The sequence below is a fragment of the Hibiscus syriacus genome, unplaced genomic scaffold (genome assembly GCF_006381635.1).
Source record: "Hibiscus syriacus cultivar Baekdansim isolate YM2019G1 unplaced genomic scaffold, ASM638163v2 tig00111754_pilon, whole genome shotgun sequence".
NCBI classification, from domain to species: domain Eukaryota; kingdom Viridiplantae; phylum Streptophyta; class Magnoliopsida; order Malvales; family Malvaceae; genus Hibiscus; species Hibiscus syriacus.
This window is the reverse complement of record NW_024063169.1, coordinates 847,368-991,546: the sequence shown is the minus strand read 5'-3', so window position 1 is coordinate 991,546 and position 144,179 is coordinate 847,368. Positions and strand designations below refer to the sequence as shown.

The 144,179-nt window shown below is 34.4% G+C and overlaps 10 protein-coding genes, 2 non-coding genes and 3 pseudogenes across 13 annotated transcripts in view; 7 read left to right on the top strand and 8 right to left on the bottom strand.

The window, feature by feature from the left end:
• Positions 1 to 39,882: 39,882 nt before the first annotated feature.
• Positions 39,883 to 43,412, bottom strand: LOC120169183 (putative disease resistance protein At1g50180). Its single transcript, XM_039177395.1, has 5 exons — positions 42,889 to 43,412; positions 42,301 to 42,438; positions 40,955 to 41,049; positions 40,838 to 40,896; positions 39,883 to 40,389 (listed from the first exon to the last, which is right to left on the bottom strand). The coding sequence occupies exons 1-5, from the start codon at positions 43,410 to 43,412 to the stop codon at positions 39,883 to 39,885; spliced, it is 1,323 nt and encodes a 440-aa protein (XP_039033326.1).
• A 3,531-nt stretch (positions 43,413 to 46,943) lies between these two features.
• LOC120169182 (probable disease resistance protein At1g58602) lies at positions 46,944 to 75,325 on the bottom strand. Its single transcript, XM_039177394.1, has 3 exons — positions 75,215 to 75,325; positions 50,758 to 51,730; positions 46,944 to 48,790 (listed from the first exon to the last, which is right to left on the bottom strand). Exons 1-3 carry the CDS (start codon positions 75,323 to 75,325, stop codon positions 46,944 to 46,946), a joined length of 2,931 nt encoding a protein of 976 aa, XP_039033325.1.
• Positions 74,910 to 95,693, top strand: LOC120169210 (ubiquitin-conjugating enzyme E2 36-like). Of its 2 annotated transcripts, XM_039177416.1 has the most exons (10): positions 74,910 to 74,929; positions 78,407 to 78,414; positions 93,024 to 93,102; positions 93,395 to 93,422; positions 93,558 to 93,644; positions 94,015 to 94,073; positions 94,662 to 94,703; positions 94,788 to 94,861; positions 95,217 to 95,314; positions 95,429 to 95,693. In XM_039177416.1, exons 3-10 carry the CDS (start codon positions 93,067 to 93,069, stop codon positions 95,464 to 95,466), a joined length of 462 nt encoding a protein of 153 aa, XP_039033347.1. In that variant the 5' UTR covers positions 74,910 to 74,929; positions 78,407 to 78,414; positions 93,024 to 93,066; the 3' UTR covers positions 95,467 to 95,693. The 2 variants fall into 2 exon arrangements, with proteins under 2 accessions (XP_039033347.1, XP_039033346.1); XM_039177415.1 differs by lacking the exons at positions 74,910 to 74,929; positions 78,407 to 78,414 and having other exon boundaries at positions 92,946 to 93,102.
• Positions 76,177 to 76,520, bottom strand: LOC120169211 (annotated as a pseudogene).
• LOC120169209 lies at positions 79,287 to 83,015 on the top strand (annotated as a pseudogene).
• On the top strand, positions 84,922 to 88,152 carry LOC120169181 (leucine-rich repeat receptor-like serine/threonine-protein kinase BAM1). Its single transcript, XM_039177393.1, has 3 exons — positions 84,922 to 86,023; positions 86,113 to 86,184; positions 86,957 to 88,152. Exons 1-3 carry the CDS (start codon positions 84,922 to 84,924, stop codon positions 88,150 to 88,152), a joined length of 2,370 nt encoding a protein of 789 aa, XP_039033324.1.
• Positions 95,694 to 97,151: 1,458 nt separating the features above from the next.
• LOC120169180 (cytochrome b-c1 complex subunit 6-like) lies at positions 97,152 to 98,348 on the top strand. The gene is made up of 2 exons (XM_039177392.1): positions 97,152 to 97,578; positions 98,302 to 98,348. Exons 1-2 carry the CDS (start codon positions 97,152 to 97,154, stop codon positions 98,346 to 98,348), a joined length of 474 nt encoding a protein of 157 aa, XP_039033323.1.
• Positions 98,349 to 98,905: 557 nt separating this feature from the next.
• On the bottom strand, positions 98,906 to 98,989 carry TRNAL-CAA. The gene has a single exon. It is a non-coding gene; the product is annotated as a tRNA-Leu (tRNA).
• A 923-nt stretch (positions 98,990 to 99,912) lies between these two features.
• On the bottom strand, positions 99,913 to 99,996 carry TRNAL-CAA. Its single transcript has one exon. It is a non-coding gene; the product is annotated as a tRNA-Leu (tRNA).
• Positions 99,997 to 100,619: 623 nt separating this feature from the next.
• On the bottom strand, positions 100,620 to 108,487 carry LOC120169208 (increased DNA methylation 1-like). Its single transcript, XM_039177414.1, is given in 11 exon segments — positions 100,620 to 100,816; positions 100,818 to 101,075; positions 101,077 to 101,326; positions 101,403 to 101,604; positions 101,712 to 101,811; positions 101,995 to 102,081; positions 102,387 to 102,628; positions 103,030 to 103,112; positions 103,646 to 103,769; positions 104,384 to 107,162; positions 108,216 to 108,487. Coding segments are annotated over 10 exon segments (4,197 nt in total). The 5' UTR covers positions 107,132 to 107,162; positions 108,216 to 108,487; the 3' UTR covers positions 100,620 to 100,713.
• A 3,344-nt stretch (positions 108,488 to 111,831) lies between these two features.
• Positions 111,832 to 113,466, bottom strand: LOC120169179 (F-box/FBD/LRR-repeat protein At5g56420-like). Its single transcript, XM_039177391.1, has 4 exons — positions 112,598 to 113,466; positions 112,499 to 112,551; positions 112,243 to 112,380; positions 111,832 to 112,113 (listed from the first exon to the last, which is right to left on the bottom strand). Exons 1-4 carry the CDS (start codon positions 113,415 to 113,417, stop codon positions 111,832 to 111,834), a joined length of 1,293 nt encoding a protein of 430 aa, XP_039033322.1. The 5' UTR covers positions 113,418 to 113,466.
• Positions 113,467 to 114,425: 959 nt separating this feature from the next.
• On the bottom strand, positions 114,426 to 118,521 carry LOC120169212 (sodium/calcium exchanger NCL-like). The gene is made up of 7 exons (XM_039177417.1): positions 118,109 to 118,521; positions 116,852 to 117,037; positions 116,187 to 116,368; positions 115,727 to 115,872; positions 115,358 to 115,634; positions 114,963 to 115,271; positions 114,426 to 114,883 (listed from the first exon to the last, which is right to left on the bottom strand). Exons 1-7 carry the CDS (start codon positions 118,494 to 118,496, stop codon positions 114,635 to 114,637), a joined length of 1,737 nt encoding a protein of 578 aa, XP_039033348.1. The 5' UTR covers positions 118,497 to 118,521; the 3' UTR covers positions 114,426 to 114,634.
• A 10,926-nt stretch (positions 118,522 to 129,447) lies between these two features.
• LOC120169178 lies at positions 129,448 to 134,175 on the top strand (annotated as a pseudogene).
• Positions 134,176 to 134,185: 10 nt separating this feature from the next.
• On the top strand, positions 134,186 to 134,902 carry LOC120169177 (the record flags this gene model as incomplete). The annotated part of the gene is made up of 1 exon (XM_039177389.1): positions 134,186 to 134,902. A coding segment is annotated over one exon (717 nt), but the record flags the coding sequence as incomplete, so codon positions are not given.
• Positions 134,903 to 139,582: 4,680 nt separating this feature from the next.
• Positions 139,583 to 144,179, top strand: part of LOC120169176 (probable disease resistance protein At1g61300) — a 6,917-nt gene continuing 2,320 nt past the window's right edge. Inside the window, exon 1 of the mRNA XM_039177388.1 lies at positions 139,583 to 139,798. The gene's annotated coding sequence lies outside the window, so the exon portion shown is untranslated. The remainder of the gene's footprint in view (positions 139,799 to 144,179) is intronic.

Here is a 144,179-nt window from a genome sequence, read left to right as displayed (position 1 = left end):
AGAATGACTGGGTAGTCAGCATGTGAGGGTAGAATTCTTTAACAAATTATTATCCGTGATTAATTGACTAATGTTTACTAACTGGTTTTCTTTTGTCTATGTTTTATTCCTTTTGTTTTGCATTGCACTATCCATTTCATGGTGTTGATTTGGGATCGATGTCCATTAGAAGGCCAGAATATGGAACGAAAGGTTCAAAAAGAGGTTGATGACAATACAGATGTTTTGAGATGGTCGATGCAATCCCAGTTGTCCAACGGAGACAGTTTAAAGCTTGATTATGTGTCGGAGATGTTTAGTTACACTCACATCAATTTGCGTCAGAATGATTTGAACGAGCTTAAAGAGATTTGGGAAGGATGTGAAACAGCCGACCAAGAGATGTTTTATCAGTTGTATGGTGATATACATTACCTTCTCGATGTTTTGATCGATCGAAATCTGTTTAGGGCCCTGGCGCAGTTCTGGAATCCCGGTTACAGTTGTTTCACGTTTGGAAGAGTGGATTTGACGCCAACAATAGAAGAATATCGAGCTTTGATCCGGTGTCCGAGAGCTCAAGTTGACAGAGTCTATACCAAGCCCCCAGTCACTCCTTCGTTCAAAAAGAAATTGCTATTGATCACTGGAATGAGCGAGGATTGGGTTGTAAAAAATTAAGAAGAAAGGAGACAGTGAATGTTTTCCTTGGTCCGCTTTGAAGGAAGTAATCAATCGGCATCCCGATCAGAGAAAGAAGCTTGATTTACTTGCTTTAGGGATTTATGGGCTCGTTATCTTCCCAAAGGTGTTAGGATACGTAGATGTATCTGTTGTTGACCTGTTCGAAAGATTAGACAAGCATGTGGATCCTATTCCCGCTGTTCTAGCAGAGACGTTTCGTTCTTTGAGTTCTTGCAGGCGAGAGGGAGAAGGACGCTTTATAGGATGTGCACCCCTATTGCTAGTTTGGATCCTCAGTCATTTCAAACACGTCGAAAGGGCACCGGTCGAGTGTTTTTGGACGGGTTTTCACCTTTGAAAGATTTCCTTTCAAAAGATTGGCCTAGAGGTTTTACCGAAGAAAAGTGGATGGTCATCTTCAGGGATATCCGAGACGGTGATGTTTTATGGCGAGCTTCTTGGAATGTCACTTCAGATATACTTTACAAGTGTGGAGAGCGAGATTGGGTACCTTTACCGGTATATGGGGCTCTGTTGGGTATGCACCTCTGCTGGTTTCCAGACAATATGGGTCAAGGCAGTTCATTCCGGCTACGCGGGACTTGTCAGGATCAGATTTTGCATTCAAGGGAGATCAATACAAGAGCAAAGTCAGAGGGGTTGCCGAAGCTTGGAAGCAGACTCATCGTATGAATCTTTTCACCTATGGTCTCGAACTATCACAAGAGTACGAGCAGTGGAGAAGTAATCGAGTAAACGATAATATTCCGATGGCAAATCCTGAAAACATTCAACCCGTGAAAGAGCATTTGAGGATAGTGCCATCTCCATTAGAGCTAGCTAAGAGCGATTTTGAGGCGGAAAGGAGACAATGGAGAACTACTCTGCAAAAGCTAGAAGATGAGGTGTTTCAGAAGGGGTTGGAGATCGATATTCAAAAAAGTAAAGCGGACCGAGCTGAAAAAGTAGAGAAGCAACTTCGGTTGGATTTTGATGATCTTCAATCAAATTACCAGCGAATGGTGAAAGATCAGACATCTTCTAGTTCAAGCAAGTTATCGGTTGAGTGGAGACATGAAGTGGCAAGCTTGAAGAGGGCAGCCGGGGAGAGTCAGGAAGAGCTCAAGCAAAGCAGACACCAGGTAAGGATTTTGTCGAAAGAAAAAAGTTGTTTAGAGCAGCAATTACAAGAAGGACAAACCTATAGCGAGAAGCTGAAGGGGAAGATCTCGAGTATGGAGGCTGCGGTACGACGATACAAGAGTCGGGAAGGTAGCTCGAGTCGTGGAGAAGTCGAAAGTCTGAAAAGAAGAGTGAGAGAGCTCGAAGCCATGGTTCAGGAGTTCCAGAGGCAATCAAGTGAATTATCGATAGTTCCTTATGAAGGGGATGTCCAGTGGCGTGTTCGATGGGAGCGAGCTCAGGCGAAAGCCAAACGAGGAGAAGACCTCATCGCTTGTTACCTGGGGCATGCTCGGGGGATCGCACAGTATTTGGTCGATCTATCTCAAGAAGCTACTGCTATAGGCAGAGAGTTGGATCCTGAGGCGGAAGAAAACGAGAAGATCTTGGAATTGCTAACCCATGTGCAACAGATAGGGGAAACAGTGCAGATTTATCTGTGATATGTTTTAACCTTGTACTTGAACGTCGTCTCTAATATAAGAGTTGTTCTAAGGAATCGCTCCAGGATCAACACCCTGCATTTTGCATATGCATCATTTTATTGTTTTTTGCAATGCATCTTTATTTTTCTTACATCGCACTTTATTCATTCATAATCATATACTTCATATTCATTAAATAAGATGTAAACATTAACAAAAGGAACTGTGTAACAGAGAAATACTGGGAAATTCTAAGCATCACTATAACACAAGGAAGGCCATGGATGATAAATCGCTCAAATTGAAAAAACTCAACTGCAGTTACAAGATGATCTAAGGAAAATGCAAGAAGATATGCTTAAGGCTCAAGAGGATATGTTGTCTAAGTTGACAAGTATGCTGGGAGGGAGAAATTCAGAACATGGAAAGGCCCCTGAGCAAATAATTGAAGAACCACTTTATCCTCCAGGGTTTACCCCAGCGCAGTCTCCAAATATCCAAGGAACGTCAGTCCCTACTAAAGTACACATAAATCCTATTGGCATTGCTGTTAATCCGCAACCTGGATCTTGCTCGCATCCCGAAGAAAGTCCATATCACCAGGTCCCGGACCTTGATGAGGAAGCAGAGAAGAAGGAAAACAAGTTGTTGCAGGAGCAGTATAAGCAGCTAGCAAATGAAGTACAAGCTATGAAAGAAGACACCAGCTTGTATGGTCTCGATGCTAAGGAACTAAGTTTAGTTCCTGATCTGTTCCTACCTCCCAAGTTCAAAACTCCGACTTCGAGAAATACGACGGTACCCAATGCCCTTCTGCCCATATCACAATGTTTTGCAGGAAAATGACTGGTTATGTAGGGCACGACCAGCTATTGATTCACTGTTTCCAGGAAAGCTTAGTAGGTTCAGCACTGCGGTGGTATAATCAACTAAGAAGGGTTGATGTTAAGTCCTGGAAAGATTTGGCCAAATTATTTCTTGACCAGTATAAACATGTAAAGGATGTCAGGCCTAACAGAATGGTGTTGCAAGCAATGGAAAAGAAGCATAATGAAAGTTTTAGACAATATGCTCAAAGATGGAGGGAAGTAGCAGTACAAGTCCACCCACCGTTGGTAGAGGAGGAAACGAACCTACTTTTTGTTAATACCTTGAAGGCTCCCTTCTTCTCACACTTTATTGGTAATCCTTCTCGAAGTTTTGTTGATATAGTTACGGCAGGAGAAATGATTGAAATGGCAATTAAAGTGGGAAGCTCGAGGGAGGAGAGTTTAACAAGAAACCACCGATGAGGAAGAAGGAAAACGAAGTCAGCAATGCAAGGCAGTATGATTCCCATAACATCACAGTGTCTCGACCTCAAGGTACGGTGACACCACCACAAATGGACAATAGACAAGGGGTAAGGGATCCAAGGAGAGAGAGGCCTCAATTTGATCCGATTCCTATGACTTATAAGGAGTTATTCCACGAATTATACGATCGACATGTAGTCTCACCTTATCATGTGGACCCCATACAACCCCCTTATCCCAAATGGTATGATGCTAATGCTAAATGTGAATACCATGCGGGGGTTTCAGGACATTCTATTGAAAATTGTCCTGCGTTCAAAAAAGTCGTCCAAGCTCTGAGAAGAAGAAATGTCATCAATTTTGGTGACAGCGAACAACCAAACATAGCCCAGAATCCCTTGCCAAACCATGCAGGAGCCGGGATTAACGCAGTTACTGAAGGGAAAGGAAGAATGACTATAAAGAATGTTAGTGAGGTGATGTCACCCATGTTTTGGATATGGTGCCAAATGGTCAAAGTAGGACTATTAAAGGCCAATCTGCCATGTGAACAGTTCAACAATGAAGAGATGTGCCATTACCATAACTGCACAGGACACAATATACAACAGTGTCCTGATTTCTTAGAGCTGGTGCAAGAAATGATGGATAGTAAAGAAATCGAGTTCTTCAAAGAAGTGGCTGAGAAAGAAGAGGCAGAAGTTTACGCCTCTGAGGGATCATCCAAAAGGGTCTATGGTTCTAGTTATCCCCTCGTCATTACTCCCAAGAATCGAGTGGCTGAGAATGTAGCTCCAAAAGTGATTATTACACCTCCCTCTCCGTTCCCGTACAAAGATAATAAACAGGTGCCCTGGAGATATACTTGTCAAATAGGAGAGGTAGCAAAGCAACAAGAAGAAGTAGACGAAGTGGGACATATGACCAGGAGTGGTAGATGTTATCACAAAGAGTCTGAGAAGAAGGTTGCTGTCGAGAAAGGAAAAGGTATTGAAGTGCAGATAAAAGAAGATGAGCTCGTCGTCAATGAGCCAGTAACGGAGAATGAAGCAGTGGAATTTTTAAAATTTTTGAAACATAGTGAATATAGTATTGTTGAGCAACTGCACAAGCTGCCTGCCCGTATTTCTGTCCTATCACTTCTTCTGAGTTTAGAGGCTCATCGTAACGCCTTGTTAAAAGTTTTGAACCAAACCTTTGTCCCGAAGGAGATACCCACAGAAAAACTGGACCGACTAGTTGCCAACATACAGGCCGATAATTTTTTATATTTTTCTGAGGACGAGATCCCTTCAGGGATGATTGGCAATCATAAGGCTTTGCACATTACAGTTAAGTGCAAAGGGCATGTTTTATCCAGAGTACTGATAGATAATGGTTCAGCACTAAATGTGATGCCCTTGGTGACCTTGAAAAAACTGCCAGTTGATAGTACCCTGATGAGAACTGTCAAAGTGTGGTTCGAGCTTTTGATGGAACAAAAGAGAAGTTCTAGGCAAGATTGATATTCCTCTGACTATTGGTCCTACGATATATGAAGTGGAGTTTCTAGTGATGGACATCATGCCTACATACAACTGCTTGTTGGGAAGGCCCTGGATTCATCAGGCCGGTGCGGTTCCATCAACTTTGCACCAGAGGATAAAATTTACAATTGATGGGAGGCTTATATGCATTCATGCTGAAGAAGACATTATCGCTTCAGTTTCGACTACGGCTCCATACATTGAAGTGGAAGAAAAAGCTGTTGAATGTTCTTTCAGATCTTTAGAATATGTCAATGCCATGTTCGTGGCGGAAGGAAAGAAGATCCCGAAGCCTAGATTGTCAAACTGCACCAAAATGGGGCTTAAACTAACTCTTGGAAGGGGAGCGAGAGCTGGCAAAGGGCTTGGACGTCAATTGCAAGGACTGGTGAGTCCAATCTACCCTATAACTAAAAGAGATAGGTTCGGTTTAGGGTATCAGCCGACTTTAAAAGAAAAATTGAGAAGCATCAAGAAGAGTCAGGAATTGAGGAAGGCAAGATTGACTGGTGAGCACCCAATCTGGGAGCCCATGACATTCCCGCCATTGAGTAGCATTTTCGTATCAAGAGGATATATGTTTCAAGGGAATTTGGAAAGCAGTAAAGTGATAGTTGAGGATGCCTTGGAAGACTTGGGCATTAATGTCATAACCGATGAGGAATTCAAAGAAATGAGAGCTACGGGCATTTACCCTGCACCACCGGGATTTATGTTGAACAACTGGACTGCGGAGGAACTGCCTGTAGTTTACAAATCTTTTGCAGAGTAATACACTAGAACTCTTCACTATTGTTCATACCCTAGGACAATAGATGATTTGATGTAAAGGGTTAAGTTGTGTGTTTTTACTTGTTTTCAATAAAAGATGTGTTTTGATTCCCAAATGGCAAACATTTTTCATGCATATCATTCTTGGTTGTATACGTATATATTATTTCTTTCTATTTATTTATATGGGAAAAGATTCTCCCGTATGCATATATGTATATATCTTCTCTTCCGTTATCCTTTCAGGAGCTCAGATATCAATGATACAAATGCTAATGACTCTGACCCGGAGATTGATTTCGAGATGCCCATATGTCAAGGGGAAGTCGAAGGATGTGATGATGATGAGGGATGTGAATTACCTTCTGAATTGCTAAGGATAGTAGAACAGGAGGATAAACAGATTCTGCCTCACGAAGAGCATACTGAGATTTTGAATTTGGGAACGGATGAGGATAGAAAAGAAGTTAAGATTGGCACTACCTTGTCTATTGAAGGAAGACAGAGTTTGATAGAATTACTTCAAATTTTCAAGGATGTATTTGCTTGGTCGTACGAAGATATGCCAGGTTTGGATACAGAATTGGTGGTCCATAAACTGCCAATAAAGCCTGATTGTAAGCCTGTACAACAGAAGCTGAGAAGAATGAGACCTGAGATGCTGCTCAAAATTAAAGAAGAAGTGAAGAAACAATTTGATGCAGGGTTTCTTACAGTGGCCAAATATCCTGAGTGGGTAGCAAATATTGTTCCGGTACCAAAGAAGGATGGGAAAGTTCGAATGTGTGTCGACTATAGAGATCTTAATAGAGCTAGTCCGAAAGACAATTTTCCTTTGCCGCACATAGACACATTGGTGGACAATACTGCCGGAAACTCCTTATTCTCATTTATGGATGGTTTCTCTGGCTACAATCAAATTAAAATGCACCCTGAAGATATGGAAAAAACAACGTTTGTCACTATGTGGGGGACATTCTGTTATAAAGTTATGCCGTTTGGATTGAAGAATGCAGGGGCAACCTATCAGAGGGCTATGGTGACATTGTTTCATGACATGATGCATAAAGAAATTGAAGTATATGTCGATGATATGATTGTCAAAGCCAAGACAGAGGAGGCACATATCGAGAATTTGAGGAAGCTCTTCCAAAGGTTAAAGAAGTGCCAACTCAAACTTAACCCAAATAAGTGTACTTTTGGGGTGACATCGGGAAAGCTATTGGGATTCGTGGTGAGCCGAAAGGGAATTGAAATAGATCCCGATAAAGTAAAAGCCATTCAAGATTTGCCAGCCCCAAGAACACAGAAAGAGGTTCGAGGATTTTTAGGGAGATTAAATTACATCGCTCGGTTTATCTCACAGCTGACCGAAAAATGTGATCCTATATTCCGCCTTCTTCGTAAGAATGATTCAGGAGAATGGAGTGAGGATTGTCAAGAGGCTTTTGAGGCGGTAAAGAGATATCTTTCGAATACTCCGATCCTAGTGCCACCTATCTCAGGCAAGCCTTTAATTCTTTATTTGTCAGTTTATGACAATTCAATGGGTTGTGTGTTAGGGCAACATGATCAAACTGAGAAGAGGGAGAGGGCTATCTATTATCTCAATAAGAAGTTCACTGAGTGTGAGGCCATATACCCACCAATTGAAAAACTGTGTTGCGCTTTAGTGTGGGCTACCAGAAGACTTAGACAGTATATGTTGTATCATACTACTTGGCTCATATCCAAGCTGGACCCCTTGAAATATCTAATGGGTGTGCCTGCATTGTCTGGGAGATTAGCTCGTTGGCAAATCTTGTTGTCCGAATTTGACATCCAGTATGTAAGCCAGAAAGCAGTTAAAGGGAGCGCCATAGCAGAATTTATTGCAAGTAGGGCTTCAGAGGAATATGAACCATTGAACTTCGATTTTCCAGATGAGGATTTAATGGCTATCTCGGAGGAAGAAACAGTTGCGCTCACCAGTAAATACTGGAAGATGAACTTTGATGGTGCTTCAAACGCCTTGGGGCATGGGATTGGGGCAGTCTTGGTCTCACCAAATGAAGAACATTATCCTTTTACCAGTCGACTCAATTTTGATTGTACAAACAATATGGCTGAATATGAGGCTTGTGTTATGGGTCTTAGAGCAGCTATTGAACTCAAAGCAAAAATGTTGAAGGTATATGGGGATTCAGCTTTGGTAATTTACCAGCTCCGAGGAGAATGGGAAACGAAAGATTCGAAATTGGTGGAATATCGTAAATTAGTTCTGAGACTTATTGAAGAATTCGAAGAAGTGACTTTTAATTATCTCCCCAGAGAAGAAAATCAAATGGCGGACGCCTTGGCTACTTTGGCAGCGACCTTTAAGAGGAACGAGCATTCCAATATGATGCCTATTGAGATGAAGGCTTATGAGTATCCAGCCCACTGTTTTAACATTGAAGAAGAAGAGGATGGAAGACCTTGGTACTATGATATCTCCCAATATATACGATATCAAAGTTACCCTGAACAAGCAACTGAGAATGACAAAAGGACCATTAGAAGAATGGCAGCGGGGTATATGCTTAATGGTGAGACCCTATATAAGAAAAGCATGGACCAGGTCTTATTAAGGTGTGTGGATACTAAAGAAGCTAAAATGATCCTTGAAGAAGTACATGAAGGGATATGTGGCACCCATGCTAATGGGCATGTAATGGCCAAACAGATTATGAGATTTGGGTATTATTGGTCGACTATGGAGACTGATTGCATCAATTATGCCCGAAAGTGTCACAAATGCCAGATTTATGGGGATAGAATGCACACCCCTCCTCATCCGTTGCATGTGATGACAGCTCCGTGGCCATTTTCTATGTGGGGCATGGATGTTATTGGGCAAATTTTTCCGAAAGCATCAAATGGCCATCGCTTCATTCTGGTAGCAATAGATTACTTCACCAAATGGGTAGAAGCAGCTTCCTATGCCAGTGTTACCCAGTCAACGATATGTAAGTTCGTGAATAAGGAAATCATTTGTAGATATGGCTCACCGGAAAGGATTATCTCCGACAATGCATTGAACTTAAACAACAAGATGATGAAATCTGTATGTGAGCAATTCAAAATAAAGCATCATAATTCCACGGTTTATCGCCCAAAGATGAATGGGGCAGTGGAGGCGGCTAATAAGAACATTAAGAGGCTTATAGAAAAGATGACTGAAACTTATAAAGATTGGCATGAGAAGTTGCCATTTGCTCTGTTTGCCTATCGGACATCTGTACGAACATCAACTGGGGCAACTCCGTTTTCTCTAGTTTATGGGATGGAAGCTGTCCTCCCTATTGAAGTAGAGATTCCCTCGCTCCGGGTTTTATCAGAGTTGAAGCTAAGTGAGGCAGAATGGGTGCAGGCCAGATATGACCAATTGAATTTGATTGAAGAAAAGAGATTGAAAGCTATTTGTCACGGTCAAATGTACCAAAAGCGGATGATACGAGCACATGATAAGAAAGTCCGCCCTCGAGAAATACACGAAGGAGATATGGTGCTCAGGAGGATATTGCCCACTCAAAAGATTTTCGAGGGAAATGGATGCCCAAGTGGGAAGGACCCTATGTTGTCAAGAAAGCCTTTTCCGGAGGAGCTCTAGTCTTAACTGAGATGGATGGTCTGAATTAACTTATCCAGTGAACTCTGACGCGGTTAAGAAGTATTTTGCTTAAAAAAAATGAAAAAAGAAAAAAAAAAAAAAAAAAAGGGAGGGTTCAAGATGAAAACTCGAGAAAAGCATCTTGAAGCCAAAGGAGATCTCAAGTTAAAAACCAGTAAAGGGCGGCTTGAGTTTTAAATTCAGAGTTCGTGCATGGAGGAGGATCTGAATTATTTTAGAAGTAGAAAGAGCTTCTGACATGGGTAACGACAATGACAGTTGAAGATCAGGAGTGAGACAGAAGACTAATGAGTCTCAATGAAAATAATCAGGGAGAAATTGAATGCACATGAGATTCAATACTGGTTTATGGTGTCCAGTAATAGAAGATTTGGGGGCTCAGAAAGAGCTTGCACTCTTAGGTGTCATCACAATTTTGGAGATCCTTTTGACAGAAGCTACACTCGAGTCACTCTAACGGCGTGCCAGTTCAAAAGCATTTGTGTTATTGATATGTGAAGACGCCTATCCTTTTGTTCTTTTTCCAATTCAGAGTTTGCCATGTAGTTGCCTAAAAATTCTCTGCATTTACATAAATAAAGAGATATTTTTCCTTTTCAACTCCTATTTTACAAACATCTAATTTTGAAAAAGTTAAAACATATAGCTTAACTTGTGGTACATGAGATCATTTTGTATCATTATGCAAAAGGTTTTGGAAAATGCAGGTCTTCTGAAGTTGACATTGGTTTTAACATGTATGTTTGTATGATTATGAGAAGCAGAAACCTTGGGGTTCATAGAAAATTACTGCCATTAATGGAGGACCCAAAGATTGTCATTTATCAAGAAGAGTGGTCAGGGGTACTGGCAGGTTTCAAGAAAGAAAGAAGTCAAAGTCCTGTCAAGACGAAAGTTATGATATTGAGAGTGTCAACTGGGGTGAACTGGTCAAGTGCTCTATGCCCTAAACGAAATCGAGTTTCATTGAAATCAAAGGAGATGTGGTTCATTCGAAGAAGAAAATGCGTTGAATTTCATAATTGCATACATTTTAGGCATGAATAGGATCATAACATTACATGATGATTTAAAATGTCTACAGGTTTCCTAATGATAGTGGAAGATTGAAGACATTGAAGCATGACTAGTTTTGTGATCTCGAAAGAATGATGACAGCGATTAGCCAAAGTGGATTCACATATCTAAGGGCTCTCGGACAAGTTTTCACGATGAAGACGAATTTTAGAAATTTTCTTGAACTTTGAATTTGTGAGTATAATGTTCTGAAGCATACATTAATGACTGCTAATGTTTGATTTTCAGGATTGACCTCCAAAGCAAATCAAACTTAAGTCTTCACAAGGAAGTAGTGAAGCAAATGAAGATTGTTCGAGTCTTATACTCTCTGAACAAATAGAGAGCAGACACGATTGTTGAAGATTGTTCAAGTCTCATACTCTCTTAAGCAATAGGGAGCAGACATGAATATTGAAAATTGTTCGAGTCTAATACTCTCTGAAGAAATAGGGAGCAGACACGAATGTTGAAAATTATTCGAGTCTTATACTCTCTGAAGGAATAGGGGGCAGACACATTTGTTGAAGATCGAGTCCTATACTTTCTGAAGGAATAGGGAGAGGACACGTTTGTTGAAGGTTTTTTAAGTCATATACTCTCTGAAGAAATAGGGAGCAGACACGTTTGATTGAAGATTGAGTCCTATACTCTCTGAAGGAATGGGGAGCGGACACATTTGTTGAAGATTTAGTCCTATACTCTCTGAAGGAATAGAGAACAAACTTGTTTTATGAAGATTGTTTGAGTTTTATACTCCCTGAAGCAAAAGAGCAAACCCAATGGTCGAAGATTGTTCAAAGAAGAGGGAGCAAATCCCTCATCAAGTTTTAAAGCACGAAGATGGAACTGGTCAAAAACTCATTGTCTTTTTCGTCTTTGTCCTATTCTTGTTAACACAAGAATGCGCAAAGAGGGGCAGCTGTAGACACCCGTTTTTGACCGGGCTTAAAAATATTATAAATATTAATTATATTGTTATTATTATTATTATTATTAATATTTATTATTTTACATTTGCAGACCCAATTTACAAACTCAAATTACAAGACCCGAATCCAGAATCGACCCGCTAGCCACCAGAGATGCATGTGTGCTTCATTGCTGCTCTTATCCATGCGTATGAGCTACCGCCAATCATGCCATATTCATCTCATGTGGAACCTGTAATCATCCACTGAACGTTCAAGCAGCCACCAAGTCAATTCCAACTAATCCCAACTAAACCCATCAAAACTTCACCAAACACAAAGAAAATCAACAAAAGGACAAGGGGCTTTCGGTGGAATGAATGAATAAAATGAACAATCGGAGGAACAAAAAGGGGGGCAGCGACTGAAGGCCATCAAAAAAAAAAATACAGGGAGTTAGCAAAAACCACAATCAGAAATCAACTCGAGAAAAAAGAGGAACGATTGGGGAATTCATTGTAAAACAGGGGGGTCTTCTTCCTCTAAAACAAAGACAGTGTAATCCCATTACTGAAAATCGGAAAAATAAGAGAACTACATATCTTTGTTTCGAGGTATCCTTCGTCAATTTCTTGTGTTTTCCATTTTTTTTTTTGTGCTATTAGTATTTAAATTAAAATTTGAGAGAAATTGTTAATTACCTGGGTTGTGCGAACGTGTATGGGTCTTGTTGAGTCCCTTTAATCGTCTTTCTGGTTCCCTTATTGAAGAAGAGAAATTAAAGTTTAAACATATGAGAAGTAGAGAATGAAAAGATAGGGGAGGGGTAAACATGATAGAACGGCTGAGGGAGATGGTATAATGAGGGTTAGGTTTAGTCTAAAGTAAGTTTATATTAAGTTTTTAGGATTAATTGCTTTAAGGTCACTACACATTTGCCATATATTTTCATTCTAGTCCTAGAATCGAGTCTTTCTATTTTTTAATTTGGTATTTATATTTCATACGAGTTTGATTTTAGTCCTGAATGCTAGTGTATGTGTTTTCTTTAGTTTGCACATTTGGTTTTCAAGTTTTTGCAGATTATATTTTAGTCCTCAATTAATTTTTTTTAATTTAGTTTTCAATTGTTGCATGCATTTAATTTTTGTCACTAAATTAAAGTTTCCAATTTTATAATTTGATCTTCACATTTGTCATTGTTTCCTTTTTAGTCATTAGTTTATGTTTTTTTTGTGGTTGTTGGTTTACGTATTTAGCATGTAATTTTGGTTAATTGGTGTTTTGTCCTTTAAATCTAATTTATTGTATTTTAATTTGGTCTTTGTATTTCATGTTTATTTAATTTTAGTCATAAATGTTGATTATTTATTTTTATTTATACACTAGAGCTCCAAGTTATTGTATGTTATGTTTTGGTCCTGTAGATATTAGGTTTATTCTCGTTTTAATCCATAATGATAATAGTAATTTATTTCAGTTGTTGGTATTCAATATGGTAATGTTTTCATGAACACTTTAATTCTTATTATGTTTGTATTTACAGTAGTGAAGTTTGGTTTAATATAATTTAATCCCTATTTTAACAAGAATGGTTATTTTCTGAAGTTTGTATTTTTAACTTGTTATTTATTTATTATTATTTTTTTTTTTTTTTGCATTTTAGTCGTATTGGTTTACATATTAATATATATATGTTGGGTATAATATGTGGAAATAATATGCGTGTAATTGTTTGTATTAAATAATATTGCATGATATTTAATTATATTATTGGTTTAATTAATTTTTACACGACATCATTTTTATATAAGTTTGCTAAACTCATTATGTACCTGTAAACATATTTGTATGCAAAGTTTCGTATTTGATTAGGTGGGCTTCATGCAGGCCTATGCTATATTGTGTGTATATATATATATATATATATATGTATATATATATATATATGTATATATATATTAAAGTATAATTTGGTGTTAACCTGTTTGTGTGCATGTATACATTTATATATTAACAGTATTATGATCAGTGTTGTTTCTGTCTTATTTATCTAAATCATTTAGTAACATGGATTAGTATATATATATATTCAATTATTGGAATGCATGAGATACTTATAATTTGGCGTGGCATGTTTGCTCTCCACTCTTTAGTTAATTATTTATTTATTTATTAATATTATGTTGTCAAGAATTGTCTGCTAAACATTTATTTACCATGTTATCTGTTGACCTTGTTGCCATAGTTGCACCAATACCAACCGACAAACGTAGGGTACCACTGCAATTGTTTTATTTACGTATTTTGCATCTCATGAATTCATAAGTAATGTAATATTATATATATATATACATATATGGTATATTATAATTAATAAATATATGTATATAATTTTTGTATATCACATGACATAGTTTTTTTTATCATAATATTTATTTAATTAATTCTGGCATGATATCATTTTGGTATGATTTGCATGATACTCCCATGTACATAACTCGACACTATTACATAATTTGATTAAGGGTAATATTCTTTTAATTTAAAATTGTTTTAAGTGGGTTGTCTTAACTGATTAGATATCCGCTTTTGACGATTTTAAACTAGAAGTGTATCCCATTAGTGACACCTAAAAAATGATCCATCACTTTAAAATTTGGGAATAGAAGAAAAAGAAATGTTCGGCTATTTAAATTTATCGAGAAAAGGTCGTTATAACTATTTAAGATCTGGTCTCGATATTTGTAAATAATCGAATATTCTTTATCTTTCTAAAAGCTTGGTAATTTTAACTTAATCAATCTTGTTGCTTTTGAATATGGTGGAATTCATGTGTTGTTATTTGTTGGGGATCATAAATCAAATTAAAATCGAATTTGTAAATTTCATTGCAAAGACATTAATTAATCGACGAGGTACCGATTTAGGGCGTTGTGGGGGTGCTAATCCTTCCTCACGCGTAACCGACTCCCGAACCTATTCTCTTGTAACGCAAACCTAAATTTGTTATTTTAATTAAAATTAATTTTTATTTAAAATGACAACATTTTTGGGTGTCCAATCACACCCTAATCAAAGATTGGTGGCGACTCTTCGAACCTGTTTTTTATCGTGAATGAATTCTCAAATTTTTTGAAACGAGAGGTTTTCTAAAATCACATTGTTTTTAATTAAAAATTGTAATCTTAAGAGAATAATTAAAAATGATGCGGTTTTCCAAAATCTCGCACATGAAGAAAAAATCGTTTCGACAGATATCCGATCTATTGACCAATTAATTTAGATAAGGTATTGCCAGAGACAAGAGCAACTCTCCCAACCCAATTTGCTCTATTTTCAAATGTCAGGGTTCAAACCTGCTTAATGAATCTAGAGCCTCATCCAACTAGACCAATTGGTTGTTGGTAATAAAGATGAGATTTTAATTGAGGGGAATATAATGCCTCATCTGACTAGACCAATTGGTTGTTGGTAATAAAGATTAATAAAAATGATGATGAAGTGATGAAGCATATTTGGATTACCCTTTCTAAAGTGAATATTAAAATCATACTTAAAAATAAATGATAATATTGAAAAATATATGTTTAGTGTTGACACAAGTGGATGTAATTCAAGAATTTGAGTTTGTAAGGTAGTTCAAATCCTATCACAGTCACTCTTAGTGAACATTATGTAAATTCCTATGTAAATCTCAATTGTTCAAGAATTTAAGCTTGTAAGATCTCTTTTTATTCACACTTATTTAATAAAGAATTATTTTTTTATATTACGAAGAATGATCAATACATAATGAAATGGTAATATTATAAATATGAATCTTTACTGTTAATCATCAATAAATAATGAAATGCTAATATTATAATGTAGCAATAATCATCAATACGAGGAGACAAACAATAGAGGCACGTCCAATAAAACAAAAGGGTTTCTTTTAATATATATTTTTAAAATAAAATATAGAGAAAATAACTTCAGTGACAAAAAATCCCATATAATATACGATTTTAACCAACTTTTTCCGGATTTGCCAAAATGACCAACAAAATCGCAATGCGATCGCTAATTCGCAACGCGATCTCCATTATCGCAAATCAGTTTCCAGATTCGCAACGCGATTATTACTATCGCAATGCGATTTTCCAATTTCGAGTTGCGATTTTCCCAATTCGCATTGCGATTAAGTAAATCGCAATGCGAATTTGGAAAATCGCAATGCGATACTGACTATCGCAACGCGATAATACAAAATCGCAATGAGATACTGACTTTCGCAACGTGATACTTACTTTCGCAACTAGATACTGACTTTCGCAACGAGATAATACATAATCGCAATGCGATTTTCAAAGCGCCATTAGTATTGCAAAGCATATTTTATTTTCAAATTCCAAACACGAATATTAATATATTGGAACACTGAACCATCCACAGTATATCCCGTAATCGCAACTCATAACCTAAAACCTAAAATCACAACTCAGTCCCATCTCCATCTCTCACTCTCTCACCCATCTCCGACGAAATCCGTCCCCATCTCCGGCGAAATCCGTCTATCTCCATCTCTCAGAGCCACCCTCACAATCAGAAATGGAAAATCAACCAAATCAACCACCGAGGGTTAGTTTTTTAAATTATTTTCTTTTTGAAATTTTTTGCATTATTATTAGGTTTTTCATATTGAAATTGATGATAAGTTTACTGGTAATTTCAATAATAGATTAACCATTTCACTTAGATTGCTTATTAAATCAACCGAGAATCGCAACGACAAAATCGCAACGCGATTTTATTCTCTTGTTGCGATAATCAAATTCGCGTTGCGATTGTCATTTTCGTGTTGCGATTTTCATTTTCAGAAACTATTCTTCTTCTGCAAATTGAAACTTGAATGAATTGCATTACTTTAACCCAAAAACAAAGACAAATAAGAAATTCACAGTGTTGCAAATTTAAGTTTGAAGAATAAACTACTACTCTTTATGTTTATTATTGTTTTTAGTATATCTTCACAGTGTAGTTTTTGGTATATCTAACTTAGTATGTTTATTGTTTTTGTAGAACTTTTATTCGGCTCAATTGACCTTAAGAAATAAAGTCAGCCTGGCCAAAACAATTGCGTCGAAGCTTTCACCTGCACAAAGAAAAATGTTTGAGGATACTTGCTTCGGGCCATGGCTGAAAGTACAACATCCCGGTGGAGATGCGATGTTGACACACATGTTTCTTCAAACCATGACTAGGGATCTACCAGATACTATACAACGTCGTGATGAAGAGATATGGTTTGATTTTCCACTGGCGTATACGTGTTTTGGGCGGGAGGAGTTTTGCATAATCACCGGTCTATGCTTCGGACACGATGATGTAGGTCGGTACACTAGACACATTACCCGCCCATCATGGTTATCCCGGGTTTTTCCTGAGCTGGAGAGGCCGAATCTACACGTGGAAGACCTGACGAGCTTATTGAATAAGAAAGATGGTTTTACTCGGATGGATGACGTCGATGTTGTCCGAGTATGCCTTCTAATACTTTTGCATGCCGGCTTTTTAGGCAGAGAGGCCAGACAACCTATTCCGAATGATCTAATCAAATTGGTAGAAGACCTAAATGCGTGGAACCTGTTTCCGTGGGGCTCGTATTTATGGAAAGCTACATGGAATAAGTTATCGTCTGCCTTGGATGATCGAAAAAGTTTGCATGGCGATGGTTCCAAATACACTTTGACAGGCTTTATTTGGGCCTTTAAGGTAAGAATTTTTATATAATGTTTCCAAAATTATAAGTAATTATTTAACAATTACTAATGTTTGTTATTATATTGTTTGTAGATTTGGATATTTGAGGCCTTTCCCGCCATGAAGACATATGCAATAAAAACTTCAAATAATATTCCCAGGGCTATTTCCTGGAAGAGGAAACGGACCTTGCAATGGGAAGATTTACTACGGTATACGACAATAAATAATGTAAGTTAACATAAATACTACCATATATTTATAAACAAGTTATTACTAGTACACGTTTAACTTTATTTGAGCTTTTATATTGTTAGGAGGCCAACACTCCATTACAGAGGCTGACACCCTCAGAAGCTGAGCTTGCCACTGATTGGTGGCAAGCTAGTAAGCGTTTTTTTGATGGCACGGATGATGAGCAGCCTCCACTTCGGGAGCCATCACCTCACCCAGAGATATCACCTCACCCAGAGCCATCACCTAATTGACCCGACTATACACCTCCACAACGACAACCATCACCTATTCTGTCACATCATCGAGCCTCTTCTCCACCATCACCGCAAGATAGGCGACCGACAAAGATGTCACGACGTTTATCTCCCTGTTCTCCACCTCCACCTCCACAAGATGAGTTAGGGGAGTTACGTGATAAGGTCAATGCCTTGCGTGAGGAGGTCGGTACTTTACGCAAAGACGTTGGTGCATGGCGTGTTGAGGTGTCTACTTTACGCGGTGAGGTAGCCGCTCTACGTGAGATGGTAGCATCGTTGCATAATGAGGTTTATACTCTACGTAACGAGGTAAGTTTAAGATTTTTCATATTTAACTTGATGATAAATTTACTCGTAATTTCATTTAGATTAACCATTTCACTTAGATTGCTTAGTAAATTCATTCGGTTGCTGCCAATACTGCTAAATTGTTTTTGTTAGTATTTGTTTTTGGTTTTGTTTTTGTCTTTTGGTTGAAGTAATGCAATCCATTCAAGTTTCAATTTGTAGAAGAAGAATAGTTTACTTTCGCAACACGAAAATGACTATCGCAATGCGGAAATGGCTATCACAATGCGAAATGAAAATCGCAACGATAAGATCGCAATGCGAAATGAAAATCGCAACGACAAGATCGCAACGCGAAATGAAAATCGCAATGCGATTTATGTTTCGCGTTGCGATCTTGTCGTTGCGATTTTCATTTCGCATTGCGATCTTGTCGTTGCGATTTTCATTTCGCATTGCGATAGCCATTTCCGCGTTGCTATAGCCATTTCCGCGTTGCGATAGTCATTTTCGCGTTGCGAAAGTATGTTTCGTGTTGCGAAAGTAAACTATTCTTCTTCTTGAATGTTTATATATGTTGTCCTTTTAAATGTTTATATAAGTGCTTACTTCTGGAATGTTATCTGATGCATTTTGTGAACTATGATAGAATAATGACTTGGGTGAATACAATGCAAGTTTGAAACATATTTGTCTTTGTTTAATATCATGTCTGTTTATTTACTGATTTATGTATTAATTTTTTTTGCGGCCCGATAAGGTGGATGCTTTACGTCGGGTTTTCCTTGTACGACGGAGTTCACGCATCAGACGGCGTGCACGTGCTATTACGTCTCCGTTTACCCCAATGGTGCGAAGACTCCGCAAGAAGAAGCCCGACTCACCTGTCATCCCTCAAGAGTCCCCTCCAATCGTTCAAGAGGCCCCTATCATCCCTCAAGAGTCTCCCCCCACAGTTCAAGAGGCCACTGTCATTGTTGAAGAGGTCTCTCCCACCATTCCAGAGCCCGATTCACATGGGGTAATATATCGAATTATTGAGAAACCCCCACCGTTGCCGGACATGATGGATGAGAGTTGGCTCTCGTATGAGTTATCGGCTAGTACCCTTCCGGTCTCTGAAGTGGGGTGGAGACAACTACCGGAAACAATTCTGGATAATACCCTTTGGGCTAAGACCGCAGTTGATTTTTATCTACATGAGCGGAGCCAAGGGTGTTACACTGACATAAGCAAATTCAACGATGAGATGTATTTGTTGCTTAATCGGTCTTGGTGGGGTGTGTTATTAGGGGTTGAAGACAGTGGCTATTTCGATGGGGAGGTAAGTCTTATATTTGTCTTATATATGATTTTGATTAATTTTTTTTTAAAATTAATGTAATTCACTAATATATGTCTTTTTTTGTAAAACAGCATATCGATGCGTGAGTGTCACGTCTTCTAATAATAAGGAAGCTTAGGAAAAATAAAAATTTGCGATATACAATAATGCCGGCGGCTTTTCACGCAGTTCACTTGAAGAATCAACGAGATGAATCATTTTCGTTGGGCAATGGACAAGCTAAACTTTATCCTGCATGGTGGGAGGTCGATAAGGTTAGTGTTTATTTTTTAAATTTTTTAAAAGTGTTCATAAATAAGTGCGCAAATAAATAAATTATTACTTATGATTGCAGGTGTTTATCCCTGTTTTGGAACGTCGTCATTGGCTTCTCGTCCAACTTCAGCTCCCATCCCTGAAGATAATAATATATGACAGCATGATATATTACATATCACTGTCTGATTTGAGAGATATTATCAAGGGATGGAGCTCTCATTTGGCTAAATTCTTGGATGGGATTAATTATTGGACTCATTCTGGACACAAGAAGCCAAATAAGTTCAATGTCACAGTTGTCAGAGACGAGTCCGTGCCACAACAATCGCCGGGAGCCAGAGGGGATTGTGGTCCTCTCGTATGCATGTGCTTGGCGCGTTTGACGACGGGAAGCATAGAGTTTCTACCTCCCACCGATAGAGATAGAGCTGCAGTAGGCTTGTGGTTTCGGCATTATATGGCTAGAGCGATATATTCGAGATGCTGCCTACCTGCATCCGCGTTATGAAAGTATCCATTGTTAATTGGTATGTTAAATGCAAGTTTTGTTAACATATATACTCCTTTTGGTTTGAAAATGTTTGGTTAAGTACCTAGAATTCAATAATTTGCTGTTTGTAGGTTTTAGATGTGTAGGAAGTCTTGTTTGAGCAAATGTTTTGGTTTATGCAGGTTAATCCTTAAGTGAGCTGCGTGAAATGGATGTACGGGTGCAAAAGTTGATTCATTGATTCAATAATTGATGAGCAAATAAGAATTATTATTATTTTTTGATTGTTTAATTGATTTGTAAAAAAATGATTTGTAAATGTTCATTTGTTTAATTGATGTGTACATAATTCTTATTTGTGCTTGTTTAAATGATTGAAATGTAATAGTTGATTTGTTGATTTTCAATCTGCATTATGTTGAAGGCAAAACAGACTGTCGCAACACGAAACTAACTATCGCAACGAGAGAATCGCAATGCGAAATGAAAATCGCAACGCGAAATGAAAATCGCAACGAGAAAATCGCAATGCGATTTTCATTTCGCGTTGCGATAGTCATTTTCGCGTTGCGATTTCCCCGTTGCGATAGTCAAATGAATGTCTAATAAGTGATAACAACTGAACAGATCATAGCAATGTTCAAACTCAAGTTATTAATACATGCCTAACTGAAAATGTTAAAAGTGCACACATCAACGTTTGTATTTAAAAATCACCTAAGTTAACAGTCCTAAAAGGTGAAGCCGGTTGTGATTGGGATTTTGAAGATGATTGCGATTTTGATTGCCTTTTGCTTGACACCATATGAGCTTTGGATTTTGATGAGGATCCATATTTTGGTAGAGGAAAAGATGATTGTGATGGCATTGGTGATCCACATGTCAACCTTTGAAAATCGCATTGCGATTCTGTATTATCTCGTTGCGATAGTCAGAATCTCGTTGCGAAAGTCAGAATCGCGATTTTTGTGTATATATCTACGCAGCAGCAACAACTCATAACCTAAATCCCTAAATCGTAACTCATTCCATCTCCATCTATCACTCTCTCCGACGACATCCGTTCCTATATCCAACGACATCCTTCCCCATCCGGCAACAAGTCTTAGTTTCGCAGCTTGTTTGTTTAGTAAATTAATTTACAACCATGAAATCATCTAATGTTGATCATGTTTGGATAGATTTGTGTTTTGGAGGGTCATGGGAGAATGTTCATGGTGTTTTACAATATTTGCCTTTACCCATGAATCTTCAACTAAAACTGTCATTAAAAAAGTTAACTTATGAAACTCTAATGTTACGTGTTTCAAAGAAATTGAATTTAGAGCCCCTAAGTGGATTTAGGCTATCTTATAAGAGAAATGGTAAAGTTTATTTGTTAACCGACAATGAAGATGTTGAACGATTCATTGCTTACATTAGTGTTTCAAGTGATGATGTTACATTGTATGTTGTTGAACCTAGAAGTAGTATTGTTGGGTCAGTAGCGGGTAGTAATCAACTAAGTTTTTCTCAAAACCCACAACCTTTCTCTAATCCAAATCCCAATCAACTTTCAGCACCAAATTCTGGTTTTCGTGTTGACCAATTAGTAAAGGACACAATTGTAGTTTATTAATAATATATTTTATTTTTTTAGGAAATCATAATTAATTAATTAATATATCAATACAATATAATTTTATATTTAATTTAAAATTTATCAAATGTGAAAGATATTTAATTGAAAAGGCGCCATTTGGAAAATTAGGGGAAGACTAAACAATTAACTTGGTGAGCTGGATTAACAGCCTAGCAGGTAATAAAGATCAGGCTATAATTACGGGATTAAAATGATTCACAAAAATATGGTGCGTTGAATCAGGTACGAAATGTATTAGTAAAAAGGGTATAGAGTAAACAAAGGGTCACATGACTATAATACGTTATTTTATTAAGTTTTTTTTTATAATTAAAAGTTACAAAATAGTATCTTCATTATATGATGTTATTTTTGTTGAGTCTCTCGATTATTAAAAGTTATAAAATGACCATATGAGTATTTATATATTCGAAACTTATCTTTTATCGTTAAAAAATTAACGTTCATCTGAGCTAGACGTTGTTACACTGATTTAGATATAATAAAATAATATTTTAACGATGTTTACTGATATCGTTATTAATTTTAAACACTGATTCAATGACATAATATAAACTAATAACATTATTGTAACTTTATTAGTGATGGTGTACGAAGGAAGAAAATTTGGACTAGCTTTATTAAAGTGACGACTATAATAATATATAATGTTGAATAGAAAAATGTAACTTGCAAAAATATAAATAAAAAATTCACAAAGTTTTAAATTTGATTTGGTCTTCTAACTAATTCGAATGATATCACATTAATTATTAGTGACATCAGGAATTTTTCCACAGAACTTGAATCCCTCACATGATCATATTTCTGAATATAATTTAAATTTAATAATATATTTTAGAAAAATAAAGATAAAATGAAATTTCAAAAGAAATAATATTTGGAGGTTCTGTGCTATAACAATCCTCTCGTACACGAAAAATTCTATAACGCACGTCACTTATCGATTTATACCATTAATTTAAATTATCTTTAAATTTTAATACCAAACAAAGAAATGGACATCTCCCCAAGTTGGCTGGTGCAAACTGAATATGGATGGTGCACGAAACAACAATACGGGTTTCACATCATGTGAAGGAGTCATCTGTAATTGGGAACAGGATTCTCTAGATCTGTCTGAATATGCTCAGTCATAGAAGCAGAACATTGGGGAGTATATGAAGGGTTACGACAAGCATGGAGAATAGGTGAAAATAAGGTAATTATAGAAGTGGATAGCATGGAGGTGGCTAATAGACTCCAAAGGAAACAAAGAAAGGAAGTGAACATCACACTGCTACTATAAAATATTCGAGTTAATGGGAAGAGATTGGATGGCAGTAATTAATCATGCTAGTCGTGAAGAAAACAAAGTGGCTGATAGCTTTGCCAAAATCACCAACTCCGTGTCTGATAGTATCGCCAAAATCACCAACTCCGAAACCATAGAGTACAGAGTTTTCTTGGATCCTCCGGTAGAATCGTTAAATTTCTTGTTTTTAGATAGTAACGCATCCGGGCATTAAATTCTAGTTAGGTAATTTATTTCCACCTTTTTCACAAAAGAAAAAAGAAAAAGGTGAGGTTTGAAAAATTGTGGTTAAACTAAACAATAAACTCAAGTGAGATGGATTAACAGGTAATAAAGGCAATGCTATAATTAAGGGAACGATTAGTAATGGACGTGACTTGTAGTTTATTAATAGTATATTTTATGATTTTTTATGTAATCATCAATAAAGTGGGAAGACTATAAAAAGTAATCATCATGGGTCATATTTAATTGAAAAGGCGCCCCTTGGAAAATTTGGGGAAAACTAAACAATTAACTTGGTGAGCTGGATTCACGAAAATATTGTGCCGTGAATCAAGTACGAGGTTTATTAGGAAAAAGGTAAGTTAAACAAATTGTCACTTGACTAGAAAACGTTTTTTTTTTTTGGATAATTTTAATTTTATTACTCAAGATTGAAGTGTTCTGCTATTACAAAATCCTATTAATGGGATAAGGACAACCTACTTACAACAGAGATGGATAGTCAACACCCCAACGATTACAAAGGTAAATATTGATACTATATAATCTATTTATATTTATTCCTCTTAATTGAATGCCTATAATCTCTTTAATTGAATTCAGAATTTCTTCGACACTTCTTTTGCTTCCTCGGTACAACCTTCTATTTCTTTCCTCCCATATGGTATAGATTAAAGCACACCAAGCAAGTTTCAAGATAGTAGTGAGGAGTGACTTTCCTTTCCAAGAATCATTGGCCCAGTCTAACATGTTCGCCCATGGTAAAGTTGGAGTGCTTAGGCCAGAGAGATTCATGATGGCCTTCCATAGGGAAACTGCCAAAGAGCATTCACTGAACAAGTGGTTCCTAGTCTCCGTAACTTCGTTGCAGATTATACAAGTGTCATCAGTAACTATTCCCATTCTAAGAAGCCTCTCCTTAGTTGTGAGCCTATTCAGAAGTTTCATCAATGTAATCATGCTGTGTTTGGGAATGTGAAGAGGAAACCATATCAATTTGTGCCATGAGACTTTTTCTCCTTTCACTCATAGTTCTTTCCATATATATTTTGTTTTAGTTGTTCCTGTAGATAAAATTGAGATGGCAACTGCCCTTTGTTTCAGTATGCATCTGATACACTAGCTAGAATTTGTCACATCTTCCATCAACAGAAAATCTTTATCCTTAATAACATAGCTTTTAATCCAAGCTACCCACAATGATCCATCTTCCGCAAGGATATTCCGGATAAGTTGTATCATACATGATTTGTTCCCTGTTCTAACATCTTTTAGCCCTAGTCCTCCTTCAGATTTCGGTTGGCAAATTTTCTGCCAGCTAACTCTGGCTCCAGTGGTTGTCTTATCGGTACCTTTCCAGAAAAATCTAGAGCAAAGTTGTTCAATCCTTTTAATCATGGTCTGAGGCAGAATTAACTACATGCACCAGTAGTTTGCTATACTGAAGAGGACAACTCTGATGAGTTCTAATATGCCTGATAGCTCAAGTACTTTCCTGACCAGTGATGAAGTTTTGATTTGATCTTTTCGATGAGAACCACACAATACCTTTTTATGAGTTTCCTTGTGGTTAAAGGAACCCCTAAGTATCTCACTGATAAGTAACCATGTTTGAATCCCGTTGATTGTATTAATTGCTCTAGATTTCTAGAAGTGATTCCTGCTGTAAATAGCTCACATTTGGCAGCATTAAGTTTTAGACCTGACATTTCATATAAATGGTCCAATACACTAATGACTCCAGCAACATATTCAATATTTCCTTTATAAAAGATTAGAAGGTCATCTGCAAAAGAAAGGTGGGCAAGGCCGATCTTCTTACATTTAGGGTGAAATTTGAACAAGCCTTTCACTACAACCATGTTGAGGATTCTAGAGAGCACATTCATAGCAAGAACAAATAAGATAGGAGAAAGATGGTCACCTTGTCTTATTCCCCTTGCACCCTTGAAGAAACCAATCAAACTTCAATTGAATGAGATGGAGTATCGTGCTTCAGTGAAGTAGGTTTCAATCCAACCAATGAAAGTATTAGGAAGTTGTAAGGCCTTTAGGATAGCAGAAATGAAACCCCAGTGAAGAGAGTGAAAGGCCTTTTGTAAATCAATTTTCAAGGCACATCTAGGAGAGATAGATTTTCTTCCATAGCATCTCACCAGTTCTTGAGCAAGGAGGGTGTTGTCAGTAATGTTTCTTCCTTTTACGAAAGTTAACTGATTGAGAGATATTATCCCTGGAAGAAGAGTAGTCAACCTATTGACTAGGATCTTTCTGATTGCCTTGTATATGACTGAGCAATAGGAAATAGGCCAAAAATATCTAACATTGTTAGGATTAGGTACCTTTGGGATTAAAGCAATGGTAGTAGCATTGAAGGCTGGAAGGATGAAAGTCTCTTGAAAGAAGTATTTAATAGCATTGATTACGCCTACTCTAATGACAGACCAAGATTTTTTGAAAAAATATGGAGTGTATCCATCTGAACCAGGAGCTTTGTCATTTCCTTGGTAGAAAATGGCTTCCTGGATCTCTTCATAAGTTATTTCCTTTACAAGGTTAGAAGAGATTTCTGAAGGCAAGTTAAATTGCATCATGTCTTTTAAAAGATTTGGATCACAATATTTAACCCCGGGATCCACGGTACCTAAAATACTTGAGTAAAATTTAGTAACTTCAGAAGTCATTTCATCAAAAGATTCAAGCCTTGTACCTTGGTCATTAACAAGAATTCAGATGGTATCTCTTTTGTTTTTACTTGAAATAATAGAATGGAAAATTTTAGTGCATTTGTCTTATTCTTTTAACCATCGAACTTTGGCCTTTTGTTTTAAGAACATGCTTTCTACTTCTTCAAGAGATAAGAGTTCGTTCTGCAAAAGCAACTCTTTGTCTATAGTGTCTTCTCCTCTTAGAGTAGATAGCTGAAGTTTCTCAAGATCAAGTTTCTTTTGAAGCATCCTAGCAGAGATATCACTGTAACTTTTTTATTAATGAGCTTGAGGCATGCTTTAAGGCGTTTAAGCTTGAGAAAGAGAACCTTCATCGGATTTCCTCTAATGGTGGTTGCCATGACTGTCGAACTTCATTAAGGAAATTAGGATGAAGAGTCCAGAAGTTGAAAAGTTTGAATGGTTTTGGTCGATTAGCTTCAGCCTCTTTGTTGATCGAACCTAGTGCCATGCAATGATCAGATGTGCCAGGTGCAATGAATTCCATCAATGAGTTATGAAAGGTATTTACCCACGTGGGATTGATAAGTACCCTATCAAGCTTTTGTACTAGAAAAGAGAGTTGTTGTTTGTTGCTCCAGGTGAAAGAAGGACCAAAGAAAGGGTGGTCATGAAGATGGAGATATTGAGCGACTTCTTGAAAGTCCTTCATGTCTTGGGTTAAAGTTGGACCAGTGAGCTCGTAGTCTGAGCTTTCCTTTGGTTGCAAGATAACATTGTAGTCTCCTTGTAACCCCCTCAGACCGATGCGGGTAACCCGATCCGATCTGGAGTGTCACATTCGGGCCACCGGAGCGACCCACTGTAAAAATAGCGAAAAATTTAAAACTTTTCTTAAAACATGTAAACTCATAAAATCATTTATGAGTACAAAATAAAATTTATCAGTATTAAAAAAACAGATTTTTAGACTCATATGTAAAACAAAATACAATTATATGCCCCCTAATCACATGTACCGTACTCTGCCAGTAACACCGGAAGAACTCCTTTATTGAAGTTGATAACTGCACTGGTACAATTTTAGAAATGAATAAAGTTATAAAATTTTAAGAAGCGAAAATAGATTTTTCAATAGAGAATATATAAAAGAATTTAAAATATATAGTACTTTTAAATTTTTAGAAATAACATCTATTCCTTTAATCACTGATGTAATTTGATTCGTACGAAAAAGAGTTATTTTTAATATATTTTTTAAAAATAAAGAATATTGATTCAGGTGTGAAAACTAGGAAGACGAACAACCAATCTTATTTAATTGGGAAAAGGAAGACTTATTGAGATGGAATTTCATATAGTTAAATAGATGGCTTTTCTTTAAATAATTGAAATTAAACTTGAGTGATTTATTTGCAAAAATCTAGAAGTGATGGTAATTTCAAATATCACTTTAAAAAATGAAAAGATTTTTTAAGTAATTATTTTTATGAGATGAATAAACAAGTAATAAAGATGAGATTTTTTTGAATTAATTACTGGTATCCGATCTATTGATCATTTAATTTAGATAAGGTATTGCCAGAGACAAGGACAACTCTCCCAACCCAGTTTGCTCCATTTTCAAATGTCAGGATTCAAACCTCTGACATTGCTTAAGGAATCTAGAACCTCATCCAACTAGACCAATTGGTTGTTGGTAATAGAGATGAGATTTTAATTGAAGGGAATCTAGTGCCTCATCTGACTAGACCAACTGGTTGTTGGTAATAAAGATTAATAAAAATGATGATGAGGTGATGAAGCATATTTGGATTACCCTTTCTAAAGTGAATATTAAAATCATACTTAAAAATAAATGATAATATTGAAAAATATATGTTTAGTGTTGACACAAGTGGATGTGATTCAAGAATTTGAGTTTGTAAGGTAGTTAAAATCCTATCACATTCACTCTTGGTGAACAATATGTAAATCACTATGTAAATCCCAATTGAGATTCAAGAATTTAAGCTTGTAAGATCTCTTTTTATTCACACTTATTTAATAAAGAATTATTTTTTATATTACAAAGAATGATCAATACATAATGAAATGGTAATATTATAAATATGAATCTTTACTGTTAATCATCAATAAATAATGAAATGCTAATATTATAATGTAGCAATAATCATCAATACGAGGAGACAAACAATAGAGGCACGTCCAATAAAACAAAAAGGTTTCTTTTAATATATATTTTTAAAATAAAATATATTATTTTGGGTGTGAAAAGTAGGAAGATAAACAGCTAATCTTATTTAATTGGGAAAATGAACGACTTCAGATGATAATTTTAAATATCATTTTAGAAAATGAAACGAATTTTTTAAAGAGTCTTCGTCTTCGGTCTTATTTAACTGAAAAATTAGACAAAGACTAAATATTAATCATCAATACATAATGAAATAGAGGTAGGTACAGTCACAATCCGATTTTGAGATTATTTTGAATCTTACTAATTTTGAGGACTAAGTTGAATTTTCAAAGGGGTTTATGATCTTTTTCTTAAACTATGAGAAGTGTAATGACTGTTTAGGTGTTTAATTCATTTTGAAAATCTAAACCTAGGTATGAATACCATATTATAACATTTTGGTTTTTTCCCGTCTTTTGTCTTTTAGCCACAAGCCTCTCCGCCCTGACATGGCTGTCACCGTTGCTTCCATCGTGGTCCCCTCATTGTCCCGAGAAAGCCCCTCCCCTCACCGTGCCTTCGTCGATCACCGTTAGTGAAGCAACATAGAAGCCTTCGAATATCCTCACGTTGTCGCCGTCGATCACTATTGTCGTGGTGTGCACATCCCACGTCAACGTGCTCCCTACGTCGTCTCGAACCAGTCGATCCCTGCACCACAGCTTGAATATTGGTCATTTATAAGCTGTGGAGGAGAAAACGTTTGGCAGAAGTTAAACTCTTTTCCGCTACATTTATATCGCTCACCATCGTGAACCAACATCGGTAATGGACCCATCACACCTTAAATTTCGATTCTGGAAAGTTTGGTATGATTCCGGCCACTAGAGGCCATCCCATGAGCCGTCGCTGCGCGTGTGGAAGAGTTTTGGCAATAGAATCTGTTTAACCTGGTTAAACTGTTGAACTGAACTGCCCAAACCATTAAACGAATCTGACCCGTTTGATCCGACCCAACTGTTGACCCATCGATCGTTGAATTTGACCATTGACCGTTGATAATTGACCATTGACTTTGACTTTGACCATTGACTTTGGCTTTGACTGTTGATCCGTTGACTTTTTGTGAATATCTCTACCCTAACGTTTTTCGACGTACTGAATTCATTCACATTCCGTTTTTCCAAATTCTAACCTAAAAGCATATGTTCATCATTCTCTTTAATTATTTAGATTTTTCTATTATAATTTCTTATTGCAATGTTACCATCTGATTGAGGATTAAATTTATTGAATTAATTAAAAGTTAGGACCAAATTAATAGGATGTGTAAGTAATGAGGACTAAATATGTAATTATACAAAATTTATTAACTACCACGTCATCTCCTCCGTTTATATTAACGGCAGGTGACTTGATTGACAAGATTTAAATAGTTAAGTCACCCGATTGTCAAATTGAAAAATCGGTGATTAAAGTAAACGGGGTAAATAGTTAGGTGGTCAATGATATGATTTACTCTAAAAACTAATGTTTTATAAATTTTGTATTTTAATTAAATTATGTTTAGATTTTTAACTAACTTATAATTATACGTTTAGTATTTTATAATTTAACGTTTTATAAATTAATTTAATAAACTCATCGTTAACCATGCTCATCTACACTCGACCAGCGTCGTAAAATTTTTCTTTTAAAAAACGTGTACATCTCACAAACTTCTTTCAAAATTTGAGACAATTTTATTATATCACGATGATCATCGACGTGGTATCCTAATTTCCTGGAATGATGTTTCATTAATTATTTATAATATGACGTAATTCTTTATAAAATTTCTCATCAACAGTTTTAAAATAAAAGATAATATTATTTTATTGTTATGATTAACGAGATGATTTCCTAATTTACTGAAATATTATATCGTTAATTATTTGAGTCTTTAAGATATGAGGCATCCTTCACAAAAATTCTCATAATCACTTTTAGAAAATATAAGACAATATCATTTTATTATGTTAATTAATAAGGCGCAACGTCTTCTAATTTATTAGAATGATATCCCATTAATTATTTGTGATAGAAGTAAATCCTTTACAAATTTTGAATTCATTTACGTGATCATATTATTTTAAAATAAATTAAATTTCGTAATATTTTAAAAAAAAATAAAGGTAACACGGGATTTTAAAGGAACCAATATTTGTACATTCTGATTATGCTGTAACAATCTTCACATACAACCAACTCTTAAACATATATTTTATTTGAAAACAAAAAAAACAAAGGTTTATTTGAAAATAAATCAAAGAGTAAATAAGAAATAAGATTGGTGACGATTTCAAATCCCACTCTAAGAAAATAAAAACCATTTCTTTAGAAAACAGATATAATCATTTGTCTTTTTTAATTAAAGATGGATTAACTGATAATAATAAAGGTCATGCTATAGAAATATATGAATTGCGAGTCCAGCTCAGTTGGTAGAGTGCAAGGCTTTTAATCTTGTGGTCGTGGGATCGAGTCTCATGGTGAGCAATTTATAATTGCTAAAGGTCTTCCACGGATGTTGCTCTCAACCTAGCATTGAGAGCAGCTTACTACCTACCTCCTCATTACTCCATTACATATGAGAATAAGGCAAGCTAATAAAAAATGCTATAGAAATATATGATGCCATCAACCATGTCTATGTTATATTAGTAAAGGACACAATTGTAGTTTATTAATAATATATTTTATGATTTTTTAGGTAATCATAATTAATTAATATATCAATACAATATAATTTTATATTTAATTTAAAATTTATCAAATGTGAAAGATATTTAATTGAAAAGGCGCCATTTGTAAAATTAGGGGAAGACTAAACAATTAACTTGGTGAACTGGATTAACAGCCTAACAGGTAATAAAGATCAGGCTATAATTACGGGATTAAGGGAACGATTAGTAATGGACATGACTGTAGTTTATTAATAGTATATTTTATGATTTTTTTTTATGTAATCTTCAATAGAATGGGAAGACTATAAAAAGTAATCATCATGGGTCATATTTAATTGAAAAGGCGCCACTTGGAAAATGTAACCCCTCATATCGATGCGGATAACCCGATTCGATCTGGAGTGTCATATTAGGCCACCGGAACGACCCACTGTAAAATTAGTGGAAAATTTAAAACTTTTCTTAAAACATATAAAATCATAAAATGATTTATTATTATTCAGAAATTAAACAGGTTTTTCAAACTCAGATATAAAACAAAATACAATCTACATGCCCCCTAATCACATGTACCATACTCTGCAAGCAACGCCGGAAGAACTCCATTACTGATGTTGATAGCTATACTGGTACAATTCTTTTAACCTGTAATTGTAAGTAATAGAGTGAGTTTCGAAAAGCTCAGTAATACAGAACTACCAGATGATGTTATAGGACATGCAGATAAATGGAAAGCCATATAATTTTCTTATTGAATCAGACGTATACCCGTTGCGGAATAATCTAGGGTTCCATCAGTAGTTCATCAAGTTGAAGCCATGAATATCACAGTTCATAGGAAACATTCAAAGTATGAAATTTTCAGGAGATCGAATAGGACGTCTAGTGTGTTCCAATCAAAACCCGTGAAAAGATATAAATCTTTTAAAACCTTAGTTGAACCCCCAACTAAACTACATTATACAGTTCCCCAAAACTGCATCTATAGGGCTTTCCCTAAGCACACAGCAAAAAGGGGAGCCAACCTAAGGATATACCTTGGATCTACCCAAGGAGATCCTTAGATCCGTAGGGTTACCTTAAGCACACAGCTAAGGGACCCAACCTGAGGATATGCCTTGGGGCCTACCCAAGATATCCTTAGGTCCGTAGGGTTACCTTATGCACACAGCAAAGGGAACCAACCTAAGGATATGCCTTGGGGCCTACCCAAGATATCCTTAGGTCCGTAAGGTCTTACAGCCGTATCAGGGCTGTGCCTCCATACTCCAGATTCCTATCCATATAAAAATCCAGTAGAAATTAGTTTTATCTGTAAATCATAATACATGGATCGTGATCCAGTAATATATCATAACCGATATAATAAAATAAATCGTATAACCAATTTCCACCTGTACACCATAAGTAGTCAAATGATTAACCCAAGGGAGTGCCTTGGGCCTGAAAGCCTACCCAAAGATCCCCTTAGGTCCGTAAGAAATTTCCAGCTTGATCAGAGTTGTACCTCCAGTCTACCCATATAATATCCCAGTAAAATAGTTCGAGTATAACCAGTGAAACATAAAACCATAATTCATAAACCAGTAGTTTCCATGATTCCATAAATCAGAAACAATTTATATTTTCGATAAAGCCATAATCATAAATCACTTACTATGTTGCCATGGTTCATAACCCAGTAAATCAATACTTGTATTAAACTCATTTCAAAACATATAAAACCGTCATGTAGTTCATATGGAACACACTAGAGTATCCACATATATTTTTCAGAGGCATTTATAGTTATCAATAAGGACAACATGAAACTTGAGCAATTTGATCGGATTCCAGAAACAATGTCCTATTGAGAAGAATCGATTACTAACCGATCTAGCTAGACATTTAAGGTTGATACTTTAGAATCCCACTATATTTTCGTGTGCATCAGGAAAGTGTTCCAGAATTCCCGGAGTGATTTGAGCTATTAAAGGAGAAATGAAGCTTTAAGACATTTACAATCCATGTTGATCGATCGGTTTATTCGAACAATTCAAACTGAACAATCTCTCAGAACTAATGCATGTCGACCCGTTAATTTACTGCCTTTTCAGAGTATTTACTCTTTAATACCAACAATTCTTGTTCATAAATCATCTTCATAATCATCGCTGAATAGATCTTCTAATATTCTTTATTTCATTTCCATGTTTCAACGATATCAGGAAATACAGACGTACTTGATTCATGGTTCATAACCTATAAGGACAATTCATCATGTAAGTTCAACAGTGTTTCCAAACTCATCCAATCACCTATTTAATCCTCAGTCATTGAGGTTACTTAGTTCGTTTAGTAAGCAAGTCTATCTCAGTTACTTTAGGGTTTTCCAGAATAATTCAGACGTTTATGAATTTCAAATACATGTTGTACTTCATTTCAGTTCAATTTAGTCATATAATAAAGTCATTCGGGTATTCGTGGTTGATTTGTCTCACGAATACCCACTTATTAGTATTGTATGCGCTCTAGAGTTGAGTTGAGCCAAGTACTTCCAGAATTATCATCGATCCAAATTTGAGAAGACGAACAAACATTCAAGTGGTACCTATATCATTCAAGTAATGATATAACACTAGCATTGGTTGATCGCTTAAGTTGTGTTCCATAACCTTTACTGGTAGCACAACATCTATGTTTATTTGGATTTCTTAATTAATCCAAGACATTTACTTATTCTAGGTTATAAGGGTATTTTGGTCATTTTGGTGCTCAGTTTTATTCCATTCATTTCAAAGCTCAAGGGTATCCAATCATTCCTGAGCTTGGTGAAATTCTTGGCCATTTGCATTCTAGGGATATTCTGGTCATTTTACAGATACAATGTATTACAATCATTTCCTTCTGTCCGATCTTATTATCGAATTCAAACTTATCATTTATTTTAGTCATTTCGAACAATTCTGATAAAAGAACACCCTGATAAATTGTTCTTCAGGTATTTACTCGTAACTCGGATATTTTCGGGTCAAATGCCTTCTCAGATTTTTACCAACGGAATATCAAGAATTTTCTGCACTAAATCAGGATCTTATCAATCAAATTCGTACTTAATCAAGTTAAGTACAAATCGTCAAAGTACTTTCTCAATCAGGGTCAACTCGGATTATTTTACCTCTTAGGGGCATTTTCATAATTTCCTAATCTGATAATTTCGATATTAGCTCTTAACGAAAATAATTATAATTTAAAGATCATATGGTTAATTTCTTACCCGAACATTCTCTGATCTTGAAATTATTCCTTAACAAACTTCTTGTATCTTGCGCAAACCCTTTTTGGCGTTAAAAACCAATTATCCAAATTTTCTAAACAAAACTATTATTTCTTATGCTCATCTGTAATTATATCGGATCAATATGTCTTCTCAGAGTTATTAAACAACTTTCAGGGATAATTCTTGTCATTTTACAACATAAGGGTAATTTCGTAATTTTACCAAATCGAAATATTCTCATAATTTATCGTCTAAGTACCTTTAATGAGATAAATTATAATCTATATATCCATGGATGATTCCTTTATCACTTAATTCCAGAACTTGTAATTTAATTCCAACTGTCCTCCAATTTCTTACAATGGTCATCTGAGCCATATTCAGTTACCTACTTTCTACCGTATTCGTATCGAGTGTAGAACTTCATTAATTACACATATGTGACCAAACATTTCCATTCATGCATTTACCAATACCAACATGTTCTATAAAGCATAAAGAGGTAGTAATATATTACCTCGATTTCTGTGCCATACTGATCGACCATAAAAATTCCATTCGAACGCCGTCGATCTTGAAATCAACTTTCAATAATTCCTCAAACGCATATCAACATAAATTACATAAAAAAACGGAGCTTAATTTCGGAAAACAGATCGAATCGAGTGATAAATCAGTTAAAAACAGCTTACCGGGTTCGAGTTAGACGAAACAGACTTCGGATTCAGATTCAGGACGTCGAAAGCATAAAATATGACTTTTCAAAATTTTGGAATTTTCGGTCAAAATCAAAGTCAACGGGTTTGATTGGAAATTTCGAGGTCTTCGGATCTGAATTTTGAAAAACAGACTGCGGAATCGGATTCGGAACGTCGAAAAACATCAGGATAGGTATACTCGGTCGAAGTCAAAGGTCGTTTAATACCCGGTCAAAGCTGGTCAAAGTTCTGGTCAACAATGGTCAACGCCGGTCAACGGTCAACAGTCGGTCATTTTACACAAATATCACCCTAACAGAAATTAATTGCCAAATTAGCAACATTCTATAAATATTTACCAAACTAACACCTGAATTTTACACAAATAGCATCCAAACAGAAATTAATTACAAAATTATCACCCAGACAATGCCCACTCTTGGGGGATGGCACGTGCGGTGCGTGAATAGTGCTTTGGTGTCGGAAAATTCCCAGAAAAATTCATAAAAAATATTTTAAGGCATTTTGAGACACTCACCAAGCTCGGTTCACAATTTTGAACGGCAGAGAGCTCGATTTCGAAACATCGAAAACTTTGACGGTCTCACCCCTCCACGCGCCGGCGACGACGGAGAACATCAGTGGACTCGGAACGATGCAAGGAACACGATGGTGTGGGAGGTGTCGTAAAAGGACGGCCGGAACATCGTGAATCGAAGAAAAACCAACTAAAATTGAGTTATTACCGATGATATTTCCGACTGAAATTAACGACGAACGGCGACGATTCACGACAAAAAGTTTGAGGGGTTTTGTTCCTTGGTCGACAACGAACACGATGGTGGTTTCGGTTCGTCAATCGAAGGTCAGACAACAAGTAGATCGGAGTTGAAAGTGAGTTGACTGGAGGAGAGAAACTGATTTTTTCTGCAGAAAAACATACGGGAATGGGGGTTATAATTCATCCTAAAAGAAAAATGGTCAAATCATGAGTTTAGTCACTGAACTTCTTGTACTTCTTAAAACGGTATACCAAATTTGAAATTTTACAATTTAATCCATCGTTTCTTTCAAAATACCAATTAAATTCACCACTTTAAAATTCTTAAAATTTAGCCCCTAAATTGGGGTGTTACAGAAAATTAGGGGAAAACTAAACAATTAACTTGGTGAGCTGGATTCACAAAAATATGGTGCCGTGAATCATGTACGAGGTGTATTAGTAAAAAGGGCAAGTTAAACAAATTGTCATTTGACTAGAGAACATTTTTTTGGATAATTTTAATTTTATTACCCAATATTGCAGTGTTTTGCTATTACAAAATCCTATTAATGGGTTAAGGACAACCTACTTACAACAGAGATGGGTGGTCAACACCCCAACGATTACAAAGGTAAATATTGATACTATATAATCTATTTATATTTATTCCTCTTAATTAAATGCCTACAATCTCTTTAATTGAATTCAGAATTTCTTCGACACATCTTTTGCTTCTTCGGTACAACCTTTATTTCTTTCCTCCCATATGGTATAGATTCAAGCACACAAGCAAGTTTCAAGATAGTAGCGAGGAGTGACTTTCCTTTCTAAGAATCATTGGCCCAGTCTAACATGTTCGCCCATGGTAAAGTTGGAGTACTTAGGCTGGAGAGATTTAGGATGGCCTTCCATAGGGAAACTGCCAAAGAGCATTCACTGAACAGGTGGTCCCTAGTCTCAGTAACTTCGTTACAGATTATACAAGTGCCATCAGTAACTATTCCCATTCTAAGAAGCCTCTCCTTAGTTGGGAGCCTATTCATAAGTGACATCCATGCAATCATGTTGTGTTTGGGAATGTGAAGAGGAAACCATATCAATTTGTGCCATGAGACTTTTTCTCCTTTCACCCGTAGTTTTTCCAGATATCTTTTGTTTTAGTTGCTCCTGTAGATAAAATTGAGATGGAAACTGCCTTTTGTTTCAGTATGCGTCTGATACACCAGCTAGAATTTTTCACATCTTCCATCAACAGAAAATCTTTATCCTTAATAACATAACTTTTAATCCAAGCTACCCACAATGATCCATCTCCCGCAAGGATGTTTCGGATAAGTTGTATCATACATGATTTGTTCCATGTTCTAACATCTTTTAGCCCTAGTCCTCTTTCAGATTTTGGTTGGCAAATTTTCTGTCAGCTAACTCTGGCTCCAGTGGTTGTCTTATCAGTACCTTTCCAAAAAAATCTAGAGCAAAGTTGTTCAATCCTTTTAATCGTGGTCTGAGGCATAATTAACTGCCTGCACCAGTAGTTTGCTATACTGAAGAGGACAACTCTGATTAGTTCTAATCTGCCTAATAGCTCAAGTGTTTTCCTGACCAATGATGAAGTTTTGATTTGATCTTTTCGATGAGAACCACACAATCCCTTTTTGTGAGTTTCCTTATGGTTAAAGGAACCCCTAAGTATCTCACTGACAAGTAACCATGTTTGAATCCCATTGATTGTATTAATTGCTCTAGATTTCTGGAAGTGATTCATGTTGTAAATAGCTCACATTTGGCAACATTAAGTTTTAGACCTGACATTTCATAGAAATGGTCCAATACACTAATGACTCCAGCAACATATTCAATATTTCCTTTACAGAAGATTAGAAGGTCAACTGCAAAAGAAAGATGGGTAAGGTCGATCTTCTTACATTTATGGTGGAATCCGAACAAGCCTTTCACTATAGCCATGTTGAGGATTCTAGAGAGCACATTCATACCAAGAACAAATAAGATAGGAGAAAGAGGGTCACCTTGTCTTATTCCCCTTGCACCCTTGAAGAAACCAATTAAACTTTCATTGAATGAGATGGAGTATCGTGCTTCACTGAAGCAAGTTTCAATCCAACCAATGAAAGTATTAGGAAGTTGTAAGGCCTTTAGGATAGTAGAAATGAAACCCCAGTGAAGAGAGTGAAAGGCCTTTTGTAAATCAATTTTCAAGGCACATCTAGGAGAGATAGATTTTCTTCCATAGCATCTCACCAGTTCTTGAGAAAGGAGGGTGTTGTCAGTAATGTTTCTTCCTTTTACGAAAGCTAACTGATTGAGAGATATTATCCCTGGAAGAAGAGTAGTCAACCTATTGACTAGGATCTTTGTGATTGCCTTGTATATGACTGATCAACAGGAAATAGGTCGAAAATCTCTAACTTTGTTAGGATTAGGTACCTTTGGGATTAAAGCAATGGTAGTAGTATTGAAGGCTGGAAGGATGAAAGTCTCTTGAAAGAAGTATTTAATAGCATTGATTATGTCTACTCCAACGACAGACCAGGATTTTTCGAAAAAATATGGAGTGTATCCATCTGGACTAGGAGCTTTGTCATTTCTTTGGTTGAAAATGGCTTCTTGGATATCTTCATCAGTTATTTCCTTTACAAGGTTAAAAGAGACTTCTGAAGGCAAGTTAAATTGCATCAGGTCTTTTACAAGGTTAGAAGAGACTTCTGAAGGCAAGAACTAATATTTGGGCGTTCTAAGTGTGCTATAACAATCCTCTCGTGCAAATAATTCTTAAATATATTTTTTAATCTAGTTTTAAACTAATGTTTTTGAAATTATCTTTTTCAAATAATTCTTTTTAAAAAAAATTAAAAGGATAATTTTATAGATAATCATCAGAATGATCAACTCCATTTAAAAAAATATGAAGAATTTAAAGAAATGTATTTTTAAAACCTAAAAAGGGTTTTTACGAATTAGAACAAAATTTTCCTGATTTATTTGAAAATGAATCTAAGACTAGGATAAGTCTACAACACACGTCGCACACCACAATAAACCACTAAAACGACATACTGAAATACACCACAAGTAAATTTGTCCTTATTATATAAATATTAAAAAGTATAAGGATTTATTTAAAATTAATCATTTATTAAAATTTAATTATACTTTTAATAGAATTATAATTAAATTACAATTTTTTATTAAAAATAATAATTAATTTAAGTAATTTAACTTGTTTAGAATTAGAATTTTAAATTTATATAAGTTATAATTGACCATCAGTATTAGTCACAACCGACGATCACCTTAACTCATCGAAAAATCAACTGCTACAACATCCATCCCTTTCGTTTGTCGTCGCTCAGCTCGGCGTTGCCCAGATATTTTTAATAAAAAAAATGTGTAAACTACACGTTTAGTACTTAAACTATTACTTTTATGTATGAAACTGAGAATTAGATATACTTCATGTATAAATAGAGTAATTAACCCTAAAAAAGAGAACAAGAACTTGATGAAGATAAGTGTGGATTGCAAGATTTTCTTTCAATTATGGGTGGATTTATGTTAAAGTCTTCCACATTAAAATGTTCAATCTTGAAGGGCCCTTGGATCTTCAACTTTCGGATATTTTTCATGTTGATAAGATCTTCTGCATAGCAATTCTCAGTGTTGAAGTTCACAAATGTTAGGAGGTTTATCAAAGTACCCAACTTCAACTTTGTTTTGTCATCGCATTCATAAGGGAGATATAGATGTCTTAGCTGCTCCATCCTCCCTATAATATCAGGTACATGAACAGGTTCAGGAGTGTTTCCATGAATTCTTAAATCCAAGGTTTGCAAGCATCTTAAGTTGCCCAGTGGTGATAGAAATTTTGACTCTTTGAAATGAATGGTTTTTAGCTTCAAGAATCTTAAATGGATGAGATTGCCTATATCACCGATTAATCTGCATTTCTGAAGTGCACTTCCTCCTCCATAGTTTAGAACTCTAAGCAATTTGAGATTGGTGAACATATATGTCCAAAACCACCGAACTTTTAGAAAAGGAACATATACAATGTCCCTAATATACCGAATACGATTCAGGGGATTGAGCAGGTGACTCAAAATATATCGAACAACGAAAGTGACCGGAGATTTGGACATTCTATGCGCTGTGACTCAAAAAACTTGTGTGCAGAGATTCTACGAACATCTCGGATTGAAGACGACTAGTTTACATTTGACTCATCCACAATGGAGATGAAGTTCTGTTGTTTTGCCTTTGACAAGTAGAGATCTCTCGTTAGATCATGCAACTGAAAGGTCTTGATCTTTAAGGTTGCAACGTCCCTTTTTCGTGGTTGAACCATGCACCTTCTGCAAGCTCCATTAAATAATCTTCAGCCACATCTTCTGTTATTTCTCCTTGTTGCTTTGGTGGAACTATACCTTCGGCAACCAATAACCGAATCAATCTTTGTGCCTTTATTAATTTAGTGAGCATTTTAACTGAAGAGTCTGTCTGATGAAATGCAATCTTTCGAACTAATTTCCAACTTTCAACGTCGTCTAGGCACTGAAACACATGAAGGTAACTTTCACCTGAAGCCATGTCTTCATTTCGAGAGGTGAGCAATATCATGGTCTTGCTGTTCCTTTGAATAGGAAATGCAGGTTTTATAATGTCCCAAGTTTCTGTTTTCCAAATATCATCAAGTATCACCAGACATTTGTTTTCCTGCAGGAAATTGAACAATTTCTTTGATAATTCTTCGTCACTCCGTCTACCATCTTCTTTATCGAGGAAATCAAGTTGTGATTGTAACCCTTCAGACCCAGTCTATAAGTTAGACCCAAATCTAAGTGATCACATATCTCATTCAGAGTTTTTTTTTTAAAACAACTTTTAATACATTAGATATAATACATAACGAAATATAAATAATACAAATATATTCAAAACGATAGCAAATACATGTCACCAAACACAAACTGAAAAACATATAGAGATATACGTTCGTACAAAATAAGTAGTTGATCTCCCCTGATGCCAAATCTGCTAGCTTACGGTCTGCTGTTATCTGAAAAAGTTAAAAACTATAAAATGAGCTAAAAAGCCCAGTGTTCTCCAAACAGTGTATAAAAACATACGAATTAAATATTCCAATAAAATCGGTTATCAAACATATTTTAAAATATGAACTTTATTTTCACTCAATCACTCCGGTTTCTATTTTTTATATATTTTCCCGAAACATACACCCACCTGCACACCAGTAAGGACTTACCCTAAGCACGAAGCCGATGAGCCTGCAGTAATAACGTCTCCAGCCAGTCACTTCCATCACTGCAATGTGTAGGTTCCCCAGAACCATACACCCACCTGCACACCAGTAATGACTTACCCTGAGCACACAACAAAGGAGTCTGCAGTAATAACTTCCCCATCCAGTCACTCCAATCACTACAATGTGTATGTTCTCCAGAACCATACACCCACCTGCACACCAGTAAGGACTTACCCTGAGCACACAATAAAGGAGCATGAAATACTTCCCTCAATAATATCCCAGTGACAGAAATAAACATGTATGTATTTAGGTGAAATAGATATTAATCTATTAAAACATGAAAATGGTTCATGCTTAAAAATCATATGATGAAATTACAGAAACCATACATATGATAGTTTTAAAACAATAAGATAACACTGTCAGTAAACACACCTATAACAGTCTGAGAAATCAGATAGGGAAGCCTATTACTGGGTTTGTCGATCACGCTCTGCTGCAGCGCTAGATCCTACGAATCGGAAAAATCCATATTGGAATCCTAATATAAATAATCTTAATCTTTATTTAAATCATATACGGAAACCTACGAGTAATTCTTGTATTACGCGGTTCGGATTGATATGATGAACGGACAACACCGGACCTGACTGATCCTCTCTCAGGTGAAACACGAGTACCTTCATAAAATATCTTACTTAATCAATTCCTTAACCATATCTCAAATAAATAATCAAAATACTAAAATACTAAGCCTATTTGGGTTCACATGCTCAATTCGGAGATTTCGGGTCATAATTTGGCAAAACGAACTTCGGAATCAAATTCAGGACGTCGAAAAACATAAAGTACGACCTTCCGAAATTTTGAATTATTGGTCAAAATCAAAGTCAATGGGATTGACTGACAATTTGGAGACTTTCATATTTGAATTTGGCGAAACATACCCCAAAAACGGATTCGGGACGTCGAAAACTGTCAGGATAGTTATATTCGGAAAAGATTAACGGTCGTTTAATAACTGGTCAAAGCCGGTCAAAGTTTTGGTCAAAGCCGGTCAAAGTTTTGGTCAAAGGAGGTCAAAGTTTTGGTCAAAGGAGGTCAACAAACTGTCAATCATTCTTCAGAAATAGCACCCTTTTAAAATAATTACTAAAATAACACCCATTTCGAATTAATTACTAAAATAGCACCCATTTCGAATTAATTACTAAAATAGCACCTATTTCGAATTAATTACTAAAATAGCACCCGATCAACGGTCAACGGGTCATTTTGACCTTCCCCACGCGCAGTGGCGATGCGTGGGGGCGTGTGGGACGTCTTCCGGCAGCGTAAAATTTACGGAAAAATTTCTAAAAATTATTTTGAGCGATTTCGAGATACTTACAAAGATCGGTTCAAATTTTTGAACGGCGGAAAGCTCGATTTCAACAAATCGGAAACTTTGACCGTCTCACCTCCCCACGCGCTGCCGTTGACGGGGACCAAGGATGACACCGACGGACTCGAAACAGCATAAGGAACACGATGGTGCGGGAGGTGTCGTAAACGGATCAATGATCGACGGTGAATTTAAGATTTTCTCGGCGATTATGCTAAAAAAAGGTCAATACTTTGACTGGAAATTCCCGACGTTTGGCAACGTTTCGCTTCAATTAATTTAAGGGGTTTGTTCCTCGCTCGATGATGAACACGATGGTGGTTTCAAAACAACGATCGGAATTCGGACGGTATCGGGATTGTTGTTGGAAGATGGTGTTGGGGGAAGGAATTTGGGAGGATTCATGTATATAACACCAAACTTACCTACCATTTTGGGGTAAATTCAGGGCTTGGTCCCTAAATTTCCTTTAATTCTAAAACAAGTTACAAGTTTTTAAAAACTTTCAATTTAGTTCCTAAATTTCATCAATTTACTTAATTAACTCCTCCCAATTCAATTAATTATTATTATTATTATTATTATTTTCAAATTTCCGGGTTGTTAGAGTGATAAAAAATCCCAAACTCTTCTCTTTTGGGGTTGTTCAGAGACAAATACCCACTCCCTGCGGGTGAAATGACCCATGATCTTGCTTTGTTTATATATTTTAATGGCAAGAGTGGTCTTCCCCAGACCACCCATTCCGCATATGGAAACATCCCTGCATTCACTTTTCTCATCGACAACAACTGGGACCAGTTTCTCAATATCATCACCGCGTCCAGCAATTTCATCGTCCACATTGTGAGAAAACTTCCGCCGTTGCTCTTGGAATTCAGTTGAAGAACTTGGTCCTTCTCCTCCACCCCATGATTCCTTTCGGCAATATGCACTCAATCGTCGTACCAAGTCATTGCTTCTTTCTATTATCTTCTCTATACTTGACCTGGTTTCGTGGAGCATCCATCCATCTTCCAAGATGCAGGCATATCTTTTAATACCATTTGTAAAACCAGGTCTCCTTTTGGAACCAATCTTAAGAGCAAAAATCTCCAAAACATTGTCAGCATCATGAGCCATTTCTCTTATTTCAGCAGCTTGGAGATGAATCGTCCCATTCCCGGCATTGTCTAAGAAGTTTTGCATCCATTTAAGCTCAGTTTCCAAACGTTTAACTTGGTCCTCCACGCCCCATAGATAAACTGCTTCTTTAGTTAGCAGCTAGCCGATTGTTTTCAATGCAGATGACACGGCAGCCCAAGCCATAATGGTGAACTCTGCTCAGAAAAAATTCTTTAATTTCTAATATGGAGTTCAAGATGTGAAGACGCGAAATCTTTCTGGGTAAACAAGTGCAACAAGCAATTCTTTTAAAGCGACTGCAATTATCAATAATTCAATTTAAATTAAAAAATATATAGAGTAACAGAAAATAAAGGCAATGCTATAATTAAGGGAACAGAAAGATTTATAGAAATATTAGGGGAAGACTAAACAATTAACGGCCTAACAGGTATCAAAGATAGGCTATAATTACAGGAATAAAATGATTCACAAAAATATGGTGCGGTGAATCAAGTACGAGGTGTATTAGTAAAAAGGATAAACTACAGGAATGGTTACCTGATTATAAGATGTTGTTTTATTAATTCCTTTCACAATTAAAAGTTATAAAATGGTTTCCCAATTGTAGGATGTTGTTTTGTTAAGTCCCTCAATTATTAAAAGTTATAAAATGATCATTCGAGTATTCATATGTTCGAAACTTGTCCTTTTCCGTTAAAAAATTAACGATTGTATGAGCTAGACGTTAACATGTTGATTGAGATATAATAAAATCATATTTTAGTAATGTTTATTGATACCGATATTAATTTCAATCAATGACTTGAAGACATAATGTAAATAGAGAACATCATTGTAACTTTATTAGTGATGGTGTGCGGAGGAAGAATATTTGGACTAGCTTTATTAAATAAAGTGAGGATTATAATAGGCTTAAATGTAAAAAAGGTGTCTAACTTATGATCATTTTTCTAGTTTAGTGCCTAACGTTTATTTTATTTCAGTTTGGTGTCTAACATTTCATTCTGTTACTCAAAATAAGTCAAGTTGTGATGGACCGTTAGTTTTCTTCATTAAGTGACACGTGTCACAATCTGATAATTTTAAAAATTTTATACAAAATTTTAAAAAAATAAAATTATATATTTTTAAAAAGGAAAATACATAAATTTTGAAATAACCCATATCGACAGTCGCCCTTCGCTGTCGACCCTACCTCCCTCCAGCGACCAAAACCCCTATGAAATCAGGACTAATCAACGGCCTACTGACAACGAATATATATTTTATACCTCGTGAACCCTATGATGAAAATCGCAATTTCAACGGCCAATCAACGACAACTACGACGACTTATAACTAGGATGATGACAAAGACTATGTCGGCGGCAGTGGTCGTGACCGAAAAGGGCAGCGACGATGGGTTAGTGTTACGATTTGGGAATTTTTGGGATTTTGAGGCTTTTTGTAATTTAAAAGAAATAAGGGTTTTTTATAAATATAATAATATTTGTAATATTTATAAAAAATTCAAGATTATGAGATTGTGAAATGTGTCAGTTAACGGAGAAAACTAATGGTCCGTCATGACTTGACCCATTTTGAGTAATAGAACGAAACGTTAGGCACCAAACTGAAACGAAATAAACGTTAGACACTAAACTAGAAAAACGGGTATAGGTTGGGCATCTTTTCTATATTTAAGACATTATAATAATATATAATGTTAAATAGATAAATGTAACTTGCAAAAATAAAAATAGAAAGTATTTGCTTTTTAAAAGTAAAAATAAAATGGGTAAATAACAACATTCATCACTGAACTTTACTCTTTCTTCTATTTCACTCTTTTTGTTTTTAATTTTTTTAATTTACTCACTAAACTTTATAAATTGAATGTTTTTGGTTACTCAACGATGATATGGATTATTATTTTATTAACATTTTAATATAATATAGAATTATAGTAAAAAATAAATTTAATAATATTAATTTTTACACTAAAACCTTAAATTCCCAAATTAAAATCAACACTCTCACGGCATCACCTTCTTCTCTTCTCTCATGGCAACACTTTCTTCTTCTTTCTTCTCTCAACAGCTACGATAACACCTTTTTTCTCTCAACTTCTCTCAACGACAACACCTTCTTCTTCTTCCATCAAAGTTGTCATTCAACATTTATTTTCGGTCAACGAGCGATCCACTGTCTGTCGGTGGGAGGGTAAACCTATCAAGAGTGAGGGTGGGTGGGATTATAATTTGGGGTTTAGGGTTTAAGATATAATGTGAGAATTTAGGGTTTGGATTTAAAATTTAAAGGTATAATTTAGTATTATTGAATTTATTTTTATTTTAATCATATTTGGTATTAAAATATTCATAAAAATATGAAATGTCATATAAAAAATAATAAAATAGTCCATGCCATCGTTGAGTGACCTAAAAAATTCAATTTATAAAGTTCAGTAAGTAAATTAAAAAAACAATTAAAAGAACAATAAGTGAAATAGGATAAAGAGTGAAGTTCAATGATGAATGGTGTAATTTACCCAAATAAAAAATCACAACATTTTAAATTTAATTTGCTCTTCTAACTCATTAGAATGATATCACATTAATTATTTTTGATAACATGAAACTCGTCACAGAATTTGAATTCATTCGCATGATCATATTTCTGAATATAATTTAAATTTAGTATTATTTTTTTAAAAATAAAGATAAAACGAAATTTTAAAATAATTGATATTTGTGCTATAACAATCCTCTCGTGCAAATAATTTTTAAACATATTTATTTTATTTAGTTTTAAACGCATGTATTCGGAATTGTCTTTTTCAAATATTTTTTTTTAAAACTTTAAAAGGATAATTTTATAGATAATCATCAGAAATATCAACTTCATTTTAAAAAGATATGAAGAATTTAAAGAAATGTATTTTAGAACCTAAAAGAGTTTTTACAAATTAAAACAAATTTTCCATGATTATTAAAGTATATATTTCCTTTAATTAAAACAATATCAAAACACCATACAACACAATCTTACAATATATTAATCTCACGCCAATTATTAAACAAAAGACAGCACAATTTACCATATAATGCCTTCTTTCCCTGTAGAAGAAGAAAATATCAAAAGGAACAAAAGTCAATTTTTTTTAATATTCAATTGTAAACAAAACATTAAAGACTTAGAATAAAAAAAGTATACATATTTGTTTTGGAAAGGAAAAACTCAGATATTAAGAAGAAAAATTGAAGTTGCAACAGCTATGAATCATGTTTAATGGTTGGAAAACAGACGATTACCTTTTCCATGGATCAAATCCAAATACACAATCTCTTTCCTTCCTGTTTTTTTTTTTTAAATAAAGTGGGGAAAAAACCAAACTCAGATTCTTGATTTCAGACCTACAAAATTGAGTGATCTTAACGAGAATGAGAATTTGCCTAAGCTCATAGGCGTCATCTATAACTGCTTAATTGGAGTTAAAACAGAGGATAAGAACAAATGCTAAATCTTACCAGAAGAATTATGTGCTTCAAATTAGGATCTACATGTGCAAAGCTTATAGCTGTGAATAAATATAATAGGATTGAGCATTTCCTATAACAGAGATTTAGAAATTACCTCCGAGTTAGTGGTATATCGCCGTTTGTATGTCCTGGAATATGACCAAATATTTTGGACTTTGTCGGAATCTTGTCCTCCTTGCACCACTTTATCGTGGAATTCCTTTGGCATTGATCTAATCTCCAGTTCTTGGAGGGTTGTAATGAACCTCAATTCATCTGGAAGCATCTCTAACGTTTGACAGTATTCAATCTCCAATCGTTGAAGACAAGGCATGGCTCCTTTATCCACCTTCCACTGCTTCGTGTCCTTAAGACCACAAAGGCTCAAAGACTCCAGTTTAGGAAAACCTTGTGCAGAGCAAGACATTTGCTTTCCAATGAAAGAATCATAGCTGAACTCAAGAAACCTTAAGTTAGGAAGCTTCTCTAGTGTTGGCATTGGATCTTCCTGAAACTTGCAACGTTCCAAGTATATGTAGGCGAGATTTGAAGGCAAGTAGTGGTGCTCTGGGAACTTACTTATCTCCGCATCTATTATCAACTTACAAATGCTACCGCAGCTTGAGAGGAGGTGTGCCAAATGTCTTGGATCTATCCAACCGTTAATAGCGAAGGTGTGAAGATATTTACTTCGGATTATGGGTGGATTCTTGTCCAACTCCACCTCGTTAAAATCTTCAATATTGAAGGGCCCAAAAATCTCCAACTCTCTAAGCTTTGTCATGTTGCTAAGATCCTTCAGATAACATTTCTTGGTGTTGAAGTTTACTAATGTGAGAAGGTTCCTCAAAGTATCCAACCTCAACTTTGTTTTGTCATCACAAAACTTAGGGAGATATAGATGTCTTAGTTGTTCCATCCTCCATATCACGTCAGGTACGTGGATAAAAGCAATTGTTTTAATTCGTAAATCCAAGGTTTGCAAGCATCTTAAGTTTCCCAGAGATGATGGCAATTTTTTACTTGTGAATCTGAGACTGTTTAGACTCAAGAATCTTAAATGAATGAGATTCCCAATATCACCGATTAACTTGGAATACGCATCTGTTTGCTGTCCTTCATAGTTTAAAACTCTGAGCAATTTCAAATTGATGGATATATGTACCCAAAATCCTCGAGCTTTTAGAAAAAGAATATATGCAGCCCAAATATCCCAAAAACAACTAAGCCGACTGAATGGACCTTCTAAACAGGCCGAAGGTGTTGCTAACCAAAATAACTCTCCTAGATACCTTGTATTAAAGAAGGAAAGTGATCGAAGATTTGGACATCTAATGTACTTTGTCTCAAAGATCTCATGCATAGAAACTCTGCGAACCTTTCGAATTGTGGACAACGAGAATGCATTTGACTCATCTACAATGAAGACAAAGTTCTCTTCTTTTGCCTTTGACAAGCAAAGGTCTCTTATTAGGTCATGCATCTGAAATGTTTTCACCTTTGAGGTTACAACGTCTCTGTCTCGTACTTGAATCATGCACCTTTCTGCAAGCTCCGTTAAGTAATGCTCTGCCACATCTTCTGCGACTCCCCACTCCCCGTCTCCTTCCTCCGTTGATGAAACTATACCTTCAGCAACCCATAACTGAATTAGTCTATCCACACGTATCACATAATCCTCTGGGAAATGGCTTAAATAAAGAAAACAGGATCTTAAATGGGCAGGCAAATCATCGTAACTTAATGCCAACACTTCCATGGTTCCTTGGCCTTGGACTTTGCTTCTATTCAAGTATGATTTAACATTTTCACTCACTCTTTGCCATTCATCCAATGAGCTTTTTGTAGCCAAAATTCCTCCCAACACAACTATGGCTAATGGCAGCCCTCCACATTGTTCAACCATTACTTTTCCCAACTCCTTTTTCTTATCATCAACTGTATGATCGGCACATTGTTTACGCTTGTCTTGTCCCAAGTCCTTTTTCTTATCATCAACTGTATCATCAGCACATTGTTTACCCTTGTCTTGTTCCAACTCCATTATCTCACCATCAACCATTTTATCTGCACAATACGAAGGGCTAAGTGATTGCTACTCAAAATCAGGAATGAACATCTTTTTTATATAGATTTTCATAGGTAAAATTTCTATAAATACATTTGGAATGAACATTGTTTTGAACACCTAGAATAATAGTGGTCCACCTATAGTTTTATTTTCTTTAAATAATAGGAGGAATTAGAAAGTAGATGATCCAGAGATATTAGGAAGTTTCTACACTATGGCCAAGTACAATTATTTAATGATAAAGAAAATATATATTTTTTCTTAGAAAATAATACTTATCTTTGTCTTTATATTATATACGTTAAGCATGCATTCAGTCAAATTTGTTTTTTGGTTACAACAAAACCCAACGCATAGTTTATTACCTCAATCAAACAGTTAATTGTATATTTGTTATCATTGTTAAATATCTTCGAAGCTAGAAAATATGTCCAAATTATTGCAAATGTCAAAAAAAGAATTTTCAAGCATAGTTTATATGTCTGTCTTGCTTGAATATATTGTCACATAAACTACTTAAGATAGAATATATATACTTCAATTATTCCTGATATAATTATCTATATAATATGTTTTAATCTATTATTACAACTTATTTCTAATAGTATTACTTATATTATTTCACAATATAATATAAAACTATTAAATCTACCTATTACTCACAGGTAACGTTTAATTATACGTTGGCTGCTACTTGAAAATTTGCAAATGACTTGTTTATTTAGTTTATATTAAGGTTATATTTGAACGCCACATAATAATTATAAAAAGGTATAATTAATTACACTCTCTATAATTAATTATTATCCCAATCAAACAATTAATTATACGTATTTGTTATCAATGTTAAATATCTTTGAAGCTAGAAAATATGTTCGAGTTATTGCAAAATATGTCCAAATCAAGTTATAATATATACGTTTGTCTTGCTTGAACACAGTCGCATAAACTACTTAAGAAACTAAGCATGAAGCTAGAAAATATGTTCGAATTATTGCAAAATATGTCCAAATCAAGGATTAATGATGTAATTTTTTATTTACAAAAGCAAACATATTTAGTCGGTTGATCAAGTTGTTCATCTTTGTTCCCTCATATTATCTTAGTTTATGGATTCTAGGCCCACTAGGAGTATTTCCATTCCTTCTCCCTTTCCTTTAGGTAGGGTTAGGATTAGATATAAAATTTGTCTAAAAAATTTAACTGTATAATTATCTATGTAGAATATTTTAATTTATTATTACTACATAGTTCTAACAGTATTACTTATATTTTTTTTGTTACAATTACTTATATTATTTAAAAAAATATATAATATAAAAGATATTAAATTTATAAGGCCTTGTTTATTTAACCTACACTAATGGCATGTTTGGACGTCACAATATAATTATAAAAAAGTATAATTAATTGCACTTTCAATTAATTACAATTAATTTTAATTTTCAAGATATATTTAATTAATAAAATACAGTTACACACAATTAAGTGAGATTTATTAATTAAAAATGAATAAAATGTTTAGAAATTATCATTATTAAAACATATTTCCTTCAATTCTCACTCTCTAAGAATAAAATAAAATAATTTGAAAGATTCAATTACAGCCAATTTGGGACTCACTAATTACAATGATTAGCTAGCATGCCACTCTTGTATAATTATACTCAAATCCAAGTATAATATAGTTTTCCAAATAAATATTATTTAAAAAGAAATTGATTTGTTGTCAAAAATCTAATGAAACAGCCTAAAAAAAAGTTTAAGGTATATAGTAGAATGTTGCTATATGCATATATGATGGTTAATAACTTTGCAATGTACACATACGTACCTGTAGAATCTGATGGAGGAAACGCAATCTTTTCGAACAATTCCCAACTTTCTTCATCGTTCAAAATTGGCAACTCATACAAATAAACGCTTGCATCTGTTTGGGAAACTATCTCCTTGTTTCGAGAGGTGAGCAATATCTTACTATTGATATGGATGCCCCTTGCAACTGGAAACGCAGGTTTGAGGCGACCCCAAGCCTCGGTGCTCCAAACATCATCCAGTATTACCAAACATTTTTCTAGTTTCAACAAGTTAGACAACTTGTCTGCTAATTCTCCATTGTTTTTGTTCTTGTCATTTTCACCAAATTTTCCCAAACCAGATAGAATGTCTTCCCAAACTTTTCTAGTTTGGAATTGTTGAGAGACATATACAAAAGCTATGTGCTCGAAATGGCTTGTAACTCGGCTGTGATGATATAGTTTCTTGGCAAGAGTGGTCTTCCCCTGACCACCCATTCCCCATATGGAAACAATCCTGCATTGAGTTCCCTCGATAAGTTCTGAAACCAATTCCTTTATGCCATCATCGAGTCCAACAATGTTTTGATCAATAATATGAGGATAAGGCTGCCTTAACTCCCTCCTTACGATTGAAGAACTCGACCCATCTCCATCCCTTAATCCCTTCACGCCATACACTTGTAATAGTCGGACCAAGTCGAGGATTTTCTCAAAGATTTCCTCGATCTTTGAACGTGTTTCGTGGAGCGTCCATCCATCTTTCAAGAGGCAGGCGGATTTTTTGATGCAACCGGAAAGACCAGCCTTCTTTTTGGACCCAATCCTGAGAGCGAAATCCTCGATAACATCCTCGGCGTCATAGGCAAGCTCTCTGATTTCAGCAACCCAAAGACGAATCCTCTCGTCCTCATGTTGTTTAACATCGGCCGCCAGCAATGAGCTTTGCATCCACTTGAGCTCGGTTTGCAAACGGTCGACTTGCTTTTCCACGCCCCATAATAGTGAACTCTTTTTTTTTTTGGTTCTTTACTCAGAAATTTGTTTGAAATATTTGATTTCTTTACATTTGCAACGCTAATATCCCAGGCTATATAGTATTTCTTCAAAGTACTGCGCACGGAAAGTATGGATTCTAACACATTTGCTTTGTCTTTATCCATTCCTTGCAGCTTGTTCAAGCAAAGAACAAAAGGGGGGAGACGATGAAGTTTAAACCACGTATAAATATACACATGCATTGAAAATTAGTTTAATTTTAATATTTTATAATGATGGGCTAATACTTGAGGTAAACTACATATTTAGTCACTCCGTTATTTCTACAGTTTTATTTTGGTCACATAATCTTTTTTATTCAAAATCATACCTAAAGTTACGTTTTTGTTTCGTCTTGGTCACCCGCCATTAAAAATTAACATAGCTGCTAACATGACCATTTTTTATATAAAAAAATTCAATAATGACATAGTATTACCTTATGGTGACACACCAGCATCACCGTTATTTTTTTAATAGAATGTGACAAAAAACAAAACTAAAACGTAATTTAAGTATAATTTAAAAATAGTTAAATGATCAAAACAAAATCACAAAAATAATTAGGTGCTAAATATGTAATTTACCCTCATGATTAATGACAAAAGGGTTTTTCCCTATAATTTTATTAATTTAATCATTTTCATCTTTTTAAAATTTTATTACATTTGTTGTGGTTCTCAATTATTTTATAAAATTTGACTCAAACATGACCAAACAGTAATAAAGTATTTAGTTGACATCAATTATTTTATTTTTTATTTAATTAAAAATTATAAAAATATTATATCAATATTTCTGTAAAGATAATAGTTTTTTTTGAAGTGTTAGAAAATGACAACATAATTTTTTTTTGATAACATAGGACCTCCCAAGGTCAGGCTAAAGAACCCGACCCTACAAGGCAACCTCCAGAGGGGCTCAAAGAACAACCACTCTGTCGCCCCGCTTTTTTCTAGGATTCTCAGTCAGCACGGTTTGAACCTAGGACATGAGACCAGCTCATAATCCCAAGAGCCATTGCTTTGCCAACTGGGCCACACCTGCGGTGGTGAATGACAACATAATTGATGTCTTCTTATCAATACTATTATTGATCTATCATATTTTGGTTAATTTAACCCAAAAAAATTCAAGGATCAAAAGAAATATAATAAACGATTAAGAGCTAAAATGATTAAACTGATAAAATTAAAGAATAAAAGAAATTTTATCATATCTAAATTGCTGATACATCAAATATTAATCATAGATATGCCAAAAGCACCACACAGTTCAAAGTTTAAACTAAAATTCTTGCTTGTGCAACAGCATTAAGTGATTCCAATGACTTGAAAAATAGTTTAGATTCTTACCCCAATGATGAGGCAAGTGATTTTGAAAATGAAAAATACAAAGGCAAGAGAATATCAAAGAAAGTGAAGTAATCTAAGTCTTTTTCTTTAATCATTCCTTGCAGAAAGCTAAAGGAAATAACAAAATGGAAGGTTTTATCATAAAAGCAGAACGTATTAAGATTTTATCAAGCTTAAGCGTTTCTTTGTTGTGTTTGTATTGTTTTTATAAATAATTATCTGAAACATGAAATTAAAAAGGCTTAAAAATGTTGGTTTTTGGCAAATATCTCACATTGGTTTTGTATAAGGAGGAGGGGAAATTCTTTTGTTATAAATAGAGCCCTCCTCCTCCTTAGTTTAGCATCCCTCAAATATAAGATTTCTTCTATATTAAAGGCTATTTGTATTCTTTCTTTCTCTTTGTAATATTTCTTCTATTAGTGAAATATTATTTTAGTAGTGTTCGAGGAGGTAGGCATAATTTTGGCCTAACCTCATTAAATTTTGGTGTTCTCTTTATGTCTATTTAATAGCTATTGTCGGGTATAGTTGTTGTTAATTATTGTCCTATTAAAATTACTTGTCTTAGTAGTTCTATCTAAGGAAAGTGGGTTTTAAGAGGGACCATTGTGACCCCTCCTCTTTCCTGGGAATCTACCTTGGAGTGATTTTTAGTACAATCATTTTCACACTAGTCACCTAGATAATAGTTTAAAGGTGAATCTGTTATTGGTGGAAATTAATCCGAATTCCACAACAATTGGTATCAGCGCTCTTGGTTTATTTTATTATGCTCTGTGGTTGCGGCTTAGGCTGATCTTCCACATCAGAAAAAAATTTCCTTGGGATAATTGAAATTCCGCATTGGCAGCTATTAAATAGAATTTGTAGCAGAAATGACAGACGCTTCTTCATCTTCAATTTTGGCAAGAAATGTTGTGACAAATGTTAGATTTGCAGTGGAGATTTTTGATGGCACCGGTCATTTCGGCATGTGGCAAAGTGAGGTTCTAGATGCCCTATTTCAACAGGGTCTAGACATTGCTATTGAAAGAGAGAAACCAGATGATGTTGAGGAGAAAAAATGGAAGAGGATCAATATAATGGCATGTGGTACTATTCAATCGTGTCTTTCTAGAGAGCATAAGTATATATTTTCTAAGGAAACTTCTGCAAGTAAATTGTGGAAGGCACTCGAGGAGAAATTTTTGAAGAAAAGCGGTCAGAACAAACTCTACATGAAAAAGAGATTGTTTCGCTTCAACTATGTACCAGGTACCACTATGAATGATCACATTACTAGCTTTAATCAGCTGGTGACTGATATGATGAATATGGACGTAACTTTTGAAGACGAAGATCTGGCTCTAATTTTGATGGGATCACTTCCTGATGAGTTTGAGTATCTTGAAACTACTCTACTTCATGGTAAGGTTGATGTGTCTCTTAGTGAAGTAACTATTGCCTTGTATAGTTATGAATTGAGAAAGAAAGACAAACAAGAAAACACAAGTGTCGAAGCAGAAGCTCTTGTTGTTAGAGGCCGTTCGAAGAGTCAGAATAAAGGAAGGAGAGGGAGATCGAAGTCACAGTTCAGATTGAGCAAAGATGAATGTGCCTTTTGTCGAGAAAAAGGGCACTGGAAGAAAGAATGTCCCAGGCTAAAGAATAAAGCCAAACCCGAAAGGGGGAAGGATGTCTCAGAATCAAATGTGGTCGAGTATGATGATGCAGATTTAGATTTCGCATTCGCTGCTACGCCATCAACCAGCTGTTCCAGTTCATGGCTGTTAGATTTAGCTTGTAGCCACCATATGACCCCCAATAGAGAATGGTTATTTGATTTTAAAGAACTAAAAGGTGGAATTGTCTACACAGTAAATAATTCCCCTCTTGACACACTTGGTATTGGTTCAATTCGCTTGAGGAATCAGGATGGATCAATCAGAACCTTAACAGGTGTCTATTATGTACCAGATTTAATGAGAAATCTCATATATGTGGGAACCTTAGAGTCAAAAGGTTTAGAAGTGAGGACAAAAGATGGGATTATGAGGATTATCTCTGGTGCACTGGTGATAATGAAGGGAATCCGAAAAAGAAACAATGTGTATTACTTTCTGGGTAATACAATTGTTGGGACAACAGCAGTGGTAGCTTCTACTTATGAACAGGAGTCAGAAGCAACCAGATTATGGTATATGCGCTTGGGGTATGCTGGTGAAAAATCCTTGAAATTACTGATAGATCAAGGATTATTGAAGGGTGCTCGGGCTTGCAAATTAGCTTTTTGTGAGCATTGCATCAAAGGGAAGAAAACGAGGGTGAAATTTGGAACAACAATCCATGATACTAAAGGTATTTTGGATTATCTTCATTCAGATGTATGGGGGCCTTCCAAGACAACTTCATTGGGAGGAACACACTATTATGTCACCTTTGTTGATGATTTTTCCCGGAGAGTTTGGGTGTATACAATGAAGACAAAGGATGAGGTGCTAGGATTTTTCCTTAAATGGAAAAAGATGGTGGAGACTCAAACAGGTAGAAAAATCAAACGTCTCCGTACAGAAAATGGTGGAGAGTACAAAAATGATCTATTTCTAAAAGTCTATGAAGAAGAAGGTATTGTCAGGCACTTCACTGTCAGAAGTACACCACAACAGAATGGGGTGGCAGAGCGTATGAACCGAACATTAGTGGAGAAGGTTCGGTGTATGTTGTCTAATGCTGGGTTAGGCAAAGAATTTTGGGCTGAGGCCTTGGTCTATGCTTGTCACCTTTGTAACCGCTTACCATCGACTGCTATTGGTGGTAAACCACCATTAGAGAAATGGTTTGGAGTACCTGCTACAGATTATGATTCCTTACATGTGTTTGGTTCCACTGCATACTATCATGTTAAGGAGTCAAAACTGGATCCAAGAGAAAAGAATGCGATCTTTATGGGGATCACCTCTGGTGTGAAAGGCTATCGTCTTTGGTGTCCAGAAACAAAGAAAATAATCTTCAGCAGGGATGTTACCTTTGATGAATATACCATGTTGAGAAAGATGACTTCAAAAAAATTGGAGCAGACAGATGGAACTCCCAAACAGGTGGAGTTTAAAGGAAGCAGAAATGACCCAGCCAGTAAAGAAACTGATGTTGACTCTCCTATAGTAGAAGAAGAGTCAGATGAAGAAGAGGTTCAGACCCAAGAACCTCCACAACAACATGAATCAATTGCACTCAGAAAGGGAAAGAGGACCATTAGACAACCTGCTCGTTATGATGATATGGTCTCTTTTGCATCACCAATTGCAATCGATGACGTTCCTGTCACTTTTAATGAAGCAGTCCAAAGTTCATAACATAAAAACTGGAGGATCGCCATGAATGAAGAAATACAATCCCTTCAAAAGAATCAGACGTGGAAACTAGCTAGTCTTCCGAAGGGAAAGAAGGCAATTGGGTGCAAGTGGGTATATGCAAAGAAAGATGGATTTCCTAACAAGAATAACATATGCTACAAAACAAGATTGGTGGCTAAAGGCTACGCTCAAATGGAGGGAGTTGATTATAATGAAGTATTTTCTCCAGTTGTAAAACATTCCTCCATCAGAATTTTGTTGGCTTTGGTAGCACAGTTGGATTTGGAACTAGTTCAGATGGATGTAAAAACTGCATTTTTTACATGGAGACTTGGATGAGGAAATCTATATGACTCAGCCATATGGATTCAAAGTTGTTGAAAAATAAGAGATGGTGTGCAAATTAGAAAAATCGATATACAAATTGAAGTAATCTCCAAGGCAGTGGTACAAGCGATTTGACAAATTTATGATAGGGCAGAAGTACACAAGAAGCAAATATGATCATTGTGTGTATTTACGCAAGCTACAAGACGGATCCTATATATATCTTCTTCTTTATGTTGATGATATACTGATAGCTTCCAGGAGTCAGACAGAAATTGCGAAACTAAAGACTCAATTGAACAGGGAATTTGAGATGAAGGATCTTGGTGAAGCAAAGAAGATTCTAGGCATGGAGATATCAAGGGATAAGAAATTGAGGAGGCTTTGTTCATCTCAGAAAGAATATCTGAGGAAGGTACTAAAACGTTTTGGCATGAATGAGAAGTCAAAACCAGTTAGTACACCTCTTGCTCCTCATTTCAAGCTCGGTGCATCCATGTCACCTAAGGATGATGCAGAACGGGAATACATGTCAAAGGTTCCATATGCAAGTGCTGTTGGTAGCTTGATGTATGCAATGGTGTCTACGAGACCTGATATTTCACATGCAGTTGGGGTTGTGAGCAAGTATATGCATGATCCTGGAAAGGAGCATTGGCAAGCTGTGAAATGGATTCTGCGGTATATTCTGAACACCGTAGATGTTGGTTTGGTCTTTCAGCAGGACAAACAAGATGGTCAGTGTGTAGTTGGGTATTGTGATTCAGACTATGCAGGTGATTTGGACAAGCGTCGATCAACTACTGGTTATGTGTTTACTTTTGCAAAGACACCAGTCAGTTGGAAGTCCACCTTACAGTCAATAGTGGCTTTGTCTACTACAGAGGCAGAGTATATGGCAGTTACAGAGGCTGTGAATGAGGCAATTTGGCTTCAAGGGTTGCTTGGTGAATTGGGAATGGAACAAAAGCACATCAAAGTGCATTGTGACAGTCAGAGTGCTATTCATTTAGCAAAGAACTAGGTTTACCATGCAAGGACGAAGCACATCGATGTTCGATATCACTTTATACGAGAGATTCTAGAAGAAGGTGGAGTCATAATCCAGAAGATTCGGACCACTGAGAATCCTGCTGATATGTTGACAAAAGTGGTAATTGCGATCAAGTTTAAATATTTTTTAGACTTGGTCAATATTATTACAAATTGAAAGATGAATTTGTAGACACTACTGAAGATTGGATTTTTTGAAAGACGTGTGTGGAATTTGCCAAGGTGGAGATTTCTTGGTTTTTGGCAAATATCCCACATTGGTTTTTGTATAAGGAGGAGGGGAAATTCTTTTGTTATAAATAGAGCCCTCCTCCTCCTTAGTTTAGCATCCCTCAAATATAAGTCTTCTTCTATATTAAAGGCTATTTGTATTCTTTCTTTCTCTTTGTAATATTTCCTCTATTATTGAAATATTATTTTAGTAGTGTTCGAGGAGGTAGGCATAATTTTGGTCTAACCTCGTTAAATTTTGGTGTTCTCTTTATGTCTATTTAATAGCTATTGTCGGGTATAGTTGTTAATTATTGTCCTATTAAAATTACTTGTCTTGGTAGTTATGTATAAGGAAAGTGGATTTTAAGAGGGACCATTATGACCCCTCCTCTTTCCTGGGAATCTACCTTGGGGTGATTTTTAGTACAATCGTTTTCACACTAGTCACCTAGATAATAGTTTAAAGGTGAATATGTTATTGGTGGAAATTAACCCGAATTCCACAACAAAATATACAAAAGGCGCCTAATCTATACTAGTTTTTTCAATTCTGTGACAGTGCCTAATAATATGATAAGTTCTTTCTCGTTTTTTTTCCTTTCTAAATTGTAGAACACTCCATCCAATTAAAACACATGGTCTTCAAACCACTTTAATCCTTGCCAGTTCCCAAAGCTTTACAGAAATTCGGTTCGACCTGTGTTGCACAGCTGGTTTGGTTTTGGTAGGTGAGTCTCCCAACGGAGATTTTCTGCATACACAATGACTCGAACTCAAGACCTACTTAGGAGATATTAAGCTCCTTATCACTTAAACCAACTAAAATGTATGTTATATTGAACGACTAAAATTAAGTTGAAATGTTATATTGGCTGTCCAAAAAGAAAGCAAAGTCACGGCTCCCAGGCTTATGCTAATGGAGACATTTTGTCAGGAAATGATATGGCAGCACGAAGTGCTGCTTATTCAAGGATTTAGGTAGATGGAAATGCTGAAAAAGACTCCATGGTCTATCCTCCTTTCGAGTTTTCTACCGTTTCCCCTCCCTCAATTATTACCGAGGGTTCCCAAGGAGGTCCTTGGAGAATGAAAATTACTGAACTGGATGCAACTGAGGATGAGGAGGACTTTCCTCCGTGGGGTTTGGATTGCATATTAAATAATCGGTTACCACCATGAGAAAACACTAAGTAACTTCTTTAACCTCATTAAACTTTGCTTAATTATCTTTAGGAAATAACCTCCTGTTCTCCACCTCTTGTGATGAAGTTCTATTTTTTATTTTCGCATAAGGTATGTTTTGGTAGTATAGTACAGGTATTCTGAGGGGACTTCAAGCAGGCAGAATTTTCTATTTCTCTCAGCCAACAATGGCGGCACCGCCATTTCACGGTGGTTCATCTGTCGACTGGGGGGGCTGTTTAGTGTTTCCACTAATGTTAACGAAGGTTCTAGTGGTGGCGTTAACAAGATATCAATCGGTCCAACAGAGCTTGATTGCATGTGGACATACTAAACTTTGAGGAATTTCCCATTTATGGTGCTTGGAATTTTTTCGTCATTATCTCAAATCGTGTTGTCATTAGGCGCTGACATGGATAAGGACCCGCTGAGATTAATGTCAGCTTATGTTTCATTATCATGTTTGTAAGACAATTACCACTTTTATTATTAACTTAATTTTAGTTTTTACTTTGTTGCTTGCATGAAAGTGAATTATTTGGAGTTTAATTAGATTTTAAGTTCGAGATTTTATGTATTCAGAAAAGAGAAAATCGCCTCAGTGACAAAAAATGTCTTATAGTATACGATTTTAACCAATTTTTTTTGGATTTGCCAAAATGACCAACAAAATCGCAATGCGAAATAAAAATCGCAACGCGATCCCCAGAATCGCATATCAGTTTCAAGAATCGCAACGCGAATCTGGAAAATCGCAATGCGAATTTGTACTATCGCATTGCGATTTTCCAGAATCGCAACGCGAATATTAAAATCGCAACGCGAACATATAAATCGCAACGCGATTCTGACTATCGCAACGAGTACCCGTAAATCGCAACGACAATACGTAAAATCGCAACGCGTATCCGTAAATCACAATGAGAATACGTAAATCGCAACGCGATTCTGATTATCGCAATGAGAATACGTTAATCGCAATGCGTATCCGTAAATCGCAACGAGAATACGTAAAATCGCAACGCGTATCTGTAAATCGCAACGAGAATCTGTAAATCGCAACGATAATCCGTAAATCGCGACGAGAATCTGTAAATCGCAAAACTGAAATTTAGGGTATATAACTATGCAACAGCAGCAAATCATAAACTAAATCCCTAAATCGCAACTCATTCCATCTCCATCTATCACTCTCTCCGGCGACATCCGTTCCTATATCCAACGACATCCTTCCCCATCCGGCAACAGGTTTTAGTTTCGCAGCTCGTCTGTGTAGTAAATTAATTTACAACCATGAAATCATCTAATGTTGATCATGTTTGGATAGATTTGTGTTTTGGAGGGTCATGGGAGAATGTTCATGGTGTTTTACAATATATGCCTTTACCTATGAATCTTCAACTAAAACTGTCTTTACAAAAGTTAACTTATGAAACTCTAATGTTACGTGTTTCAAAGAAATTGAATTTAGAGCCCCTAAGTGGATTTAGGTTATCTTATCAGAGAAAAGGTAAGGTTTATTTGTTATCCGACAATGAAGATGTTGAACGATTCATTGCTTACATTAGAGTTTCGCAAGATGATGTTACATTGTATGTTGTTGAACCTAGAAGTAGTGAAGTTGGGTCAGTAGCGGGTAGTAATCAACTAAGTTCTTCAGCCCCAGTTTATGGTGCTCACAATGTACAACGTTGTTATCAACCTCAAAATTTAATGGTTCCACCACAATTTCATGACCAAGAAATTTTTGTTTCACCACATTTCCAATACCAAACACAATCTCAAAACCTACAACCTTTCCCTAATCCAAATCCCAATCAACTTTCAGCACCAAATTTAGGTTTTCGTATTGACCAGTTAGATGATGATGAGCCAACAAAAAAAATTGTGAGTATTAGTCAGTATTCGAAATTTGATCTTGGTCAATACCCGGACTTTGATCTTGGTCAATACTCGGATTTTGATGATGTTTCAGAAGAAGAATCAAACCCGGCGTGTAATGATTTGATATTGGTCAATACCCGAATTTTGATGATGAAACAGGCGTTGCCGAAGAAGATGTTGTTGATGATAATGAGCAGGAAGTTACGAATGTGAATGAACATGTTGAACATCCATTCTGTAATTCATATAACCCTGAAGAAGAAACAGAAGGAGAAGAATTCCCCGAAGAAGAGAAAAAGAAGAAAATGCCACGGGAGTATAACTGGAATATGCCAGAATTACTTCAGATACAGGAAGAAGAGTTGGTAAATAACGCAATTGATTGTTACACAAAAGTTATTCGTATCAAGAAAGATGATTGTTTTGATACAAAGGAAGACTTGAAGATAGCTTTGTATACGAAATGTGTGGAGGATGGCTATCAACTAAAAGTTAACAAATCAAGCAAAGATCGTTTCGAAACAAGGTGTATGATTGACAAAAACTGTACGTGGCGTATGATTGCAAAGAGGATAAAAGATTGTGAAGTGTTTCAAGTTAGGACTTTTATTGATAAACATACATGTTCAAGAACCCAAGTTTTTCCTAACCATAGACAGGCAAACAAAAAGGTGTTGGGTGGTTTTCTGGCTGAGTTAATGTTTTTGAATGGCAGAGTATATCGGGGACATGAAATTATGACTGACATGAATGCTCGGTTCAAGATTAGTATCTCATATTCTCAAGCTTGGAGAGCCAAATTTGGAATTGTTGAGGGGGTCGTCAGAAGCATCGTTTGCCCAACTGCCGGCTTATTGTCACAATTTAAAGCTGAAAAATCCTGGGTCGGTAACTCATATCAAAACAGATAGAGATGGACGCTTTGAGTTGCTGTTTATCTCCATTGGTGTTGCGGTTAGTAAATCAATATAATTTTGTTAACTGATTTTTGTTAGTTACATGCATTTCACATTTAAATGATTATATTTCTTGTGTATATTATTTTGTAGATTCGTTCGTTTATTACTTGCATGCGTCCAGTTATTATAGTTGACGGAGCACATTTGAAAGGTCGATACCTTGGAGTAAACTTAGTAGCAGTAGCCATGGATGCTAACAATGGGATATTGCCAATAGCTTACGGGGTTGGAAAATCTGAAACCTCTGATTCATGGACATGGTTTGTGGGGCATCTTAGGGATTGCATATGTCCTATTAGCAATCTGACAATCATATCCGATAGGGCAAACTCAATTGACAACGCTGTTAGAAGGTGCTTCCCAGATGCTTTTCATGGACTTTGTGGTGTTCATTTGTATAGAAATCTAAAATCAAGGTCTGATGGTATAAAAAAGCACAAATGGACATACTGGAAGGCTGTAAAAGCTTATCGGGAAGTGGATTTCAATAAGCATATAAACTGTTTAAGACGTGTTTTGCCTCAGTGTGCTCAAACACTAGAAGACGTCGGGTTTGAAAGATGGTCAAGAGTACATCAACTTGGTGCAAGATATGGTTTCATGACGTCTAATAGTGCAGAATCAATCAACGCTCTAAGTCGTCATTCCCGAAAATTACCCATTACTATGTTAATGGAGTTTTTTCGAGCCTCTATTCAACAGTGGTACTACAAGAAAAGAAACCATGCAGGTATTATTTCTTTGAATTCGTAACTTATCATATATTTTACTAAGTATTATTTATTTAAATTTACAGGAACATTGGAACATCGTGTTACACCATGGACTGAAAAAAGATAACGAAACGTGTTGTGAAGTCAACGTCATGGAGAGTTGAACCATGTTCAAACACTTTGTTTCAAGTACTGGATAATAACTTAAATGGGTTGGTCGATCTAAATGCAAAGACGTGTAGTTGTATGAAATGGCAAACATCTGGTTATCCGTGTGGCCATGTTATAAAAGTTGCTCTTCATCTAAACCAAGATGATTCAAGCGCATACGCTATGGATTGCTACACTACAGAAGTTTATCGACAGACTTATGCCGAGATTGTCTACCCTATTCCACATCCTTCTGAGTGGGACATACCAGATGACTTACAAACAGTTTTGCCACCAGCCATGGACAGAAGGCTACCTGGCCGACCAAAAAGTCACGATCGTATACCGTCTAAGGGTGAAGAGAAGAAGAGATCGACATGTAGTCGGTGCAAGGAAAGTGGTCATACAAGGTTGACATGTGGATCACCAGTGCCATCACAATCATCTTTTCCTCTACCAAAATATGGATCCTCATCAAAATCCAAAGCTCATGTGGTGTCAAGCAAAAGACAATCATCTTTAAAATCCCAATCACAACTGGCTTCACCTTTTGGGACTCTTAACTTAGGTGATTTTTAAATGCAAACGTTGTATTATGTGGATTTTATGTGTGAACTTTTAACATTTTCAGGTGAATTAATGACTCAGGCCAACCATTTTGACTTAACCAACTCTTACTTGTTATTCAGTTGTTATCACTTATTAGGCATTCATTTGACTATCGCAACACGGAAATAACGTTCGCGATCATCTTAATGACTACCGCAACGCGGAAATTACAATCGCAACGAGAGAATCGCAATGCGAAATTAAAATTGCAACGTGAAAATCGCAACGCAAATATGAATATCGCAACGCGGAAATTACTATCGCAATGCGAAATGAAAATCGCAACGATAGAATCGCAATGCGAAATGAAAATCGCAACGAGAGAATCGCAATGCGAAATGAAAATCGCAATGTGAAAATCGCAACGCGAATATGAATATCGCAACGCGGAAATTACTATCGCAATGCGAAATGAATGTCGTTGCGATTTTCATTTCGCATTGCGATTCTCTTGTTGCGATTTTTATTTAGCATTGCGATAGTCATTTTTGCCTTCAACATAATGCAGATTGAAATCAACAAAATCAACCATTACATTTCAATCAATTAAACAAGCACAAATAAGAATTATGTTCACATCAATTAAACAAATCAACTTTTACAAATCATCTTTTACAAATCAATTAAACAATCAAAAAATAAGCAATAATTCTTATTTCCTCATCTATTATTAAATCAACTTTTGCAGCCATACATCATTTTCACGCAGCTCACTTCTGAGATTAACCTGCAGAAACCAAACATTTGCTCAAACAACACTTTCTACACATCTAAAACCTACAAACAGCAAATTATTGAATTCTAGGTACTTAACCAACCATTTTCAAACCAAAAGCCTATAAACTTACCAATTGTTTATGGACATTTTTATAACGCGGATGTAGGTAGGCAGCGTCTCATATATATCGATCTAGCCATATAATGCCGAAACCACAAGCCTACTGCAGCTCTATCTCTGTCGGAGGGAGGTAGATACTTTATACTTCCTGTCGTCAAACGCTCCAACGCCAAGCATACGAGAGGACCACAATCCCCTCTGGCTCCTTCCGTTTGTTGTGGCGCGGTCTCGTCTCTGGTAACTGTAATATTGAGCTTCTTTGGCTTCTTGTTTCCAGAACGAGTCCAATAATCTATCGCATCCAAGAATTTAGCCAAATGAGAGCTCCATCCCTTAATAATATCTCTTAAATCAACCAATGATATGTAATTTATCATGCTGTCATATACTATTGTCTTAAGGGATGGGAGCTGAAGCTCGACGAGAAGCCAATGTTTACGTTCCAAAACAGGGATAAACACCTGCAATCATAAGTAATAATTCATTCATTTGCGCACTTATTTATGAATACCTTTAAACTCAATCTAAAATAAATACTAACCTTATCGACCTCCCACCATGCAGGATAAAGTTTAGCTTGTCCATTGCCCAACGCAAATGATTCATCTCGTTGATTCTTCAAGTGAACGGCGTTAAAAGACGTCGGCATAATTGTTTATCGTGTATTTTTTGTATTTGTCTTAAGTTTCCTAATTATTAGAAGACGTGTCATCCACGCATCGATATGCTGTTTTACAAAAAAAGACATATATTAGTGACTTAAATAAATTTAAAAAAAATTAATCAAATTGAAATATAAGAAAAATATAAGAATTACCCCCCATCGAAATAGCCATTGTCTTCGACCCCTAATAATACGCCCCACCAAGACCGATCAAGCAATAAATAGATATCATCGGTGAGCTTGCATATGTCAGTGAAACACCCCTGGCTCCGCTCATGTAGATAAAAATCAACTGCGGTCTTAGCCCAATGGGTGTTATCCAGAATTGTGTCTGGTAGTTCTCTAATCTCCTCTTCAGATACCGGAATGGTACTGGCTGGTAACTTATACGAGAGCCAACTCGAATCCATCATGTCCGGCACGTCAGAGGGTTTCTCAAGAATCTTACATATGACGCCATGTGAATCGGGCTCTTGAATGGTGGGAGGGACCTCTTCAATGATGACAGTGTCCTCTTGAACGGTGGAAGGGGACTCTCGAGGAATGATAGGGGCCTCTTCAACGATAGGAGTGGACTCTTGAGGGATGACAGGCGAGTCGGGCTTCTTCTTGCGGTGTCTTCACACGATTGGGGTGTACGGAGACTTAATAGCACGTGCACACCGTCTGATGCGTGAACTCCGTCGTGCAAGCAAAACCCGACATAAAGCATCCACCTTATCGGGCCGCTAAATAATTAAATACAAAAATCAGTAAATAAACAAACATGATATTTAAACAGTGAAAACAAAGACAAATATGTTTCAAACTTGCATTGTATTCACCCAAGTCATTATTCTATCATAGTTCACAAAATGCATCAGACAACAAAGACAAATATGTTTCAAACTTGCAACACTGTCAAGTTAGTATTTGTCTTTGTCTTTTGGTTGAAGTAATGCAATCCATTCAAGTTTCAATTTGTAGAAGAATAAATAGTTTACTTTCGCAACACGAAACTTAAAATCGCAACATGAAAAATGACTATCGCAACACGAAATGAAAATCGCAACGAGAGAATCGTAACGCGAAATGAAAATCGCAACGAGAGAATCGCAACGAGAAATGAAAATCGCAACGCGAAATGAAAATCGCAACGCGAAACCAAAATCGCAACGCGATTATAGTTTCGCGTTGCGATTTTGGTTTTGCATTGCGATTTTGGTTTCGCATTGCGATTTTCATTTCGCGTTGCGATTTTAAGTTTCGTGTTGCGAAAGTAAACTATTTCTTCTTATGCAAATTGAAACTTGAATGGATTACATTACTTCAACCAAAAGACAGAACAAAGACAAATACTAACTTCAAAGTATTAAAGAATACACAGTTTAGCAGAATTGGCAGCAACCGAACAAATTTACTTTCAACCAAAAGACAAAACAAAGACAAATACTATTTCACAGTGTTAAAGAATACACAGTTTAGCAGAATTGGCAGCAACCGAATAAATTTACTAAGCAATCTAAGTGAAATGGTTAATCTAAGTGAAATTACGAGTAAATTTATCATCAAGTTAAATATGGAAAATCTTAAACTTACCTCGTTGCGTAGAGTATGAACCTCATTCTGCAACGATACTACCATCTCACGTAGAGCGGCAACCTCACCACGTAAAGTAGACACCTCCACACGCCATGCACCATCATTATCGCGTAGAGTACCGATCTCCTCACGCAAGGCATTGACCTCATCACGTAACTCCCTTGACTCATCCCGTGGAGGTGGAGGTGGAGAACAGGGAGATAGAAGTCGTGGCATCTTTGTCGGTCGCCTATCATGAGTTGATGGTGGAGAAGAGGCTTGATGATGTGACGGGATAGGTGATGGCTCTCGTTCTAGAGGTGTATAGTCGGGTCGATCAGGTGATGGCTCTGGGTGAGGTGATGGCTCTCGAAGTGGAGGAAGTGGATGCTGCTCATCATCCGTGCCATCAAAAAACGCTGACTAGCTTGCCACCAATCAGTGGCAAGCTCATCCTCCGTGGGTGTCAGTCTTTGTAATGGAGTGTTGGCCTCCTAACAATATAAAAACTCAAACAAAATTAAACGTCTACTATTAATAACTTGTTTATATATGAAAGTATTTGTGTTAATTTACATTATTTATTGTCGCATATGGTATTAAGTCTTCCCAATCCAACAGACGTTTCCTCTTCCAGGAAATAGCCCTAGGAATATCATCTGAAGTTTTTAATGCATATGTCCGCATGCTGGGGAAAGCCTCGAATATCCAAATCTACAAACAATATAATAACAAACATTAGTAATTGTTAAATAATTAATTATAATTTTGGAAACATTATACAAAATTCTTACCTTAAAGGCCCAAACAAAGCCTAACAAAGTGTATTTCGACCCGTCGCCACGCAAACTTTTGCGGTCATCAAAGGCAGTAGACAACTTAGTCCAGGTAGCTTTCCATATATACGAACCCCACGGAAACAGATTCCATGCATTTAGGTCCTCTACCAATAATATTAGCTCCTGAGGAATTGGTTGTCTGGTCTCTCTGCCTAAAAAGCCGGCATACAAAAGTACTAGAAGGCACTCTCGGACAACATCGACGTCATCCATCCGAGTAAAACCATCTTTCTTATTAAACAATTTCTTCAGGTCGTCCACGTGTAAGTCCGGCTTCTCCATTGACTCATTAGGAAAAACCCGGGATAACCATGATGGGCGGGCGATATGACGAGTGTACCAGCCTACATCATCGTGTCCGAATCGTAGACCAGTGATTAAGCAGAACTCCTTCCGCCCAAAACAAGTATACGCCGGTGGAAAATGAAACCATATCTCTTCCTCACCACGTTGTATACTGTCGGGTAGATCGCTAGTCATGGTCTGAAGCCACAAATGGGTCAAATTAGCATCTCCACCCTGATGTTGTACTCTCAGTCATGGCCCGAAGCAGGTTTCCTCAAACAATTTTCTTTGTGCAGGTGAAAGCTTCGAAGCAATTGTAGTGGCTAGGCTAACTTTATTCCTTAATGTCAATGAAGCCGAAAAAAATTTCTACAAAAACAATAAACATACCAAATTAGATATACCAAAAACTACACTGTGAAGATATACCAAAAACAATAAACATAAAGAGTAGTAGTTTATTCTTGAAACTAAAATTTGCAACACTGTTCTGTCTTTTGGTTGAAATGAAAATCGCAACGAGAGAATGACTATCGCAACGCGGAAATGAAAATTGCAACGCGGAAATGAAAATCGCAACGCGAAATGAAAATCGCAATGCGATTTTGGTTTCGCGTTGCGATTTTCATTTCTCTCGTTGCGATAGTCATTTTCGCGTTGAGATTCTCTCGTTGCGATTTTCATTTCTCTCATTGCGATTCTTCTGCAAATTTAAACTTTAATGGATTGCATTACTTCAACCAAAAGACAAAACAAAGACAAATACTAACTTCACATGGTTAAGGACTAAACAGTTTAGCAGTATTGGCAGCAATCGATTAAATTTAATAAGAAATCTAAGTGAAATGGTTAATCTATTATTGAAATTACCAGTAAACTTATCATAAATTTCAATATGAAAAACCTAAAATAATGCAAAAATTTCAAATTAAAAATAATTAAAAAAACTAACCTTCGGAGGTTTATTTTCTATTTCTGAATGATTGTGAGGGATTTCTGACCGTGAATGGTTGTGAGGGATTTCGCCGGAGATGGGGACGGAAATCTTCGGAGATGGGGACGGATTTCGCAGTAGAGAGTGGGAGAGATGGAGATGGGACTGAGTTGTGATTTTAGGTTTTAGGTTATGAGTTACGATTACGGGATATACTGTGGACGGTTCAGTGTTCCGATAATTAATATTCGTGTTTGGAATTTGAAAATAAAATACGCGTAACGATTCTAATGGCGCTTTAAAAATCACGTTGCGATTTACGGATACGCGTTACGATTTTTCGTATTGTCGTTGCGATTTACGAATACGCGTTGCGATATTCAGAATCGTGTTGCGATTTACTTATTCTCGTTGCGATTTACGGATACGCGTTGCGATTTTACGTATTGTCGTTGCGATTTACGGATACGCGTTGCGATTTTTACGGGTACTCGTTGCGATAGTCAGAATCGCGTTGCGATTTATATGTTCGCGTTGCGATTTTAATATTCGCGTTGCGATTCTGGAAAATCGCAATGCGATAGTACAAATTCGCATTGCGATTTTCCAAATTCGCGTTGCGATTCTTGAAACTGATATGTGATTCTGGGGATCGCGTTGCGATTTTTATTTCGCATTGCGATTTTGTTGGTCATTTTGGCAAATCCAAAAAAAGTTGGTTAAAATCGTATATTATAAGGCATTTTTGGTCACTGAGGCGATTTTCTCTTCAGAAAATCTTTACTAGAATACTCAAATTAGGTGTGCAATACGAGTCTGCATAATTAAACATTACAATAATAATAATAAAAGTGATGTGATGTGATCATGAATTCGAAAATATATTTGATAAAGTTGTTAGCAGTTGAGGTTAATTTTGACGAAGTTTTTTTTTGTAATTTTTGAATAAAATTATATAAAAATAAAAATGTAGGGGTTTAAAATAAGAATTTTTAAAAATTAGTCTTTTTAGTGAAAATGGTGGGTTTTAAAGAATTAAATTTTGGTGTTTGAATTATAAGTATAATCTAAAATTTTAAAAGGCCATAATTTTATGTTCGAATGTTTGATTGAGGTGATGATTATAGCATAATATCTGTTCAGAATTTTTGTAACCACTAACAACACATACATTATATAAACGTAACTACTCGAGTCTAAAATCTGAGATAGCTCAATGAGTAATATTATATTTTACTGATTGTAGATGTATAAATACAAATCCATTCATAAATTAAAGTTTTAAATTTGTAAACTGACCTTATATTATTTTAAAATCTATTTTTCATATTTTAATTTTGTAACATTGAGTTTTTGTCTTTTTATTTAAGAATATTGGTCCTTTATTTTAACTGTTAATTGCTAACTTAATAATTATAGAAAATAAAATATTTTTTATTCTTTTACGCTTACTGATTTATCAAATTGATCTTTAACTATAAATGTAAATGGTTAAAAAAATTATGTTGTTAATTAATAATATTTTTATTTTTAAAAATTGATAATTAAATTGGTAAAAAATATAAAAATGAGAGACTAAAAGTTATTTTATATTTTTATAATATAAAATCAATCACTAATATTAAAATTAAATAAATTGGATTAAAAAATCCAAACAAAAATAATACAATTAATATTATAAAATTATAATATAAAAATTAGATTTTAGATTTTAAAATAATTCAAAGGCCCTAACTTTTTAAACCTAAAGCAAACACTACTACCGACAGAAAGGGATATGCATATCTAAAAGCATTAAATGGGCTGTTGAATTAGGTATGGGAGTCTCATGTTAGAGTTTTATTGTTATTTTTATATTACTTTGATAATTTCTCTTAATTTATATATTTATACAAAATTTAATATATTTATCATAATTAAAACATTATACTAAATTTATCTAAAATTAATATTAAACTTGTTTAATCAAACGATTAACTCAATTCTTTCCTTTTTTATAATGATTAACTCAATTCTTAAATAAATTTAATTACAATAATATTCACGTACAATAACATCTTATTTATTTTATTTTGACATGGACCGTGCAAGTTAAAATTTTTAAACTCGATTGTTAAAAATAAAAATTCAAACTCAAACCTATAAAGTAAGTGTTATCTTCTTTAGAGGTTTTGAGTTTGAGCATATGCATCTATAGAGTGTATATTGTTAATAATTAATGAATATTCTAATCATATACTGTTTCGTAATACTCAAACTAATCAAAATATAAAAAATTCAAACTCGACAATAAACCTCCTTAATATTATCTTTTTAGATTTAAACACTTGATAAAATATTATCTTTTTATATAAGACTATTTTATCCTCCTTAATATTTGATCTTTGCTCCGTCCCTTATATTTATTATATTTTTTTAAAAAAAAGGAAAATATTTTTTTGGATTAAGCAAAATAATTTTATAGTGTAATATATATTCTAAGTATTTTCAATCATTTGACAATGAACGATCAATACCCTTGTAGTCTCTGGTGATCGAATTCATGACTTCTAAAAAAAACAACAATTTCTTTATACAGAGTTCTTAATATATTTGGTACATGTCGGCAATGATATGCGGGTCAAAAAAGAAATAAGCTAGCGTTTCTTTGTCAGTAACTATATTCATATGTAAAGTTTAATAGTAATAAATAGCACTTGCTATACTTGTGGTACAAAATTAATATATATGTACGTATAAAAAGATTGAGTTTCTCCAAGACCAAGATTGTCTATGACAGATATACCACTGCCAATATATTCAATCCTGTCTTACACACTTTTGAGATTGGAGACAAAATAGAAACATATCAAGAGTTAGATGACTAAACATACAATTTATCCTTTATATAATTATATATTTAATTAGAAGTTGGATGATTAAACATATGATTAATCCTTAGCTCTCAAAATTTTGATAAATTGGCAGATATAAATTAAATTTTAATTTTTAAAACTAAATAGTTAATCAATTTATTTTTAAGTTAAATAAATTATTCATTCAATGTTCTATAAGTATTATAAATAAATTATTATTTTTTTATACAAAAGATGATAAGGATGAATTGCCACTACTTAAGATTGTAAATCTATTAGATATCTCATCAAATTTTAAAATCTATAATTATTATCACCATTGTTTTTACCAACAAAATAGTAAATAGTTTTATTCATCAAGGACAGTGTATCCCACATCTACTTTTGTTAGGGTACTAGACAAAGCCCCTTTTTTTTCATTGAGCAATTGCAAGTCAGTTGGCATCTTGGACTGAGTTTAATTGAAAATAATTATATACAGTTGTGAGATATAGATATAAATTTATCTTAAATGTCATAACATTTGGTAAAATAAATATATTTTTGATGAAATAAATTAATTATTTGGGATGAGTCTAGAGTGAACGACATACAATGATGTGCACCATTAATGATGTGCACCGATATACACCACTAATATAAAAATATAGTAAAATTTATAAATGGTCATTAAATTTATTAAAATTATTCAATTTTTTATTGAATATTTAAAAGTTATAAAATAGATATTAAATTTCGGATTTTATTAAAAAAATAGATAGCTACCATGAAATATTGTTAAGGAGTGACATGTTATGTTAAATTAGTAGGAAATATCTTATTTGGTCCCTCAATTATAACAAAAATTTTGTTTTTGATATTTTTTGAATATTATTAAGTAATAATTTCCAAAAGAAATTAGAAAATTTATATATTTTTAAAATATATGAAAATAATTTATTTTTAAAATTAAAAATTATAATTTTTTGAAATTTTTATGTTCATCAAATTATTTTATAACTAATTATTTATTAATCGTGATTGCATTTATAAAATAAAAAAATTTATAATTTTTGAGATCCAAAAAATTGAATTATCAAACAATGTAATTGTTTTTTATTAAACGATGTGATTCAAGCACTTGACTTTTGTTTAAGAAGTTTAAACACAATTTAAAAAATACATTCAAAAAATTATAGTATCACATTTATAGTATCACATTAATAAGAAAAATAAATCCAAACATAATTAAGAATAATTGAAACAATCCTTAACTTTTAATAATGTATCAAGTAATTTATATGATATAAATTCAATATTTATAATATGCCACTAAAAATAATATTTAATTTATTTATATCCATTTTATTTTCAATTCAATGAACATAATAAAAATTATTTTAATTAAAATTAATAGTAAAACAAAATTTTAGTTACAATTAAAGGGTCAAATTTTCTATTAATTTAACATACTATATCACATCTTTAATGATAGATTATGGTGTTGTGGTATTTTTTAATAAAATATAAAGTTTAATGTCTATTGATATCTAAAAAGATCATTTTGATATAATTTAATGTCAATTTATGAATTTTACCTTATAAAATTAGTGGTGAACATCAATGTTTGACATACATTCTAGAATTTTTTGACCATTTGATACTTATTGAGTCGAATCAATCCATCAATGAATATAATTAAGAGAGATGAATTGTCAATAGAAAAATATGAAAGTTTTTACTAGAATTAAAAAACGACAAAAGGTATTCAGAGTGGTTCAACTTTCTTACTGAAATCTATATTCACTATTCTTAGTTTCCGCACTAAGAATTTTAACAAACTCGTTAATTTGTTTTTTACAGTTTAGGACAATGTGTAACCTTACAATCCACTTAAGATTTATATTCAAAATCTTAAGTGTACAACTCTTCCCAAAAAGAAATACAAATAAACAGATTCTTTTTAGATCATAATGAGATAGTTTGTTTGCACAATCGAGGCTCTCCGTTAAAAAGAATTAAAATGAAAACAATTAGTATTAAGTGAAAGAAAGATGAAATTGAATACAAATTGACATTTTTTAACTATTTGATTGTTTGGAATAGTTTCCTTTTCGTTCTTCGGCTACTTCAAGACTCATTTTATATGTTCTCATTGGCTTATAACCGTTTGAAGTTGTTGGAGGGAGTTTGGAGCCGTTTGAAGCATAAAATTCTCGTATTTAAAGTTACATGCACAAGAAATTTCGAAACTCTTAAAATGAAAATATAAATCTTAGATCGTTGAAATCCTCAAGTTTCAAAACTCTAGTGAAATTATTGAAACTTTTTAAAATTTGTGTAAAATGGTGAGTTTTGATATTTTGAGATAAATTTAACTTTAAAAAAATGTTATAAAATATTTGAATGGTATTTTTGCTTAAAAAATTATTTTGCAATTTTGGACAAATACCAAAAAAGTCACAATAGCAATGCGACGGAGCATAATAGATACACAAACGTCGAGATACTTTTGGCCTCAGTTGCTTGAGAGGAAGGTAACATTGAGATCAATTCGTGTTGGAGAGATCAAAGGTTGATATGAGGGAAGAAAAATAGAAACGACGACGAACCTAGTGATAAGAGAGAAAATTAGAACGAAAACGAGAAAGGTAGAATGATTTAAGAGACATCAGTAAAAAAAAACAATTAACATATAAAAATCAAATTTTAGGGTGAACACATGCTCATCCTCGACAACACTTGATTCCGTCGTTACAAGCATGGACTTTGGGGCCCTGATCCTCAAGGTTGGTATAAATTTTCTCTAGTTCTTTTGAAAATTAAAAAAATTATAAATAAGTACAATACTCTAAAATAATAACTCAATTCTAACCCTTCCTATATACAAGTAGGCTTTTGTCTCCAAACGGAAGTCAATTCGAACCTGAACAAATCTTATCAAGAATAAAAAGAGAAGTGTAACTTTTCAAAGCATACGAAGAAATTCCCTGCCAGTCTTTCAAGGGGAGATGCCTTTTCATTTGGATGGCCAATATTTAACTACTTTATGCTTAATATTTAAATAATTTTATTTATTTATTTATTAAATAATTTTAATAAAATGTATACACACCATACAAATAATATTACTTGAACAAAGATCTCCTAAGAAAAACAAATTACTACTTACCATTGGAATCACTTATTGAATTCATTTTAATGAATTATTATTTATCCAAGATCCAAACTTTCAAAATATATAAATATTTTATCACTTTCATGTCAAAATTGTTTATTAAACAATATAATAATTATAGTAATTTAAATTTTTAATAAAATATATATAATAAACAATTATATAAAATATAATATTATTATGATGCTTTATAAGATTCTCAAATCCAAAAATAACTTCTGAAATTTGATTTAACTGCCACTTTCAAAAGAACCTTTTTTATATAAAATAATAATAATCTGCCAATTTAATTTTGTCCATTCGAATATATATATATATATATATTGGAAAAAGAGAAATGACATGGACATGAGAGGAGGATAGGAGGCACAAGCCCTCCATTATAAAGATTCCTTTGGGACTTTTCTCCGTTTCTTTCATGCATATGTGGACCTTACATAACCAGTATGCACTATTTCAATATGCTTCCCCCATCTATAAATACATCTCCACCGGAACATACCAAATCCATTGCAAGCTAACCTCAACAACTACTAAAAACACACCCTTAAGCTTTCCCCGTTCAGAAACTTCCCAGATTCACCATGTCTGACAAGTGCGGCAACTGCGACTGCTCCGACAGCAGCCAGTGCACGTAAGTAATCCATTTCATCCATGATGCTGTTAGGGTTGTGTTGTTTGTGACCATGTCTTAATGAGTATTCAACATGTTGTGTTGTGTGTGTTATGTTGTTTCTTCATGTTCATTTTATGTCAAAGGTACCAAAACTAAGGGTCTTTCGTGCTTTATCTATGCCTACAGGAAGAAGGGAAACACCTTCGTCATTGAGACTGAGAAGAGGTATACTTTCAGTTTTCAAGAGCTCTGAATCTCTAACATTTGCAAATCTTACACAGAAACTTACATTTTCGATATAATATGGTAATTATAATATGTTGTGTCGCTTATTTGCAGCTACATCAACACTGTTGTGATGGATGCTCCAGCCGAGAACGATGGCAACTGCAAGTGCGGGGCTAACTGCAGCTGCACCAACTGCACATGTGGCCATTAAGCTAACATAGAGAAAATGTCATGGTTTATATCATGGCAAGATCTTAAAGAAAATAATAAATTTGGGTTGAATAATTTGTGTCTTCTGTTGTAGTTCGTGCTTGTTTCATTTCTGTCTGTCTGTGTTTCCTTATTTACTGTGATCTAATGGTCATGTCCATGGCCTTATCTGCTTAATGAAGTATTATTAGTATAAATCTCTCTCTCTCTCTCTCTCTAATAATCTTTCTTTGATAAAACTCAATTATTAAACAGCCTTTCAAGCTTTCAAAGATAGTAGCTTTATCAATCAAGGGTTAAGAGAATCAGACCAGACATAAAGATATAAACAAGACAAGAATCTGTTCTCCATTGTTATTCATCAAATATTAACCAGTATAAGTGGCAAACAAAAGTAGTGTCAGTTTCAAAAGATTCCACAAGGCCAAACAGCCTCACAAGATAGAAATGAATCCAAGTCCAACAGCTAAGAAACTGTATTTTTTCATTGTTTCCTAGATTTTTCAGATCATATCTTTGTAAATGTTTTTATTCTATAAACTTTGTGTCAATCTCAACCATTGAAGCCCTCTGCACGGAGGCATGAGCGATGAGCCTCTACCCATTTTGCACAAGCTTCTTCACCGTGCTCGATGATGCATTCATCTCTGAGCTTCTTTGTCTCAGGGCAAGCACAACAAATTTTCTTCTTTGGCTTTGGTTCTGCAGCTGGTGTTGCTTTTGCTGTTTCCTGATTTTGCTGCAAGCCAGGCGAAGCTAAGGCAGAACTATTTTGTGTAGGCAGGCAGTCCACCCATTTTTCCTGGCAAAGCTAAGCCAGTGAACATATCAGCAAAAACAGAATCAAATTTTCCGCCTTCAGGCGCAAGAAAAACGAAGGAATTTCATCATAAAGCCGAAGGAAATCAACATTGGACTTAAAAACAGGATTGTGAAATCAAATTTACACTGTATGATGTTCAATTAATAAATATTGTGAAAGCAAACGCACGCCTAACAAAACAATATGATGTTCCAGGAATAATTACTTTCAGCAGAAAATGATGTTGATGGTTGGTTTGCATTGCAGCATTCAACTAGACAGCATGAATCAAATCATCGGCTCTCCAAATACCACCCAACGGAAGTTCAATCCAAGTCATGTTGCACTTTGATGCCTCAACACACTTACGGTAGAGTATCGACCGCCTTGGAGATGTGCTGCCATAAAATCTAACTTTGGGATGCTTCAAAGTAGCAGAAGCGAATATGGTATTTGCTAATACACTTGTTTCCCCCACTGCTGGAACAGAGAAAGAAGTGCACCCGATAAACAACACCCGGTTATTCAAATCATTTTCATAAACCCAATCCATCTTTGAAAAATCAAGCTTAAGGAGTTCCAAAGATGAGCTATCAGAAAACAGTTACAGATCTGCACCAGACACAATTGATTTTAGCATAGAGCAAACTACTTTGTGAGAGTGGACAATGATCAACCAGAATAGTCCACCCTTTAAGTTCAAGATGGCTGTAAAAGAGGTTGCTTCTTGGAAAGCTAAACCTGCAGTTTCGGAAATAATAATAATAATAATAAATCGAAATTTGGGGAAGTTAAATCAATCACTCGAACAAAACTCACACATTGTGTTAGGAGCTTTGGATTAGAGGTATGAATGGTGGACCGGCATCGAAGCGAACCACCGATTAAGGCTCGTTGAGTATTGAAATTGCCCTACCCATGAAACAACTATAAATTAAGAACAAAGAATACCCAACTTTATTTGTTGGGTTGTTAGCCCATTACATCGTTTCAGTCCAAATATAACAAATTCCCAGGGTTTTTGCCCATTAGGCCAGGCGGTATATTTAATTGGCCCACTAGGCCACCCTAATTTTTATTTTGCAATCTATGACAAACGCAACAATGCAAGGCAAACTAGTCCTGTCGACGTGATGAGTTTTTCTGAAAATAGTTTTAAATGGTTTCAGGTAAGTGGATCCCATGTGGACCAATATTATAATATATTTGTATGAACTCGTCACGTCAATGAAAAGTTATTTTTAAACTAAGTAATTAATTTTAAAATTATAATAAATTTTTAAAAATAAAACTCGTCACGTCAACGTGACGAGTTTCGTTGAATTTCTTTTAAAAAATAATTTTAAAAATAATTTATTACAAAATAATAATAAAAGTTTTTTAAACTAATACAATCCCTAACAAAATTACTTATATTTTCATAAATATTGACTACGTCGAGGAGTGGTCGAATGATAATGGTGTGGGGATCGTCGATTTCATCTTGGTCGTCCGCCTTGATCGTCTTCATCTTCGTTTGCTTCTTCAACAAGAGGTGTACTGAACATCATTCCACTTTAAGATTCACCTTTGAAATACGATGATGGAATACTTAAGGTATTTGACGCCAACATTACAGTCATTGACTCGAATTGGCCACCGAAATCAGTACATTGTTGACCATATATATTATGATCTCATTTACTCGCATGTTCTATCGAAGATGCTTGAGCGTTTTGCATTACATCCCACGAACCTCCAACACAATTCGACTAACTCTCCATTGAAGCATGATATGGATGATAAAAACCATAACTGGTATGAGATGCAAAATATTCAATAGAAGCAGAAGAAGAAAATGCCCATAATGATATTTCTTGCCCTTTGCGTATTTCGCCTTCATTTCTTCCCATTATTCCCTTTCTTTTCGTGTTGTTAAATATGATTTCTTATTTGCTTCATAATTTGGGAGGTATGGAGAAATGTCGAAATCAAGATTAGTAGCTATAGCTCGAAATGCATAGGGGCATATAGATGTAGCTTATTTCATTATTGAATGTTACATCATGCTTCCTTGGCCAATTCTCTTGATGCTTCCCACGCATATTAATTCTATGGAGCACGTCCATATCATATATTTGTATAAGAATTGGTTGATGGGACGCAAACTAGCGCAACACTCTATCTACGGCGTGCATCTCAACAATCACAAAATGAAGCAAAGGCATTACGGCACACCACAACTTCGAGCCTTCAAAAAAATACCGATGGTTGTAAGTGATAAATCTCCTCGTCACAATAAATAATCCAACAAAATTGTAAACAGTAATTAAATTATAAAAGTTACTATAAATTATAAATAAATGAAAATTCAAGTAGTTTATTAAAATAATATTTATTGCATGTTGACCGACAATATCGATCCTTATTCGTATATCAATTTTATTTACACCCGACAACTTGGTCTTGAAAATTTTATGTTGTCATCTAAATCATATAATAAATAAAAAATTTAGAAATAAGGATAAAACTAAAATTAAAAATTTACTAAAAATAAAGTTAAAAAAAATACATTCCAGCTAGAGAAAACTCAACCGGGGCTACTGTAATTAGTGTAAAAAACAAGAATCGATACCACGCCCAAGACTGTAGCAAGACTAGGCAACCCGTTACATCGACTTTTTGACCCCTTTTTAACAATTGCAACTTTGCAAAGTTCCTGCTATAAAAATATCAAAATCGGCAAGCCCCAACTAGTGTTACAACACTCAATAAAATTGAATGAGGTGATGTTAGCTTGAGGCAGTGGTTAGATAAACCAGAAAGATCTGTTGATGTCTTTGAGTGTTTGCACATATTTAGGAAAATAGTTGAGATTGTAAATATAGCACATTCTCAAGGGATTGTTCTCCATAATGGTCGACCTTCGTGCTTCGTCATGTCATCGTTTAATCATGTTTCCTTCATCGAATCTGCATCTTCTTCGGATTCGGGATCTGATTCTGTTGAGGATGCATTAAATAGCCAAAATATGAAGCTTAAGGGTTCATCCTCTACATTTCCCCTTGACATGCATCAGCAACGTAGGCTGATGAATGAAGATGTGCAAACTCCAACAAATGCTTTATCTGAAGCTAGTTGCATGCAGTCAGGCTCAGTATGTTCGAGGAATGCACGTTTAAAGGAGTGCGAAAATAAAATCTTGGACTGTCAAAATTCTGAACAAGTAGAAGAGAAAAAGCAACCGTTTCCCATGGAACAGATATTGCTTATGGAGACCAGTTGGTACACTAGTCCTGTAGAGGTTGCTGGATCTCCCTGTACCTGTGCTTCCGACATCTATAGGTTGGGAATTCTCCTTTTTGAGGTTCGTTTCGAGAATGCTCGATACTATCATCGTTTTTTCAACTTTTGAAATAGTTTGGTGTTGTTAACTTAACATTTGTGTTATTAGTTAATGCTTGATTAAACTCCAAGATGTCTACTTTTTTTAATTAATTACTGTTCCTTCATTGAGTTGAATATTAAAACCATTTCGTTGTATCACTTTAAACTTTTTTGTTTCTGTATCTGCAGTTATTTTGCCCCTTCAGCTAAAGAGAAGAGAAGAATGGAACTATGTATAGTTTACGGCATCGAGTTCTTCCTCCACAGTTGCTACTGAAATGGCCGAAGGAAGCTTTGTTTTGTTTGTGGTTATTGCATCCCGAGCCAAGTAGTCGTCCAAAAATGGGGTAATCTCTCGGTTTTAAATCTTATGGTCTGGCATTAAAGGCACATGTTAGAAACACACATTGTATAGGTGTAGCTGTGTAGGTGTACTTGTAACCGGTAATGCGATAAAGCCTTGCACATTTTCTCGGTTTTTCTGATGAATAATGGTGTGTTTCATAATGGTGAAAGTAAATATCATCCACTACCTGAAATCACTTTTATGTCACCATTGCTGTTCAATATATAGTCGTAGTGTGATCTATTTGCATCATTGGCGCATAAAGAAATTATTTCGGTTTGGAGTTCCAACTTTTGTTTATAATAGTTTCAATGTATTAGTATTTTTTTTGCTTAACAGTGAGTTGTTACAAAGTGAGTTTCTTAATGAAACGAGTGATGATCTGGAATAACGTGAAGCGGCAATCGTGCTCCGGGAGAGAATAGATGAGCAAGAGTTACTGATGGAATTTCTTTTGATGATACAACGAAGGAAACAGGAAGTCGCCGATTGGTTGCAAGTTACTATTTCTTTTCTATGTTCCGACATTGCAGAAGTTACGAAGCAGCAAACAATCTTGAAGAAAAAGAGTAGCTCATATGCTGAACCAGGGAAAGATGACAATTCTACATCGAATCTTCCCTCGATAAATATTGTCAATACCGATGATTCTTCTAGCTTGGGGTCTAGAAAACGATTTAGACCTTACTTAAGGTTCAAAATGTTGAAGAATGTGGCGATAATCTAGAAACTCGTCAAAAGTCTGATACACACGCTGATATTCAAGAAAGTTTTCTTCTGAAAAGTTCTCGGTTGATGAAAAACTTTAAGAAATTCGAGTCAGCATATTTTTTAACAAGGTGCAGACCAGTGAAGCAATCTGGGAAGCCTTTGAGTAGACAAACATCATTGAATAGTGATGGCCGAGGAACTATTGTTATGACTGAAAGAAGTTCTGTCAACAATTTAACATCGAAAGAGATCTATACCGAGAGCTTGAAAAGTGGATGGATAAATCCATTCCTTGAGGGTTTGTGCAAGTACCTGTCTTACAGCAAGTTAAAAGTCAAGGCAAATTTGAAACAAGGAGATCTATTAAATTCTTCCAATCTGGTATGCTCACTTGGGTTCGATCGTGATGCAGAATTTTTTTCTACAGCTGGTGTAAATAAGAAGATTAAAGTCTTTGAATGTGATGCGATCATAAATCAAAATCGTGACATCCACTATCCCGTGGTTGAAATGGCCAGTCGGTCGAAGCTAAGCAGTATATGTTGGAATAGTTATATCAAAAGCCAGATTGCATCGAGTAACTTTGAAGGAGTGGTGCAGGTAGTTAAAGCCTTCATTTAGCATTCTTTGGTCTGTCGTCTTTTTCTGTATTCTAAATCCATGTCTTGATCATTTCAGGTGTGGGATGTTACAAGAAGTCAAGTGCTCACTGAAATGATAGAGCATGAGAAACGTGTATGGTCCATCGACTTTTCATCAGCAGATCCAACAGTTTTGGCTAGCGGAAGTGACGACGGCTCTGTAAAGCTATGGAGTATCAACCAGGCAATTCTACTTTTGCATTTGATGGATGTCAGCTTTGAAAATAAACGTACTACAATAATCTAATTTTTTTATGTGTATATTTTTTTTCTCGATGTATGATAAGTTTTTTCTCTTACCTGGGCTGCTACTGCAGGGAACAAGTATTTGTACCATCAAAACGAAGGCCAATGTCTGCTGTGTCCAGTTTCCTGTTGACTCTGCCGTTCTCTTGCATTTGGATCGGCAGATTACAGAATCTATTATTACGATCTTCGAACCTCTAGGGTTCCTCTCTGCACTCTAGTTGGACACAACAAAACTGTGAGTTACATCAAATTTGTCGATGCAAATACTCTTGTGTCTTCTTCCACGTATAACACGTTGAAGCTTTGGGGTTTGTCGATGTGCAATTCTATGGTTATCGATGCTCCCCTTCAATCCTTTACTGGCCACATGAATGTAAAAGTATATTAACTCATCCATCATATTGAGCTTTTAATGCTTCTTACATTACAATGTCGAATTTTGTTTCGACTTGAATGGTACGCTAAGTGCATTTGTTTTCTTATAGGTAATAGTAGGATTCACCATAGCTGCGTATGTTGCAATGAATATAAAAATTCTGAAAAATTTATTCGGTTTGCCCGAGTTTGGTTTTATCCTCATGAACAATGACTCTTCTCGGCATAACTTGTCATGGAAAATTATTCCCACTGGTTGATGTACTTCATATTGTTCGTGCATATTCTCCTTGTTGCAGAACTTCGTGGGCCTGTCGGTATCCGATGGCTACATTGCTACTGGCTCAGAAACTAATGAGGTATAATAGCTGAAGACGTTAAAAGCTTATTTTGAATATTACATGGAGTCTGTAGAATGTTTCGCTTTATTTTTTTTGTCAGATGAGGCATTGATTCGAACTCACTGTAAACTGTATCGTATAGGTATTCATATACCATAAGGCTTTCCCGATGCCAGCATTGTCTTTCAAGTTCAACAACATGGATCCGCTTTCCGGAGATGAAACAGATGATGCCGCACAGTTTATCTCTTCAGTTTGTTGGCGTGGCCAGTCCCCTGCCTTAGTTGCTGCAAATTCTACCGGGAATATCAAAATTCTGGAGATGGTTTAGTTTGGTCTCGTCTCGGAATCATCCATGGTCGAAGCAAAGACCAACAAAATCCATGCTCCATGCCGGCACGAAACATCGAATAAAGATGAGTATCAGACATTGGAGAGTATTAAAGAGTATAGCATTTGAGAGGGAAAAAAACATTTTTGGCTGTAGATGATAACAGATGCAATATATGTAGAAAAATTCAAAAGAAAAAACAAAGGACAAATCAATCCTCTTGTATATTTTGTAATGCTTATAGTTCATAATCATTTTTAGCAAGGATTTTTTATTTTCTGATCCATTACAGTCTGCCATTTCTTGATGAAGCTATTTATAAATACTCCTATCTTAGTCACGAGGACGATGACCCGAACATGAACCGAAATTCCTTAAACCAAATCCAAAGCTATTCAAATAAAAGCTCAAAACAATATAAGATTCAATAGGTCAAATTATCAGTGTTCTTATTGAAGTTCTATTCGATACAAATGTTTCAGCTGTTGTATGCCTCATTAATGGGACTTCTCCATTAGACCTATCTACATTGATCTTGACCATTATTAGCTTTCATAACCAACCTAGTTACAATTTGGTTAAGCCTTTGAGCTCCTGGACCTGGTCTGATCATGTTTGAGTCCCCAACTTCCGTACATGTCGGTTTGCCGGAACACCAATCACCTGGATTGAAGCTTCTGTTTTCCCTGCCAAGCAAATCCGTATCAATCTTGTCCAAGACAGGATCATCGTGTATGAATTTCCGTGCAAATGGCGCATTACGTCTAATAATCTTATCCGTGTCGTTAATGTTAAGGATGTGCGGGTGTTGTTTTGGGGGAGTATCCCACGAAATATAATGCATATCGTGGTTGACAACCGTCTTTGCAAACTCCGGAACATTGCATACGACCGTCTGAAAGTAGCCTTCAGGGGAGGATACAGTTTGTGTAGTACATGAGAAGTATTCTTGGTAGATTATCCCAACCCCAAACACAGAATTCTACGAATGAACGAGACAGAACCATCCATGCCGAACCTGCCATCGAGGAAGGTGTTTTAAAATGTACACGCGGTTTTCAGACAAAAAGGAGATTTTTCTTTTAAGAACAAGGATCGATCCATCTGCATGGTAAGTCGATGCAAATATGTTTCCAATATGTTTCAGCATGGGTAGCTTGATGATCCTAATCTGTAGCTAACTTAACTCAAACACACCCCATAGCTTCAAATATTCTAGATTGAAAAAAGAAGGTTAAGTAAACACTTATATATCTCAATTTCAGATCTAGTATCATGCTGATGTTACATTCATCAATCTTCTCTAAGACCTTGGGCAGGGTTTCAAATAGCAGCTGAATAGCGGTGTCGCGGCCATTATATCGCGGTTGCAGCGGTGTCCGAAACCGCTATCGCGGAAAATAACGGTGTGAAGCGGGATCACACCAATAGCGGCATATCGCAGCCGCAATTTAACGGATAGCGGCCAATAGCGGCAATAGTAGACCGCTATTCTGCTATTATTCCGTTACTTTATTTTTTTTAAAAAAAAACATGTTTTTTCATTAAAAAAATCAGGTCATTCGAAAAAATTCACGATCGTAATATCCGCAATGACCGCAATAGTATCTGTTATATCCGCAACCGTGATAAACGCGACTGAAAACGTGACCGCGAACGCTATTTAAAACCCTGACCATGGCATAGAGCAGGAAAGAGTGCTGTTGAGAGTTTCTTCCAATATGAAGATTCAAGCTTTTACCAGGTGCAACAATATGTAGAAGTATTTAACAATGAAGGTTTATTGACCAAATAAACATTGAACTAATAATGGATTGCCTTTGGAAAATTTCGTTAAAGTTTTCCTAAACTACACTTTTTGTTTCTTTATAATGGAATTAAAGTCACTTTGGATTTAAAAAACTTAAATTTTTTTTGTTGGAAGACCTGGAATATCTATTTCTACTTCTATAATAACAATGACTAGCTTGCAATAATTTCATTTCATCTACTTTTCTTTCCCTCTCAATTCCATTCAAGGAGTAGAAAGAAGAACAATGAGATTCCTCCTCCTCCTCCTCCTTATCCTCCACCTTTCCCACTCCTCCGCCGCAGGAGCCATCTCTGAGCATCGTGCGCTCATGGCTGTTAAATCCTACATTACCGACGACCCTCGATCTTACCTCTCCAACTGGAATGCAACTACTCCGCTTTGCTCATTCACCGGTGTAACGTGCGATTACACTGGTCGTCATGTGACCTCCATCGACCTAACCAACTTCACCTTGTCGGGAACTCTTTCCCCATCATTTGCCCACCTCCGTTTCCTCCAAAACCTCTCCGTCGCAGCCAACCAGCTTTCCGGTCCAATTCCAAAGGAACTCTCTGCCCTCTCCGATCTCCGTTACCACAACCTTTCCAACAATGTTTTCAACGGTTCCTTTCCTACCCAGCTTTCCCAGCTGAAAAACCTCCAAGTCCTTGATTTATACAACAATAACATGACTGGGGAATTACCGGTTTCAGTCACGGAGCTTCCCAATCTGCGACACTTGGATTTGGCAGGGAACTATTTCACTGGTCACATCCCGTCAAGTTATGGCCTCTGGGAGCATCTCGAATATTTGGCCGTTTCGGGCAACGAACTTGGCGGGAAAATCCCACCTGAAATCGGCAACCTAACCAAGTTACAGCAATTGTATATTGGTTATTACAATACTTTTGAAGGTGGTTTGCCACGGGAGATTGGAAACTTGTCGGAACTTGTTATTTTCGATGCCGCTAATTTCACGTTAACCGGCGTAATACCACCAGAGATAGGGAAGCTGCAGAAGCTCGACACGTTGTTTCTCTACTATAATTTACTGTCCGGCTACCTAGCTGCGGAGCTGGGAACCTTAAAAAGCTTGAAATACATGGATTTATCGGACAATATACTTACAGGTGAGATTCCGGAGAGTTTCGCTGAGCTTAGAAACTTGACTCTGCTCCAACTTTTTAGAAACAACCTTCAGGGACAGATTCCTGAGATTATTGGTGAGTGGCCCGAGTTGGAGGTATTACAGTTATGGGAAAACAAATTCACTGGAAGCATTCCTCAGAAGTTGGGCAGTAACAAAAAGCTTCAGATGTTTGGTCTTTCATGGAATCAGCTAACCGGTAAACAGAAGTTACTCGTTTCTTTCTTTTTCTTTTAAATGTAAAAGATAAATGAAACATTTGCCTATAATGGTAAGTATATGTTTCAGGTACAATTCCTCCCGTTGTTGGAAACCTGACATCCCTCACACACATTCTTCTTTCCCATAACAAATTGACAGGTACAATTCCATCTCCCTGTCTTCTCATTTTTATTATTACATTTATGTAGTTCTTTAGATAGATTAGAGTTAGATTTGACCATTGACTTAACGGAAGTGGTAATGTGACATGGTATAATAACAATTTTAGTCCTCAAAACTTACACATTCTATCAAATTTGTCTTAATTCGAAAAAATTCAAAAAGAAAATTCACTTTTTAAAAATCTTTCAATTTGGTCGAACATAAAATCCCAAAATTCATCGTCGTCATCTCTCCACACCCTTCATCGACTTCTTACAATGTGATGGTGAGAAAATGGTTAGGAGAGTGACTATGTGAGAAAAAGAGACATTCACAAAATAAGTCCCAAAACTTTGACGTTTTAAAAGTTGACCTAAATTATTAATAAATTAATAAATTATTTCAAATTCAAATGAGTACCAAATTGATAAGATTTTTAAATATTGAGGATTTTTTAGAACCATCTTAAATTATGATCAATTTGATAGAATGTGGAAGTTTGGTGAACTAAAACTATAATTATACCAATGCCATGTCACTAGATCCGTTAAGTCATCGGTCAAATTTAACGAGTGACCAAAACTGAAAAAGAAATTTAACGTTAGGTATATATATATATATTTTTTTTAAAAATAGTTGGATGATTAATACATAAACACAATAATAGGTTGTTGACTAAATAGGTAATTTATCTTATATTTATTTAATTTTTCTTTTAAAGAATCTCCAAACTCTTAATTCTAAACTCTATTCCAATATTTTTTTCTAGGGAAAATCCCTGCCTCAGTATGCAATTTGAGTTCCCTCAATGTTCTCGACTTTATGAAGAATAGATTAAGTGGAACAATTCCATATTGCATTGGAAACTTGAGTTCTTCTCTTTCACACATTGATCTGCAGGATAATAATATTCATGGTAAATTACCAGAAAATTTTGTTAAACATTGCAAGTTGCAAAGTTTTCGGATCAACAACAATCATGTAGAAGGGTTACTGCCCCGATCTTTGGGTAATTGCAAAGATTTGCACCTTCTTGACGTTGGGAAAAACAAGTTACATGACACTTTCCCATTTTGGTTAGGAAATTTGGATCAACTACAAGTTCTCATCTTGAGGTCGAACAGATTCTATGGACAAGTGAATAGCTCGGATATTGCAGTTTCCTTCACTCATTTGCACGCCATTGATCTTTCTCATAATAACTTCAGTGGTTACTTACCTACCAATTTTTTTGAAAATTTGCATGCTATTAAAGAAGGGGATGGAAAGAAAGTTGAACCAGAGTACATGAAAGATGAATTGGCTGACGGAAGAGTGTATTATGTGCAAGGTTTATCTTTTACAATAAAAGGGTTCGAAATAGAGTTTCAAGAACTACTGACCAGCTGGATGGTAATTGACTTTTCCAACAATCAATTCTTGGGAGAAATTCCTAAAACACTTGGTGAGCTTCATTCTCTCATTGTCCTAAACCTCTCTCACAATTGTTTGAAGGGTTCTATCCCATCATCATTTGGTGATTTGTCAAAGCTTGAATCATTAGATCTCTCATCAAACAAGCTCCGAGGAAAGATTCCAATGGAGTTGAATAATCTTGGATTCTTGGAGGTGTTAAACCTTTCTCATAATTATCTGGTGGGACCTATTCCTCAAGGCAAACAATTTGATACTTTCACCAATGATTCCTACACAGGAAACTTGGGCTTATGGGGGTTGCCATTATCAAAAGGTCGTGATAATGATGAGAAAACTCCAGCAAAATTTGATAGAGATGATGACGATGATGATGCTGATGAATTGAATTGGAAATTTTCTATACTGATGGGGTATGGATGTGGGTTGGTGCTGGGACTGAGCATGGGATACATTGTATTCACAACAGGAAAACCATGGTGGTTCATTCGGAGCTACGTGAGAGTTCAACAAAGATTTGCAAAATGGTATAGAACTAAACTCCTTCGCTGATTCCTTTGCAGAAAAATAAAGGCCTTGGACAGAGCATATTAAACTTCATTTCTCGGTGGTTGGTATTGTTTTCTGCCCGGGTGCTTTGTTGTATGTTGTGTTGTTCGTATTATGTTTTACAGGGTCTTCTCTCATGACAGCAGCGTCCGCTTGTGTGTTTATAGCTTGTAATATTTTTTATAAAATTAAAATAAACTCAAGGAAAAAAATATTACTAAAAGATTTTTAAAGATTAAAATATAAATATATAGAAATAATAATTTTAATTATGTTAAATAAAAATGATTTATTTTAATATTTATATATCAAATTAAAATAACTTATATTGTATCTTCCTCGTCAAGAAAAAAAATTATTACTATTAAATGTTAAATGATAAAACAGAAACATATAAAAACAGTAATTTTAATTATATTAAATAAAAGGTTTTTATCTTAATACTTCTTTATATAAAATTAAAATAACTTGTATTGTATCTTTCACGTCAAGAAAAAATTATTGGTAACAAATTTTTAAATAATACAACAGAAATATATATAAATAATAATTATAGTTATATTAAATAAAATGTATTTCGGGAATATTTAGGGTAGTTAGCAATCCATCTAATAAAAAGTTTATATGTATTCAATCATTTCAACTGATATGTATTCGATATTTTTTTCTCAAATTCCTTATAACTCAATAGTTTCAACTAAATATAAAATAATTAAGACTATGAAACACTAAATAAATCAAATTCGATATATATCACGTCAAATATTTTTTAAAGTATCATCACCAAGTTCTTAACAATTTCAATTCTTACATAATATTTGAAATATTTTTGATCAATTGAAAATTACTCCTCTATAATTGAAAACTCGTTGAAATGAAACTCTTTTTGTTTGTCTTCAATATTCTTAGCAAAATCTGCAATAATAAATTCATTCAAATATTTACAAGTCAAACCATAGCTTATATATCACTTGTTAGAAATTTAGAAACAAAAAAAGCTAGATTAACCTAAAATAAAACATGCACAAGAGATATGATTTGATGTAGTTGGCCTTACCTACCTCTTCGAATAAGAGAAACAATAATTTATTATAAATGTTAACCTCATGAATAGTATAAATATATCATATCTCATATATCCAGTGTATCACAAAACATTCTTTCAGCATTCCTACAAAACTCATCTTTGCAAAATAAATCTTACAAATTGCATAGATAAAAAAAATACATCTCTTCAAACTAATTTTCTATCATAATTTTATAAATTTAAACATACCTTCTATTTATAGAAAAACAAACTTAGTACATTAAGAAACTTTTACCTACTATAATTATAATAAAAATTAATTTAATTATTAATTAAAAATAACAATGTTATTGCAACCTTAATTTTAAGGACTGGTGCTTGAATTTGTGCCTAATGGAAGCCTCGAGAAATAGTTATATTCTCGCAACTATTTTCTTGATATATTGCAAAGGTTGAACATAATGATCGATACATTATCTATGGATGTGTATTTTTGGATATCATATATCTGAAAATTTGGATTACTAAAAATATGATTCGTATTTGATCCGAAAAAAATTAATATTTAAAATTTTTTATCGGATAGTCAAAAATTTAAATCCGAAAATAAACTTTAACTTAACAAAAAAAAATAAATTTAAATTTATTGTATTTTATATATTATTATTATTATTATTATGTATTTATACATTTTTGTAGCTAATTAATAATGTTAAATTTTTTCTCTGTTAATATTAAGACCAAGAAGCTAAAAAATGCAGTGGATAAAATCTCCACTGCCTTAACACAATCTAACTCAATCTTTATGAATCCTAGGTTCCATGCATGGCTTAAAGAATCAGGAATAGCCCACATTTCTGCCATAAGAACCGAGCAGATAACTAGGCTACGAGCGAACCCAATAATCCATTTACCTTGGTCGTCTCTCAAAACTCCACCCGCCGCTGCCATCTTCAAAGGTCCTCCTACAGCTCCATCAGAGTTAACTTTAACCCAACTCGTGGCAGGCCTGCACCACCGATCAGTAGCTCGAACAATACCTTTTAACTTCGACCCACTTCGCTTGATAGTATTTCATTCTTGAGTCTAACAGAATGCACCAGAAAATCTTCATGTTCGATGAAATTCTCGTGAAAAAGCATATTACACCTACGTTTCCAGAGTTTCCAACAAATGATAGCAAACAAAATATTCCAATTACTTCCACTGATCGAGAACGCACCTTGGCTCTTCACATTTATATGTAACCAGTCAACATAGGGCATGGACAAGAAGAGTTTGATTTTATCTTCACCGATCAGTATACGGCAAACACCCAAAGCAAACGGGCATCTTGACATCTTCGTAAGACGTTATTCATGTCTTCATCTTCAACTTGGCACAAGGAGCATCTAGCAGAAGCAGCATTATGGCGACAGTGCCTCTCCTTGTTTGTCATCAACCGTCCATGATGACAAGTATGATGCGGCCAAAATTGTTCCATCAGCAAAAAGAACCAAATCATCCGCAAAGAAAAGATGGGATATCCCTGGACCATTTCTCGAGAGATAAATTTGCTTCCACGATCCCGTTTCAACACGACGATTCATGGAGTGAGACAACCTCTCCATGCAAAGCACAAAAATATTGGGCAAAATGGGATCTCCCTAACGAATACCCCTTGACAGTGTGAAGCTGCCCGATTCATTACCATTCCAGAGGACCTGAGTAGAGACAGAAGTTACACATAACATAATCCATCTAATTAATTTATTTGGTAATCCCACTTCCACCAGAGTTTCCTCAATAAAGTCCCACTCAAGCTTGTCGTACGCTTGTTCAAGGTCAACCTTGATTGTCATCCATGTTTTGTTACCCATTTTGCCATGCATGGAGTGAATCACTTCTTGGGAAAGAATGATATTGTCAACTATATTTTTCCCAGAGTCGAAACTAGTTTGATGTTGGGAGATTCAATCCGGCAAAAGAGACTTCAATCTATTAGCTAAAATTTTAGTGATAATTTTGTAGGGAACAGTGCATAAACTAATGGGTCTAAACTGCGAGATCCTCTCAGGCACTTCCACTTTTGGGATTACCACCAAGAGAGTTTTATTTGCCAATTCCAGTAAAGAACCAGTCTCAAAGAAATCATTCACAAAATGAAAGACATTTCCACCCAAGGTGCTCTAATTCTTCTGAAAGAACCTCGCATGATAGCCATCCATACTTGGTGCTCTTAAAGGATCCATCATGAATAAAGTTTGTCGCACCTCTTCAATGGTCACAGGGCGCGTTAACAAGCTCAAACAGTTTGCATCAATCTGTTGAAAACCACCCAAGCAATCCATTCCTACGTTACGACGAGGTTCAGAGGAAAAAAGGTTGCGGAAAAAATTAATCGCATGGCATTGAAGGATAGCTTGGTCTTCACACCATTCCCCATCATCCAATTTAAGCATCCGGACATTATTACGACGCCTCTTGTTTAACGTTGAAGCATGAAAGAAACTCGTATTACGATCCCCGTTCGTTATCCACTTGCATCTAGACTTTTGGTGCCATAAATTTTCTTCATGTTCAAGAACCGTGTTAAGATCTTTTTTGAGGTTCTCATATAGATCCAAGTGGAATTGAGACTTGGAATCTTCCAAGGCCATTTCAATTCCGCGAATTCTTGCTAGCAACAAAGTCTTGCGTTTCCCGATTTGACCAAATACTTCAGAATTCCTACGACGGCTTCTTTCTTGAAATCCCACCAAATTATCGAGCAGAGGAGCAGGGATAGACCATGTCTATATTGTTTTGAGCAAGGAATGCTAATTCAATCTGCAAGGCATTACGGCAAGACTCGAAGGCTAGGGCCTCAGTCTTTCAAGCGAGGTGAGGGTGGGCTGTTTATTATTATTGGGCCTGGGTAAATTTTTTTAAAAGACCAAATTTTTTTTGGATTTTCAGATAATCTAAAACTAAATTTTAGTTAATTTGTATCCAATCTGATTATCTTATTTTTTAGATATACGATATGAACCATCTGAAATTAAAAAATGGATCGTATATTCAAATTTTCGGATCAAATCAATGGATCAACGGATCGAATCAATCGAATTAGATTTTTTTTTCACACCCCTAATATCATCTACAGTCATCACTATAGTCAGATAGTTCGGTATTATAATAGATTTAAATCTCTTGAAAATTTTAAATTTTGATATATTTTTTTATATTTTTTATTAATAATATATTTTTATCTTTAATTTATTTTATAAATTTATCCCTTAATATAAAATCTTGCATACGTATTACTGACAAATAATTTTTAAACAACTCAGTCTCTCACCGTCTTATTATTTCACAATAAAGAGTGTTCCTTTCATGCTGCTGCTATTGGTATTGTTGGTTTCATCGTAGTTCGCTGTAGTTAGTGGTCGACCCCTTCCGTTATCGGCGACCATAGAAAACAATGATCAGTGTCGGATGCAAGGCTTGTCAAGGATGAACACGTAGAATCTGACTTTTTTATATTAATTATTCATCTTATTATTGACATCTATTCTGAAATTCAAATTTTTTTACATTAATTGTTAATCTTTCGTGATAAGAATAATGGCGTTTGACAACACATTGATAGTTTTGTTATTCTTCGATAATATTAATGATTGTTTTGTTCTTTTTAAAATTTTAGTAGATAAAAGAAAATTTTCCTCATGCTTAGATGATTATTTATGTAGTTTACCCTTTAAATATAACCCTCGTAATAATGCATTCATGCATTGCATACAGCAAGTTATGAGGGATCTGTCATCTTTCCTCTGCTTTTATTCTCGATTTTCTCTCTCCATTTCCTGATCCTCAAAACCCTAATTTATTTTTTGCCCTTTCCCTTTTGATTCATCCATTGAAGCTTGCCAATGGCCAATAGTAATCTCCCTCGAAGAATCATCAAGGTTAGTCTTTCGTTCTTTCTTCGATCCTTCTTGTTTTCTCCGATTTGTTTGTTTCCCGAGAACCCTCAAGAAAATCTTTGTTCTTTGACTTTATTATTATTAATATCATTTTGCTCTTCTACAGTTAGTTTTTGTAACGGGAGTTTTTAAAGGGCTTTGATATATTAAAGTCCTTCGCTAATTATTTAAGATCGTTTTCTGAGATCGAGGAAATGATTTCCGTTTTTGTGTGTGAGAATTTTGTTTATTTTTCGTACTTTAATTTGGGTTTCTTCATCTTTGATTTAAATAGGAAACTCAGCGTCTCCTCAGTGAACCTGGTAATTACTCTGTTTTTTTTCTTTTCCGTCTGGTTTTTATCTTTTTTTTTATTAGAGATTATTGTTGACTTTTAATTAGTAAGTTGAATTTTTTTAATAAGAGAGGGTTTTCTTAGTTTCTTTTTATTATGATAGCTCCTGGAATTAGTGCTTCTCCTTCTGAGGATAATATGCGATATTTCAATGTGATGATCCTAGGTCCCACACAATCTCCATACGAAGGTAATTGATTTTTCCTTCTAATTGTTGGAAATATTTTTGCTTTTGAGTTAGAATTGTAAAATTTTACAGTTGATTGAAACCATAAAGATGGGCACAAATGCCTGATTATCTCTCATTAAAATGACATCTGATAAAATGGTTTTCCAGTGTTTGTTTTGCTTTTTTCCCCAATTTTTTAAAGGGTAAATTGATCTGATGTTTTATGTCTTCAAACTTATGTCAAGTGAGCATTTTTTTTTTCCAGTCTTATATGGTGCTTGGTCTGGTTATTAAATGTTGTTTTTATTTTTTATTTTAATTTTTTTGCAGTATGTAATTAATTTTGCACTTGTGTATAGGATTTGACGCCTTTTCTTGTTTGAGATTTTAGGAGGGGTTTTCAAGTTGGAATTATTTTTGCCCGAAGAATATCCCATGGCTGCTCCCAAGGTACTCGACTTTGAATCATTCTTAAAACTAGCATGACTTCGTATCTGCATCTGTTGCTGGCCGATTGCTGACCCTTGGATGTACAGTATTGCTTTGCTTCATCTGAAAAAAAATGTTACTTATAGGGGTCACAATTCACAGTATGATTTTAGAATGTTGTAGTTTGCATCGTTATAGAGAAATCTGGTTTTTACTTGGTGACTCCTTGGGCTTGTTAACTCTTGCCCTATCTTCATATGTTGAAATGTTTGTTGATCGGTGTTGTAGTAAACCTGCATTATTTTTTGTTGATACATGGTAAAATGCTTTTGAATGCTCTCTCTTCCTCTCGCAATATCCTTTTATCTATATTTATTTATATATGGTAGGCACTTCATTTATTTCCTTCAATTTGCAACTTACTATTTGGTTCTGTTGCACTAGTGAATCTCGAGTGTAGTATATTCATAGATTTGCCACTTGACAGTGGTTGGAATTCAGCATCAATTTATTGTTCTCTATTCTCGGAAGCTTTTTGATGTCCATTGATGACATCCTTTTTTTATATATTTTGTATTTTTGCCCACCTTAACCAATTTGGTGTAACAGGTTCGATTTCTTACAAAGATATATCATCCTAACATTGATAAGGTTGGCATATGTTACTTCTTTTGTCCTTATTATATGGTGTGAAAGATGTAACTTTTTGGCTCTAAGGGTTAAACATTCTTGCAGCTTGGGAGAATATGCCTTGATATTCTCAAAGACAAATGGAGTCCCGCTCTCCAGATCCGAACCGTACTTCTGAGGTATTATAAATCTCCATAATATGTATTTCTATCGCGGTAAACCAATGTAGGTTACATGGTCTTGAATACATCAACCCTGCTGAAAATTCTTTATAACATAATATTTTCATGTTGCCATTTTTTTCTTTTGGAAGGTATTACAAGTAAAATTGAAATTGAATAAATCTTTCCCACACTGCCTATTCTTGTAGTTTCCCCCCTTCCCCCTGGAAGACTTATCAGCCATTTCTAACACAAATTTATTGCTAAATTAGAAACGGTTCCGTTTGTGTCTGCTTTGGAGACATTATTATCTTTATTTATTGCATTAAACCGAGTGTTAGAATGCTAAACTGACATGATATCATTACTTCAGCATTCAAGCACTTTTGAGTGCTCCAAATCCCGATGATCCACTCTCTGAAAATATTGCGAAGCACTGGAAAACAAATGAGGTTGAAGCCGTTGAGACAGGTAAAATTTGTAGTTGCAATCTTAGGTCATCGGAGTTGCCAAATTCTTCTAAAATCGATGATGATATGGATTCTGATCAACTGTTTCTGATCAAACTTCTGTGACCCTTTGCAGCAAAGGAATGGACTCGTTTATATGCAAGTGGTGCATGACGACTGCCGATCATTTGCTCTCATAGAATAGCAATTTATGCAATGTAAGCTATTCAATGCCAATTTCATATGGAAATTTGGACGAATGATGTTTGAAAGAGTTTGATGCCTGTTAAAAATCATAATCCGGTTGGAAGCAGTCTCTGAACTTGTATTATAAATACACATTGTTATCTAAAACTCCCAAATGAAGAACTAAGGGATTATTTACTAATATGGTTATTTCAGATTCCTGGTTTGACATATTTGGATATGGATTTGAGTATATTTTTTCAAATATATGAACTTTATTTTTAAAAAATATGAATATATTTATGTTGAATGCATATTCATATATTCATATATTCATATTTGATGTTCATTTTTTCCAAAAATATGAATATATTTATGTTGATGTCAAATTGTTGGTTCAATTGAGAAATGGGTTATTATTCATAAGCATTGATGTTTTAAAAAACCTTAAATTTTAATTTTTAACCATAAAATCTTATATTTTAACTCTTAAATAGAACACACATCTACGTTAGAAATGCGCTTGGGGAAAATCCCATTACGAATACATAAATAATTTTCCATGAGATAATTTCCACGATTCGATAAGGAAAAAAATGTTTAACATACCTCTTGATGTTAGGATTTACTATTTTTTTAATTTTTTTTTTAATTTTTTTGTTTAATTGTCGATACCATCCATCTTAATGTTAGTTGTCGACCATTAACAATTATTAGTTCTTTTGTTTTTTTCCATATTGTGTTCTTTGTTTTCTTTTTTTTCTTGAGTTTTCTTTTTCAATTTTAAATAAGAATTTTTATCCATGTGACAAGTTTTTTTCTCTAATCTTGTGACACGTTCCTGATGACTTTTGGTACGTGTTTTTTACATTCTTTTGTGGTGTTTTGGTGTTCGTAAAAAGATTTTCACGATCTTTTTTTTATTGGTTTGTCGATGGTTATGTATAGCTAGATACCTCTTTGATAAAAGGTTGTTTGTCGATATAGTTACAATTGTGTAGTGAAGCAACTTGGAAAATAGTTTGGTTCGCTCATCACTCATTTATCACTTCGTAAAGCGTTTCGATCAACAGAGACAATGAATTTTTATAAATGTTATTAAGTTCTTTTGATGTTGATGTCGTTCTCAAAGGAAAATTCCGTTTTTCTTCGTATCTTTAGATTTAATTTTGTTTTTATATGAGTTTTTTTATGACTATTATCTCCATTTTCTTTTATGCTTGAGTGCATTTTCCAATTCTTCCATCGTTTTTATTAATGAAATCAAGTTCCAATTGTTCTAATTTTTTTAAAAATAAATATAATAATTTACTTTTAGATGATTTAATATAGATCATATTATGTGATGTTTGAAAAATATAAATACCAAATATATAGAAACTCAAATATTACATTTACAAAAATGAATGATTCAAGTGGAAAATTGTTTCAAAAATATATTTGGTAGCACATTTGTCAAAGGTTACAAGTTCAGGTACCATATAATATATTAACCCAAAAATATTAAAAATTGAAGAGAGAAAAAAATGGAATTTCAACGCGGGGGGGTTTAGGAGGTCTTAAGCAGAGCAAGCCGGCAATGGTGAAAAGTTTTCTACTACTCGTCAATCCAAAACCACCTTGACCCGCCATCTTACCCACCGATTCCAACTCACCCAAATCCCCAGAGCACAATGTCCTCTCAAGATCTGGACCCGAAACAATCCACTGACCCCGAAACCCTTAACGAGCCAGAACCCAAGCAACCCCCAAATGAAGAATCAGAAGCTGGAGGAGGAGGAGGAGAAGAAGAAGAAGATGAAGAAGGGGAGTGCGGGTTTTGCTTGTTCATGAAAGCAGGAGGATGCAAAGAGAGCTTTATTGGGTGGGAGAATTGCATCCGAGAAGCTGAAGAAAACAAGGAAGACATTGTGGAAAAATGCTTTGAAGCAACTGCAGCTTTGAAGAAGTGTATGGAGGCTCACTCCGATTACTACGAGCCGATTTTACGAGCCGAGAGAAAGGCAGAGGAACAGGCTATTATTGAATTGGAGAAAGAAAAGGAGGAGATGGATTTGGGGTCTCAGGAAGATTCCAAGGATTTGCAGAAGAAATCAGAAGGTTAGTGAATTTTGGGCATAGTTGAGGGTTTATCATAGTGATTTTTTAGGAATTAAGCGAAATGCATGTCTTTTTAATACCAAATGTTATTGTTTTATGGATGATGGAATAGTATCATCAGAAACTGGAATAAATTTTCATACTTATTGGAACTAATTGGTTGTTGGATTACACAATTTGGATAGTTATCTATTCCAAAGATTTGAAATTGAAACCTTTAAATTCGAGATCCAGGTTCTAAATGTCTGTATTTGATAAAAATCTTTTCGTTTCATAGTAGTGAATGTATGGTTAAGTATTTACGATGTTAGCTCTTTTATGCTGTTATATTTGCATATGAAATTAGTTTAACCATGCTATCCAAGTACAAAAACCCAACAATATCTATATCAATCCCCATACACTTGCATCCTTTCTTTGTGTACTTTGATCTTCCATGCCTTACGAAAATTAGCCAGAATTGCTGAACCACCACGCCGATGGAATAGGAAAGATAGTTTTACGGTTCAAGGATTAAGGCTCAGTTTGTTTGGTGCTTTTTCTGTTTTATTTTATATTTCTTGCTTTACTTGACAATCAAAGAGCAGAAGTGTCCTAACTAATTGTAAACGAATCTTGCTTGCCAATCAGTTGATATGTTGTTGAAGAAAAGGAAATCTAGAGCCTGTTGGCTATGACTATATGTTTATGAATGGTATTCTTAGCACTGGTTTCTTGTCACAGGGCATAGATATATGCTTATAGTGAAGATTATCTTTTATGGGATTTGAATAGAATAGAGAGAAGCATCCTGAGCTTCATGCAATCCCTTTTAAGAGTAGGCATCTATTAGGTCTGGGATTCAAATTCCAACATCTACAACCGCTTCTTCTATTCTCAGGCCAAGGCTTCTTATGTAAAAAGGAAACACCTAGTGATCTTCTCTTTGATGGATCGTTGCAAAACGACATCTTGACTTTGTTTGAGCTGTACAAGATGAAATTCTCATATATGGTTCTCAAGGGGGTGTCCTTAGTTTACCTATCTCAATAAATTCTATGATTGGTTCGTAGGATACCTCGAGATTCAGCCGATTGCAGATGATATAACTATAAAAATATGTTCCTAATTATGTTAACATATTTTGTTGTCGAGGAATTACTCTTGTTTTTTAGCTGTACAAGTTGCTACAAGATTTGCTATGACTTTTTACTGTCGTCCAACCGTAACTCTGTGCTTCCTCCATTAGCTATATATTTGGAAATTTGTATTATTGTAGTCACAGTCTAAATGCACATCGAACATGATTTAAAAATAAAAAAGGAATTTTTATGGCTGACGGAAAAATTGTCAGAAGTGGGATCTGAACCCACGCCCCCGTTAGAGGACCAGAACTTGAGTCTGGCGCCATAGACCACTCGGCCACCCTGACTTTACATTTATTTTCGAACTCCTATACAATGTCCTAACAATGAATGATATGAAAATGGAGCTTACAAAGAATATTCAACATGCCCCCATCCTATCAAACAAACCTGAAACTACAAAGGTATGCACGCCTAAGACAAGCCAGGTATCTATAGAACAAGGTCAAGCTAGAAGCTGCCACCTATCCAGAAAAGCAACAGCAATGAATCAAACCCAACTATAAGGGCAACGACTGCTAGAGTAATACGAATCGAATCACCTGATGCAATGATTCCTCGTGGCGAAGACCTTGCTCTCGCAAGTGAACTGAGCAACAAGACCAAACAGGAAACAGGTGCTAATGCACCAAAGGACTAACACATAACACATTGTCCAGTGCGGTTAGTCAGGACCTGTAGCTCCTCCTACCAACAAGTCAATCAATCCTAAAGTTGATCAAGTTGGACTGTAAGGTCCCCTCTAACGACTAACGTTACCTCCAAGTCCAACTTATTGATGGAAGCTCATCAGGGTTTAATGGGGGCACAAGAGAGACTTGTTAGAGTCCCCTCTAAGGTTTCCTCCAAGTCCAACTTCTTATTAATGGAAGCTCCTCATGGCTTAATGGGACATAAGAGACTTGAAGCCTTGTGAAGACTAAAACAAGAGAAGGAAACACTATCTTTAATTTGGCCTGTACGCTTGCATCCTCTCTTGGTTTACTTTGTTCTTCCATACCTTATGCAAATTAGCCATAATTGCTGAACTGAGAGCATTGTTAATGCCATGATGCACTGAGACACGAGTTTTGCCCACCAAATCGATGAAATAGGAAGCCGCTTCTTCTATTCTCAGGCCAAGGCTTGTTTATATAAAAAGGAAACATCTAGAGAACTTCTCTTTCATGGATCGTTGCAAAATGGGGAAAAATTGGCTGAAAAAAAAAACTGTCAGAAGTGGGATTTGAACCCACGCCCTCGCTAGAGGACCAGAACTTGAGTCTGGCGCCTTAGACCACTCGGCCACCCTAACTTCACATTCAATTGTATAAGATTATTTATATAATTCTTATATAATATTCCGTAATCAATTTCATGAAAATGGACATGCAAAGACGGTTCAAGATGCACCCACCTTATCAAACGAACAAGACCAAGCTGGAAGCTGCCACCTACCCAGAAAAGCAACAACAAGGAATCAAACTTGACAATAAGGGCAACAATCATTAGGGTGATATGAATCGAATCACCCGATGCATTGATTCCTCATTGCGAAGACCTTCCTCTCACAAGTGAACCCAACAACAAGAATAAACGGAAACCGGTGCTAGTACATCAAAGGACCAACAGAAGGACATATAATGCCTTGTCTGATGCGGTTAGTTCGTACCTGATGCTCCTCCTACCAATAAGTGATCAAGTTGGACTCCAAGGTTACCTCCAAGTCCAACTTATTAATGGAAGGTCCTCAGGTTTTAATGGGGCACAAGAGACACTTGAGGCTTGTGACGGACACTAAAGCAACAAGAGAACGAAACACTATCGACCGTTTACTCGATCACGTTTCTTTGCTCTTACATTGTATGTATTGTATGCTAAACACAAATGAGATATGATAAAGGTGCTGCATTAACCTTGTTTATCAAGCATGATGGATTTCCAAAACTTTCATATCATGTTTTCCAATCATAGAAAAAATAGAACTTGGATTTTCCAAAATTTACAATTGCATTCTACTTATACATACAATTCAGCCTTTCTGTAGCTGCTCCTCCACAAAAACCCGTGTCTCATTAAAAATACAAGAGTTCTTAAAACCAGAAGCTAATTCCAAATCTTGTTCTTCACAGGACCTCTGAAAATTGTTCCTGCAATCCGGTATCCGGCATCTCAACTATTACATTCTTCTCTTTTACCGCCTCTTCATCCATTTCAGCACCATGGTTATCATGATGAAGAAGATTGGTTTGCCGTGTAGACTCCACTTCTGTTACAGTGTCAGCTTCATTGTCGCCACGGCAACCATCAGAGAATTGTATACATTCATCTACTGGCTTTCCCTTCGTACAGATACCTAGTCTACCACTTTCTATAACTTGTAAGGCTGGGATAACACAGATTCTCTGCATTAGAATCAGCTATTTCCCTTGTACCATCGATTTCCAATTCTTGTAGATTCATGTCTCCAATGAACTCGGTTACTATTTTCGCACAAGCTTCAATTGAATAAATGTTATCATCCAAAAGCTGCAAAGAATCGGCTAATTGATCTCCTACAGAATGAATGTCTATGCCTGTTGATTCTTCGTGTCTCAAATGTTTGGTCAAATCATCTTGTTGCAAAGATGATGTATTGCCGGCTTCTGTATAATCACAGGGATCAGATTTTGTTTCTTCAAACTCGAAGAATGATGAACTTTAAGAGGTTTGTGAAGTTACCTGATTGTCCATCGGCGTTGTTGAATTGATACAAGGGCTTCGAAAGCAATATCGATCCGGGAAACACCATCAAGTTGATTTTATTAAGTCTTTTTCTTTCCTCGTCCTCCACCGGCTTGAAACCAAAACCCTTGGTCCATGTTTCCACTACATTCGGAATGGCAGTTATCACGAGCTTTTCCACCTTGAATGAGATGAGCAGCTAGAGCACACATAGATTCCAAGGTGGTTACAAACATGAGAGGTGCAGGTTGAACCGCTGCTATAAAGAGCCATCAAAGCACACGGATAATGGAAAAGAGGACATACCTCTTCAATAACATTCATAAGGCTTCGACACATTCCTTGACGACGGTACTTGCTGCAAGTTGCAATAAGAGGCATCTCTGCAACTGCTACCCCATGTATCCTAGTACAAATGATGGAGAAAAACCGAAAGTAAACCGATATGTGGATGAAGTAGAAGGTTCAAACTTCAAAACAGATTGAAACATTATGTCGGAAAACCTGAAAGATAATTGCTTAATAAACTAGAAGGGGTAGGCTAATGTCGTATAAAATGATCTAAATAACTAATTACCTACTATACTACCTTATTGATGCCACAGATATAACCACATCATCCTTCTCCAATACAAGAGAGTAAAATCCGGAAAAATTCAAGCGTGCAAATTCTGACCTGATCGTTTAAAAAAAACGTGAATCAGAAGCGATCCAAAAATCAGAAAAGAGAAATTATGAACCATGTAAGAGACAAATCAAGAACTACATGACACTGAAAAGAAATAAACCAAAATAACCAGTTTTCTACAAACTATATGCCATGGTAACCCTGCATGAAATGAACAAAAAATAATGTAATCATCAAACCAGACAATATGCAAGGAGTATCGGGAAAAAAATGTCTCGAAATGTAAAAGATAGGCCCAGAAAATTGAAAATGATGATAAAAAGGAAATAAATCAAAAAGACCAGGTGTCTCACCCCCAGTTGTACATGAGATGGGGCATCATGTCGACACCTGTTCTTGGATCAACCATAGACAGAAAGCATTCTTCCATGATAGACAGTGCAACGGCCAGTATTGAGTTGCATTCAGCCTTCAGGGCCAGCCTTTGAGCTGACTGAATTTTCTGATCTTCATGAATACATCTAAGAAGCGTCCAAGAAAAGCCATCAGAGAGGTGATTAATAATCCCGAGACGAGAACTAAGACCGGAGTGAAGCTGCAAATACCAGTGAAACTTGGCTTCAGAACTTATAATGTGCATAACGTGGAAAACACCAAGCTACAGTAACAGATCTCCAAGCCTAAATGGCAAAGCTTCAATGAGCTTGTAAAGGCAAGCAGTAATATTTCCATAGGTCTAAATGAGACTAACAATCAAACTCGAAAAACTTTAAGCAAAACATATTAAAGGGTAGTAATTCAAACAGACAACCAACACGATAAAAGCTATGAATATATATGCAAAGACTTAAACCCACACCTACCTCATTGCAGATTCAAAATAAAAGTTACGAGGGCAAAGACTTATGAACAGAATATTGGAACTATTTAGCATGCTAAATCCAACAGATACTTTACATCATAATCAGAGTCGAGGAGTTTGAATCTCAAAAGTACCTCTTTGCAGCTTCCTCCACAAAGCCAGGTATCAGAAACCTTTTCTTCAAACTGACTTTTATCGTTCAGGCATGCCTTATGATCTGTTTAGAAAAACAGTGTGATAAGCTGGGAAATTAGGAAAACAAATCACCCAGTATCATAAAATCACTCAAATTAAAATGGTACATGGGCACTTTCAGCAAAAAGCCTGAAGTTAAGAGAACCAAGCACATTCAAAGAGCACAACAGGGTAGTTTAGTGTATCTTATTCTCTATTTTTACACTTTCAGCCTATCGTTACTCATGTACCATGACACTCCTGCTTCTCGATGATCATTAAAAATCTCAATTTTTTTCTTAAAGGAAAAAAAAATTATGCAGAGAAAAAGTCTTCGTAAAGATTTTCAATGTTATGCTCTACAAAAGATATACCAATTTGGCCAAAAGATTATTCATTTTTTGGTTTCATCACTGAGAAAACTAAATCAAAAAACAAATGGAAGAAAAATGCTCTTTAAAAACAGTGACTAGTAGCCTGTTCCAAGTGCAAATCATATGTCAAGAAACTCTATGCTGACTTAATAAATAATCTAAAGTTTTCAGAGGAAATGTCATGCTGACGGGAAAGAATTACATTTGTGTTCACACTGTGAACATTTGAATGAATCAAGTGAACTTGAAGCATCTTTATCATCAACAAAATTGCCACATATCCAACAAGTGCAATTTGAGCAATACCAACTGCCTTCTGGTAGTTCCTGAAAGCAACAAATTGAAGAACACAAAATAATTAGCAACAAATAAAAGGCACCTGCTATTGGACTCCTTAAGCCCTATTAAACAATCATCAATGAGATCTATCACATAGAATGTGCACCAGCTATGCGTGATTCTAACTTGTTTATCTTTTTACTCTTAAAGCTCATTATGTTGGTGTCTAAGAGAGTATACTTGATTGTTATTCTTAATGCTCTTAAACATCATCATTCATTCGAAAATATATAACCATGCAAAAGATGGCATGGCTTAAACTCTCACAGGTTTTTTGGTTGTTGAGGCAAATTAAATCAATTTCAAAGTAATGATTCCTATACTTTTTGTCGTATTACAAGCTCAGAAGCTAAAATTAATATATGGAACATTTGAAGCCAAAAATGAAATTTTACCAAGTATAGCCCTTTGTAATTGCAAAAGAAACTTGCAAGACTAAACAACGATAAGTGAGACTAGGCCAAATATATTTTGGCACAAGTAAAATTAGTGAAGCTGCAAGAAAAGGAAAGAAAATAAGGAGAATAATCATGAATAAAGATCAGTTATAGGAAGAAAGTGTAGGTTGATGCAAAAGAACATAAGTCAGCAAAGAACAAACCTCCATAGAAAGGCAAGCCGGATGAAAAGTAGAAGGGCAGTTGTCGCAACAAATCAGTTCACCAACATCCCCACATATGCCACAGGAATCATCGTTTTGATCATTTTCGTCAGCTTCCACCTTCTGAATCCCATCTTTTCTGGTCTTGTACTCCGCAGACCATGCCTGCAGCTGACATAAAGTGAAAGGCTGACCAGATTCCATGAAAAGATTCATGCATGGACGGTTAAACTTGAATCCAGCATGATTCTTAAACTCACAAACTGATAGCACCCTATTGCAACAACTGCATGCTATTCCGTCCCAGGAAACAAGACCATCTTTAACGATAGCATCATCCTTGGGGTTCCGATATTGAATGACATCATTCAGAGAAATAACCCTAGCTAAGATCAACCATGAGAGCACTGTCCTGGATTCAATATTGTACAACTTAACTTCAGTAATTTGCTTCCCTCCTTTACCCATGCCTCGAGGAAGCAGCTTGCAGCGGCTCTTCTTGCTCTTGAACTTGGTCCGAGCCCTTTTTTTGGGGCCCTTCAATTTAGATCTGGTAGCACTCAAGCTCAAGTCTTTGTTTCTTATTATAGCAGAAACCAACAGATCATCATCTTTAATTTGGCATTTAGTTGATTTCTTTTGTCGGTTTTTAGAACCATCACGATTTCCAAAACTTCTCTTAAACTTCGAGCCTTTTTTCTCCACTTGTTGCAGGGAAGAGCCAAGAGACGAGGACCTCTGTAAATTTCCTTTGGTTACAAAGGACTCTTGGACCTTTTTTGAATTTAACTCCGCATGGCATGTGTCAGCATCATGATGATCAATCGTATGAGGAGTATAAGAATGTGAAATACCACTTTGGTTTAACGCAGCTAATCTAAGTTCAGATATATTTCTGGATCTCCTGCATGCCTTCTTTTCCAAAATAACTCCTTGTAAATAACTTCTATCCTTTGTTTCAAACTTCAATGCTTCGGTGAACTTCTCAAACCGGTATTCATCATGCCCAGATGTTTTATCATTTTCCTCCAAAGACTCGAATGATATATCTCCTGGAGCTTCATTAGGAATTCTCACGTTACATTCAGAAATTTGTTTGTTAGAACTTGGAGAGCTTGTGTTGCTATATTGGTAAGCAGTAGCAGATTCAGAACCCTGAAGTACGTCAGAAACATCTCCAGAAGCAACATGATCAATATGCTTAAAACTGCCTACCTGGCCATAGGTTTCATCTGACCCACGAGCATATGATGAAGTTATATGCCGACCGTTGAACTTGCAATCAAAAGTTTCTGACATGGTGGCAGTATCTTCCAAACACACACCTACTTGGCCAGCCGAATAAACAGATACACCTTTCATTGTCCCACTACTCATTTTATCATAGAAGTTTAACAAACTTCCCTTGCCAGATAGCCCATTATAGGCATTGTAACTCCTCTCAGAAGCTGTCAATGAGCTTTCAGCAGCCAGAGAATAATCACAGAGCTGAGTTGGCATATGTCCCTGAGAATAGAACTTTTCCATGGTAATCTTTTTCCTCTGTGAGAGAACGGCATCATTTTTCTTGTTCTTTTGAATAGCTAAACTGCTCACTGCTTTAACCTCATCTCCCTTTCTTAATGAACCGATCTTCCTATTAACAAATACAACATTTACAAAGGGGTCTAATATAGTCCAATAATGAGCCAATGTATGAGGAAGGTTCAGTTGGTTAAATTCTTTCTCAATATTCGCAAACATATCTAATAGATCAGACCAGAACTGTCTCATATCAGTCCATTTCTTACCATTGTTATCCAGCGTGAAGTTGTGCCAATCAGCCAACAGAACCTGGCCAAAAAACCTCCAAACATTAGGGAATTCACGAAACAGCCTCCCCTCGGGTGATCTATAAACTGTTTCCACATAAGTCCTACAGGGTCTTTTACGTCTCTCAATAGACCAGCCTGCTCTTCTTAGTAAGTGAAAAACATGGATCTGAAGAAGAGGACGAGGATCCTTCTTAGTGTCTATTGCCCCAGAAATATTACAATCCCCCACTCCAGATGATGAAAAACCATAAAGTCTTTCCTCCACACATAAAGGAGACTCGAACTTCTCCATGCCAGCGGCAGGAGTAGAAACCATAAGCCTTGATGCAAAACTCTCCTGCGAAACAGGCAAAGCCATAGCTTTACCTCTTCCCTTTCCCACATGCCGCTTCAACAGAAGACAACTAGATGTAGCCCCCTTAGACGATGATTCAAATAAATGGCGTGTAACAGTTTGGTAAACAGAATCCATAGGTGTCGAGGGCGAACCACTAACAACTTCGTTCTGCTGCAATAGTGCATTCAAAACCATTCCCCTTTCAGCTTTACTTGTAGAAACTTCATCCACGCAGAACTTTGTTAGCTTCACATTCCCATTCAGGTCATCTCTCTCTGCCAAAGCAAATCTTTTGGGAAAGCTACCTAATGCAGAAATTCCACCATAACTCTCAATTAGTGCATTAGCATCCTCCTGGTATAAATTTTTTGAGCAAGACCAGCTTGTTACAGCTGAGTTTGCACTATAAGAACATAGTGGTTTATCTATTTTCTTGCTATGCTCACATTCAAAATTAATTACACCAGTCATAAGACGCTTTTTACTTGTGCTGCCACCATCATTTCCAAATAAAACCTTCGTAAAAATTCCGTGCTCATCATGTGCCCCCTCAAAACCATCAGCATGTAGATCTTCTGTATCTGCACTAAATGACATCTCTGCTAAATGCAATCCAACTTTGCACAACCTACAAGCGAGCAATAATAAAAGACATGAGACATTCCTCCAGAAAAAATGTTTCAGATTCAAACCATCTATCAATTGGTAACAAAAGAGCAAAATGAAGATCTATAAAGAAGAAAACTAATACATAGTTAATTATTATTTAACTCTTTTTTTTACAAATTTGTATTTAACTCTTTCCTATATCACATATGGGCTGTTAATAAGTTTGTGTCAAACAAAAAGGTTTCCAAAAATGTGAACTTTATATTATCCTAATATAAACATGCACCAACTATATACTCTATCTTGTTGCTTTAAGCCTTCTTTCCTTCCTTCTCGCAAAGTCGCATGAAAAATAGAATGATAAAGCGACGAAACTTCTTTTAACTGCAATGCTGCCCCAAATTTTCAATAATTCAATTGACAAAAAATATCAACTTTAAAAATTTTAACTTAGATGTCTTTTTCCTCACTTTCTGTGCACTTTTATAAGCTAGGTATAACAGACATATTGAATCTTTGTTGCCATTGCCATGGATGGAATTGTGAAATCAGATATTCACCAACATTTCAAAAGAAACTCCTAACCTGTTATGACACTATTCGATCGGAAAAAAGTTCATCATATGTATAATTAGTTCAGATATAACAAAAGAAAATCGAAAAATTCATACTCAAATCACAATAAACTGCATATCAGGCAGTCTGCATCTTCAGTGTATTTGGAACAAAAATAAAAATAATAATTGTAAATTCAACAATGCACCAGTTAAAGAAACAGTAGTAGTAAATTTGGAATAAAAAATTTGAAGTTTTATAGGAGCTATAATGCTTTTCATCACCAGTTTATCTATCATGTTTCAATAGCCTGAATTCAAATAAAAATCCTAAAGTGTCCTTAAAAAGGGAAAAAGATTAGTTGAGTTGAAAAATCACTTGAAATGGTAAAGGAAATCAAAATCCAAAAATCCCAGGACCTAAAAGTAAAAACCAAACCAGATGCAGCTCAAACCCAGAAACCAAACACCCAAACTTCCAAAACTTTATCCAAAAACTTGGAGCAAAAAGAGCTAACCTTTACAATGCATGTTCTGATCAACATGCAAAAGTAGGTCAAGGAACAAACTCTGCTTTAGGGTTCAAGAGCTGAAATGGGTTCATCTTTGAAAAAGAGGATAGAATATTAAGATAAAGCTTTAAAAATAGCAGAAAAATGGGATTTTTCTTCTTTCTTTTTGCTTTGTCTTCATCAGCAAACATACAAAGGACTAAAGCCGCAACTTTGAAACCGTAAGCCTTGCAAAAATAAACTAAATAGTGCTCTACAGTGTAATAGATCCATTAGAGTGTATATTCGCGGTTATTTTTATTCAAAGTGCCTAAATAAATACTCAATAAGATAATTATAATAACAGTAATATTTAATTATAAAAACATCATACTGTATCAAAACATGATCGTTTGTTGGATCAAAAGAGTAGATTAAGAAGAAGAAAAAACATGTTTTGATAAGTAACTGTCCAACAGTTGTTGCATCAAATTTCCAGCATGGTGGAAAAGTTGGGGAAAGTCTAGGGAATACAGCTAGATTTGATTATTTTAAAATTTGGTTACACATATATTAAATTCAGGGTAAATTACACATTTAGTATTTCCAATATTACTTTTATTTCATTTTGTTATTTCAATATTATGCCTGACATGATATTTTGGTTTTACTTTGTTCACTCATTAAAGAATTAATGGTGATGTTGACGTGTTATTATAAGATAGTATCGTTTCATCATTGAATTGTTTTAAAAATATCATGTCAATAGTTATGTTGATTTTTTAACAACGTATGACTAAAATGAAACCAAAACGTAATGTTATGTATGATTTTGAAAAAAAAAATAGTTGAGTGATCAAAATAAAACAAAAGTTTTGAGTGTTAAGCATGTAATTTACCCTTAAATTTAATATAAAAAGAATATATCTATGCTCAATTTGTGATATAGAAAAGTTGGGTTTAATTATTATAAATATACTTTAATTAAAACTGAAATTATATTTAGTATAATGCTTAATTATTTAATTTTAAAACAACAAATTTGGAAAAGAAAATAATAAAACATCTTATGAAGACAATAAATAAATGGGTTAATTCAGGTTATGGATCCAATCCATCTAGGCCCAATTTTGTTTTTCTTACATCAGTATATTTAGGCTGTATTTATCTCTCTAAAAATATTTTCTTTATTTATTTTATGAAAATAATTTATAAATAAATAATATTTTCTTTAAATTAACTAACCTTTATAAAAGAGTAAATCGCTCTCCATAAAATAATTTAATATAAGAAATATGATTTTTTACATTAAAAATTAATATCAATAGAATGGAATATTATTATGCCGATATTTTATTTAATTTCAATTTTTAAAAATGTTAAAATGTTGATCCTAAAATATTATATTTTTTATATTTAATCATCCACTAAATTATTCTTTTATTCTTATTTTTGGAACAATATAGGATATACATTCAAGACAATCAATAAAATATAACGGTGAGTGACTAGTGATAGCCTGATAAACAATTAAGATAACAACATATAGAGATAGATCATTTAGACATTCCCGAACATCAGAAATAAAGGAGGAGAACAGAGAAAGTATCCAAAATGAACAAATGAAAAATCAGTCTCCTCTTAATCGTAGTCCCGTCCTAACATCACGAGAAGAATTAAGAGATGACAAAAGACAAATCGTCGAAAAGAAATCATGACCCAGACGAAGGAAAATATGACCAAAGGATGACATTGTTGGAAGAACGATATCAAGAATCGGGTAGATAGTAAATATTCAATCCACACAATAGACTTATGGTGAACCAAAAAAATCAGTATCTATCAAGGAATCTCAATAGAATTACAGACCAAGAGGAATACCAATGAAAGAAACTTACACCAAAAATCTGAAAGTATAGGTATCCATAACATCTTTTACTAAAGAAAGGATCTAAGAGAAAATATTATTATAAAATAGGCTTAAATATATAAAAGGTGATCAATCTAGGCTCGTTTTTTTAGTTAAGTGCCTAACATTTATTTCGTTACAGTTTAATGCCTAGCGTTTCGTTCAGTTACTCAAAATGGGTCAAGTCGTGACGGACCGTTAGTTTTATCCGTTAAGTGACATGTGTCACAATTTGGTAATTTTAAAATTTTTATATAAAATTAAAAATTTATATATTTTTTAAAATATAAAACACATAAATTTTGAAATAACCTCAAAACTTTGAAAACCTTCATTTCAACCCCAAAACCCAAGTTGACCGCCTACCTTTGCCTTCGACGAAGCTCCACTCGACCTCACCTCACCTCGACGACCAAAATCCCTATGAAATCGTGACTAATCAATGGTTAACTGACAGCGAATCGACGTTTTATATCTAACAAACCCTGGGATGAAAATCTCAATCGATTTTAACGGTCAATCGATGACAACTACGGTGACTTATAACTAGGATGATGGCAAGGACTACGTCAGCGGTGGTGGTCGTGGCCGGAAAGGGAGACGGCGGCAAGTTAGTGTTAGGATTTGAGGATTTTAGGGATTTTGAGGCTTTTTTGTAATCTAAAAGAAATAAGGGATTTGTTTATAAATATAATAATATTTTTAATATTTTTTAAAAAAATAAATTTCAAAATTATCATATTGTGACACGTGTCACTTAACAGAGAAAACTAACGGTCCGTCACGGTTTGACTCATTTTTAGTAACAGAGTGAAACGTTAGACACCAAACTGGAACGAAATAAACATTAGTCACTAAATTAGAAAAACGATATAGGTTAGTCACCTTTTGTATATTTAAATATAACTTGAAAACAACAAAATCAAACAACGAAGAAACTTGTATGTATTAATTTATTTAATCATCATATATGTCAGATAACATTCAAAACTCGCACTAAAATTTATTTTATGATTTATCAAATATAATCATTGATCCTCTTATCTTAAGTTACTAATCCATCGTCCAAAGCGTATCATCTTTATATGCATTATTCAAACTCTTTGCCTATAAAATGTGAAATTGTAATCTACGCAGCAACGGATCCACAGTTATTTGAGGTGGATATGTGTCCATCCTAAAATTTAAATTTTCTTCAGTTAATTATATATTTTACTAATGGTGTCTACCTCAGAGATTTAAATAGCAGTCTGCAATCGCGATAGCGCCCGTTATATAGCAGTAGCGGTTTCCTCCGAAAACGCTATTATTTAACCGCGATGCCCGCAATCACTGCAATAGCGCCTGCTATGCTCAATATATAGAGGCATCAATGCCCTCCAAAAATGCGACCGTGGCCGTGATTTAAATCTTTGATCAACCCTAAAATTTATTTGTGTCCAACCCATTAAAAAAGTTTGTGTTATTAACATATGCGTGTTAACTCTTAAAAATATTTTTAGATCAGTGCTTAATCTACGCATAATATTGAGAACTCATCATATGAATTATTCAAATACATTGTCTATGAGCAAAACTATAATCTACACATAATATTGAGAACTCATTTAAGCATATCATAAACTTAATTATGTTTTATAATAATTCTATTGTTGTGTTAATAATGTATATCAACAAACTAATTATCATATTAGACAATATTTTTGTAAGAACAAGAATCCAATTTGAAATCTGTTAGTTGAAATGAAGTTGACATTCCTTGGAACCCCTTGGGAACATTAATAATTTCTTCAGCACATCAAGCTTTGATTCTAATGGCAGATCTCCATCAGTGAAGATATCCATCATCTTCAGAACTTGAGCATTCCCCAGTATGTATTTCACCATCCTCAGCTGATATGCTACATCTTCAAACCCTTTGAAATCGACTCTTTCCAGGCTCGACAGCAAGCATTCCGGCACATATTTTGGTGGTTTCCAGCGGCATTCAAGCCCAAGTCCACGGCAATTATCATTCTGATGGGAAAAAACCAGCAAAAGAACTATTAACTAGAAGAAACTACGACCCATATCGATATCGTTCGGATTATTCAATTTTCTTGAAATATTCGTGTTAGACATGTACTCGTACTAAAATCGACTCACCTTGGCAAGAACAAGGAGTTGTAAATTATAAGAAATTTCCAAGAAAAGTGACAGCATGTTCCAGCCACCATAACCAACATTTAGCTCTGACCGGACCAGCTTATGAAACAAACGATGTGGTCTGAAATTACGCCATGTCTGAAAGACGAGGAAACAACAAATATATATCAGCAAAAAGGAATTGATCCTGATCCTGATCCTGGTAGCAAAAGTTATGTTAGTAATCATGATAAAGAATTGACCGCGCAGTGCTCACCATTTTTGAATGCCAATCCCAATGTAGGGAAACAGATTTAGCATTGCAGAGAGCTTTGAGAAGTGGGATATGGCGGTTTTCAAGCCATGAGACCGATACATTTGCTTCCACTAAGCTCGAGATCGAATTCCAGGCCGAGATTGTCTTCGAGATTCAAGTACTCAAGAATCGGAGCGTTTATCTTAAGTTGGTGTTTATGTTGGCCGGTGGCGAACCGTATGGACATTATCTTCAATGTCGGGATCGAAATGTTGGAAATCGTTGTGTTGTCACCAACATATATGTGAAGAACAAGTTCCTGAAGAACATGACAATCTGCAAAAATCCTGGAAACGGATTCGTCGTTCCTGTACTTAATCCAGACAAGATGCAAAACCTTGAGACATGGCAAAGATACTGTTCCAGGAACATGGAGCTCAACCTCATTGCTCAGTTTCAAAACCTGCAATGTTTTTGCAGTGAAGAGGACAAATGGAAGCTTCAAGATAGGAAAACTTTGAGTTCCATGGACGGTGATGTCTAGTTCTTTCACATCTCTCGAAACCGCATCCCGAAACCAGGTTTTTACATAGGAAGGATGATCAACCATGTTGAATTCCAGACGGAACTTGTCTAAACAAGCCATTTTGTTAAGGATTAAAACTCGGGTAACGAATTGTCCGAAACGAAGTCGAAGGCTCGAATCTGTTCTGCAGGAACGTGAGTCTTGAAGATCAATGATGGGAACTGAAGTCCATATCGGAAGCCACCGTTTCGATAAAATCGAAGTCGTCATTGCTTCTTTCGTTGGAAGAAATGAGAGTATGTGTTGAATCAGAACATCAGGCAATCGACTGATTCTGTCGAAGCAAACTTCTTTATCTGATGATTTCGAACGCTTTGAGCTGACATCGATTTCTTGACATGGAGAGTTTGCCATTGGAAGTAACAGAGGAAAATGTATGAACGACATTGGACATCACTGTATATATATATATATATATATATATATACACACACACACAGAGAGAGAGAGACAAACACATGATTAATGTTCAATAATCAAATTAGTATTGTATATTGAAAATACAAATGAAAATGGCAATAGAATCTGGTCAGTTCACACTTTACATGCATGCATGCAAAAGGTGAAGCTTTTCTTGTATTTGTTTGTAAGCACAACTTTTAATCTGGTTGTTTGTACAATGATAAGCTCTCCTAAACTTTTAAATTGTTCTAGATCAAAGTTGCTCCTTTTTCTGCTGGAAAATAGTATAAATGAAAGGGTAAATAATCTATTTAGTCATCGAACTATTATCTTATATTTTTTGTCACTTTAATCATCTAAAAACTTAACGTAATTATTAATGTGGACTTTTTCCAATTTTCGAATTTCCAAACCATTTCCCTCTCTTCACATCAACATTTTCATGTGGATTTAAAAGAGTTTCATGATTGTAAATATCACATCGATATCTCTATTAAGATTTTAATGGTCGATGATCAAAATAGAATAAAAATATACCGTTAGTGATTAAAACATAAAATTTAAAAGTTAATTAACTAAAACAGAAATATGATAATAGTTAAGTGACTAAATAAATTGTTTACCCCAAATAAAATCATGATAAAAATATGACTTCTTTGCAAATATTCTCTTTTTTATTTTGACACAAAACATATACTTCTTAACTAACCTGAAACTTGTTTAACCATTTTAATGTCTTTGTGAGATGAAACCAGAATAATTTTTTTGTCTTACCGATTTCAAGACTTCGTCTTGACTAATCTAAACCGACTTGTGTCGTACATCTAGCTTTTGTCAGGGATTTTTTGAATACACAAAGACTCGAACTCAAAACCTTATTTAAACGATATCAAGCTTCTTACCACTTTAACCAACCCTCGTTAGATATTTTAAATGATAACAGAAAACTTACATAATGGAGCTATTTAACCTGTGGATATTATAGATAAACTGAGGAACACTGCTCCAGATAAATACATCACCACTTCACCACAACAATAAATCCAGAATAGTCTCTCTGAAAGGCAGTGTCAAAGGGAAAGAGTTTCTGAAGTTCATACATGGGATAAACCACGAAATCTCACAAACAAATGGCTCACTTCCTAGACTAGGCATCACCATTCATGAACCTACGACCAGCCGAAGTAATAATCGAGAACGTAAACGAGCGCCAACGAAAATGGATAAAGGATGTATGCGATCGAACATGTCCAGAGCGGGAAAGTAGTTCGGAAACTAGCAAAGGCTCCCATGACTATGCAAACAATGAGAATGACCAGCACTTCCGATGAGAAGTCCCATGTCAATCCCCGGACGTAAACAAGTGCCAAGAAAACCGACAGGCAGAGGACGTTATTCATGGTTACTGCTCCGTAAAGCTGCATCGAGAAACTTGGAGATGAGGATTCATAAGCTATAGCTTGATGATCAAACAAGTGGGGTAACAGGAAAACTTACCTCGGAAAATGTTAATGATGCAGTCCTCTGCTTCTTGCGGGTGGCAAAGATAATGGCTGATACAGCTTCACTAGAGTTGGTAGCCAATGGCAATGCGATAAATGAGATGAAGAACGATGGAATACTTGTAGCATCGGAAAAGTTATCGACCGCATCTACGAGTGGATCTGCAAATGCAGCTGCTATCAAGGTACCTAGCAGTAACATTAGTACTGCTTTGAAGGAGATCCACCTTGGGTTTTCGACATGTTCAACAACCTCGTCACTTTGTTCCTCAGACCCCAACAAAGCATGTTCTCTCTTGGTTTCCTGAACATTTGCAGGATAATTCAAAGAATTCAGTTTGAGTTGGTTATAAATATAATCTCTAGAGATGTCGCTAATGCTTTACTTACCTGGTGAAATCGGTCAATAAACTTAAACGTTCCGGCAGTAGGTTCGAGATAAGCACCCCCAGTTTGCTTTGCCTCATTAATCCACTTAGTGATCCCTTTTACAAACTCATCCTCTTGAACAACGGAGTCAAGGGAAGTGTCAAAATCTGCCATTACTTTCCTCACAGCATCATCCTTATCCAAGTCTATCTCTTCAAAACGGATTCCTATAACCAATGCTTTAAGTTCAGAATATGAGAGACTGCCGTTGCCATTCTCATCTATTGCATCGAACAACCTGTTTGAAGTTGTTTAGAGAGTCCGTAAATGTTAAGAGTACATGAAAATTGAAGGAAGTGCCAGCAGAAATGTCAAAAATTCAAAACTAACTTTCTTATAATCTCTGTATTCGGTTCACCGTCCTCTGTAAGAAGCTTTCCAAATGCTTGCTTTTTCAAGTGCCGTAATATTCCTGATATCACATGTTTGTGCTTCACAAACGCTAGTCGTCTTCTCTGGATCCATGGCTGAAAGACCTGCAAATTGCTTATACCATAAGATACAACTACAAGATGAGTAAAAGTTTCGTGAAGTTACTTGTGTTTGACACCCGTGTTTAACGTATATCTGAACATGGGTACAAGGATATCATTATACAAGGACGCTTGAAATACGTGGAAATCTTGAAAAAATTGAACATACTCATGTCAAACACATACTAAAGACATGTAATGGAAAGCCTACCAAGTATCAACACTGTCCGGCAGGCGACAGCATAAAAATAAAGTTGTAAAGCAATAAACTATTGAAACATATAATGATGGAATTCCTTCCTGGAAATCTTTTTTACCTGATAAACACAATAAGAAACCAACATTGATACTGATATGATAAGTGCAATCAGAACAGCTAAATGTCTTCCTGAAGTTGAATTGAGAGCTTGAGGCAGTTGAACAACAACAAATGGGATAACTGATATAGCCATTATCCTTGCAGCATAGCAAGTCCAAATATCTGTACTCACACCAGTCTCTGCAATATTGAACACACTCTAGATTAGCAGATATTCTGCTAATGAAGGTCAGTCACCCCAAGTTTTCCAGTCCAACTCATGAAGTTATTTTCTCTTATGTTACTCCGGTTTTTCATTTTTCTTTAAAGTACCCATTTTGGACACATATAAGGAAATGACATACTCGTATTTGATATATTGTTGTATCTGACACTTACACTCAAATCAGTAATACAGAGCAAGGTCAAATGGACTTGTTGACAGCATAATGCATGTCGCTGTAACTCTTTATTTTCTCTAAAAGTACTTGTGTCTTCCATTTGTATGGGGTATGATACACTAAATATTAGAAGAAGAAAACTTAGAAAAAATTGAGCATGCCAGAGTCACACACATGGCCGTATCATACACTTATCCCCGACTCCGAATCCATTATCTAGATAATAACCTCCTCAACATGCGACAGTTAACTAACTAAGAAAATGTAAAGCAGAGTTGTGCACCTGTTAGGTGAAATCCTTTGGTGTTAGTTCCATCAACTGCAAATGAGTCACGAAGATCACACCTACCAACAACAACACAGGATCCCCATATCACAGTGAGAAGCATGACAGTGGAGCCTGCTAGCAATCCCATTCCAACAGAGACCTGATCCTGAGCAGTTTCTGAGGTTCCAGAAAGTCCAGATACTGGAAACAACAAACCAAATTAAAAACCATTCTGGATTTAAGTAAAACTACCAAGTAAATGAGGCCAGAAGATCATTTAAAGGAACTTATCAGTTCTAAAAGACTAGGGAGTATCAATAAACTAATTGTCCCTATATCATGAAAGAAAGAAAAAACATGTTATGGATCTCATTTGACTTTTGTTTCTTAATTTTTCCCATTAATTTAACTGTTGTTTAGAAATTAGCAGTGTGATTGTTCGTATGCTGTAGTTCATTTTATTTACTTAGTAGTAATAGAATGCTTTTTTTTATCAAAAATTAATAATATATCATGATTTTTTAATATCTATTTTCTTTGTAACAAAAATGTGCCTAACAAAATTAATAATATATCATGATTTTTTTTTATAATCATTGATATTTGATCTATTAGCTAACTAATCCGGATTGTATATTGTAGAGGTCCGATACGAGGATAACCTTCCTAAGTTTATTCCATTCACAACATCAAAATCTGAACAAATAACTTTACTTAAAAAAATCGCTAGACTAACCAGTAGTTTGATTTTCATAGTATTTTTAATTGGTGAGATTAAAATCTTGTTGGAGTTTATATCAAAACCCATTTTTATATTTATTATTATATATATATATTTTTTATAAAATCCAATTCATGACAGAGTAAAAAAAAGGGTTGCTAAAGGTATCTTACAAGAGACATTTGGCAATGGCAGGGAATTAGTAGGTATCAATGATTCTATCCACAGTGGTCCATATGCAAAACGTTTAAAAATCCAAGACCAGATTCTATAAACAACACCCCAAAATAACAATGATATTCCAAATTAGCTGAATTTCTGGGAACCCTAAACTTTGAATCCTCACTGTTAACTAAACTAAAGATCTGGGTGTTTCCAGATTATTTTCAGAGGAAAAAGACAAGATCTAAAGTTTCAGCTTCCCGGCCTTTTGATTCCATTTTCTGATCAACCAACCAACTGAAACTAAAACTATACAGCACTAATACATTTACTCGCCAATCAAACAACCTAACAAAATATTCAAATGAAAAGACTATTTAAAAATTTACCGAGAATAAGCATTGCATCGGGAAGAGCTCCGAGAATAGGCAAGAACAATCCTCCGACGATCCCGGGACCGAGGATCTCAAGCAAAAGCTCACTTCCATTAGACAAGTAAGTAGCAGCTAAAAACATGAGGTATCCATAAACAAGGATCAAAAACAAGTTCCCAACAACCGTGGTGGTACAGGGTAAGAACCCATAGGTTTGTTCACAAGTTTCCTCCGCCGCAACTAGAGGTTTGAGGAGGAGGTAAGGTGGGGTTTTGACGGTGGAGATCCCATCGGAAACGAGATCGGTTGGAGATGAACGGCCGGCGATGAAGCGGGCGTTAGATGGGAAGGAAGAGAAATAGAAGAGGAAGATGAAAACGAGCAGTAAACGTTGTGGAGCCATGAATTTTATGACATGGGAAATGGTTTAAGAATATATATTTTCAGAGGAAAATGGAAGGTTTTATATATACAGAGCACAGTGTCAATCTAGTTAATTCTCACACACTTTCCGGATAATATGTAAATAATTGATTGAATTTATGTTTTATTTTTAAATATTATTTTTATTTAATATATTTAAAAACTATTTTATCAAATAAATAATTAATATTTAATATATTCAATATGTAAAAGAATTGTTTATACTCCTTGACGTCTCACGTTCGAACACTGGAGATATAAGGTTATGAGTGTTTAATGTCAAATGATTGAGAATTATTTTTAAATAAATATTATATTGTACTTAAATTAAATTAATAAAAAATAATTTATTATTATCTAATATAAGTATAATATTTCTATTAATTATCGTATTAGAAAATAATGAATAAAAAATTATTAGATTGGATCTCAACACGATTGGAAAAAATATAAAATATCAATGTTGAATTTTTAAAATATTAAAGATTATTATTTCATGTAATAATAATAAAAAATCAGATCAAGATGTACTATTTTTATGTGTTTTTTAATTATATTAAAAATAAAATTTCAAAAATAAAAGTGTATAAAAGTATTATAATTCACTTATAGAATATTTTGTTTTATTATCTGTACATGAAATAATTATTTAAATATTAATACCAAATATATTTTCCTTTTTAATATTATGAAAGTTAAATTATTATGATGTTGTGAAGATAAAGAATACAGGGAACGTAGAAGGAAATAATTCATTTTATTTTAATTTTAGGGTAAACTATAAAAAATAGTCATTGAAGTACAAGTAAGTTTTTCTTTTTCCTATTGAAGTTTCAAAAATAACAAAATAATCACTAATGTTTTAAAAAAAACAACAAAATAATTCCTTTTCCTATAAAATAGTCATTGATTAAATTTTTAAATGTTAAATCTTTTAATAGTAAAATAAGTTTTCTTATTTATCAATAAAAGATTGGAAATTTACATTATTATTATTATTATAATCAAATTCATATACATAATAAGATTTAATTTCATTTTTTTTTATTTCAAAACTCCCTTTTTATCATTAATCTTTTATTTAGTAAAATAAGTTATTAATTAGGGTCTATTTTGCCTAAAGTTACAATAAAATGGATAAAATAAATTAATAACAAATTCAACCATGTGATTAGTATGGTGGCCAAAAATAAAAATCAAATGATTGTTTTTTCTTTATTGAAAGAGAAAGAAAACCAGACTAAAGCTAAAACAAAGCTTCAGGGTTCACAGTAGGATCACGACGAGCATCGTCCCACAAAGCAGCATCTGCGTTCTAATGCATGATGTATCGATGAGGACGGGTGGAGATAATTATCCTCTTAAAATTTTTAGATTTTTTATTTTATTTTTTTATCAACTTTCTATCAATAATTTATTTTTATCTTCTAAAAAATTATAAATTTATTTCCCTCTAAAATTTTATATATTTGTCTCCTAACATAAAATCATGTGTTCGTATCTGATTCTATAGTGCTATATGAAAGATGTGGAGGCCAAAAAGCTGTGTCCAAACCATTCATATCAAAGCAATTTCCACACTATTATTCTCACAAGATATGCACAAAATTTTTTAATTTTAATTCGAGTTAATAAATATATAATGTGCGACACCATCAACGAGTCACAATTTGGACCTCTAACATGGCCAAAAATCACATGATTTTGATGTTGCATGTAACATCAATGTAATTGAGAATCAACTAAAACTATTATTTAATGAAAATATATCTTCAAATAATTATCAACAGTTTGATTTCAATTATGATAAATATGATTATATGGTAATAAAACTATTTGGGTAAAGTACATAATGTCCTCCTACTATAGAGTATTATTTTGTTAAGTCTCTCGATTATTAAAAGTTATAAAATAGTCCTCTGACTATAGAACATTGCTTTTGTTGAGTCTCTCGACTATTAAAAGTTACAAAACAGTTTGATTTTTTGTTGAGACGAGACAGATCGCGAGCTACTCGAGATCGATTCTGTAAAAGCTCGATAAATACTCGGATCGAATGGACTCGACTCGAACTCGAGCTCGACTTGAATTCTGAACGAGCCGAAACGAGCTATTTGATACTCAACTTAAAAAACTTATGAGCGGCTCGAAAATATAATATGTTAAGATTTTATTTTTTTAAAAAATAAATAATTAATAATATTTACATTTATGTGTTGATTTTTTTTTAAAAATACAATAAGACTTTCATTTATTTAATGTTTAAGTTCGAGTTTGAGGATTCAATCTTGTTAAGTTTAAGATTTTTTTTCATTTCGAATCTTTTCGAGCTGCTCATGAGCTTCAGTTCAGGATTTCGAGTTCAAATCAAACTTAAAAATTTTAAGCTCGCGAATTTTCGAGTCGAATCGAGCTCAACAATACTCGAGCTCGACTCGACTCATTTACCCCCTAATCATATACGACCAAATATAAGAATACAATAATAAACAACAAAACTAGGCTTTAATTTAATTTTCTTAAAATTAGCGTCATTGCACCTAACCCAACATACTTTGCTTTTTCTTTTCTTTCTACTTGCACTATAAAATTATTATTATATATATCAAGTGGTAAGTAACTTGATATCATTTAAGCAAGGTCTCGAGTTTGAGTCCTTGTGTATGCAAGAAATTCTTGTTGGGAAACTTACACACCAGGTGTGTGATGTGGTTCGGTCTGGATTAATAGAGGTAAAGCTTTAAAACCGGGAGAGCAATAAAAAAGAAATTATTACTAAATATAAAGAAGAAGAAAATGGAAGTGAAAACAATAAAAGTCGTTAGACCCAACCTTCTTTATCTTTTCACAGAGTTCCATTGTCAGTTTTCTTTGATTTGGTCCCCAATATCTCCGAGCAGGTATTATTGAATTTCAACATTTTTATTCTTCTTTCAGTCAATTGAACATATAAACTGCAACAGAAAGATTATCCTAGCATCTAAACTGAGATTTTGATTCTTTTTCATGCTATGAAAAATGTATCTTAAACAGAAAATAGTGCTATTGCATTGAAAAATCAAATGATAACTAGTGTGTGTTCTTGATTTCAACTTCTAAGATATAAGGGATTGATTCTATTTATCTATGTTCTATTGATTCAATTTGTTTATCCGTGAGTGCGCGAAACTTCTTTATTTACATCTTGTGGAGCAAAATGAAGTTATTTTTTTAGCCATGTTTAGATACATTCACCTGATGATGCATTATTAAGTAGTTTCTTACAAATTGCTTGTGACTTGCAGCCATGGCTTATTTTCTGAATAAGATTGATAAATACCGGGCCAATCACTTGAACTTTGATCAGCGTATGAAGGATCTTAAAAAGAAATTAAAGGAATTGAATGGTTTGAAGGAAGACACAGAATCTATAATGAGAACAGAGCTGCAGCCAAGAAAGAGACTCAAGGCGGAAGTCCAGATATGGTTGGAAAATGATGAAAGAATCAATGGCGAAGTCCAAGACCTTGATGACAGAGTGGGTGAAAGCAATGCTCTTACACGTGGATTTCGCGGAGAAGATGTCTTAAAGAGTATAAAGGAAGTCTATGAACTTATTATTCAACATGGTAAGTTTCATGGAGATTGGGTGGTTGACAATCCTCAATGGATCGGACAAGTTTTGTTGACAACAAGTTTATCAGGTGAAGCTGTAAAGGCCTGTGTTGAAGAGATTTGGCAGTGCTTGATGGATGATGAGGTTCCAAAGCTTGGACTTAGGGGGATGGGTGGCGTGGGGAAAACAAGCATCATGAAGGTTATAAACAACCAACTCTTAAAAGAGACGGGGAACTTCGATATTGTGGTTTGGATCACTGTATCCAAGGAGATGAGTATTGCTAAACTGCAGAAAGACATTGCGAGTAAAATTGGAGTAGAATTTTCCGGTGATGAAGATGAAAAAACAAGGGCAGGGATGCTCTTTGAAACATTGTTGCAAAGAGTAGGTTTGTGATGATCTTGGACGATTTATGGAGAAAGTTTCCCTTAATAAGGTAGGTATTAGGATGTATTATTTATTAATATGTTAACAATTTGTTAGATTAGGTTAATTGTTAGTTTTTTTTGTTGATCTTTGGTAGTTAGTTCATAGTTCTTGTATAAACAACTTGGTGTATCATTATTTCTCAATATATGAAAGACAAGCATTGTATACTTTCATTGCTTTCTTGATTTTTATATGGTAGCAGAAGTTTTGTCTCTTTTTCACCCTTCATCATGGCTACTTCGTTGAGTAATAACTTCGAAAATGGGGGTAATCTCTATTATTTGCATCAGTCCGATAATCTCGGTGTGGTTTTGGTAACTCAACTGCTATCCAACGACAACTTTCATAGCTGGAAACATTCGATGTGCTTTCTCTCTCTTCCAAGAACAAACTCGGATTTGTTGGTGGTTCCATTGCAACTCCTGATCCGTCCATGGTAGATCAGTTCAATGCTTGGACTCAAGCCAATAATTTGGTGAATTTTTGGATTCTGAATTCAATTTCCAAAGATATTGCTTCAAGCGTGCTTTATCATACCACAACAGCAGAGATATGGAAAGAATTGATTGATAGTTTTCAACAATCGAATGAACCACACTTTTTTCAGTTAAAGAAACAGTTGTGTGAGCTTGTGCAAGATCAAATGTCAGTGATTACCTATTATACTCAATTAAAAATCATTTGGGATGAATTGTTTTCACTCAAACAGTTTTGCAGTTGTCTTCATTGCACTTGTGGAGGTCTACAACGCATGATTAATGAACAACAACAAGAGCACATCATTCAACTTTTAATGGGTTTAAATGAGTCTTTTTCTCATGTACGAGGGCAAATTCTTTTCATGGATCCTCTACTGCTGGTTTCCAAGTTGTTTTCTTTGATTCTTCAAGAAGAAAATCAAAGAAATGTGCAGACTCCTCATCCCATTTCTGAGCCTACTTTTGCTATCAAGACTCAATCTGGTAATCGCAAGAACAAGCCTTTATGCAATTATTGTAACATTCTTGGTCACACAAAGGATATATGTTACAAATTGCATGGTTATCCACCGGGTTATAATTCCAAAATATCATCTTCGAATTCTTCAACTGCTCGTAGTAAAGGTTCTCAAGTGGTTCACACAAATTCGGTGGTTTCTCAACAAGATTCTTCTTCGAGTAGTGATACTTTCACTCCTCAACAATGCCAGCAATTAATTGCTATCCTTACATCTCAGCTTCAAAATGCTTCATCTTTGGACGTTCCTTCCACGTCTATAAATACTGTCATGCAAGGTAAGCTTTTACCTTATATGAACAATTTATCTCTTGGAAAGTCGGATTGTTGGATTATGGATTCTAGAGCTTCACGACATGTCTGTTATTCCAAATCTCTTTTCGAATATTTATTTGCTATCACAAGATGTTCAGTTACCTTGCCTGATCAGTCTACAATTCCTGTCAAATTTGCGGGAACAGTCAGATTTTTCTCCAGATTTTGTTTTGCATGGTGTATTGTTTGTACCATATTTTCGATTAAATCTACTATCAGTCAGTGCCTTGATAAGTGATTTTGATTTCAGTGTGTTGTTTTGCAAAACAAATTGTTTGATCCAGGACCTTCATCGAGTGATTGGGAAGGGTGAGCTGTTTCAAGGACTCTACTTGTTGCAGATGTCTTCTTGTGCATCTAGTTTTCCATGTAATATTGTGTCTAATGATTTGTTCATTGTTTGTCATAATAAACTAGGCCATCTTAGTTCTCATGTTTTACATCTTCTTAAAGATATTTTATCTCTAAAAACTGTAAATGCAAGAGATCCTTGTCAAGTTTGTCCTTTGGCTAAGCAACAAAGATTATCTTTTCCTATTTCATGTTCTCATGCTAAGCAACCTTTTGAACTAATTCATTGTGACATATAGGGCCTTATAAGCATAAAACACATTCGAATCAGACTTTGTTTCTTACTTTGGTCGATGATTTTTCGAGATCTACTTGGGTTTATTTGTTACAACACAAATATGATGTTAGTTCAATAATACCTGGGTTTATTTCTATGGCAAAACGACAATTTGATTTTGATGTTAAGCGTTTTAGGTCTGATAATGCACTCGAGTTGAAATTTACTGAGTTGTTTGCTAGTTTGGGAATATTGCATCAATTCTCTTGTGTAGAAACACCTCAACAAAATTCTCTTGATTCTTATAGTAAGAATCCCTGAACCGTCTGTTGGGAGTAAATTAGTGTTGACAACAAGATCAGCCGATGTGTGTCGACAAGTGGGCTGTAGAGTAATTAAAGTGAAGCCTCTAACGGAAGAAGAGGCCTGGAGGCTGTCCTTGGAGAAGGTGGGTCATGATATTCTCAATATTCGAGGGGTGGAACCAATTGCAAGGTCAATTGCTAAGCGTTGTGCAGGTTTGCCCTTGGGAATAATTACTATAGCCTCTTGTATGAAGGGCATTGATGACATCTCGGAATGGAGGAATGCACTAAATGAATTAAGTCTACGCAAAAAGAGTGTTAATGGATTCGAAGATGAAGTGTTCCAACAATTACAATTTAGTTATGATCGTTTAAAGAATCCAAATCGTCAAGACTGCTCCCTCAGTTGTGCATTATATCCAGAAGATGAGGAAATTGAGGAAGGTCTTATTCAACTTTGGTCTTATTCAACTTTGGTCTTATTCAAGACTGTTTCCTTCGTTTATTTAATTTTAAAAATGTTCATGTTTGATTTATATTCGTTTAAATTTTTAATATCGTATTTATGTTCGTTTATTTATTTTCGAAAGTATTATTGTTCATTCTTTTAGCGTTTGAGAATATGTTCCATAAATTGATGATGAACTCTTTCATTTATTCATCATCCGATATTCATTGTCACAGTCCGATGAGCCTGAAACTGTACTATGTTGGTCGACTCGTCATTCTCTCGCAGTCCACCGTTCAGATTGGTCGTCCCTCCACAGGAGCTATATCATGTCAGCCTGTCCGTTAAACTTTTAACGGTGGAATACTAAAATGAAATAAAAACTAAATGTTAAATATAATTTTAAAAAATAAAAGTTCATGTACTAAAACAAACCAAAATTTATAAATAGGGATGACAGTATGACCCGAACCTGACGGGGAACTCGAAACCCGGTCAAGTTCGGGTCGGGTCGGGTCGGGTTGAATGATTTTGGGTCGGGGTCGGGTTCGGGGATTTTTTTCGGGATTTTTCGGGTCGGGTTCGGGTTCGGGGCAAGGTATCCCCGCCTCGCCCCGCCCTGATTAGCCCCGATTATATATATATAATATTTTATATTTTTATATTAATTATATATAAAATATTTTCGGGTTTGGATTCAGGTTCGAGTTTGGGTATAATATTTCGGGTCGGGTTCGGGGACGGGGCAAAAAAAATCTCCGACGGAACGCCCCGATAAAAAACCTATCGGGGATCGGGTCGGGGACGGGGATGGGTTCGGGGACGGGGCGAGCAAAACCCGACCCATTGTCATTCCTATTTATAAGTTTAAATCATGACGTTTGTGAATAAGGTAAACTGAGTAAAATATGAGAGAAAATATAATTCAGTGAAGAATGATGTAATTTATTCAAATATTTAATATTTATTGATAAATAATTGAGATTCTTTTAACAAATACTAAAGTTGGTCCTTTCTTTCCATTTGGGAGTCTTCCATGGCAGCTTCCTTCTTTCAACTTGGCGCTTTCTCCAGCTTTCCCTTCTGGGAAAATTGTTGATCCCTTTCCATGGTGGTTTCGTGTTTTTTCTTCCGTGGCAAACAGAATTATCAGGTAACTTCAATCTCTAACTCTCTGTTTGTTTTGATTCTCATAATTCCTGAGAAATTTCATGCTTGATGCTAAATTATTTCAATGTTATTGCTTCCATCTTTTCAAAGATCCTGACATTGGTTTTCGATTTGGGTATTTTTTATTTTTGACATTTTCTGAAAATTAATTCAATAATGTAATCATTTAAAGCGGGACCGCTTCCAAAGCAGATGCATGAACATCGTTGTGCCATAGAAAATTAGAAAAAGAAGAGAGATTTCATTAGCCAATAATGGCAGCCTGTCAGGCTCTACGGATCCAACATTATTTTCAGACAGGTAGGACCCAACCCAACACAACTTTAAAAGCAGTAAAGGGCAATAATTTCAAACCAAGCTGAATTTGCATTTCTTTAAAGTGGTTGCAGCGAAGCTTCCTCATATTTTCCTAGAAAGAATTTTCCATATTATTATGTCAATGTTGATGATGCTTATCCTTATTTTTATGGGAGTGTTTTACTGTATCTTTTATTTTATTTTTTTTGAGTTATTTGTTTGAGTTTCTTTTTATATTCTTTCTGGTATGATATATTTTATAGAACATAAAAGATTTTAATTTTTATTTGATCATGATTTAAATTTTATTTTAGTTTGTTTTATATTGATATAAATTTCAATTGATTAGATTTAATAGTAAAATAAGTTTTCTTATTCATCAATAAAGGATTGGAAATTTACGTTATTATTATTATAATCAAATTCATATACATAATAAGATTTAAATTATTTTTAAAGTTTCAAAACTCCCTTTTTATGATTAGTCGTTTATTTAGTAAATAAGTTATTAATATTTTGCCTAAAGTTACAATTAAATGGATAAAAAAATTAAAAAAAAAATTCAACCATGTGATTAGTATGCTGGCCAAAAATAAAAATCAAATGATTGTTTTTTCTTTATTGACAGAGAAAGAAAACCAGACTAAAGCTAAAACAAAGCTTCAGGGTTCACAGTAGGATAACGACGAGCATCGTCCCACAAAGCAGCATCTGCGTTCTAATGCAGGATGTATCGATGAGGATGGGTGGAGATAATTATCCTCTTAAAATTTTTAGATTTTTTAGATTTTTTTATTTTTTGTTAAAAAATTGAGAAAAACATGAGTTGGACGTTAACATGTTGATTGGGATATGTTAAAATCTAATTCTAGAATCTCAAACGACTATCATATCTCAGTCAACATATTATCTTCCATCTCAGACGACCTTTATTTTTTAATCAAAAAATGATAAGTTTAAAACATATGATTAGTTAAATGACCATTTTATAATTTTATTAGTCGAGAGACTCAACAAAACAACGTTATGTAATTAAAAAATTATTTTATAACTTTTAAAAATTGATAAACTCAACAAAACAATACACTATAAATACACTATAATATGAGTGTATTTTACCCAAACTATTTTAATGTTGAAAGGGCATTTATTAATGTTGTAGGATGGTGGAAGAGTTGCTAAAACCTAACTAAATAATGTGATACAACGTGACGTGGCCTTTTCGTTGACCGATTATTCACGTGGCGCCAAGTTAATATCATTACGACTTTGATTTGGATTTGATCGGATATTGGGATTTCCGCCACCTAACTAAAATCTCTTCATTAGATAAGGACAATTATTGGATTAATAATTATTTGAAATTGAAAAGTGCAATTATGAAGTAATATTTAGGGATATAAAAAATTCTAATTTGAATGAATAAAGTTATGTTTATATTTGTTTTTTTATTTTAAAAATATTTATGTTTGGTTCATGTTCGTTTAAATTTTCAATATCGTGTTTATGTTCGTTTACTTATTTTTTAAAGTTTTATTGTTCATTCTTTTAGCGTTTGAGAATATGTTCGTTTATATGTTCACGAACATATTCATTCAATTTTCACGAATATGTTCATTTGTAAGCTAAAAATGGTACAATTATATCACTAGTATTCAAACTCCTTAAGTTTCATAGTTTAAACTTCAAATTTCATCATGTGTTTAATTTTGTCCCTACATTCACCAATATTTAAAATATAAAGAAAAATAAAAAGTAAACAATATTCTAAACGAGTTGGTTCATGAACATAAACGAACTTGTTTATGAACATAAATGAATTGAACACATTTGTTTGTTCGTTTATTAAATGAACATAAAAATTTTATTTATCTCATCAAATTAATTTAAAAAATGAATGTTATACGAATAATTCATCAAATATTTTATTCATTTATACTCTTAATTAGTAATATTATGTTCTACAAGTAGATGTTATATATATATACTAATTTTTATTTTCTTTAAAAAAATATTTGAATGATGTCATCTTTTAAAATTTGATGTTGACATGTTATAGGGTTCGACAGTGATATAAAAAATATATCAAAATAATTGGTGGAATTAAAATTCGGTATCAAACAAAAAGTAAAAGTATTAATTTAAGAGAAAATATCAAATACAATGACCAATTATTTAATAAGCCCTTTTTCTGTCAAGTTAGCATTTAACTGTGGGATGACAAAAAATTTGAACGGAGGGACTAATTTATTCAAGACAAAAAAAATTTAGTCCTTTTTTTAGTAGAACCAAAATGCAATATACCGCTTAGTACAAGGACTACTATGGTAATTTCACCTTACGCTTACACAGTTCTGGCGAGGTTATTAGCTGCGAGACTTAAATGAGTTTTTGAAGAAGTTGACACTGAGAAATTTCATGGTTGATGGTAAATTATTTCAATGTTATTGCTTTCAAAGATCCTGACATTGGTTTTTGATTTGGGTCTTTTTTTATTTTTGACATTTTTTGAAAATTAATTCAAATACTTTCATATTCTGGTCTCATCATGATTAAGATGCACAAGTTTCATCAAGCAATTACCATAAGACAGGATTAAGAACTGAAAAACCCCATGTAATCTTTTAAAGCGGGGCCGCTTCCAAAGCAGATGCATGAACATCGTTGAGTGTCATAGAAAATTAGAAAAAGAAGAGAGATTTCATTGTCGATTATGTCAGGCTCTACGGATCCAACATTATTTCAGACAGGTAGGACCTACCCCACACGAAATTAAAAGCAGCAGAGGGCAATAATTTCAATCCAAGCTTTTATTTGCATTTCTTTGAAGTGGTTGCAGCGGAGCTTCCTCATATTTTCCCAGAAATTTCCTGTGTGTTGTAGGTGAAGCTTAGTTTAAATTTAGGGCGTGAATAGCGGCTCTTCTGCAAACCAAGCAACTTCATTTGGCCGTTTTCTTCATCAGCTGCTTCTCTCCGATCATCGTCTTCGAACAACCTTCTCAAAAGAGGTATTTATGAAATTTAAACATTGTTTTTTTTCAAAGCTCATAAACGGCTGTAGAATAGATTCCTTTTCATATTTAGACCTACCGGAAATTTTCTATCTAATAAGATGATGATATATATCACCGCTCAATTAAAAAGAAAAAAAATAAAAGGCGAGATAAACCGAAGGAGGAATCGAACTGAGACACCATAGAAGTCTTTATATAACTTATTCCATGTAATGAAAAAAAATGAAATGAAAATGCTAACAAAGAGATTCAAATATGGAACTGTAAGCATAGATGAAAAAAATCATAACCACGCAGTCAAATCACATATTTAAAGAAGATTTTTGGTATTTGTTTCTATATTCATATAAACAAATGATATTTATTTTTTTAATATTTTTATATTTTTAAACAAAGTAAAATAAGTTTAATATTTTATTTTTAAAACTGAATTCGATGTTTTTTAAATACTTTTTGAATCTTGCATTAAATATAATTGTTTTAAAATATAAAAAAATATAAAAACTATTTTATTAATAATGTAATCATTTTAAAGCGGAACCGCTTCCAAAGCACATGCATGAACATCGTTGTGCCATAGAAAATTAGAAAAAGAAGAGAGATTTCATTAGTCAATAATGTCAGGCTCTACGGATTCCACATTATTTTCAGACAGGTAGGACCCAATCCAACACGACATTAAAAGCAGCAGAGGGCAATAATTTCAAACAGAGCTTCTATTTGCATTTCTTTAAAGTGGTTGCAGCGGAGCTTCCTCATATTTTCCTAGAAATTTCCTCTGTGAGCTTAGTTTAAGTTCAGGTGAGTGAATAGCGGCTCTTCTGCAAACCAAGGAACTTCATTTGGCCGTTTTCTTCATCAGCTGCTTCTCTCCGATCATCGTCTTCGAACAAACTTCTCAAAAGGGGTATTTATGGAATTTCAACTTTTTTCTTCTTCAATGCTCATAAACGGCTGTAGAATAGATTCCTTTTTATATTTAGAACTACTAGATTAGATGATATTTTCTTAATTTTTATTTATTTAAGTTAATAATTTTTTTATCCAATAAGATAATGACACATGTCACTTCTCAATTAAAGAAAAAAAAGTAAAAGACGAGATAATCCAAGGGAGGAATCAAACTGAGGCACCGCAGTAGCCTTTATATAATTTATTCCCGCAGTAGCCTTCATATAAACAAATGTTATTTATTTATTTTTAATATTTTATATTTTAAACAAAGTAAAATAAGTTTACTATTTATTTTTAATTTTTTTATATTTTGAATCTTGCATTTAATATAATTGTTTTAAAATATTAAAAATATAAAGCTTTTTTTAATATAGAAAAATATTTTTATTTTTATATGAAATGAATTATTTCATGAATTTCTTTTAAAAATATAAAAAATATTGCATTTGGTTTTGAAAATAAAATATTAAACTTATTTTGTTTAAAAATATAAAAATATTAAAAGTTAAATATCATCTGAATATTTTTATTTTTTTATTTTTCTATCAAAAAAATATTTGAGATAGATAAATTTTGTGTACAAATATAATATATAAGATACTAAATTTTTTTCTTTAAATATGTGATTTAGCTTAATATTTATGATTGGTTCATCCATGCTTACAATCTCAGGTTTGAATCTTCTTGATATTATTTTCACTTCATTTTTCCTATCATTAATTGAAATAAGTTACATAAAAAATGTTGTAATATAGAACCAAATGGGAGGCTTAGCTGAGAGGTTCAGGCGTGCTTGGCTTTTTAATGTCCTAGGTTTGATGCCCCCTAATGCATTCCTCCCGTTTATTTTCTCTCTTTAATAGGGACATGTCAACACCTTATTCGATGAAAAATTCATTGAATTAAATAAATAAAAATTAAGAAAATATACTCTAATCAGGTAGTGGCTCAAGTCATCATCTAATTAGAGATTAAATTTATTTTAATTGAATTATATTATAACTAAATTGATAGAATATAAAAGTTGAGTACCAAATATGCAATTATACCAAGTTTTTAACTACAACGTGGCCTCTCCAATTAAAAGTTAACGAAGAGTGACTTGATTGAAACATTTAAATAGTTGAGTGGTCTCTGATTAGTTAAATCGAAATATTGGTGGTCACCCTACAAATTATTTAGGATTTGTTTTCTAAAATGTTAATATTTTTTTGAATTCTTTTAAAATACTCTCATAAAATGTTTAATTAAAATTATTTCCTTTATATTATTTTAAGATTATATTTCCTTTTTCTTGTTTATGATAATTTCCTTATGGTTAGAATTTAACTTTTAGTTTTCGTTTAGTATTTTAATTTTTCATTAAAAGAAATATAGATTTTTATTAAAATGTAAATTAAATATAATTTTGATTAATTGGACTAAAAGTATTCTGTTAAATCATTTTAAAATACCCTTATAAATTGTTTAATTATTGTAACATCACTTTTAGTTTACAATTATATCAATTTTGCATTAGATTGTTAATTTTTTTGTCAACTATAAAGAAAAAAAAAACATTTGATTATTCATTATGTCAATAGACCTTAAATTTATTCTTAAATTTTGTTTATAGACAGCCATGTACCCAAAAAGTATCTTATAATTCAGATTTTTTTTGTATTTTTTATTCATGATTTAATTTTATGCCTTGAAATTTTGAAATTTCACTCTCTTAAATTTCTGTTTAATTTAATTTGATTATTCGTGAGAGGGGAAATATCTTGATTTACATCTTTATAGTTTCTTAAACATTTTAAGAATAAAATGAAGTTATATTTTTAGTCATGTTTAGATACATTCACCTAATGATGCGTTATTATTTAGTTTCTAACATATTGCTTGTGACTTGCAGCCATGGACTTTGTTCTGAATGTGGCAGGTAAACAGTATGACAATTATAAAAGTGTTGATCCGGATATGAAGGACCTTAAAAGGAAATTGGAGGAATTGAATGGTTTGAAGGAAGACACAGAATCTATAATGAGATCAGAGTTGCAGCCGAGAAAGAAACTCAAGGCGGAAGTCCAGATATGGTTGAAAAATGTTGAAAGAGTCGATGGCGAAGTGCAAGACCTTGAGGGAAGAATTGGTGAAAGCAATGCTTTTACACGTGGATCTCACAGAGAAGATGTGTCAAAGGGTATAAAGGAAGTTGAAGAACTTATTACTCAACAGGGTAGATTTCATGGGGGTTTGGTGGTTGACAATCCTCAATGGATCGGACAAGTTTTATCGACAACAAATTTATCAGGTGAAGCTGTAAAGGCCTGTGTTGAAGAGATTTGGCAGTGCTTGATGGATGATGGGGTTCAAAAGATTGGAGTTTGGGGCATGGGTGGCGTGGGGAAACAAGCATCATGAAGGTTATAAACAACCAACTCTTAAAAGAGACGGGGAAATTCGATACTGTGATTTGGATCACTGTATCCAACGAGATGAGTATTGGTAAACTGCAGACAGACATTGCTAGTAAAATTGGTGTAGAATTTAAGGGTGATGAAGATGAAACTACAAGGGCGGGGAAGCTCTTAGAAAAATTATCTCGGAAGGGTAGGTTTGTGATGATCTTGGATGACCTATGGGAGAAGGTTTCACTTGAGAGAATAGGAATGCCTGAGCCGTCAAATGGGGCTAAATTAGTGTTGACAACAAGAAAAGAAGATGTGTGTCGACAAATGGGTTGTAGAATTATTAAAGTGAAGCCTCTGATGGAAGAAGCAGCATGGGAGTTGTTCTTAGAGAAGGTGGGCTGTGATATTCTCAATATTCCAGAGGTGGAACCAATTGCAAGATCAATTGCTAACCGTTGTGCAGGTTTGCCCTTGGGAATAATTACTATAGCTTCTTGTATGAAGGGCATTGATGACATTTCAGAATGGAGGAATGCACTAAAAGAATTAAGTCTACGCAAAAAGAGTGTTAATGGATTCGAAGAAGAAGTGTTCCAACCATTGCAATTTAGTTATGATCGTTTAAAGAATCCAAAACTTCAAGAATGTTTCCTCAGTTGTGCATTATATCGAGAAGATGAGGAAATTGAAGAAAAAGGTCTTATTCAACTTTGGATCGGAGAAGGGCTAGTGGAAGAAATGGATAGCATACAGGCAGAGTATGACAATGGTCGTGCAATAATGAATAGACTCATCAGCAATTGTTTGTTGGAAGTTTTTTCTGAAGGAAAACATGCAAGACGTGTAAAGATGCATGATCTTTTAAGGGACATGGCATTGCGTATTGCAAAATCTCGATTCTTGGTAAAAGCTGGAATGATGTTGAAAAAGGTACCAGATGTTCAAGAATGGAGCAAAGATCTAGAGAAAGTTTCGTTGATGGGGAATCGGCGGTTATACATACCCTTGGAAATGTCACCGTCGAAGTGCCCCAGACTCACAACATTGTTGTTGTCTGATTGTGATATAGCGAGTCTTCCTGAAGGGTTCTTCAAGCATATGCATGGGCTTAGGGTTCTGATCTTTCCTGGAATCCTATCAAGAGTCTTCCAATTTCCTTGTCGAAGTGTCCCGGGCTCACACATTGTTGTTGTGTGGTTGTCGTATAGAAAGTATTCCAGAAAGCTTCTTCGATGATACGAATGAGCTCAAGACTCTTGATCTTTCCTCCAATCCTATCAAGAGTCTTCCGCATTCCTTATCAAATTTGAAGAACCTCACTTCATTGTTGCTTGCTTATTGTGAAGATTTAGGGAGTGTTCCATCGTCGTTAAATCTTGGAGTTTTAAAGAAGTTGAATCTTCGAGGAACAAAGATCAAGGAAATCCCGAATGGAGTACTTTCAAGATTCTGTTGTCTTCATGAATTGATCGTAGGTGGAACTCTGATAAATGGAAAGGAGGTGGGTGGATTGAAGAAACTGCAGGGAACTCTTGAAGGGAGGTTTTATGACTGGCACAACTTAAATATGTATCTCGAAGCTTGTCGTGGCCGAGAAGAGCCTCGTGAATACATGATCTACGTGGGAGATGCAAACTTTTATACGTTTTCTGAATATAACTACCAGATTGTGCTTCCACGTGACATTGAGGGATTGGTTATTGAGGAATGCAATGTTGATTGCAGTGAAGAATACCCGCTTTTCTCCAGGTTTATCCGCTTCTCACTTTCCTTTTCATCTCTTACAACTCTTCATTTGTTTGATTGTGGGAATATGAAAAAGTGTTCTCCCCAAACTGTGTGCCGCCAAATTTACAAGAGCTCAGTGTTGTTGGGTGTAAGCAATTGGAGGAAATAATAACATCAGAAGTTGAAACGGAGGAAAGAGGAATGGTTATCACGGAGTTTCATCTTCCACAATTAGGGCTATTGAGTTTGGGGGATCTACCGGAATTGAAGAGCATTTGCAGTGCTGGTGTACTGGTTTGTGATTCTCTTGGAAAAATTGAGATTGTACGCTGTCCAAAATTAAAGAGGATGGGTCTTAATCTTCCCAAACTTGATAATGTCCCACCATCTGCATCTGCATCTGCAAATCTTTCTCTTTCAATTGAGATAGAATCATGGGAGTGGTGGGAATCATTGGAATGGGATGGTCCCCAACCCAAGTCTCTTTTCGACCCCTTCGTGAGATTTTGGTAAAAGGTAAAGGGAGGATGAAACGGAGCAGTTGAGTTTGTAACATTGGCAGTGTTTTTATCTTCTTATTTAAGCGAAGCTTAATTTGATGAATTCAAACTCTATTAATTATTTATATTTGACTCAATCGTTCCTCATTTTATTATTTAATATTATACATAACTCATTCATGACCAATATTTTAGATTTTGTGATAAATCAATTAGCATTTTCTTAAGGTTAAAACAATTCTCTCGCTCATAGGGTTAAAACTTTTCTCTAAAACGCCGCTTGCATTTTTTTTCCCATCTTTCGTTAGTAGTTAATGATACTGATTTTAATGTTGATTATTGTCGTCGATATTTTTTCCTTTTAATCTTGTATATTTAGTTTTGTTCGTTTAATCACTAAACCTTTAGAAATAACAATCATCTCTTTAATCACTAATATCATTTAATTCATATAAGTTTTATTTATAGTGGATGTGAAATATGATTTTTTTTCTTTTTATAATAAATAGAATTAAATTCATATTTTTTAAGTCACAATTTAATGTCTCGTTGATGTATAAACTCATACATTAACAACAAATGATACTTAAATCAAAATTTCTTAAAAACAAATTTAAATAACTTTATTTTAATGACATATTGATTCTTTACTTATAATTATTTTATTACTCCGAAGTAATTACAAGAGTATTATATGTTCAAATTTTTTCTTAATCATTGACAACATGCACATACCATGTAGACGCAGCTCTTCGAACCTAAAACCTTAAAGAAAACGACACTCCTTTGACTACAGAGATCGTTTGATTGGTTCTCATTACTTAATAAAATTTTAAACTCACACATCACATCAAATATTATAAGGATAACTACTTGTATAATCGTTAAATCATAGGGTAGGTTTTATTTTGACCATTGAACTATGAAGCTTGTTAATTGGGTCATTAAACTATTAAATGGTATTAATAAGTCATTAAATGCTAATATATCAAATACGTAAATTTATATAATTATATTTGTGGTCCTCGTTATATTACTTCCCTCAAAAAGATGTTGATGCGGATTTCAAAATGTTGTCATTTTGGAGTGTTATAATTTTATTTATTCTTTTTTACTTTTCATTTTTTTAAATATCAATATGATAATCATTGTCGACGATAATTGAAGATCATAAAAAATTTATTTCTGATTTTTTGTCTCAAATTTAAATTCGATGTCGGTTTCACCTAAAAACACCCCAAATGACATAGATATGGTGCAGTGACTTAAGCTTCTCCATTACTAATGTTGCTTTTCCACCATTTGATCAAAATTGAGATATATTTATCTCATCCTCCTTCCAGTTCTCACCATCGGAATTCGTTTGTGGTAGTCTCAATTAGAGGTGTACATTTTTGGATACAGGATATTATCCTATCCGAAATTTCGGATATTTGAAAATTTGAATAATTAAAATTATGATCCGTATCCGATCAAAAAAAATCATATATATGAATATCGGAATCCATATCCAAATCATATATCCTAATTTGTCAAGAACCTTACTAGAAATAATTTATACAATATTATACAAACAAGAATGAAGTGAAAATGTCTAAACAAATATTGTTAACAAACTATATTAAAAATAAATACCCTAATTATAAAAATAAAAAAATAAGATATTAAAGTGTATATTAAATTAACTGAAACTATTATAATTTTTATACTATTCATAAGTAAATTTCCAGATTGAATAATAATAGAATGAAATGATTTACATTTCAATTATCAATGGGTAGCAAACTATCAATGGAACAATATCTCGATCGTTATTCTTTCGGAAATACCATTCTCCACCAAATATCAATAAACAATTTCTGAGTGATTATCCTTGACGAAACTTTTGATAAACTCGAGATTTATCCTAAATAAATATTAAATGGGTTCAACTTTTTAATTGTCTGTGTAATTACAAGGTAGTATCTTTCTATAATTTTTCTTAACCTATATTGACAACATGCACACACACATTACAAATGCAATTGTTTGAATCCAAATTCTCTAGAAAGAACAATATTTATTTTATCATTAAGACTACTCAATAAGTTCTCGAAGATTAACTTCAACATCAGTTTTATGAGGACCTTATAGGGTCATGGGATGCAACAAGTATGTTAAACAAGTATGTTCAACATCACTCAATATTTTATTTTATTTTGTTAAGGTTCTTTTTAAATTTCTCGTTTTTTAGCCTTTTATGTAACACACATAGACTAATGCAGGTGATCTGATCTGATCCGATGTGTCACATTAGGGTCACCGGAGTGATCTACAGTAAAAATCTAGAAAAAATTTAAAATTTCTATTGAAATGTGTAAAATTATAAACAATTTATAAATACAAAAGTAAAATTTAATTATATTCAGAAATAAAACATATCTCAGACTCGAATATAAAAACAAAATACAACCTACATGCCCCCTAATCGCATGCATCTTACTCCTCAAGCAACGCCGGTGGAACTCCAATACTGATGTCGATAGCTGAAATGGATCAATTTAACCTGAAATAGTGAGTAACAGAGAAAGCTTTGAGAAGCTTAGTAATATAGAACTACCAAGTGATGCTAAATGACATGTAGATAATAGGAAGTAAAATTTTTCGTATTGATTCAGATATCTACAAATTTTTTTGATGAGATGAGGTCCCACTGATATTTTAGGCAGTAAAAGACAAGAAGATTACAGTTCAGAAAATGTTCGAGTCCTTGTGTATGTAAATATCCCTGTTGGAAGACTCATTTACAAGCTAGGTGTGTGAGACAAGAAAAAAAAAAGAAAAAGAAATGATTAGATTTCAACCATTCACTTTCTTATTGGGGAGATCACTCTTTAACTTAATAAATTTTTAGGGTAATTTTAGTCATTGGTTAAAAAATGGTGGGTTATTATTACTATTTATAAGTTTACAAATTTAAATTATAGTGTTATGAATAAAGTAAACCGAGTAAAATAAAAGAAAAATATAATTCTGTAATTTATTAAATAGTTGAGATTCATTGAACAAATACTAAAGTTAGTCCTTTCTTTCCATTTGGGAGTCTTCCATGGCAGCTTCTTTGCTTTCACCTTGGCATTTCTTTAAAGTGGTTGCAGCGGAGCTTCCTCATATTTTCCTAGAAATTTCCTCTGTGAGCTTAGTTTAAGTTCAGGTGAGTGAATAGCGGCTCTTCTGCAAACCAAGGAACTTCATTTGGCCGTTTTCTTCATCAGTTGCTTCTCTCCGATCATCGTCTTCGAACAAACTTCTCAAAAGAGGTATTTATGGAATTTCAACATTTTTTTTTCAAAGCTCATAAACGGCTGTAGAATAGATTCCTTTTCATATTTAGATGATATTTTCTTAATTTTTATTTATTTAAGTTAACAAATTTTTAATCAAATAAGATGATGATCCATGCCACCCCTCAATTAAAAATAAAAAATAAAAGGCGAGATAAACTGAAGGAAGAATCAAACTGAGACAGCGCAGTAGCCTTTATAATTTATTCCAGTTAATGACAAAAAAATGAAATGAAAATGCTAACAAAGAGATTCAAATATGGAGCTGTAAGCAGTAGTAATATATGATTGAGAACAAAAAGATAAAACAACATTAATTTTTTTAAAATAGTTGGGTGATTACAAGATATTCATAATCTTTTTTAATTATTGTCAACGCACGTACCTGTAAACACACTGTTCGAGTCCAATACCTTTAATGAGAACAAAACTCCCCTTAATTATTGAGGTCTATTCATAGGATCTTTCATTAAATTTTTTGTCAACTATAAGAAAAAAAGACATTTGATTATACATTATGTCAATATACCTTAAATTTATTGTTAAATTTTGTTTATAGACAGCCATGTACCCAAAAAGTATCTTATAATTCAGTTTTTGTTTTTATTCATGATTTAATTTATGCCTTGAAGTTTTGAAATTTCACTCTCTTAAATTTCTGTTTAATTTGATTTGATTATTCGTGAGAGGGCGAAACTTCTTGATTTACATCTTTATAGTTTCTTAAACATTTTTAAGAATAAAATGAAGTTATATTTTAGTCATGTTTAGATACATTCACCTAATGATGCGTTATTATTTAGTTTCTAACATATTGCTTGTGACTTGCAGCCATGGACTTTGTCCTGAATAAGATAGATAACACTTGGACAATCATAGAAGCCTTGATCAACATCGGAAGAACCTTAAAAGGAAATTGGAGGAATTGATTGGTTTGAAGAAAGACACAGAATCTATAATGAGAACAGAGCTGCATCCGAGAAAGAAACCCAAGGTGGAAGTCCAAATATGGTTTGAAATGTTGAAAGAGTCAATGGCGAAGTGCAAGACCTTGAGGGAAGAATTGGTGAAAGCAATGCTTTTACACGTGGATCTCACAGAGAAGATGTGTCAAAGGGTATAAAGGAAGTTGAAGAACTTATTACTCAACAGGGTAGATTTCATGGGGGTTTGGTGGTTGACAATCCTCAATGGATCGGACAAGTTTTATCGACAACAAATTTATCAGGTGAAGCTGTAAAGGCCTGTGTTGAAGAGATTTGGCAGTGCTTGATGACAGAGTCCTTAAAAGGAAATTGAAGGAAGATACAGAATCTATAATGAGATCAGAGCTGCAGCCGAGAAAGAAACTCAAGGCGGAAGTCCAGATATGGTCGGAAAATGTTGAAAGAATCAATGGCGAAGTCCAAAACCTTGTTGACAGAGTGGGTGAAAGCAATGCTTTTATACGTGGATTTCACAGAGAAGATGTGTCAGAGTATAAAGGAAGTTGAAGAACTTATTACTCAACAGGGTAGGTTTCATGGAGGTTTGGTTGGCAACTGCAGCTAGTGTACGTGTGAGCTGTGTGGGTTTGCTAGTGATTAGTTAGGTTGGTTGAGGCTGTTAGAGGTTGGTTATGAGATTGTTAAATAAGTCTGTTAAGTCTGCTGTACAAGCTCTCTTGTATAAATGTGTTGATGTACTCCTTTGATGAATGAACAAGTTTAGTTACTTTTCTTAATATTTTGATAAGTTCTAGTATGAATTACAACATGATATCAGATGCTGGTGATCTGGTGGCGTGGTAAAATTCTACTCGTTCTTGAGCATATTGCCACGATCTTGAATGGCTTGTCAGCAGAATATAGGCCTGTTGTCACTGTGCTATCGGATGCCTTGACATTGGAAGGAGTAGTCTCGGAACTTATCAGTTCTAAAAGACAAGGAGTATCAATAAACTAATTGTCCCTGTATCATGAAAGAAAGAAAAAAACATATTATGGATCTCATTTGAGTTTTGTTTCTTATTTTTTCCCCATTAATTTAACTGTTGTTTAGAAATTAGTAGTGTGATGTTCGTATGTTGTAGTTCATTTTAGTTACTTAGTAGTAATAGAATCTTTTTTTTTTTATCAAAAATTAATAATATATCATGATTTTTTTTAATATCTATTTTCTTTGTAACAAAATTAATAATATATCATGATTTTTTTATAATAATCTATATTTGATTTATTAACTAACTAATCCGGATTGTATATTATAGAGATCCGTAGAAGGAAATAATTTATTTTATTTTATTTTTAGGGTAAACTATAAAAATAGTCATCGAAGTATAAGCAAGTTTTTCTTTTTCCTATTGAAGTTTTAAAAGTTATAAAATAATCACTAACATTATCGAATCACAAAAAGCTGACTTGACACGATTAGGGTGCCGAGTTGTCACTGTTTAACTAATATTTTGACTGAATCTTGAAATGCATAATATTGTATCATTCTCTGATTATATATCTCTTCTTTGTTCTTGTTTTTGGTTTTCCTGAATCTGTGCATTCTCTGATTATATATCTCTTCTTTGTTCTTGTTGTTCCTCATCTGTGCACGTTTTTGGAGGTTCTGTTAATGGAGGGAACATCACCCTAACCGTAGGAAAAGGTTGACCAACTGTGTAAATTTTGGGGAAAATAAGGATCTCATTGATCGTTTCCATGTTGTATGATTGAATTAGTATATGAAAAATCCCAAATTGTATGTTGTCAAAAAGTTTTTAGAAAAGTTTTATCATCGTTATGGAGACAGAAGTCATGACTCCCGTTGCAGTAAGGTCTTCCACTGATGGTGGGGAAAAATTGAAAACATAACTAGCAGATGGGTGTAAGGGGTTTGATATCTCATCACCTCTCTACTTTGTGCTTTTTAGTCATTTTGTTGATTTATCTCTACTTTGAATCACGATGTTAATTTTCTCATCTTAATAAATGTTTGTAGTCATTCTAGTTATGTCGTGTTTGAGTTGTGATAAAATCAAATGTCAATATGTTATCATATTCTATTATTATGTCAATGTTGATGATGATTATCCTTCTTTTTATGGTGGCCGTATCTTTTATTTTTCTTGAGTTTTAGTTTGAGTTTCTTTTTATATTCTTTTATGGTAGATATATATTTTATAGAACATAAAAGATTTTAATTTTTTATTTTATCATGATTTAAATTTTATTTTAGTTTTTTTATATTGATATAAGTTTCAATTGATTAAATTTTTAAATGTTAAATCTTTTAATAGTAAAATAAGTTTTCTTATTTATCAATAAAAGATTGGAAATTTACATTATTATTATTTTAATCAGATTTATATACATAATAAGATTTAATTTAACTTTTTTAAATTTCAAAACTCCCTTTTTATTTAGTAAAATAAGTTATTAATTAGGGTTTATTTTGCCCAAAGTTACAATTAAATGGATAAAATAAATTAATAAAAAATCCAACCATGTGATTAGTTGGTGGCCAAATAAAAATCAAATGATTATTTTTTTCTTTATTGACAGAGAAAGAAAACTAGACTAAAGCTAAAACAAAGCTTCAGGGTTCACAATAGGATCACGAAGAGCATAGTCCCACGAAGCAGCATCTGCGTGTATTGAAGTGGACGGGTGGAGACATATATCCTCCTAAAATTTTCAGATTTTTTATTCTATTTGTTTATCGAATTTCTATCGATAATTTATTTTTATCTTCTAAAAAATTATAAATTTATTTTCCTTTAAAATTTTATATATTTATCTCCTAACATAAAATCATGTATTTGTTACTGATTCTATAGTACTATATGAAAGATGTGGAGGCCAAAAAGCTGTGTCCAAACCATTCATATCAAAGCAATTTCCACACTATTATTCTCACAAGATATGTACAAAAATTTTAAATTTAACTCAAGTCAGTAAAATATAATATGCGACACCATCGACGAGTAACAGTTTGGACCTCTAACATGGCCAAAAACCACATGATTTTGATGTTGCATGTAACATTAATGTAATTGAGAATCAACTAAAACTATTATTTAATGAAAATATATCTTAAAATAATTTTCAACAGTTTGATTTCAATTATGATAAATATGATTATATGGTAATAAAACTATTTGGGTAAAGTACATAATATCCTCCTACTATAAAGTATTATTTTGTTAAGTCTCTCGATTATTAAAAGTTATAAAATAATCCTTTGACTATAGGACATTGCTTTTGTTGAGTCTCTCGACTATTAAAAGTTACAAAATGGTCGTCCGACTATTCATATATTTTAATCTCATCATTTTCGTTAAAAATTTGAGGACAACTTGAGCTGGACGTTAACATATTGACTGAGATATACTAAAATCTAATCGTAGGAATCTCAAACGACTATCATAACTTAATCAACGTGTTATCGTCCAACTCATACGACCATTATTTTTTAATCGAAAAATAATAAGTTTAGAACATGTGATTACTTAGATGACCATTTTATATTTTTTATTAATCGAGAAACTCAACAAAACAATATCATATAATTAAAAGACCGTTTTATAACTTTAAATAATCAATATACTTAACAAAATAATATATTATAATTAAAGATTATTTGTGTACTTTATCTATATAATATATTTTAATTGATGCAACGTGACGTGGCCTTTCCGTTGACCGATGATTCACGTGGCGCCAAGTTAATATCATTACGACTTGATTTGGATTTGATCGAATCTTGGAATTTCCGCCACCTACTAAATCTCATTATTTCATTAGATAAGGACAATTATTGGATTAATAATGATTCGAAATTAATAATTTTTAACTATGTATAAATTCATCTTTACTTTTGAAATTGAAAAGTGCAATTATGAAATAATATTTAGGGATATAAATAAGTCGAATTTGAATGAATAAAGTTATGTTTATTTGTTTGTTTATTTTAAAAATATTTATGTTTGATTCATATTCGTTTAAATTTTTAATACCGTGTTTATGTTTGTTTACTTATTTTTTAAAGTTTTATTGTTCATTCTTTTAGCGTTTGAGAATATGTTCATTTATATGTTCGAAACTTAGTTTAAACTTCAAATTTCATCATGTGTTTAGTTTCATCCCTACGTTCACCAATATTTAAAATATAAAAAAATATAAAAAGTAAACGATATTCTAAACGAGTTGGTTCATGAACATAAACGAACTTGTTTATGAACATAAATGAATTGAACACACATATGTTCTTAATAATTCGTTTATTAAATAAACATAAAAAAAATTATTTATCTCATCAAATCAACTTAAAAATAAATGTTATATGAATAATTCATCAAATATTTATTCATTTACTTAATTAGTAATATTATGTTCTACAAGTAGATGTTATATTATACTAATTTTTATTTTCTTTAAAAAATATTTGAATGATGTGACCTTTTAAAATTTTATGTTGACAAGTCATAGTGTTCGACAGTGATATAAAAAAGTATATCAAAATAATTGGTAGAATTAAAATTCGGTATCAAACAAAAAGTAAAAGTATTAATTTAAGAGAAAATATCAAATACAATGACCAATTACTTAATAAGCCTTTTTTTTGGTCAAGTTAGCATTTAACTGTAGGGATG

Bases quoted from the DNA above. Each gene is read 5' to 3' on its own strand.
- LOC120169182 (XM_039177394.1), bottom strand. From the start codon at position 75,325: ATGGATGAAATGGATTACTTACGTGCACTGGCTGCTGTCGGAGCAGTC. The intron at 51,731-75,214 runs GTGTGTTTTTAG...AAAAAAAAAAAG, and splicing joins TGAACGGGGAAAGCTTAAGG to AGTTCACTATTATGGGGCGT. The intron at 48,791-50,757 runs GTACGTATGTGT...CCGATCATACAG, and splicing joins TCCTCCATCAGATTCTACAG to TTGATGATAAGAAAAAGGAG.
- LOC120169210 (XM_039177416.1), top strand. From the start codon at position 93,067: ATGGCCAATAGTAATCTCCCTCGAAGAATCATCAAG. The intron at 93,423-93,557 runs GTAATTACTCTG...TTATTATGATAG, and splicing joins GCGTCTCCTCAGTGAACCTG to CTCCTGGAATTAGTGCTTCT. The intron at 94,704-94,787 runs GTTGGCATATGT...ACATTCTTGCAG, and splicing joins ATCATCCTAACATTGATAAG to CTTGGGAGAATATGCCTTGA.
- LOC120169183 (XM_039177395.1), bottom strand. From the start codon at position 43,412: ATGCAAAACTTCTTAGACAATGCCGGGAATGGGACGATTCATCTCCAA. The intron at 42,439-42,888 runs GTGGGTATTTGT...ACCTTTTTTTAG, and splicing joins GGTCATTTCACCCGCAGGGA to CATAATCGCCGAGAAAATCT. The intron at 41,050-42,300 runs GTGAGACGGTCA...ACTGGTGTGCAG, and splicing joins CAACGGCAGCGCGTGGGGAG to GTGGGTGTATGGTTCTGGAG.
- LOC120169181 (XM_039177393.1), top strand. From the start codon at position 84,922: ATGAGATTCCTCCTCCTCCTCCTCCTTATCCTCCACCTTTCCCACTCC. The intron at 86,024-86,112 runs GTAAACAGAAGT...TATATGTTTCAG, and splicing joins TTCATGGAATCAGCTAACCG to GTACAATTCCTCCCGTTGTT. The intron at 86,185-86,956 runs GTACAATTCCAT...ATTTTTTTCTAG, and splicing joins TTCCCATAACAAATTGACAG to GGAAAATCCCTGCCTCAGTA.
- LOC120169212 (XM_039177417.1), bottom strand. From the start codon at position 118,496: ATGGCTCCACAACGTTTACTGCTCGTTTTCATCTTCCTCTTCTATTTC. The intron at 115,873-116,186 runs GTAAAAAAGATT...AGCAATTTGCAG, and splicing joins TTTCTTATTGTGTTTATCAG to GTCTTTCAGCCATGGATCCA. The intron at 114,884-114,962 runs GTAAGTTTTCCT...TTCTCGATGCAG, and splicing joins CATCATTAACATTTTCCGAG to CTTTACGGAGCAGTAACCAT.
- LOC120169180 (XM_039177392.1), top strand. From the start codon at position 97,152: ATGTCCTCTCAAGATCTGGACCCGAAACAATCCACTGACCCCGAAACC. The intron at 97,579-98,301 runs GTTAGTGAATTT...TTCTTGTCACAG, and splicing joins TTTGCAGAAGAAATCAGAAG to GGCATAGATATATGCTTATA.
- LOC120169179 (XM_039177391.1), bottom strand. From the start codon at position 113,417: ATGGCAAACTCTCCATGTCAAGAAATCGATGTCAGCTCAAAGCGTTCG. The intron at 112,381-112,498 runs GTGAGCACTGCG...CTCGTCTTTCAG, and splicing joins GGGATTGGCATTCAAAAATG to ACATGGCGTAATTTCAGACC. The intron at 112,114-112,242 runs GTGAGTCGATTT...TTTTCCCATCAG, and splicing joins AACTCCTTGTTCTTGCCAAG to AATGATAATTGCCGTGGACT.